The sequence below is a fragment of the Cucumis sativus genome, chromosome 3 (assembly GCF_000004075.3).
Source record: "Cucumis sativus cultivar 9930 chromosome 3, Cucumber_9930_V3, whole genome shotgun sequence".
Taxonomy (NCBI): domain Eukaryota; kingdom Viridiplantae; phylum Streptophyta; class Magnoliopsida; order Cucurbitales; family Cucurbitaceae; genus Cucumis; species Cucumis sativus.
This window is the reverse complement of record NC_026657.2, coordinates 11684703-11824543: the sequence shown is the minus strand read 5'-3', so window position 1 is coordinate 11824543 and position 139841 is coordinate 11684703. Positions and strand designations below refer to the sequence as shown.

The 139841-nt window shown below is 32.5% G+C and overlaps 19 protein-coding genes across 30 annotated transcripts in view; 8 read left to right on the top strand and 11 right to left on the bottom strand.

The window, feature by feature from the left end:
* The window catches only part of LOC101216258 (kinesin-like protein KIN-12B), a 7665-nt gene extending 2101 nt beyond the window's left edge, over window positions 1-5564 (top strand). The window contains exons 8-16 of the mRNA XM_011652809.2: window positions 252-347; window positions 578-723; window positions 1044-1193; window positions 1285-1414; window positions 1513-2796; window positions 2872-2970; window positions 3069-3221; window positions 3291-4088; window positions 4944-5564. Coding sequence (XP_011651111.1) covers window positions 252-347; window positions 578-723; window positions 1044-1193; window positions 1285-1414; window positions 1513-2796; window positions 2872-2970; window positions 3069-3221; window positions 3291-4088; window positions 4944-5243 — 3156 coding nt within the window. The 3' untranslated portion in view covers window positions 5244-5564. The remainder of the gene's footprint in view (window positions 1-251; window positions 348-577; window positions 724-1043; window positions 1194-1284; window positions 1415-1512; window positions 2797-2871; window positions 2971-3068; window positions 3222-3290; window positions 4089-4943) is intronic.
* A 5325-nt stretch (window positions 5565-10889) lies between these two features.
* On the bottom strand, window positions 10890-13962 carry LOC101211278 (transcription factor bHLH62). Its single transcript, XM_004147607.3, has 8 exons — window positions 12745-13962; window positions 12408-12632; window positions 12244-12309; window positions 12086-12154; window positions 11931-12002; window positions 11614-11838; window positions 11448-11526; window positions 10890-11332 (listed from the first exon to the last, which is right to left on the bottom strand). The coding sequence occupies exons 1-8, from the start codon at window positions 13624-13626 to the stop codon at window positions 11310-11312; spliced, it is 1641 nt and encodes a 546-aa protein (XP_004147655.1). The 5' UTR covers window positions 13627-13962; the 3' UTR covers window positions 10890-11309.
* Window positions 13963-24970: 11008 nt separating this feature from the next.
* LOC101216022 (DNA topoisomerase 3-beta) lies at window positions 24971-40372 on the top strand. Of its 2 annotated transcripts, XM_004147627.3 has the most exons (15): window positions 24971-25108; window positions 25192-25248; window positions 26769-26872; window positions 28270-28363; window positions 29247-29346; window positions 31124-31367; window positions 32516-32678; window positions 32762-32881; window positions 33135-33214; window positions 33742-34020; window positions 36944-37112; window positions 38048-38176; window positions 38267-38479; window positions 38774-38953; window positions 39416-40372. In XM_004147627.3, the coding sequence occupies exons 1-15, from the start codon at window positions 25085-25087 to the stop codon at window positions 40061-40063; spliced, it is 2604 nt and encodes an 867-aa protein (XP_004147675.1). In that variant the 5' UTR covers window positions 24971-25084; the 3' UTR covers window positions 40064-40372. The 2 variants fall into 2 exon arrangements, with proteins under 2 accessions (XP_004147675.1, XP_011651110.1); XM_011652808.2 differs by lacking the exon at window positions 24971-25108 and having other exon boundaries at window positions 25233-25248; window positions 28275-28363.
* Window positions 40373-40965: 593 nt separating this feature from the next.
* On the bottom strand, window positions 40966-44833 carry LOC101211027 (splicing factor 3B subunit 4). The gene is made up of 9 exons (XM_004147606.3): window positions 44610-44833; window positions 44433-44481; window positions 44209-44297; window positions 44059-44115; window positions 43863-43925; window positions 43709-43774; window positions 42152-42238; window positions 41866-41959; window positions 40966-41731 (listed from the first exon to the last, which is right to left on the bottom strand). Exons 1-9 carry the CDS (start codon window positions 44712-44714, stop codon window positions 41202-41204), a joined length of 1140 nt encoding a protein of 379 aa, XP_004147654.1. The 5' UTR covers window positions 44715-44833; the 3' UTR covers window positions 40966-41201.
* Window positions 44834-46276: 1443 nt separating this feature from the next.
* LOC101210783 (ESX-3 secretion system protein EccA3) lies at window positions 46277-50766 on the top strand. Of its 4 annotated transcripts, none has more exons than XM_031882868.1 (8): window positions 46277-46779; window positions 47046-47177; window positions 47849-47959; window positions 48063-48161; window positions 48272-48382; window positions 48462-48765; window positions 49611-49750; window positions 49832-50766. In XM_031882868.1, exons 3-8 carry the CDS (start codon window positions 47849-47851, stop codon window positions 50366-50368), a joined length of 1302 nt encoding a protein of 433 aa, XP_031738728.1. In that variant the 5' UTR covers window positions 46277-46779; window positions 47046-47177; the 3' UTR covers window positions 50369-50766. The 4 variants fall into 4 exon arrangements, with proteins under 4 accessions (XP_031738728.1, XP_031738729.1, XP_031738730.1 ...); XM_031882869.1 differs by having other exon boundaries at window positions 47046-47206; XM_031882870.1 differs by lacking the exon at window positions 47046-47177.
* Window positions 50767-51828: 1062 nt separating this feature from the next.
* On the top strand, window positions 51829-56954 carry LOC101210540 (U11/U12 small nuclear ribonucleoprotein 35 kDa protein). Of its 3 annotated transcripts, none has more exons than XM_004147604.3 (8): window positions 51829-52033; window positions 52135-52232; window positions 53847-53898; window positions 54114-54184; window positions 54715-54805; window positions 54884-54959; window positions 55591-55669; window positions 56034-56954. In XM_004147604.3, exons 1-8 carry the CDS (start codon window positions 51844-51846, stop codon window positions 56427-56429), a joined length of 1053 nt encoding a protein of 350 aa, XP_004147652.2. In that variant the 5' UTR covers window positions 51829-51843; the 3' UTR covers window positions 56430-56954. The 3 variants fall into 3 exon arrangements, with proteins under 3 accessions (XP_004147652.2, XP_031739123.1, XP_031739124.1); XM_031883263.1 differs by having other exon boundaries at window positions 53822-53867; XM_031883264.1 differs by lacking the exons at window positions 53847-53898; window positions 54114-54184.
* A 1537-nt stretch (window positions 56955-58491) lies between these two features.
* On the bottom strand, window positions 58492-63995 carry LOC101210291 (probable transcription factor PosF21). Of its 2 annotated transcripts, none has more exons than XM_004147603.3 (5): window positions 63840-63995; window positions 60454-61244; window positions 59720-59852; window positions 59489-59573; window positions 58492-59173 (listed from the first exon to the last, which is right to left on the bottom strand). In XM_004147603.3, the coding sequence occupies exons 2-5, from the start codon at window positions 61155-61157 to the stop codon at window positions 58845-58847; spliced, it is 1251 nt and encodes a 416-aa protein (XP_004147651.1). In that variant the 5' UTR covers window positions 61158-61244; window positions 63840-63995; the 3' UTR covers window positions 58492-58844. The 2 variants fall into 2 exon arrangements, with proteins under 2 accessions (XP_004147651.1, XP_031739059.1); XM_031883199.1 differs by having other exon boundaries at window positions 60454-61252; window positions 63840-63994.
* Window positions 63996-65875: 1880 nt separating this feature from the next.
* Window positions 65876-69673, bottom strand: LOC101210041 (70 kDa peptidyl-prolyl isomerase). The gene is made up of 13 exons (XM_011652806.2): window positions 69269-69673; window positions 69095-69181; window positions 68385-68645; window positions 68220-68294; window positions 68061-68141; window positions 67776-67970; window positions 67591-67677; window positions 67329-67504; window positions 67121-67246; window positions 66882-67028; window positions 66661-66788; window positions 66249-66369; window positions 65876-66152 (listed from the first exon to the last, which is right to left on the bottom strand). The coding sequence occupies exons 1-13, from the start codon at window positions 69456-69458 to the stop codon at window positions 66099-66101; spliced, it is 1728 nt and encodes a 575-aa protein (XP_011651108.1). The 5' UTR covers window positions 69459-69673; the 3' UTR covers window positions 65876-66098.
* A 4181-nt stretch (window positions 69674-73854) lies between these two features.
* LOC101209792 (protein transport protein SEC23) lies at window positions 73855-86748 on the top strand. The gene is made up of 12 exons (XM_011652805.2): window positions 73855-74904; window positions 75008-75181; window positions 77404-77565; window positions 78299-78441; window positions 80329-80404; window positions 80505-80677; window positions 80777-80858; window positions 81820-81897; window positions 84213-84374; window positions 84456-84719; window positions 84971-85075; window positions 85993-86748. The coding sequence occupies exons 1-12, from the start codon at window positions 74143-74145 to the stop codon at window positions 86137-86139; spliced, it is 2328 nt and encodes a 775-aa protein (XP_011651107.1). The 5' UTR covers window positions 73855-74142; the 3' UTR covers window positions 86140-86748.
* A 975-nt stretch (window positions 86749-87723) lies between these two features.
* On the bottom strand, window positions 87724-93130 carry LOC101215780. The gene is made up of 6 exons (XM_011652804.2): window positions 93002-93130; window positions 92631-92651; window positions 92223-92414; window positions 91411-91632; window positions 88864-90978; window positions 87724-88709 (listed from the first exon to the last, which is right to left on the bottom strand). The coding sequence occupies exons 2-6, from the start codon at window positions 92647-92649 to the stop codon at window positions 88042-88044; spliced, it is 3216 nt and encodes a 1071-aa protein (XP_011651106.1). The 5' UTR covers window positions 92650-92651; window positions 93002-93130; the 3' UTR covers window positions 87724-88041.
* Window positions 93131-96529: 3399 nt separating this feature from the next.
* LOC101215544 (putative disease resistance protein RGA3) lies at window positions 96530-103951 on the top strand. 2 transcript variants are annotated; one of them, XR_004215449.1, is made up of 3 exons: window positions 96530-100237; window positions 100508-100743; window positions 103063-103951. XR_004215449.1 is itself a non-coding variant. In XM_011652803.2 (2 exons), exons 1-2 carry the CDS (start codon window positions 96795-96797, stop codon window positions 100551-100553), a joined length of 3489 nt encoding a protein of 1162 aa, XP_011651105.1. In that variant the 5' UTR covers window positions 96530-96794; the 3' UTR covers window positions 100554-100816. The 2 variants fall into 2 exon arrangements, 1 of the variants encoding a protein (XP_011651105.1); XM_011652803.2 differs by lacking the exon at window positions 103063-103951 and having other exon boundaries at window positions 100508-100816.
* On the bottom strand, window positions 100771-102350 carry LOC101215307 (crocetin glucosyltransferase, chloroplastic). Its single transcript, XM_004147624.3, has 2 exons — window positions 101577-102350; window positions 100771-101423 (listed from the first exon to the last, which is right to left on the bottom strand). The coding sequence occupies exons 1-2, from the start codon at window positions 102346-102348 to the stop codon at window positions 101188-101190; spliced, it is 1008 nt and encodes a 335-aa protein (XP_004147672.1). The 5' UTR covers window positions 102349-102350; the 3' UTR covers window positions 100771-101187.
* Window positions 103952-104772: 821 nt separating the features above from the next.
* Window positions 104773-109177, top strand: LOC101215060 (probable glucan endo-1,3-beta-glucosidase A6). 2 transcript variants are annotated; one of them, XM_031883149.1, is made up of 6 exons: window positions 104773-105004; window positions 105741-106272; window positions 106483-106733; window positions 106822-107343; window positions 107519-107573; window positions 108734-109177. In XM_031883149.1, the coding sequence occupies exons 1-5, from the start codon at window positions 104944-104946 to the stop codon at window positions 107554-107556; spliced, it is 1404 nt and encodes a 467-aa protein (XP_031739009.1). In that variant the 5' UTR covers window positions 104773-104943; the 3' UTR covers window positions 107557-107573; window positions 108734-109177. The 2 variants fall into 2 exon arrangements, with proteins under 2 accessions (XP_031739009.1, XP_011651104.1); XM_011652802.2 differs by lacking the exon at window positions 108734-109177 and having other exon boundaries at window positions 104786-105004; window positions 107519-107778.
* A 372-nt stretch (window positions 109178-109549) lies between these two features.
* Window positions 109550-110632, bottom strand: LOC101214822 (MLP-like protein 43). The gene is made up of 2 exons (XM_031883150.1): window positions 110215-110632; window positions 109550-110119 (listed from the first exon to the last, which is right to left on the bottom strand). The coding sequence occupies exons 1-2, from the start codon at window positions 110402-110404 to the stop codon at window positions 109842-109844; spliced, it is 468 nt and encodes a 155-aa protein (XP_031739010.1). The 5' UTR covers window positions 110405-110632; the 3' UTR covers window positions 109550-109841.
* Window positions 110633-113159: 2527 nt separating this feature from the next.
* On the bottom strand, window positions 113160-114226 carry LOC116401685 (MLP-like protein 43). The gene is made up of 2 exons (XM_031883151.1): window positions 113797-114226; window positions 113160-113704 (listed from the first exon to the last, which is right to left on the bottom strand). Exons 1-2 carry the CDS (start codon window positions 113981-113983, stop codon window positions 113436-113438), a joined length of 456 nt encoding a protein of 151 aa, XP_031739011.1. The 5' UTR covers window positions 113984-114226; the 3' UTR covers window positions 113160-113435.
* A 2712-nt stretch (window positions 114227-116938) lies between these two features.
* On the bottom strand, window positions 116939-117920 carry LOC101209301 (MLP-like protein 43). The gene is made up of 2 exons (XM_004147600.3): window positions 117637-117920; window positions 116939-117523 (listed from the first exon to the last, which is right to left on the bottom strand). Exons 1-2 carry the CDS (start codon window positions 117821-117823, stop codon window positions 117237-117239), a joined length of 474 nt encoding a protein of 157 aa, XP_004147648.1. The 5' UTR covers window positions 117824-117920; the 3' UTR covers window positions 116939-117236.
* Window positions 117921-120422: 2502 nt separating this feature from the next.
* On the bottom strand, window positions 120423-122123 carry LOC101209055 (MLP-like protein 31). Its single transcript, XM_004147599.3, has 2 exons — window positions 121865-122123; window positions 120423-120935 (listed from the first exon to the last, which is right to left on the bottom strand). The coding sequence occupies exons 1-2, from the start codon at window positions 122052-122054 to the stop codon at window positions 120661-120663; spliced, it is 465 nt and encodes a 154-aa protein (XP_004147647.1). The 5' UTR covers window positions 122055-122123; the 3' UTR covers window positions 120423-120660.
* Window positions 122124-127873: 5750 nt separating this feature from the next.
* On the top strand, window positions 127874-128894 carry LOC101208813 (protein RALF-like 32). Its single transcript, XM_004147598.3, has one exon. It carries the CDS (start codon window positions 127918-127920, stop codon window positions 128302-128304), a length of 387 nt encoding a protein of 128 aa, XP_004147646.3. The 5' UTR covers window positions 127874-127917; the 3' UTR covers window positions 128305-128894.
* A 347-nt stretch (window positions 128895-129241) lies between these two features.
* Window positions 129242-134849, bottom strand: LOC101208574 (histidine protein methyltransferase 1 homolog). Of its 3 annotated transcripts, XR_004215402.1 has the most exons (11): window positions 134701-134849; window positions 134466-134606; window positions 134254-134316; window positions 133674-133740; window positions 133480-133580; window positions 132576-132620; window positions 132167-132472; window positions 131943-132045; window positions 131251-131333; window positions 130255-130394; window positions 129242-130119 (listed from the first exon to the last, which is right to left on the bottom strand). XR_004215402.1 is itself a non-coding variant. In XM_031882968.1 (10 exons), the coding sequence occupies exons 1-9, from the start codon at window positions 134716-134718 to the stop codon at window positions 131251-131253; spliced, it is 927 nt and encodes a 308-aa protein (XP_031738828.1). In that variant the 5' UTR covers window positions 134719-134849; the 3' UTR covers window positions 129242-130119. The 3 variants fall into 3 exon arrangements, 2 of the variants coding, with proteins under 2 accessions (XP_031738828.1, XP_004147645.1); XM_031882968.1 differs by lacking the exon at window positions 130255-130394; XM_004147597.3 differs by lacking the exons at window positions 129242-130119; window positions 130255-130394 and having other exon boundaries at window positions 131069-131333.
* Window positions 134850-139841: the final 4992 nt, after the last annotated feature.

Genomic DNA, 139841 nt, shown 5'->3' with positions numbered 1-139841 from the left:
ATTAGTTCCTATTACTAAAGCATTAAAAAAGCTAAACTTTAATAAAGATTAAAAAATGTTTGACACTTTATAGTCTTGATTTGTGTCATAGACTTCTTAAAGCATGAAGTCTTGCATTCTCATCATGATATTGTGAAAAATTGCCTTTAATAGTTCATGGTTTCCACTGTTCTTCCTTTTCATGGTTAACCTTTTAAAATGAATTGGATACAGTTTTAAACACCATCTTTATAATCCTGATAATTGTGCAGGGTTTATCAAATAGGAGGACTGGTGCAACTAGTGTTAACTCTGAGAGTTCGCGGTCACATACTGTTTTCACCTGTGTTGTTGAATCCCGATCCAAGGTAATATGGTATTGTTGGATTAAAGTAAAAATAAATAAGTAAGAGACGTATATAAGATGGGCCTGTAACAACTAACAGCTGTGGGCACACTGTCAGAAAAAGGCAATGAATTTGTAAATCGGTGTACAGATAGTTCAATTGTTCAGGATGGAAAAGCATGAGTATCACGTTTCTATATTCAAGGGACTAGTACTTGTAAAATTTAGGCTCACAATCATTTTATTGTGCAGAGAATGGCAGATGGTTTAAGTAGCTTTAAAACAAGTAGAATAAATCTTGTTGATTTAGCTGGTTCCGAGAGACAGAAGCTAACAGGTGCAGCTGGGGAGCGCTTGAAAGAAGCAGGCAATATCAACAGATCACTCTCACAACTCGGGTAACGAATGAAAACTAGCAAGAGATATTTCAAATTTCATTTAAGCAGTGATCTTTCCAATATTTTTTTTCTTTATTTATTTTGTAATGTTAATTAATTGGCTAATTATGTATCAGAATGCTTCTTGATATCGCTGCATGTTTTATTGTTAAAATAAATGTTAGAAACAACATGGCTCCTGAAAATTTTAAATAATGCATACAAGTTTTAGGCAGATAAAGAAAATTATTTTTGCATACAGAAGTTTACATGTCCACTTAGGAGGTCCCTTGAAGAGAGTCCACTTTTCCTATCTTATTGAGAAAATGATTGTGGTGCAGGAATCTTATTAATATTCTTGCCGAGATTTCTCAAACTGGAAAACAAAGGCACATCCCGTACAGAGATTCTAGACTCACTTTTTTATTGCAAGAATCTCTTGGAGGAAATGCAAAGTTAGCAATGGTTTGTGCCATTTCTCCATCACAAAGGTAAATATAATATTGTGCAGGGCTGGCTCCTCTTATCTCCACGATTCTTTTTTCTTCTTGAAAGGAAAATTTATTTGGATTGTTTTTGCAGCTGCAAGAGTGAAAGTTTTAGCACCTTGAGGTTTGCCCAACGTGCCAAAGCTATAAAGAACAAAGCTGTTGTTAATGAAGTTATGCAAGATGACGTGAATCACTTGCGTGAAGTGATACGGCAGCTCAGGGTACAGTTTTTGTTTTTATTATTTAGCAATTTTTCATGTAATGTTTGTACTTTTTGAGTTATAATTTGTGAATATGACTAAACTGAGATGTTTAACAGGATGAACTACACCGACTTAAGTCAAATGGAAATAGTTTAAATGACACAAATGGAGGTCACTCTGCAGCATGGATCCGCAGAAGTTTAAGTCTACTAAAGTCTAGCATAAGTCGTCCCATGGCATTACCTCATGTGGATGATGATGGTGATGAAGAAATGGAAATTGATGAGGAAGCTGTTGAAAAGCTCTGTGATCAACTGGACAAACAAAATGCAGGTTTGGAGGCTGGTGAAGGAAAGCAAGCTGAAACTGTTCAATCAGGTTCCTCAATTGCCTTGGAAGGAATGCAGTTAACTAAGTTTCAGCCTTGTGCTTCTGGAAGTGAATCTAGAAAGGAAAATTCTGATGATACAGATGTAAATATGGAAGACGAAACATCTGCACAAGATGAGGTTATGATTATTGGTTCAACAGAAGAGCCTGTTTACGATACCCCAGTATGTTCTGTTGCCAATGTGCCAAACCATGGTAACCTGGAAACAGAAAATCAAAGGATAACAGACTTGTGTGACCAAATTCTCATAGATGAATCCTCAGACAATATTACTATGAAATCTTCAATGGAGAGAGTGAAAAGTGGAGAACTAAAAATTTCAGGAGATGTCCCCTTGTGTACATCCTCTGAACCTCTCAGTGGATTTCAGGCTACCAAGTGTGAATTAAATACACCCAACAATTCCTCAAACGGGATTCTTAGTTGTGTTTCTCCTCCAGGCCTCAGCATAGTTCCTTGTGATGTGTCCCCACTTCTCAAATCCCCTACTCCAAGCATTTCACCTAGAATCAATGATAGCAGGAAAAGCTTGAGGACTTCAACGATGTTGTCTGCTTCACAGAAAGATCTTCAGGCTGAGACTAAGCTAGGCTTAGATCATCTGCAAAAATCATGTGAGAAGTCCTTAAAAAGGAGCTCTGCTAATGTATTATCTCTGTTGCCTACTCAGAGTAAGAATGCTGGTGTAACAACAGAACAGTTGGCTGCAAGCATCCGCAATGGGCTTGAAATTATTGATAGTTGCCGTCAGAGTTCAGCATTGAGAAGGTCCTCATTCAGATTTTCATATAAACCTGCAGAAAAGGTTAATGTGCCAATTAACAAAATTGATGTTGGTGTGCAAACATCTTGCGATGATGAGGCTGCTGGTGAAAACCTTTTTATGTGCACTAGTTGCAAAATTAGAAAGCAGCTGGAGGTTAGAGAGGAGGATAGCAGTTCAGATCTTCAATTAGTACCTGTGGATGGTACAGGCTCTGCTGAGAAATCGAGGATACAAGTTCCTAAAGTATGTCAAGTTGAAATTCTATGTTTTTCCAGCTGCTTGGTGTATATGTTGCTAATAATTCTTGTTCTTCTGCAGGCAGTTGAGAAAGTTCTTGCTGGAGCTATTAGAAGAGAAATGGCACTTGAAGAGTACTGCAACAAGCAAGCATTTGATATAAGTCAACTCAACCGTTTGGTATGTTCCTTCATAATTTGCCTGGATGTATTTAATTCTCTATACCTGCGTGCCAGGGTCTCTTGATTTAGCTTGACTTTGCTTGGCCACTTTCACAGGTACAACAGTACAAGCATGAAAGAGAATGCAATGCTGTGCTTGGACAAGCTAGGGAGGACAAAATTCTTCGCCTTGAGAGTCTCATGGATGGTGTTTTACCGACTGAGGAGTTCATGGAGGAGGAACTGTTGTCCCTCACACATGAGCATAAGGTCTGAGTTTTTCTATATTAGAGATATTTCCACTTATGATTATTTCATCTCTAACTTTGGTATGTACAGATTTTGAAGGAAAAATATGAAAATCACCCTGAAGTCCTACAGAGACGAATGGAGTTGAAAAAAGTTCAAGATGAATTGCAAAGCTACAGGAATTTCTATGACTTGGGTGAGAGAGAAGTGCTAATGGAAGAGATTCAGGATTTAAGAAGTCAGCTGCAATACTACATTGATTCACCCTCTGCATCCTTGCGAAAGCAAAATTCTATTTTACAATTGACTTATTCTGAGCCTACCGTTGCTCCATCTCTTGGTGCAATTCCTGAATCAACAGAAGAAAGTGCTGAGGAGAAAATTGAGCAGGAGAGAGCTCGTTGGACTGAGGAGGAGAGCAAATGGATCTCTCTTGCCGAAGAACTCAGAAGTGAACTTGAAGCAAGCAGGTTGTTAGCAGATAAAAGAAAACGAGAGTTTGAAGCTGAGAAGAAATGTGCTGAAGAGTTGGAGGAAGCTATGCAAATGGCTATGGCGGGGCATGCACGGTTGCTGGAACAATACGCAGACTTGGAAGAAAAGCACATGCAATTGCTTTTACGACATAGAAAGATACAGGATGGAATTGTGGATGTAAAAAGGGCAGCTTCTAGAGCAGGTGTGAAAGGAGCAGAATCCAAGTTTATAAATGCCCTTGCTGCTGAAATTTCAGCACTTAAAGTTGAAAGAGAGCGAGAAAGGCGCTATCTAAGAGATGAGAACAAGGGACTTCAAGCTCAATTAAGAGATACTGCTGAAGCTGTGCAGGCTGCAGGTGAATTGCTTGTGCGTCTGAAAGAAGCAGAGGAAGGAGTTTCTGCTGCTCAGGTCAGTTAAAAAATGATATAGATTGTTTTGCAAGATCATGATATTGTTATCACTTATCAGTTTGCATTCTTTTGTTCCATAGCATGCAAGCACAAGTTTGACAGCCCTCATTCTGAAGTTAAAAATGAAATATTTAATGGAAAAGTTAGTACTGTTTGCTTTAGAGTATAAGGTCGTCCAACTTTGAGTTGAACATAAAATTACTTGATGTATATATACTCGTTCTAAAGTTGGTGCAGAAAATGGAATTCAACTAGTTAAGGAAAGGTACCCAGACCAGAAAAATCTCTATCCCCCACATGTTGAATTCAAAAAAGTTGGTTAATTCTATTTGTTTTGGAGAGGAGTTAATTCAAAATTATTTATTGATTTAAATGTTTATAACAGAAGAAATGGGGATGGGTAGCACAAAGATCACAATCCACACATATCACTTGAATCAAAATCTTTTGACAGTTTTGATTCAAAAAACTTGTTTGTTTGCAAGATTTACGTATCCTATTTAGTTGTTCTAGACAAGGTAAATTGATATATCTTTATTTTGGTACCTTTCTGTTAGTACTTGCCAATTAACATCTGACTGCACAATATATAGATCCTGGCATGTTACTCGTTCTCATGCAACTGACACTTTGTATATAAATCTTGAACTTCTCTTTTATAGTGGGCAATTTTCAGACAAGGATATGATTTTTGTATATGCTTGAACTTTTGAAAATATCCATATTTTTGTGTATCAAGCAACCTACGTTGAATGAAAATGTAGATATTTTTTTGCCTGATTATATAGTTCCTATCACAGCTAACATATTGATAACTAAATTTTGGTCCAACTGCTTTTGATGATATCTGCAGATGCGAGCAATTGAAGCTGAGCAAGAAGCTGAGAAGGCCTACAAACAGATTGATAAATTGAAGCAAAAACATGAGAAGGAAATCAGCACACTCAATGCTCTCATGGCAGATTCTCGTTTACCAAAGGAAGCAATACAACCTGCTTATGATGATGAAAGCAAAGCCAAATACGACATGGATGAATCCCACGATCAGCGTTGGAGAGAGGAATTTGAGCCATTCTACAATAGCGAAGATGGCGAGCTACCTAAACTCTCAGAACCGTCCTGGTTCTCTGGATATGATAGATGCAACATATAATAGGATGAAAACATTATGGTAGTGCAACCATATACATGTCACCCGTAAATTCCCCATTATATATAGTTGTTGAATGTAACACTCTTTCTTGGTGTTAGCACTAGCTATTACTACTGATTATGAGGAGAACTGCATGCTAGTTCCCTTGATTGTTTGTATTCAAATTCACATTGTGGAAGCTCATAAGAGTGAGAAATGAATTGTAGAATTTTTTTCATCCTTTCTCTACCTACCAAATTCTTGTTTCTTAGTTTTGGGAAATGTATGTGTGACATATTATGAATAATGTCAAACCTTCCACCAAACTTTAGAAGCAGAAAACTCCTTGTGTTAATTCTTTGCATTTACTTTTACATATTGTTGCATTATGTTCTTTTTCATATTAGCTTATTAAATATTGCGTAATATTTTATTTGTCAAGCAGAGAAATCTTGAGAAAAGATTCTTATTTTGTATTTGAACTTGCAAAATTCATTGTCATTCTGACACATATTGTCAGCTTGTTGACAAAAAAAAACACAAGGGGGGAGGGGAGGTTACTTAGATTATTCACCATGCAATTTTCTGCTCTCCATTAAAGGTTAAAGATATTCTTCCCAAGGTGTGGCTGTCAATAGGTCGCTATAAATGGATCCCAAAATTTGTGGTGTTGAAACAAAATGGATAATGATGGACCCCAAAAGGCAAAGGAGCAGAGATAACATAGTTTTGTGAAAAATAAAAGGATTTCAGATAATGTTTAGAGTTTGGGCATAAAAATAGGAGAGCCAGTCATCATGAGTTCATTTACTTTGGGGTGGGAATGAGAATAGGAATTATGGGAAAATCTGCACATTCATTGTTGTATTCTCAATCCCTCTTGGAAGAAGAAAGGGAAAGAGAAAAAAAAAAGTGTTAGAAAATGGAGCTGTTTGTCATTTATTTGTTTGGTTTTGTTGTCAAATAGATAGGAGGCAATGTTCAGAAGGATCAGATAAATATGTCTGTGAAACCTAACAGCCAGTTAGTTCATTGGCAATTCTCTTCCCCATATAAGAGCAGACCATTTAATTTAATGCCATGGAGACCATAAAACAAGATGCTTGTGCCTTTGTCCCTTTTTTCTCTCTCTATGAAGGACCATTTCCATTTCTTTTTCTCTTTATCTCTGACCAATTCTACTTCACCATTAAAACTCAAGAAATAGACTTTTTAGAGGCGTTTCGGGACTTCGAGTCGGTAATCATAGTGAGTGATTATTATAATTTATGGATTATAATAGTATATATTTTGGGTGTAAACTATTTTCTTCAAGTTACTTGTTCGTGTTTGAAGTGCAAATTATTTTATTTTGGATAGAAAATAATGAACATTGTAACAAAAAGAGAAAAAAAGAATGAGTAGGAAACACTGTAACAAGAAAAAAAAAATTTAAATAAAAATGTTGTAATTAGAGTCCTCAAATTGGGGTGGGTTACACCAACTTGAAGTTGGGGGCCAAACAACCCTTCAGAGACATAAAAGAAACAAGTAGGCCTCTCATCCCTAGCCATCCATCCATCCTTTCATCTCCAATTTGGAACTCAAAATTTTCATTTAATTTAATGCCCTTTTTCTCTCTCTCTCTATGAGAGTAGGAACAACTGACCCATCATAATTTAAAGATGGAAATGGATTTGAAAGTGACAATTGGGAGACAATACCAGCCATGTGATAGTGAGAGAGAGATGAAACTTTCAAGAGAGGGGGTGGGAAGGGGAGGGGAGGGGGCTGCTATTTGTTTGGTCCTAGTTAGTGATGGTAGTTTCGTCATCCAGTGAAAATAAATTATTTAACGTGGCTGCCACACGACACAATCCGTTTTCATCGGATGCATGGTGGAACTATAACTTTTTATCTTTCTTAGGCGTTCAACCATAAAAAATCTCCAATTAAAGTTGCTCCAACCCATCAAATGACTTTTCCATGGTGATAGAATGGAAAAAATACACAAAACTTTACGAAAAATATCATCCAATGTTGCACCTACCACAATGTGTTTTTCTAGTCTTAACCAATAACGACCAAACCAAAACTCTTGGGATATTTGGGACAAAGAATTGAATAGTATAAGAATATTGAGTTGTGAACTCATGAAGCCTACGTTATAAGAAGTTGATAATGTATAAGATTAATTTCTTTTAGTAATGAGACCCGCCAACTCTTTTGGACTAAACAAATAGTGGAGTTCATAATTCTCTTCTTGGACCAAACAAAGAGTAGAGTTTATACTCTTCGTTCACACGAATCTAACAGTATAAAAACATGTAGCTAATACTCAACCTACTAAGTATCTCACCACAATTTGTTTATCGAGCCATACGAACCATTGAACATAGGACCTAAGCAAAAAGCAAAATTTTTAGTTAGTTTCGCTCATATTTCTAATGGTATAACAAAGGGTAAAGTTCTGTATCTCATACGGGGCTGCTTGGCCATCACAGTTCTTGATTGTCCCACAAAGAAAGAAATAGGGGAAATGTTTACGCGTTATGCCTTCCTGTGTCCCATTGTCTGTTGTTTTGAATTGTGGATTACATCTCAAGGACAGTGCTTGCAGCTGAAGCAATAATAACCCCAAGAAACAAAAGATTGGGTAAAAAATTTGATTCCAAATCAAAGTAAAATGAGTTCTTTCAATGAAAGCAATTGACATATAAATATATAAAGGTGAAAAAAAGGTCTTTGTTCCAATCATGGTTAGGTGAAGCATTCATTCTACACAAATAATAACAATAATAATCCCATCAACCTTACTTGCTTTCTCTAGGCCCCTCTTTGCAATTATCAAACCTTTTATCCCATCTTCTTTTAGTTCTCTATAAAATTACCTCCACAAGATACATAGTTTCTTTTCAAAAATACTTGTTCGTGTGCGACATTTTATTTGTCCAAATGCTCGAACATTCTACTTTACACTATGAACTTTTATATGAATAAATTATTTTCAGTCTCAGTCATTGATTTCTAGACAAATTGCTAAAACCGTCCCTGAAACATGGTGATAGTTGCAATTACACTCTTAGAATCTGAACTCTCAAATTAAACCTTCAAATGATAAAAATTGAACCGTCAAACTTATACAATTTATTACCGTTTCTTCATTTGATGTTCCACTTTTTAGACAGTATACTTTCAAGTACTCAATTTTTAGCATTGAAACTATTAAGCACTTTTTAGGATGCTTTTTGCAACTTACCCTTAACTTTTTTTTATATGAATTATTTAACTAAACTTTGCTATTATATTTTGTTCAATAGTTTGCTAGACAAAATATCTTGATGGACAAATATTTGAAGCCATAGACAAGTCATATTCTTGTCAAATACATGAAGTATTAGGGACTAAACTGAAATTATTACCAACCTTAAGGGGTTCTTTTTTTTAGCTTAATTAAAACATATAATAATACTAAACTAATATGAATCTTTTTATACAAAAATTTGAAGTCCAATCTTATGGAGAATAAGAAGAGACAGATTACATCCAATCACTCACCTTCATTATGTTTTGCCTACAAATAATGTGTAAGTTTAGTAGAATAATCCATTACTCTCCTTCTTTTGTTTTTAATTTAATTTCATATGTCATTGTCTATATGATACTCAAAATCTATCATTAACCTAACAATATCTTGGCTGAAGTAATTAGAAGGGATCAAAATGATTTTTTTATTGACTTTAATCACTTTTTATATATAAAAAAAAAATTAATTCAATTCAATTTAATTTGGTTTAATTTGGTTTATATTGCTAAATCTTTTCTTGTTGACTTCTAATCCCAATTATGATTCTAATTGTAATCATCTTTGAGATTGTTTATGTTTTGTTTGTTGCCTTTAGCTGGAATAATTTTCCATTTTTTAACCCTTATAATAATTGCCTATTTTGGTTTTTAATTAAAAGAAGAAGAAAAAAAGTAAAACTGAATGGTTGGTGCTTCTTTCATCAAATTATTTATTTATTCATCCGGTTAAAATACGAGTTCGTATCTATTTGACTTTTAAACCTTAGAAAATGGTACTTAAATCGTCTTCGAAGTTTCAAATTTCTGTACTTGATTTTTTAAGATGAATTATTACAACTTGATTGTTACTCCAACACAATTTATTATAATTGTTAAGTTGATAATTGAATTTTTAATTTTGTGTATAATAAGTTATTAACTCATATTTTTTTTTTAATTTATTGGTATAAAGTTGGAAGTTAGGATTGTATTATAACTTATTAGAAACTTAATTTTGTAGTATTGAATGAGTAATTCTTTTCTCTTTTAACAAAAATTAGTTAGTCCGATATTTATTAAACCAAATAGATAAAACTTGAAAATTTAGAAATTAAACTTAAAACTTCAAATTCACTATCCACAATTTTGACAAGGGTAAGAATTTTGTTAACTTTACCATTTTCAACGATTATCCTCTCTAAAATTACAAAAGTATGTATACATATTCATATATATATTCAGAGTTCAAAAAGATATGAAATTGAGAGATTCAAATCTCTATCATCTCAATCCATTTGCTCAAATACTAATGACATATAGCCTTATGAATGTCCAAAAATGAAAAGAGGTAAAGAGAGACAAAGATGGCACCTTTAAACCATTAGAAAAAGGAGACAAATCCTTTGGTGAAAAAAAAGGGTAAAATATCTACCAAAGAAAAAGAAACAGTATATGAAATGAATCCATCAACATCATAACCCCCCACTATATATATATGTGTGTGTGTGCATTATTATATTGATTTCTTCTTCAACTTATCCATTTAATTAATAAATAATCTTCTTTTCTTTTTTTGGTTTTAGTTTGTGAAGTAGTTAAGAGGCTTTTAACTGCTGCCAACCTGTGCAATGAAAGCTCCATTGAAAGAGAGAAAGAGAGAAAGAGAGAAAAGGTGTATTTAGCTGTAATTTGGTAGATAACAATATTATTCAAAGTGGCTTTGGATTCCAGTTAAGAGAACAACCTTTTTTTTCTTTGTCAATATAAAATTTAAGTATAATTATTTGTTTATTTTTTATATAAAAAATAAACAGTGTTATGATTTTGATTATTTTGGAGTTTAAGAGTTTGAAAAACGTCCCCACAGAACAGCTGGTTTCAAGTAAGAATCTATTTTTCCCCACAAGTTACGCGATTTAACTTAACATAATATCAATCCCCTAAATGGGTCCCCTCCAACTTCAATCAAACCCCTCCCCTTTTCCAGCTAATACTTGATAGCAACTCTCTCTAACAACTCACATATCTCATGCATTCATCTTTCTTCTTATCTCCCATCTCCATTACTCGAGTTCACTTTAACGTTGTTCGCTCGCTCATATAACCCCGTTCCATGTTGATTTGCTACTTTCCTTTCTAAGCTTTTCTCATAACTGCCCTAATTCCATGAAAATGAGGTTTGTCTGACTTTCTCATAATAATCGTTGGATGCTGATTCGAAAACAAGTATGTTTTTCTTAATAACCATTCCTTTCGGCTATAACAAGACTAGAAGGATAAACAGAGATTTGTTTGGTTGTCTTGTAATAACCACTTGGATGAATCAATTTGCATCAAACAAAGAGAAGTTATCATCTATATTATGACGATTAAAACGAGACTCGAGTGAGAGAGAGAGATATGTATGAAAGGAACAATTATAACGTTTATGATTTATTAGTGGTAGTAATACACAAGGGTTGGATTGAATGTCAGAACTTTTCAATCTTTTCCAACACTACTTTTACAATGGCTATTCAAAGCATAAATGTGGTCTAATAAAAATTGAGGCCACCACCAGTTTTTTTTTTTTCTTTTCACTTTTTGCTGCCAATTAGTTCTAGCATTATACATAATGGAATTCTTGAAAGAATTCTCCAAAAGAATGAGTGGCTGGTACATAATTTTCATAAAGAAACAAAAAGAAGAAAAAAAAAAGAGAATATTTCTTCTATTTTCTCCAAAAAAAAAATAAAAGGAACTGAATCCCTCTCTATGTACAAAAGCCTCTCTCGCCTTGGGGGGGCCGCCATGGAATTCATCAGTTTTTTGTTCTTCATTCTTTTACAATTCACTTTTCATTTCATCTGTGCACCATAAAAGTTTTGGATTCAGTATAAACATTCAAACAAAACAGTTTCAAATTTCAGTTTCATGATCTAATATGTCCCAAATAGCTACAAATTCTGTTGTTTATATTACCATTAGCATTCTGCAGTTGGTTTTGTCCATAACCCATTTGAACTACTGTGTGGAGTTCATCTTCCCAGAACTTTGAAATCTGTATATCAATTTAGAGATGATCTTTAGACTATGATGTAAAGAGAGATTAGTTTGATCACTTTCAGGAAACAGATTAGCAATTTACTTGGATTCCATTCACGACTTCGTTGTACCCGTTTGTCATTTGCCCGCTTAGATTTCTTTGCATCACATCATTTGCTGAGGCAACTGAGAATTGCTTCTCTGTCCCATTAGGAATGCCACTGTGAAGAGGAGTCACGTGCATAGATTGATAATCATATGCAAATTGGGGTACAGATGAATCCATAGGGTAAACCGTATGCGAAGAGGAACCGGGACCTTTGAAGATCTGAAATGTGTAGCAAATCACACCAGATTAGTTATAATCTCAAGAGTTTCACTAGATTATGAAGTAAAAAAGATGTTTTACTTTTCACTTACATCCTTTGGCACAAGAGTTTCCATGTTAAAATCCATCCTTGGATTAACAGTTGCCAATTTCATTGAAAGAAACTGCATCAAATCCAACACAACTCAGAAAACTATATACATGTACATACAGAATGTGACAGATCTTATGAATATTCGGTGATTACCTCAACTTGACGCTGCAAAGACTGAACATAGTTTATAATTTCATCAAGCATGACTGCCTTTCCAGTTACCTGTTGTAAAAAATCCAACTCTAACTTTAGAACTACTTTTACACTTAAAATTTTCAAATTCAGACTGCAGAATTGTAAATTCCAAGCACCTTATTGCAACCGGGAACAAGATCCTGAAGGAACTTCATTCGTTTGCTGATTTTCTCGCGTCGGACCTGCACAAACAACAACAAAAAGCAGCAATTGTAAGCATTTAAATCAGATTGGAGAGCAAAAGGCGGAATATATAGAGTATTTGTGCATTAATTCGTACTCTTTCAGCCAAACTGTGGCTATCTGTAGCTTGACCTCTTCTAGCTCTAACATGGATATAATCCTTTGGAGGCTCAGGAGGCTTTGAACTATCATTGTTTTGTTTCTGATTTGCATCTCCTGAAGATTTTGCCTCTGCCTTTCCTTTTGCACCATCAATCTCTTTCTTAGTAACTTCATCTGGTTTGATTTTCTTTCCATTTGGTTCATGGTTCTCTACTGCAGCCTGAAACAATAATATGCATTGCCATTTTAGTTTCCATTCAATTACATCAACAGATACAGAATTTTGAAAAGGAGATATAACCAATAGACTTAAAATTTGTAAATATATTTACCTTCACATCTTTTGCTTGACCAGTTTGAACTGATTTCCTTTTCCTAGTGTTGGTTTCAGCTTTACCTTTTAAACCCGATTCCCCAATTGGATTCTGCTCGGAAACCGAAGATCCTTCCCGTGAATCACCAGCATTTTCGGGAGTCGAAGACCTCGAAAACCTGTTCGATACTTTCTTGTTAGGGATTGGCATTGAATTCCCTTTTTGAACTGGGCTTTGATCGCCTTCTTGAACCACCATTTGAGGGGATCCGACTCCACCAATGTTGAAGGATTTGTTACTTGAAACTCTGGATAACTTTCCAGATTCCACTCCAGCTCCAGCCATTGATCTGTTACTCAATTCTTGAGTTTCATTAGACCCCAATTGCCCATTCAATCCCCCAAGATTCCTGTTCCCAAAACAAGAAAATCTCGCAGCCCTCTCAGCGAAACCAGGATCAGTCGAAAATGGGGCAAGATTTTGGTGATGGGGAATCAAATTCCCTCTGATCTGAGACTCCATGATCGAGGATAAATTAAGCTTGGGAGGAGAATTCAAAGGCGTATTGTAACAAGAAGTGTTCGTACTATTGTTATTCGTTCCACCAATGTAAGAATGAGGCGAAATCTCACCAGAATTGCAAATACTCCCCAGCCTTCCAATCAATTCTCGCATCATCAAGTTATCTCCACCGCCACCGCCACCGCCACCACCGATAATGTGAGAATTCGCCGGAGAAGACACAATCGAACTTAAAGTAGACTCAAAGAGATCGCTATGATCCATCGAATTTTCCCAATTGGGATTCAACAACCCCCCACTTGAATTCAGCTCATTAGGTTGGATTTCCATCCCATAAAAACTGCATCCACCATCATTCATGAAGAATTCCTTCTCCATATCAACGAATTACTCAAAATTCAGATAAAATACCGAAACCCCAGATGAAGAATTGTGATAAAATCAAAGAATCAACCAAAAACACACCCTACCCAGAAACTTTCACTGCAAGAAAAAGAGAAAAGGAGAAAGAAGAATGGCAGGAGAGGAACTTTTGGCAAGTGAAATTGAAGAAGCAACAATAATGGAAATGATTTATTTGTTAGTTAGTGGGCTCAAAGTGAAGAAGAAGAAGAAGAAGAAGAAGAAGAAGAAGATTAAAAAGCAAAAAAGAGAAAAAGCAAAGCAAAGCAAAGCAAAAACAGAGGAAAGAGAGAGAGTTGGAGTGTGAAATGTGGGGGAGTGGAGGGGAAGCAACATAGATAAAGGGGAAGGAAATGTCTGTTTGACTTTTTTTAAATAAAAAAAAAAAAAAGGATGAAGAAAATAAAATCCTTTTTTTCCTTCTCTCTTTGAAAGTACTTCAAACAAAAATAAAGAGAGATATTAAAATAATGTTAATCAATTCATAATTTAATGTTACTTAGTTGTGTTCCTATATGAAATTTTATTTGAAATTGACATTAGAATATGCATGCAAATAGCCAAACATAACAACCCATATATTAAATAATATAATTATAAATCATTTTTAGTCCAATTCACAATTTCCTATTTATAACAAGTTACTCTTTTCTTCTAATCTACATATTAGAAATAAAATTTAATAAGTCTTATCTTCTTTAAATTCTAAATTCTCACTAAATTCAAAATATAATGACTATATTGTTATTTTTACAAAAAAAAATTATGAATAAAAAATTGTTTCCTTAATTAACTTGAAACATCAATAAATAGATAAATATAAAGATTAAGATTCAAATACTTTTCATAATTTTCATTTGTTGGTAGTGGAGTAGATCAATGATCAATTATTATTGAACAAATTAATAATTTGATATTTTACTTTTGCAATTATTGAATTACAAAAATACCTACTCTAATCCTTGTTTTAACTAGAAAATGGTGACATATTAAATTGGATCATTGTTGTATTATTGGATTCATGACATGTTTATAATTTGAAGTAATTTCCATTCAATTCATCAAGATTTTAGCCGATAATATTGTTGAGATATTGTGTTAGTAAATATCAACCTCCACTTTGTATCATACACATTAGCATAAATTTAAGTCTACTAATTTCTATAAAAAAAATTTAGAAGATACCTTTCACTTTTAGAAAATACTTTAGTTCATCACTTAAATTTTGAAACAAGCAAAACCATTTTTTTTGTATTTATATATATATCTAAAAATAAAATAAAAAAGAGTTTTCTCAGATATAGAAAAAATTAGCCAACTATCACCCTTCTCTAAATTAAAATCACTAAACACAACATTTATTACATCTGATTTTTCTAGTATGATTATAACTTTTTTACAACTTTCCAAGAAAAGTGTGTACATTTCTTCCAACATACACAATATAGTGTATGTATATATTTCTTCCAATATTGGGCTTTGTCCAAACAAGATTTAAGCCCAAATGACCAATTGGTCAGTTGTATAATTTTTGGAATTTTGAATTTTGATTAAATATTTAAATTTGAACAGAAATATATATACACATATGCATACACCTTACAAAATTTACACGTCAAAATAATATACACGTTTTAGAATCGATCAATTATTATAATTTTTTTCTTAACTATACTTTCATATCATTATGGTTCATTTTATTCGAATTTTTTTGTCATAAATTATTTGTATATCTTCCCTACTTCTACTTGAATGGTAGGATTTAATTTTCAAAATGTATGTTTTAACATTAATAATGGTGCAACTATTTGAAATAATTTTTGTCATTATTAATCTCCAATAAATTATTGTGGAGATAAAAAAAAAATTTGGTCATGTTTTTATTTTGAGAAACGTTGAAAACATTGTTGATGAATACAAATAAATAAAACTTGTAAAATTCAGACCAAAATATATACTCCAACTTGGTTTTTATATTTAATTTGTATATAAAAATTTTGGGTTTTATATTATCCACTCGCTTCATAAGGGTTATTAAATTAAATATTTTGATGTGGTCTGTTGTATTTGTATGGTTTAGTTCAAATGTTCATAAGAGGATTTTAGGGTAACTAACATTTGTTTTTAATCAATTTTTTACTACTTTTAATGTTTGATTAATCCTTAGTTTTTCAAATACTTCGTTTAAAATGCTTATATCCTACTAACTTTCTATAAAGTTTTTGGAAAAAAAAATATTACGATATATACTTGTTAAATTTCAACGGCTATTTTTATGTGCATAAACAAATAATTGAATGATAAGTTATATGTATAATAGGTTAGGTTTTTGTCACACCCCAAACCGTATTGCGACTAAAATGTTGAAGTAGTGGGAATATGATGCGAGTTAGTTACAACCTTAAAATTTTATTATCGGAAATTTTATTCTTAACTCCTTTTAAACTATTAACATCATTCAAAATGCAACGGTGGTCAATGTAACGCCAAACAAAATAAATACAAACTAAAACATATATTTTATTAATAATAGAAGTTTTATACATTATTACAATATTTTGACCAAATAACCAATGTTTAACCATTTTCAAAACGTCTTGAATCACCTCGTTCTTGTTGCTCAGACCGTTAAGCTTTATACGCTCATTTCAACACATAAGCTAGCTTCTTATCACTATATAGCATGTACACCCCATTGTGGCTTTGACCCTTTATGTACACATAAAAGTTAGCATCATCTCAAAGAAACAACTAACGGTTTGAAAATCATTTTATAGTATTGAAATCATAATCATCAAATCATAACTTTAACATTATAAATATGTTTGAAATAATAACTTTTCATAAAGTTCTATTTGAAACATTCTCATTTGAATTATTCTTTCAAATCAGTGAACATGAATCATAATAAAAAATTTAACATAAATTAACTTGAGAGAAAAGCATCTACAAAATTTTACTAAACCAACAACATTTCAACATTTCAACAAAACTCTCATCATCCCCTTCTTAGTTACCCAAATCCTCTTATAAAAGAGTCCTTAAACTAACTTAGTTATGCATAAACTCTTCTCAGTTTGTCAGATTCTGCTTAAACTTTACATGTGTAAATTTAATATTCAGCCTAGCAATGTTTAAATCCTTAATCTTACATGTTAACCCCTGTCAAATCAGATTTGACATTTTATTCGCCAGACCTTGCTTTCCGCCTAACCCAAACAACGAAAAACTTCAACCATTTCTCGCAAATAACCTTATCGTGTTGTTATATTTTTACTATAAGAAACCTTACACGCGAACTAACCAACTACTACTCGCTAGAACTTAAACTCCAAGGCTTTCCTCGCAGACTTCTTCTCCACGAAACACTTGGTTCTTCTCGCGAAGACGACCCAAAACGCCTAGTCTAAAACACAAAACTTTCACTTCTTAACCTACGCGAAGACTTTTCTTTTCTTATCGCACAACTTCTTCCGCGAACTACCAACTTAATTTCAAAAATGTATACTTAACCATAAAAGATTTTATCACTTAATCATTTTCGCAGATTTATTCAAACACGAACTTCTTAATACGTAGCCAAATTTTACATTCTTACTCAAATTAGAAATGGGTCTCACAGTTTTTTTTTTCTAAATCATCTTATGACGAAAGCATTTTTAAAAAAGTTGGTATCTCTTTTTTACATATTGCGAATATAACAAATATGACAAGCAATTAGTGATATCACAGAGTTATCAAAAGATTGTTTACTTTTAAATTTATTACTCTTGCAATTTATAAAATGTAGTGAAATAAGTCTTATTATCACAAATTCTTTTGCTATTTTTTGTAGGAGCCATTTTCTTTGGAAAAGAGTTCAATTATTTTAATTAAATGATTAATGGAAGATTATACCTAACAAATGAGATATTTTAATGCAAAGCATAGGGACTAGCTATTATTTAATGTTTTTACTTTTTAAAAAACATTGGATTTGATTTCAAAATGTTTTTATTTAAAACAATACCAAACAATAATTCAAATCTATTTTTGATTTCAAATCTACTAGAATCCTTGTGGAAGCAATTTGGAAGGGAAGAAAAATGGGGCCTATGCTAAGTGGGTAGATGGTGGTTTGGTGTTTTATAATTTAGTTTATATATATATATAGTTTTAAAACCAACATTTTCTAATTGTTGAAGATTGTTTTATTGAATATTTTAAACATTTAGTTTTTTCTTTTAAAATGTGGGAAATTTTGCTTTTAATCTTAAAATTATTTGGGTTAGCATAGGATAAATTAAGTGATAGATAAAATAGAACATATGAAAACATTAAAGTATTATTGTTATTCTTACTGTTTTTATTTTAAATATTATTAAAAATAATTGTGTTAAAGAAAAATAGGTTTTATTAGTTTTTCATAGCCAACTAATAACTAACAATATTGTATCATATTAAATATATATATACACACACACACTAAATTTAACTTTAAATATATAAACTTAAGAAAATTGTTGAAAATAAAATGGACAAGAAAAAACATGAATTTTAGTTTTTTCCTTTTTTCAACAGATCATAAATAGTTTGTTTGTTTTTAATTTTTGAAAAACTCCCTAAATTTAACTTTGATAATTTGTAGAAATCTGCATTATAGATTTTATATTGTCTATTATATATAATTATCATAATTTTGCTCTAATAAGTTTATTATTTATAAAATTAAAAGTTTAAAAATTTTAATAGACATTTTAAAAGCTTAATTAGTAAATTTAAATCTTACGAACATATAATAAACACAAATTTAAATTGAACTTATAAATTTAGTGTTTCGTATGTTCTTACATCATTGAACATTACGTCAACTGTTATGAGTTGAGTTAGAAAATTTCAGTATATAAAAGATGAAAAATAAAGATCAAAATACTATTTTGACTCTCATATCTGGAAGTTGGTTAAATTCTAATAACTATATTTTCAATATCCAATTTTAACTATTATATTTTTAGTAAATCTTAAATTTAGGCAGTCAAGTATTTTGTAATATAAAATAAAATATACGTATATTATCAAATTTTTATAATAAAAATGTTATACTGATCAGCCATTTTTTCAACAAAACTCAACCATAAATCAACATTAAGAGAATTTAAGATTAAATAAACTTTAGAGTATAGGAATAAATTGTTATTTAAACAAACAATTTAAAAATAAAAGAAAATATGACTATATCTTATCAAACTAAAATTTCATTCCAAACTTGATTTTAATAATTCAAAACTAATATAATATCACAAGTAATTGCAATCACCTCAAGAATACGTCATGAAATTCGTCATATCAAACGATTAAGAATGTTCAATTTTCTCTACATACAAAAATATATATATATTAAGGACATAAATGTAGAAGTAAAGAATGAAGGGAGAAAAATGAATAAATTTGCATGTCATGTGCATGGCACGCGCCTTCAAGGGTATTGCATTTGGTGTCAAAATGAAACCAACTCCACCTCCACCTCCACCTCCACCCTCTTTATTTTAATTTTGTTTCTAAAGTTTTATTTTTCATTATTAAACTAATCTCCAGATCCAAAACAGTGTATGTCGGCAACCCATAATTATATTCATCCTTTTCTTTCATCAATTAATTCAAAACACAATAAAGATAAGTTTTTTACTCTTTTTTAAGAACCGTTTTGTTTTTGTATTTTTTTAGATTTTTAAATCACTCTACTAATAGTCTATCTCTCTTTTTTAAATCGGTATAAAATTTTAAATTAACACATTAATGTGTTTTTAAATTTTAAAAAATATTGTTTTTTTTATTTCCTACAGAAAACACCCACGTGTTAAAATTATTAATTTATGTAAATATAACTAAACTCTTAAATATATACAATTCGTGTAATAAAATAAAATAAAAATACATGAAGTTCGATTATTTTCTTACAAATTACATATATGTTATTGTTGGTTTTGAATATCGTGTGAAGGGTAGAGTATATGCTCTTGTTGGTTTTGATTTAGAGTATAAGATATGGTCGTATGGAATATTAGTAAAAGGTGTTGATAAAGAACTATATATTGTTGCATTTATAAATGATTGTATATCAAAATCTAAACGATCGTGTATGTTGTATTATATGCTCGTTAAATTTGAAGTTTTCACGATCATTTATATTGGACTACACGATCGCTTACCATAATCAACACGATCGTTTAAAGTATATTATTTCACTACATGATCGTTTATTTTGACATGAATGATCGTATATACATATTCAATGATCATTTAGATTGTATTATACAATCATTTATGTATGAGATTTTTTTGTCATCGTTTACAATTTATTATTAGATTGTTTAAAATTGAAGTTTTATTTTTCCATTATTTAAAAAACTACACGATTGTGCATCATGATATAAACCATTGTTTAGAATAAGATTACAAGCGCGCACATGTGGCCAATTAATCATATGTCGACTAGGGCATTTTTGGTATTTCACATTATAGACATGTAAGATTTTCTCATTTTTTAAATTGTTCTGTACCGTGTAAACATTTTATAGATTTGTTATATGTTTCTAAAAAATTCCTTTAAATATTTGACAATACTATTTATTTTTTTTATATATTTAAATGTATATAAAGTAAAAATAAAAATATAATGTAAAGACAAATGTACCTTCTTTTCCAAAAGTAAACAAGTTTTAAAAACTCCATTTCTAAAGGTTGGAGTTATAAACCTTGCATTCACAATAACCATATTAAAAACGAGTTTTTATTATAAATATTTGATAAATATATAGATGCTCGTTATCTAATCAGGTCATGTGTCTTATTATTGTTGACACTTAAGTCGTTTGGCCCTCAAATTATGAATGACTTGAGTGAATTTTTTTAGCTCACTTCATGTTTACCCCAAGAGTTATCATAATTATAAGATTATAACTATTCTACCTTTTTCCTTTTTTTTTTTTTTATTCCTCACTCCCTCATTTCACTACTCACTATTCTTCGCTCATTCTTTCACTGTTCCTCACCCCCCATCTCTTCTATATGCCACTATTCCTCACTTCTCTATTTTCCTATTCCTTAATTCTTCAAACATAGATTAAAATAACTCAAATTATAATAATCTGCACTCCAAACGTTTACTATAATAACACACATACCATAATAACTCACTACAGGCTCCAAACGTTTCTTTAATGTCCAAATAAGACTACTCTCTTAATCTATGTGTCAAGTAAACATAGACTCTTAGTGACAATGTAAACCACTTCATATTTGTCAAATTGTCTATAAACACTGACATTTGTAAAATGCAATCACAAATGTATTTTCAAGAAACCAAAGAAAGTAGGAGAAATTATGATTTAAAGACTTTTCTAATTTTCTAATTTTTTAATGTATTTAAATATTATATTTTTTTAGATCTTTTAACTCATTTATAATTTTTGTTTTCTTTTCTAAATTATATAATGGCACATTTAACTAGGTTAATAGGTTAAAATTTATTAGTTTAACAATTATGTTTTCAAATGTAACGATAATTAACTAAGGTGGCATTATCTACTTACCTATAAGCATATGCTTGTGCACTAATTAATGTATATTTTATGAAATTGTGTTTAGAATGTTTTAAACTTATAATTATCTTGTTTTTAAAATAGAAAATAAATATTTAATTTATAGGTTTTCATTCATTTACAAATTTAGTTTTCTTGGTTAGGAACAAATTATAATTTAATCTTTATGAATTTATAAAGCATAGAAATAGTCCAGTGTTTTAATAGATTAACTAAATTGTATAACTTTTTTAAAAACCAAATATAATGACTTAAATCTGTAATTTAACCACATTAAAGTTATAAATCTTTCTAAATTTAACAGAAAATCAAAGAAAAAAAAATGCTAAAATACACTTTTTGTCCCTAATTACATGAAATTAACCGCTTAAACCTACTTTGACTTTTCACGTTTAAGTGCTATATACATATATAGTTTGTAAGTTGTTCACCGATTTATTCCTACAATAATATGATTAAATATTAACTCTAATTTATATGATAAAGACTAGATGAAAGTTTATGAACTAAATTGTTAATTATATGTTTTTTAAGGCAAAACAAACCAACAAACCACAAGAGGTTACTTATCATTTTAATTTTTTATCATGAACGAGAGAGAAAAACACGAAAAATATCTTTCCAAAATAAAGAACAAATCTACGAGGATTGAAGTTATAAATCTTTTGAAAAAGAAAAACTATACTTCTCGTCTAAATCAAAATTCTGTATGAATATATCTCGTTCTTTTTGTCACATGTCGAGAGAGAAAGAGAACAAAATTACCTATTTGATTATTAATTTAATTAAATTTGTAAGAATAAATGTAATTTTTAACCTAGAAAAAACAATAATAATTATAGAAATTAGAAAGAAAGAAAGACTTTCCCCATCTTAACGTGAGCTTCAATCATTGATAAACGCCCACTGATTACCGTTTTGACCCGGGCAAAGCCGACGAGCTTCTTTGGTTACGTGGCGAATTTTTATTGGGTGATAGGCACGATTAACGAGGCGGATTAAAAATAAGTTAAGAATTATTGGTTTATTTGTCAGAGATTTTATTTATTAATTATTATAGTCTGACAAATATTTGTTTATTTGTTGGAAATTATTTGGAGAGTTATATTTATAATTATAAGTAATAATAAATAATTAGGTTGAAAAGTTGGAAAAAGGAGAATCGTTGATTAGCAGAGTGGCAGACTGATTATAATCATTAGTTCATTCATTTGTCTTTTTTATTTTCATTTTTATATATAGAGAGGAAAGTTAAAGTTAAAGTTAAAGTTTAAATTAAAATAAATAATATTATGTTTGTCAAAATCACCGTCTTATTACTTTATTTTTCTTTTTCTCAACAACTCTCCATGTTATTGGGTTGATTATTTTAAATAATTGACTCTTTCTTTATATTCAAATTTGATCGTTTGAAGTTCGTATGAAGAATTTAAAAAAGAAAATACAAATATGTGTGTTACGTATGAGTGTGTATGTAATTAAGCGAAAATGTTTGAATGAGATACTGATAATGTACAATGAAGAAATGTTGATTAGGTTAAATAATATATTGATTATGAATTTTTGTAGTTTTACTCTTGTGTGTATTTTATTATTGAAGTTTAAAATGTGTATAATTGATTTTTATATTTTCAACTTTTTTATGTCTAATGCATTGTTGGATTTTCATTGTCGTGTCTAATTGATTTACTTGGATTAATTGAGATTTTTTAAGATTTGTAAAATTGTTGGAGTCTCGTTAGAAAGCTCAAATTTATATCGAAATGTTAAGTATTTATTCGTTTCATCTTTTGTCGGAAAAAGATAACTTGTTGGCTATTGTTTGAGCTTTCTTCTAAACTTTGGGAGTTGGCCTTTTTTTATTGGTGTACAATTGGGTGCCATTTTAAGAATTTAGTCTTTCTCTATTTAGTTTTCAATTTGAAATCTCTCGTCTGATCATCTTTTTGGGTCGAGGTCTTTTCCTATTTCCCTTATTTAGTTATTTATATCTCTATCAAACTTATTTTGATTTTTTTTTTTTAGTTTTATAGGTCAAATAGACACAACCTACAATGAAATTATCAATATAAATCGATATGAAATAATAATTTTAATCTAAAAACATCAACGATATAATAATTATATTGTGTAGTGAAAATTATATTTATATATTTCTTAATAAAGAGATTCAATATGAACATTTTTAAAAATAATAAAATAAATTAAAATATTTATGAGTTATAACAAAATTTTGGATTTTATCGATAAAACCGGATAAACTTCTATTACTAGCTATCAATGCCAGTTATAGAAGTAGCTATCAATTTGTATTATTGATATAATTTAAATTTTTTTGCTATATATTGTAATTTTTTCACAATTCTCTTTCAATTTATATAGTTTGACATTTATTTTTTTAAAAAAAACGTTAGATCTTTTTAGATTAAGACCCACCCATTTGTTTGATTTTACCAAAAATTGACTCATCCTAATGGAAGATAAAGGATGAAATTTTATATGTAATCAAACATATCTTGTGTATATATAGTCTAGCTTTATAGAATATTGGCCACAACATATTAATTATGATACCCTAAGGTACAAACCACGAAAACATATGGTTAGGTAATTTTGACCTTACCCCAATTTTAGGTGGAAGATATAGACATCTGACCTTTAGAGACGAAAGCTATGTGTCAGCACCATCGAACCAAGCTTGTTTTGATGTACACTAGGTAATCTTTAATCAAACTTTCACTATGTGCATTAGAATATTTGAACATGCTTAAAAGGTATTAGTTCACCCCTTATAAGATATGGGTAACACTCAAAGTCTAGGATTTTGAATATGATTTAGATCCCCGACATTTTCCTGCATGCTCTACGACCATACATATTATCCTTATTTATCTTAAAGATTTATTAGAGGGAAAGTTCTCTCCATAAACCAACATAAGTCATTTTAGGATGTTTTGTTATCACTCACATGCATCATAGGAAAATTCTCACTCAACTCTAGAAGTTCTTATGATCGAGTCACCGAAAAGAAATGTGCACATTGTTAGTATATTTAATAACTTTTAATTGTTTTTAAAAGTATTTCTTAACCTTACTCTTGTTGTGCTCAAAATTCATCTCATTAATATGACAACAATTCATTTATGTTTTATTCTAAACTTGGAGAGTTATAACATGAGACAAAAGCTTGCCTTTTAACCTTATAAATTACTATACATATGAATTCAAATAAAACACTAATTACAAATCTTAATTGATTTGATCTCCAATCGAGCCAAGTTAAATTTTAAAAACATATATTAATTTTAGGGATAGTTGCAAATTTATCAATTAAATTCAAAATAATTAAGTATATAACAACATTTTAAAAAAAATTGCAAATATAACAAAATTTGTCATATTCTATCATTGATAGATCATGTTGTAAAAATTGGTCTATCACCGATAGATTATATGAGTCTATAAGTGATACAAGTCTATCAGTGATAATTTTGCTATATTTGCAATATTTCTTAAATGATGCTATATCATTAATTATTATTTCTCAAATGGGATAGATTATAATTACCCTTCATTTTAACCTAATAAGAAAATAAGACTAAAAATGAATGGGGAAACTTTAACCACAATACACACGAAGTCCAAACTCCGTAAGGGCCCAAACTGCTCTTCCAAAGCCCATTTTGTTCAGTTACCTATAAAAGGGCCCAAGCCATATTTTTCTGTAGCCTCTCCTCCTCCATTGTGGCTCTGTTCATTTCCAGTTGAAGTCGAAGCTTCTGCTCAACGATTGTGAAGTTTCACTCAGAAAGTCGCTGAACTCAGCCGTTCAGGTTCCGACGACAACCCTAATCATGGTTGCTCCAACGGTTCTTATGGTGTGTATGAGCCTGTTACTTCTTTTTTTTTTTTTTTTTTATCCGTCTCGGTTGTTTTTAATTGATTCTCATCACTGTTTCAGGTTGCAGAGAAGCCTAGCATTGCGCTTTCAATTGCTTCTGCACTCTCCCATGGCCAAGTAAGTTGTAGAAACACTTTATGGAACTCGTAGGACTTTAAGATTATAGGTACCGATCACTATGGGATTTTAAAGCCCACTTCCAAGTTTTTTTTGCCCTTCACTTGCCCGAATGACTTAGATAGTAGATTATACAGGGTTTAGATGATTAACAGTGGTTCTCAGTTGGAAGAGTAAATTAACATTCATGGGATAGCTTGAAAAACCTACCGTTCAAATGTATATTAGCATGCTCGTATCATTTTGCTTATTCTAAGATATGTAATTTGAACATTTAGCTTGTAAGTAGAAGCTTGCATGATGGTCTCCTGTCTGCAAGTGTATACACTTTTTCTCAAGTTTATTTAACACATTCTTTTGGGCTATACCGTGTTTGTTATTTCCATTTTTAATTTATCCTTAGAATTTTTTACTGGTTTAAGAGAGTTTTTTTTTTTTTCGTCAAGGAAATATTTTGTCTGAGTGTTTGTAAAGAAGGCCTAAGCACGAAGGGTTTTATAAAAGGCCTCAAGTTGAGAGACATCAAGCATGTCACAAATTAAGTTACAAGGGGAAATTCAAATGAGATTGCTTTCAAGAGATTTTAGAACGTGTCTTGTGAACCCCCACCACTAGCCCTTTAAATGTGAACCATTCTTAAATAACCTTACACTAGAGAGAAACAACTTCCAAGAAAAGACCACAATTATTTATCCTGCAAGTCCTTTTTAGACATCTCAAAATATCAACACTCAAGCCTCCAGGTCCATTGGTCTAGAAATGACTTCAAACTAGCAAAGTTAGAACCTCCAAAACTTCATCAACCACATGGCACTTGTGGTTTGATATAATTTTAAAAAGTTTGGGTCTTTTTGTTGAGGTCAGCTTTCTCTTCTTTGTCTTCTTCTTTTTGGTTATTTTGGTCTATAGAGAAAATGTGTACTTTTTGGTTCTTTGGGCTGTTTTTCACGCATCCAAATAGGAGTGTTAATTCTTCTTCGTTATATTGATGAAAAGTATTGTAGGAGTGTTCGCTTGCAAGATTTTTTTTGGATCCTTTTCCTGCAAGAGTTTGAGGTTTCGTTGGCTTGGCAGAGGGAGGTTCATCTGGTGATCGGGGAATTTCTTATTCATCTGCCTTTAAGAAAGAAAGGGTGTTTCCTTCGGTGTGTTGGGGTGTGTGCAGTGATTCGGAATCTGTGGGGTGAGAGAAACAATATAGTGTTTAGGTGTGTGGGAAGGGAACCTTGTGAGGTTTGGTCCTCGGTGAGGTTTCATGTTTTTCTTTGGGCTTTGCTTTAGAAGGTTTTTTGTAATTACTTTATAGGCTGTATTTTACCTAGTTGAAAACTGTTTCTTTAGTGGGGTTCTTTTTTTTAGACTTGGTTTTTTCGGATGCCCTTGTATCCTTTCATTTTTTTCTCAATCAAAGTTATTGTTTTTGTGAAGAAAAAAAATGTATAGCGTGCTTTTCAAGGGAGAAAAGAAGAACAATTTAGGAAGTAATACTGACACATAAGTTCAATATATTAATGTTACAGATGTCTACAAGAAAGGGCAGCACAGAGGTACATGAATTTGACGGGAGATTTCTTGGGCATCATGCTTATTATAAAGTGACATCTGTTATCGGACATGTTTTCAGGTGCCTTTTCGTTTATTTTGATCTAGAGTGTATGTGATTGTGATTTTGTTGCTTTAGAAATTATATGTATGCAAAGAACATGAATGCTGAAGAAACTTTTAGTAATTTTGCAACAGGAAAAAAGTCCATCTTTTAAAGGGTTCACATGCAATTGATGGAGATAAACGACTAAGATCTAATAGTTGCAGTTGCAAGTTCTGCTGTCCTTTGTGGCGAACACATATTTCTTTGCATTCTATCTTTACTGACCTTTTCAACTAAGATATGTTTTTTTCTATTTTTGATAAGAACTAAGATATGTATATTTGTGTATAACATAATTGTTTTTCTTTGAATTTAAAATTTTTGCTTTTTAGACTGTCTTTTACAATTGTGGTTTCTTTTCCTCTTATCACTTCGACACATGCTTTAATATAATCCTTGTTCTTGGAATCTTGTATTTATTTATTCATTTATTATTTTTCTTTTGAAAAGAGAAGAGAAACAAATTTCATTGATAAATGTAACAAAGGTCGTGTACTGAGAATCCAATTGTAAGGTAGCTAAGAGTAAGTTAAGGGTGAGTTAGTTAAAATTGGTAGTTGGTTAGTTTGTTATCCTACAAGCTTGTAATCATTTCACCTATAAAGAATAACATCTCCCCTCACTTTGAGGACGAGATTCATTTTCATTTTAATTATATTTTTGGTATTACACAAAAAGGAGTGAAACTCCAAGAGCCTAGAAGGTGCATTGTAAAAGTACCTTCCAATTTAGAGGTTATGTAATTGTTTATTAAGATATGGTTGGAATCTGTACGCTGTAAATGATTGTCTATTCTTGAGCCCAAGCTGGGCATGGTGTTTTTCGTTAATAACAATGAAATTTTACGAAAACAGTTGATAGCACAAGAATTATTTGTCTACATAATTAACAATAACAAGCAAGAAATAAAGGCCAAAAGAAAGCAGTTGTAATATACATAGCACCCTTGAGCCTGAGGCTGGGCATGATTTATCAGGCATTTGTTACCTTGAATTTTTTTCTCCCTGTTCATGTCTCTCTATGTATCTGTGATTCTGTCTATATAATTTTATATAACACGTCTCCTATTTCTCTTTATTTACTTAATTAATGATAAAGGCTTTAGTATTATTTTTCCTCAAATTATCCAATTGCAGAAGGAAAAGTATCTAACTGTTGTTGTATTTATATGTCTGTAGTATAAATTGGCAAACAGTGGTTTTATGGCTATTAATTCTCAAGAATGCTCTTTGCTGAAATGATCAGTTTTTCTGATACTGTCTGATAATGCTTGCTTGCGTGGTTATTTTTGGTTGCTTTGTGATGATGGACTAGTCCTTTACCCTCTGGACATTTTTATAGTGCATTTCTCCGTTGTCTTTTCGTGGGTTTAGTATAGATTTCCAAGCTGGATTTCAAGATTGGAAGAGCACCGATCCTTTGGATCTTTTTCAAGCTTCAGTAATTAAGACAGAATCAAACCCAAAGGTATGAGTGGTTCTCACATTATTTTTTGAAGTATTTTGTGCATTTGCCCCCTTTGGTTTGGTTCAGTCAAATCTACTACGAAAAATGTAAGTAGTTGCACTTTGGAAGATGAAAGATCTGATTTTAAGGATGATACCAATATTAGTATTAACAGTTTAGGCGAGGAATTTGGTTTCATGAATCAAGTTTTGGTAGCAGAAGTTTTTCTTTTCTTTTTTTCCCTGTAGAATCTTATGAAGGAGATGTTAAGCTCTTTTTGCAGTTGGTAATAATTCTCCTTTACTAGAAGAATCTTGTGATGGATTTTCGCACCAGAGTATCTAAAAAATGACGATCTAATGAGTTGTTTTGAGGAGGAACAGTTCCAAATTAATCCTTAGCCTTAAGTTGGTATTCCTAATTTGCATTTGTTGTCAAAAGATTGGAGTGTTTGTGTTTGAGCCATCATTTTGGGATGTTTTTTGGAACAAGTTTCCAACTTTTGTTATTAACTGGTGTTTTGTGGATGTTGAAGTTTTAGTCTGGTTTTGGCTCTTTAAACTAATCTCTGTAAGTTTCTTCATCAAACAGCCAATTAACTTTACCAGACTTTCTGATTGATATATTTTGTAAAAGGTCAATTTTCACTTCATTATCTTTTTTTTATGTAGTTTATTGGACAAGGGAGCATTAACACTCTCTCGGTACTAATGGAAGTTGTATTCTCCATATATTCTTGGTGGTCTGTCTTGTATAAACAGCCTCTCAAGGATCAAAACTATGCTTGGAGACTATGTCATGCCCTGTTTTGTTTATTTTTAGATGATTGATATCCAGGATACACTTTGCTTGTTTTCCAACTTTTATTGTTAAGAAAATATCAACTATTTTTTCTTGGTTTTAGGCTCACATATGTCAACATTTAAGTCGAGAAGCGCGTGGTTGTGATTGTTTGGTTTTATGGTTGGATTGTGATCGCGAAGGAGAAAATATTTGTTTTGAAGGTACTCCCCCACTGAAATCATGAGTCCACTTTTTTGGTCTTATTGGTAAAGATGATCTTATGTATAAATTCCTGAAGTTTTTTTTCCCCTTTGAAGATGATTTTATCTATAAATTCCATTTATCTTTGTTTTGGTTTTGCCTTCATCTCCTCTGGTTATAAATTTTAGCCTTTGTGAAATTGTTCATAAACAAAAGGCTGAGGCATACGGATTGGGCAAGCTAGAGTAAAGAAGATTTTTTGGCTTCTCGTTGGGTTGGGAAAAAAAATATATTCCACGTTTGGACAGTATTGATGACACCGGCCAGGTAAAATGGGTTGGACTGAGAAAACGACGCATGGTTGTCTTCTTCTTCCTCATCTGTAACACTGCTTAGGGTTCCGAGGAATTTCAAATTTACTATGCCTACATTTTGTTCTAGTGTATTTTCTTCTTAGCACGAATTGACTTTCACAGTGCTTCTTGGATGGTTTTTATGTCTTCTGCACTTTGTTAGGTACCTCCTAACAAGATCAAGAAATACAAAGAACACTAAAGATAGATTTATATACTGTAATATCAATGAGAAAGCTACAATATACCATAGCCTTTCAAGAGGGTTAGTCTCTTCCAAATTCCCCGAAGGAAACTCCACAAACTTATTAATACTTTCCTCCTATTTTTAACTAAAGCCCTAACAAACTTACTAGCTATTTACTGCTTCTAATAACCATACCAATATTCTACTAATAATTCTACTATACCTCTAACCAGGGCTCTCACACATTCTTGGATGGAACTTTCTCAATTTTTAGCTTTGATTTTTTTTCTTACCCGTCGCTTTCCACCCAATTGATTGCAATGAAGTTTTTCCATGTTGAATCCCTCAAAAGATTCACATCCTCAAGTATCTCAATGATTCCTTGATCTTCTTTTAATTCAATAACCTCTTTATTTTGAGTGAATTTTCGATTTTCTTGAATTCTAGTCCCACGGTACTCCTTTTGACTAACTAATTTTTTTAATGCACAATTGAGGCCTTTTAACTCATTGTTTCCCTCCATTGAACTGTCAATCAACTGCAAGCATTGGTCCATTGTTCTAAGCACAACTCAATTGACACAAACTTGTACTATCAATTTTGAGGTCAGAGGTTTGATCCCCAAAACCCATATATTGTAGAAAAATAATAATTTGTATTAAGATTTTAGTCTTCCTTCCTAGGTTTTTCTTAGTTTGTTTCCAATTTTCTATAAATAAGGAATTCCCCTCATGTGTTCAATAATTTTTTTAATTGATAACAAAAAATTTGAATTGATTCTTGGAGAATTCTCTCATTTAATCCCTTAAGCTACACCATTCTCTTTCTTGAGAAAAGATTGAAGACCATCATGTAAATTAAATTGAAACTTATTTAGTAAATATATGGTATAAACCACATCATACTCATCTTGTAAAATCACTTTGAGTCTTGAGACTTTGTTTTGGAAGATTTTCCATCCCTTCCAACGAACCATGTTTCCAAACTCATCCACCTAGCTCGTTGACTATGGTTGGGTTTTCTTGTCTGTGGTTTTGTCTAGCTGTTTCTTGGATTTTATTTGGTTTTCTTGGGCTTTCGGTAATTTCTTTTGTGACCACTGTTTTGTGTTGCTTATTAGATTTCTATTTTTGGTTTTCTTTTGTTTGTTTCTTTCTCTCCCATGGAGTTTGTATCCTTGAAAAGTATTGTTTCATGATAAAAGAAATACATTATATGTTTCTTATCAGGAAAGTGTTGACATTGGTTCTGTTGCAGTTATTGAGTGCACTGGATTTGGTGGCAATGGAACAAGGAAAAAAGTGTATCGTGCAAGGTTTTCTTCTGTTACTGAGAAAGATATTCTGAAGGCTTTGGATAACCTTGTTGAACCTAATAGAAACGAGGCACTTGCTGTTGATGCTCGACAAGAGATAGATTTGAAAGTTGGAGTAGCCTTTACACGATTTCAGACTACCTTTTTTCAGGGAAAATATGGAAACCTCGATTCCAGACTCATTTCGTTAGTTCTCTTCTAGTTCTTGCTCACCTTCTTAAGGCATTTCATGACACATATATACATCAATACATGCAATGTGTATGCACTTTTTTGGTGCACTGAGGGAAACATATTTCTGCTATTAAATTCTCACCTCTTCCGTATATTGCTATAATGTTTTTTGGAATTTAGCAAAGGAAAAATAAGAGAATCGCCACTTCTAGCTTCTAATGTTTGAATATATTAATTGTAAATTTTCTTATTTGTCTTATCAACGAAGATGCTGAAATTTTGAATAAAATGAATTTTTCATAACCATTTAGGGTGGTAGATTGTCATGTTATCTTTATGACTATCTCAAATGAAAATTGCTCTTTACAACTCTTATGATCTTTGTTCCTTTTTATCAGTTGAGAAGAGTTCTTTTTGTGACTTCTTTGGTTTGGGGTTTGGCTTTCCCACCCTCCTTTTTTTATTTCATATCTTTTAAAAAGGTTTTCTTTCCCATCCAAACAAGAAGAAGAATGCACGGTTTTCATATGCAATGTTTTTTTTGGGTAAATGATACACGCTCATATGCAAAAGAAAATAAAGGTGATGAATATTGGAGACTGTGTTATTGAGGTATGTACGTTTTCTCATTTTAAATGTTTCCCTATTAGAACATGGTTTGTATTTCCTATAAAAGAACATTTTAATTCATTTAAAGAACCTTTCTCGGTTTGTATTTCCTATAAAAGAACATTTTAATTCATTTAAAGAACCTTTCTCTTGTGACGTGCCGTGCATTTTTTTTTCTTTTTGAATACATTTTCTTATTATTTTGACTAATATTACAGTTTTGGATGTCTAGTTATAATAGTTGGCTTCACTTTCTTGTTTAAATTATCTACTGTCTCAGTCGTTTCCTCCCATTCTACCTTCATTTACTTCACTTTAGTTTGCCAAGTATGAAATATCTCTAGTCATTATTTTGATTCACAAATGTTGTCAACTTCCCTAATGATCTGGATCTCTACCTTTTATCTCTGCAATTATGTTTCGAAGGATAAAAGTAATGTGATTGTACTTGTGATACTTGACGTTTGAGGCTTAGTTGGAGTAAAATATATTGGTATCAAGTTGTTGTACGTTCTGTACTGGCTAATCAATACGTTATTCACTTGTTTCAGCTATGGACCATGCCAAACTCCCACGCTTGGGTTTTGTGTACAGCGTCATTTGCAAATAACCACCTTTAAACCAGAAAAATTTTGGTCTGTATGCCCTTATATTCTGCAAACCGGCTATGAACTTAATTTGGACTGGGAACGTGGCAAGTTATTCGACTGTGATGTGAGTTGTTGTTTTGGCTTTGACAAACACTCTTAATCTATTCTTTGCTATGCTTACTGTTGATACTTTTTCCCATGTTTCAGGTTACTGCAATGTTTCAAAAACGAGTAATAGAAGATGGAATTGCAGAAGTAACAGAAATATCAGAGAAGCAAGAAAACAAAGTTCGACCTTCTGGACTAAATACAGTTAACCTTCTGAAGGTAGATAAATGACTACGAGAATTGTCTCCCCTTGTAAGAGTTTGTGGTCTTCGTTTTTTAAGGAGTTTTTCAAAACTGATTTTTAACATTGATGCCCTTTTTAAGAACCCTAGTTCTATTAGAGTTTGTTAAGTTTACTTGCAACCATAATTTCACAAGAATACCATTTCTGTTTTCTAAATTTATTTATTTTTTAATGAAAAATGAAGGTCTAATATTGATTCAACTTTTAATTCATCATCATGAAATTCAGGTTGCTTCAAGTGCACTAGGATTTGGACCTCAAATGGCAATGCAACTAGCTGAACGATTGTATACGCAAGGATTCATCAGGTTTTCTTTTCATTTCTTTCTTATCCCGAAAATTTGTCCAGTTAGTAAATCTTTATTATTTAGGGAACTATTGTAAATGGCAAAACGGTTGAAAATATTTACAAAATATAGCAAAATACCAGATTCTATCAATGATATTATTATCACCGATAGACACTCATATATCTCTTCTCACTAACTTTGTATTTTGGATCATTACTCTCTTTTTACTATATTATTAAAAAAATTGACTCCGTGTAAGAAAAACACTCTTATACATATTAAGGTTTGGGAAGTGAATCTCAATGTAATCAGAAGAAAAATTAACAAAATTTTAGACACAGACATTATGCTTCTGCTTGTTGAATCTTTGCCAATTCTCCTCTTTATCTTGTTTGAATTATCTGAAGCATTTCTTATCTTTTCCTTCAACTAGTTGAACAATACTTCCTTTATATCTGATGTTTTCTATACCTAATATGAATCTCTCTTTCTATGTTTATTTTTATTATTATTTTTTCTTTTGTCATTTTGCCTTCTTATTGTAGCTATCCACGTACAGAAAGTACGGCTTATCCTTCTTCGTTTGACTTCAAAGGCACTCTACATACCCTAGTGAAAAATCCAGAATGGGGTGATTATGTACGGATGCTTCTGTCTGATGGATACAGTAAACCACGATCAGGAACTGACGTGGGTGATCATCCTCCCATTACTCCAATGTGTTTAGCAACAGAAGATATGTTAGGGAGAGATGCTTGGAGATTGTACCAATATGTGTGTCAACATTTCATTGGATCTCTGTCTTCTGACTGCAAGTATATTAGGTAGGGAATTTTGTTTTGTTTGTTTTTCGTTTAGATTTATTGTATCTTAAATATGCATCGTGGAAGACTTTGCTGGTACTAATTTATGGTTTGCGTTATCTATCCAGGAAAAATTGAAATTGTATCGATTATTCCTTTTTTCTTACATTACAAAAATACATAGGTCTCCTAAATAGAAGAAGACCTAGAACATGAAAGGACAAAGTTCTGCCATAGTAATCAATTTCTAGTTCTGGCGTTGAAACAATGTGACAATAGAAGGAATAGAAGGAATAGAAGGAAAGATTATAGAATTTTATGACAACGGTTTTGGAGCTGTTAGAACAGTTTTTACTAGGTTTTAAAGTGAAGGAAATTTGTGTGGCTGCTTGATAATATTTTTTTGATCAAATTGATAACATTTGCATTTTCTGCTTCTAATTTTTAAAATCGTACATTCTTACACATGGAAATCCTTTTGATATCCTAATCAAATGGGAAACCTTATAATAATTTATGTTTTTTTTTTTTTGAAAAGGAGACAAGCTTCTTTATTATTAATAAACTTAATGTACAAGATATCTATACAATGAGAATAATAGGGAAACCAAGAAATTGGGGGGAGAGAGAGATAGGATCAGTAGGTGCACCCGGACATCTCAACTAGGTTGATACCCCCATAGCACCCTCATCATATCCAAAATACAAAGAAAAGACCAAAGTACAAGAAGAATACTAAGGTCATGAAAAGACCAAAGTAACAACCACAATAACAACAGAAGCTACCTACGGTCCAATTGAGGCAGATGTCTTGAATGGAGTAAAAACATAACGTTAGAAATACATATGAAACCCATCCAAACTACATTGAATCTCATCATATGAAGGCGGTCCAATTGAGGCAGATGTCTTGAATGGAGTAATCTTGGAATTCTGCATTTGAAGAACACCAAGCTGCTGCGTTTCTTTTAGAAATCTCTACGATGTCAACCCAATCCTTTTTTTTTAATCATGGAAGATGCGTTGGTTAAGTTCAAACCAAATCTCAGCTAGAAGTGCTTTTATCAAATTAATCCAAACTAGGAAAGGTTTTTTTATAAACAAGGCCCCTCAATAATTGCCGCACATTGGCGCTAAACAAACCATCAAAGACCCAAACTGATTTGAGCATGGAAAATATGCTAAACCAACAATTAGATGAGAAGGGGCCGAAAATGAATAAGTGAATTAAGAGCTCACTGTTTTCCAAGCAAAGAGGGCTCATTGAAGGCGGCAAACACATATTGGGAAGCTTCCTTTGCATAGTCTCGGAACAGTTTAGAGAACCCACTGCCATAATTCAAACAAAGACATTTATTCTCCTTGGACTGCTGGTTTTCCAAGGTGCTTTAGAGTGATCTTTTTCCGAAGGTGAAGAGGGAGAAGGTGCTTTGAAAGGGACTTAACTGAAAAATGGCTTGAGGATTCTAATGACCAAACTCTCCTATCATCCAAGCCCGTTAGACCATTATGAGATATGAGTGTTAAAGAAACTGGAAATCTTGAATTTCTTCATCTTTAGCAATCTTCGAAATACTAATGACCAAGATTTAGTGACAAAATCCCAGTGGACAGCAATTGAATCATTGGGCTGCTGAGCTAATCTGAAAAGATTTGAAACTGAGATTTAAGAGGGAGATCACCTATCCACGAATCTGTCCAGAAAGCTACTCTCCTTCCGTTTCCTGTTTTGAAAGTTGCCAACTCAACCACCTTTTCCCATTCTAGAGATACTGATCCATGGACTTCTAAGACTGTTTCCTGATTTGTTTAGAGTCTGCCAATCAAATATTTTGCAGCCATGTATACTTTTAATTACTTGACGCCACAACGCGGAGTCTTCTTTCAAAAACCTCCTGCCCCATTTAGCAAGGAGGGCTTGTTTTTATTATTTAAACCGTCCAAACCTAGCCCCCCCCTAATTGAGAAGGCTTGACCTTTTTCCATGAAGCCAAATGATTAATCTTGCTGCCCGAATTCCCCTCCAAAAAAAAATTTTGAATTAACTTTTCAAAATCAGAAATTACCTTTTCTGGAATGGCAAAGATGGAGAGGTAGTAATTAGGGAGGCTGGCCAAAACTGAGCTGCAAAGAATTTGTCTTCCAATTCTTGAAATATTGAATCTTTTCCATCTATCCAGTTTTTTGTAAATTCTGTCTACGACTGGCTGCCAAAACAATTTCTGCCTAGGATATCCTCCCAAAGGAAGACCCAGATACAAAAATGGAAGTTTTTCCATTTTACAGCCCAATTTTCCAGCCATGCGAGAAAGGACATCATTCCCCAAATTTATTCCACTTAATACTGTTTTTTCCCAACTCACTTTCTGGCCTGAACACCATTCAAACAGATTAATGGTCTCCTTGAGCTTAATTAGCTGTTTTCATCATCTTTACAGAACAAAATGGTATTTTCAAGATATGTTAGCTTTTGTAGTTATAATGATGGATTTATGAGAGTATCAGAAATTGAAGTCAAGGCTCAGAAGAGAGTTAAGGTTGGAATGTAATAGAGGGGTGTTTGGTTTAAGTTTTAACTTTTCAAAAGTTTATTTTTTAAATTAAGTCATTTTGGAAAAAGTTGAAGTTCTTGGCAACCACTCAAAACAGTTTTTGATACAAAATGTATCTTGAACCGTTTTTATCAAAAGAGTTTAAATAAAGATCTTCAAACCCTTAAAATTCTTGTCACGATTGGTAAAAGGAGAAATCCTAATTAAGGACTTCTAACATAACTATGATCCCTATAGTCTATAAACTAAATCTCCTTGAAATTTGCAAAAGAAGCTAAATTAGATTGCTGAAAATTCTGCAACTTTTCTTTCTTTCTTTTCTTTTCTTTTCTTTTCTTTTTGTGTGTCTATGTATTTTAATCAATTATTCACATTTGAAACTGCCTTTGAAGGACGAAGATACAGTTTTCAATCGCTGGAGAAATATTCAACTGTACTGGGTCACGTGTTACAGTAAAAGGATTCACCTCCATTATGCCATGGTTGGCAGTAAATGAAAAAAAACTACCTCAGTTTCTGAAGGGAGAGAAAATTGAAGTTGCAAGAGTGGATCTTTATCAGGTAGCGCTCTAGTAGCCTCTGAAAACATTGCCGAATTGCTAACAATATCATATTATTTCTGTAGAAGATCTTGAAATTTTACTTCTGTGCTGTTTGAATCTAATTTAAGGGTTTGATAAACAATTTCTACAAGAATAGGACATGAGATATGCTCTTGATCTATAACAATTGGAATACTGCATTTAGAAATATTGAATGTTTAAGCCAAAAAATTGAATGTTTAAGCTGTAAAAAGATTCGTACTTTTCATTCCTATTTGTTAAGAAGAAACAGAATTTCCATTGATAATTGAAAGGAACATTATTGGGAGTGAAATTAACAAAATATAGCGAATAAACAATCTCTCAACACATACTAATATCATTGGAAAGTAATTTGCAAGAAAAGAGGAAGAAAATGCCGATGAAAGGTTTTATCTTGACTATATGAAACTGTTTTTGCGAAGCTAGATGCTTATCTTAAAAATCATCTGATTTTGTTCAAGACAAATTTAAAAATGATAGCCTTTGACAGCATTAACCCAAACCAGATGAGCTTTAGATTCAATAAAGGACCAGATAGCAGCTGAGTGATGTTATATCTAGAGTTACCGTTAGAAACCAACTGAAAATCAAAGATTCTGAATAGGAGATGCAAACAATCCAATGAATAAGAGCAATGGAAGAACATGTGATTTTGGTCCTCATCAGCCATCAATAAGTACGTTTTATTCCCGTCAACTATTAGTATTAGGCATCAGTTTTCAGTAATATGAATGATTTGTACTTCTCTGTTAAACATTAATTTTCAGTTACCATTCTTTCCTATAGAAGTATGTAGAAATTAAGTATGCCCGAGGATATTGAGATGAGTGATATTTAGATGCTCCACATGCATTATTGTCAATGGCATAAACCAAGGCTACATTTTTTATTGTTTACTCTTAAAATTCTCAGGGGAATACCACACCTCCGGATTATTTAAGTGAAAGTGAGTTGATTTCTCTCATGGAGAAGCATGGAATAGGCACAGATGCATCAATACCCGTACACATTAACAACATAGGCGAGCGCAACTATGTTCAGGTTAGTTATGTCCTGCAGGCTGATATGATAGTTTTTGGCATGGAAAAATTGTACGCTGTTTAGTTATTTAGTTACATTGTTCTGTTGCAGGTTCAAGCTGGGAGGAGGTTGGTTCCAACTAACTTGGGCATCACCTTAATTAGAGGATATCAATGCATTGATCCAGATCTCTGTTTACCAGATATTCGAAGTTTCATCGAGCATCAGATCACTCTTGTTGCCAAAGGTCAAGCAGATCATTCTAGTGTTGTGCAGAGTGTATTGCAACAGTTCAGGCAAAAGTATAGCTACTTTGTTAAGAAGGTTATTTTCCACTGTGGCTTACTTACTAGTGGACATATTGTTATCAATAAAGCATTAGAGACTTTTCGTTCTTTTCTTTTTCATTTTTTGTTTTAATAAATTTATTATTAGTTAAATTCAAACCTTTTCTTATTTACTTTTTAGTCATGTTCTTTATTTACTTATTAGTTATTTTGGTGCAAAATGATTCCAGACATGTAATAAGGCTTTCCTCTTTTGTTATTTTAATGCATAGCATCTGGAACCAGGCTTTTTAACTTCTCAATTGGTAAAATTGCTTCTTATCTTGTTCAGATTGATCATATGGATGCTCTGTTTGAAGCACAATTTTCTCCCCTTGCCGATTCAGGACGTGCTTTGAGCAAATGTGGAAAGTGCCTACGGTATATGAAGTTTATTTCTTCCCAACCACAGCGTCTGTACTGTGGTATATGTGAGGAGGTTTATTATCTTCCTCAAAAGGGAACAATAAAGGTAAATATCCCACAAAATAATGCCAATTCCTTCCATTGATTCCATCGACTCTTCAGCTTTTTTTGTTTCACGTTCTGTATATCTTCGGTGGGGTATTTTCTTAATGTACGCTCATTTTTTGAAAGAATGTGGTAACTGCAGCACTATCTGAATTAGCTTGTCGACTATTTAGTAATTCATATGTATTGCTGCTTTTACGTGCAATATTTGGAATATAAGTAATTGCAGAAATTGTTGCATGCCTTCAACTTCATTTTGTTACATTTCTTGTTTCTGGTTGCACAATTTATGAAGGATTCACTTTCTTTTTAAGTAGTAGCCATGATTACTAAATGCTGCTTTTATCGTTGATGGCTGTTACACTGAGGTTGATGACTTATGTTCTGAATGTTTCTAAGATCGCTTGGTTGAATATAAGAGCTCTCTGATTCTACAACGAAATAACTCATCGTTCTTTTTCAGCTGTATAAGGAACTTACATGCCCTCTGGACAACTTTGAGCTCTTGATTTATTCCTTACCTGGCCCAGAAGGCAAGTCATTTCCTCTTTGCCCATATTGCTACAATAGTCCTCCATTTGAGGGTATCAACACATTATATGGTGCTTCTAAAGCCAACCCAAGTTCCGGAACATCAAGCAAGGGAATGGGCATGCCATGCTTCATGTGTCCACACCCAACATGTCGACATTCTTTAATAACCCAAGGAGTTTGCGCTTGTCCAGAATGTAGCGGGACACTTGTCCTAGATCCTGTGAGTGCACCCAACTGGAAACTCAACTGCAACAAATGCAATTGTCTTGTCTTCCTTCCTAAAGGTGCTCATAGGATTTCCACCACACGTGACAAGTGTGCTGATTGTGACTCTACAATTATAGAAGTTGACTTCAACAAGAAAACGACACCATTGGAGGATGGAGCTACACTGTTTGTTGGATGCATTCTTTGCGATGAGTTTCTCCATTCACTTCTGGAGATGAAGCATGGAAAATCATTTATCAGAAACAGAGGTTCAAGAGGAAGAGGAAGGGGAAGAGGACGGGGAAGGGGAGGAAGAGGACGTAGTTCAGGGAAACCAATGGACCCAAAAATGAGTTTCCGGGACTTCTGAAGAAAAGCAAACTATCATTTAGAAATTTTAGAGGAAGTACATGAAATTTTTTGGAAGGAAACGCAAAGAGATGAGCCACCTACACCTTTCCTTATACATAATTTGCCTTAACTTGGATGGTGTTAGCTCTTGTGTTCCTTAGGTTGGTAAGCTGCTGATGAACGTCTTTATTTTCTTGTTTTTCCTTATGTAGTCAAAATTTTGAAGACTAGCGTGTTTTTACTACCCTTTATTCTTTAATATAATGAAGAAATGTGGAATGACGCCTGCCATTCGATCGTTTATGAAATATCCTGAATTTGTAGATTATTCGAAGGAATTTGAGCGGATCCACAATCAGTTTTTTGATAGCAATTCTTGAAAAATCACATTGGTATGTAAATCAATGAGCAAAACAAAAAGAATGGCTATGATGAGTTGTCTACCAGCATTGATTAAAAGTAAAGATATGATTCTTATCATTATTAGTAATAAATTACTACTAGTGCGTATAAATTTTTTTTATATTATAGTTGAGAGCATATTTCAACCACCATGAGTATTGTTTACTGATCGTCTTTCTCGTTTCTCATTTTAGTTTATCAATACACTCCCATATTGATCTACTGGTTTCTCATTTTTGAGAAGATTTTATAGCTCGACATTTGATGCTTGATCAATTGATAGTTGTTTAATTATTCCTATCGTGACAATGAGACCACAACAATGTGACACTCGAACCAAATAAATTTTATTTAGCATGGCAAATGGGTTCCAGGGGTACATTGAAAAAGATTTTATAAGAACTTATAATTATGGCCTAAAATATGTAATATTGAAATTTTAAAAAGACCTAACTTATCAGATCACGACAATTTGTTGAAATTATTTTCTGGCTAATTCATTAAATTAAACTACTATTGTTATATAATGTCCTTTCTCATAATCAAGTAATATTTTCAACATTCTAATTTTTAGCAAGCAATCCATATAAAGATTGAGAATGTTCTAGGCGTAGCAAAAATGCCGAATTTCCTCCTGCTAATTTCTCGGATTGAAGTGTTAACAATCTGTATGACAATATGACAACCTACTGAATATTATCACAAAAAAGAAATAAACATGATCTCATTTTCATGGCTAGCAACATTTTGATGTATCAGCCAGAAGAAGGTAGAGGTGGTGGAATATGATTTGGAGGTGGCGGCGGGGGCATCGATGACATTTGCATAGGTGGCCTTCCAGGTTGCTGCTGCTGCATTGGTGGTGGCGGTGGTCGCCAAAGCTGTGGCTGTGCTCCTCCCATTCCCATTGGTGGAGGGATAGGCATGGAATGTGCTTGAGCCTGAGGTGGTGGCAGAGGCATGTTTGGGGGAGGTGGCCGGAACTGCTGAACTGGTGGTGGAATCATGGAACCCGGCATCATTTGACCTGGTTGCTGCGGCTGACCTTGCCAGGCTGGTGGTTGTCCAGCCATTGGCATAGGGGGGAAAGCCACCCCTTGTGGTGGCGAAGGACGTATTGCAGGAATAGGGTTGGGAGTGATTGCACCGTTAGCAAAGGGCCGCGGTGGCACTGGAGCTCCAATTGCACCATTAGGCTGTGCAACCTTTGGAAGTGTCGGAGGGCCACTTGCGAACAAAGTGTGAGGTCTACTCTTCTGGGGATTGCTAGCAGCCAATACTCTCTCTACACAGAAAATGTACACCAGAGGTAAATTAATCAATGATGATAAACTTCTCGTCTCAGTCGCCAAAAGTTCGAATCCTGTTCCTAACCTAAAAAAAATTCACAAATTTCAAAGATCAGTGAATAATTCTTACCTGCAGGTGTGCCGTGCCGCTCTCCCTTGGTATCTTTCTTATAGGCATATGAAACCGTTATTTGACGATTACAAAGATACTGACCATTCATCGCCTATTGCAAAAGTAGCAAAAAATTGTGTCAAGATAAGGTTACTTCATTCTTTTCGAGGTTTGAGTTACCAGGTGGACAAATTATTTTAAATCTTGTTGGCATTTGGAACTTCATATATAATATATAAAAACAGCAAGCTGTATGAATGTTGCGGGATTGAAATGATTGCCGATAAACAAAGCAATAACACACCTCAATTGCTGCATCAGATGCCTCAAAGGAGTCATAGCTAATAAAACCAAACCCACGCGAATTTCCTGTATCAGGATCCCTCATAATCTGGTTAAGAAAAAAAGAAAGACATTTCGGGTCAGAAGATAAATATATTAAGACTCAGATCTATGCAAAACAGTTCTAATACATCCCAAAAAAGAGCACAGTAGCAAGTACACACCAGATGAGAAAGAACCAAAAAGGATAAATAGGGCATACAACAAAAAGGGACCTTTTATTTTTTTTTAAACTGAGACAAACCTCTTTATTAATAATAAATGAAACTAATGCTTAAAGTATAAGAGTATTATACTACGAGCAAAATAAGAAAAGGATAATATCATCCAAACAAACTAGACAAAGATGAACTCGAGCAATACAAATGTGAAAACGACTTACAAATGATCACAAAGGAGAAACAACGAAAGAACCAAGCAAAAGAGTATTGAAACATTGGTAAAGGGCTTAATACAAAGAAAATATGAACACTTTTCAAGCGCCCACTTCAGACTGAATTTTGTATTCCACATGCTAAATAGAGGGATATGTTATTTAAAAGGATGGTAAAGGGAATAATGTTGTGCCTTATGCACTTAAGAGTTCAAAACTTAGGTTCATATTGCTCTTGAAACATGGTAGGAAACTGATTTGATAGCAGAGTTCAGTAGCCAAGAAGTCTAAGCATTCCAACGGCCATGATGTTATTAACCCCTTAAATTCCTAAAAAATTCCCGATCCAGCATACCCAACTACACAATTCAGGAGAGTAACAGGAAATAGAAAGTAAGGTCATATAACAAGTCCCATTCTCATAAAAAACATGATAGTAGTGGGAAAGTGGCGATAGAGAGGTGGAGTAACCCTCGTGGAAGAAAACCCAGCAAAAAAATCCTTGGCGTAAAAAGAAATTCTAAAAGTAATGGTAAGCCAAGAAAACAATTAAGGAAGAGATAGAAATTATATATTATTAAAAAAGACACTGAATACAGACAAAAGAAACCATAAACTGGTTGTTCAACCACCATTATGCTTGAAACTTGAAATAGAAGAGACATGTCGAAGAACTACAAGTAAAGGAGAAAGGGATAAAACAAAAAGAATAAGAAAAGGAATGTTATACTATTTCATAATCTAGATCAACTTTCTGGTCAAAGAGGCAATATCGTAGAAGAATGAATTTTCTCATTGCAAACTAAAGAGAAATTCATTAATAAAAGCCACAAATAACACAAACTTCCTACAAGTTTACTTACAACTCCCATAAAAAAAATACAGAATAGAGACCGATGATGTTCAGCATACTCCAGAAAAAATAAACAACCGTAAACATACTAAAAGGCAATTGTGATGGTTTAATATTTCCATGAAAGGCCTTCACTACGTTAAATTGTCATTAAATCACTTCTTTAGAGAGTAAGTAGTTCACTTGAAAATGAACTATAATTTACTAGTAAGTAGTTTGCTCAAAAATGAACTCTAATCTCCTGTGATAAACAAAACATACTAGAGTGATGGATTTATGGGAAAAGTTATAACCTTAGGATTTGTTACAATGACCCCAAATGCACTGAAAGTATCGTAGAGAAGCTTCTCATCTACATCCTGAAAGAAAAACCATGGTTTAGTTTCAATCTTTAAAACATTAGTCTTGCAAATTTTCCAGACATATCAGAATAAAATAAAGACTTACCGGGTCTAGGTTTCCTATGAAGAGATTTGCCCCCACATCCAAACTCTTTTTGTCTTGAGATGCCTGGAATATGCAATGCACACATAATAAAAGTTAAACATCCATTTTTATAAGAAGATGAAATACCATCCTCCTTTGCTGAATAGTACATCAGACCACATTATAGTGCAGTTGAACGAACAGGTTTCCTACATACCTTGTTTACACGAATTGGCTTCCCATAGAGCTTGATCATATTTAGCACCTTAATTGCCTGCAAAATCATAGAGAATGGAAAATCAAGATAACTTCCGAAAGCGTATAACTATGAGGATAAAAAGGCAAAAGAGTCCACAATATAACATACATAATCTGCATCTTCCTCACTGCGAAACTCAATGAATCCATATCCTTGATGCAAATTAGTGACTCTATCCTTTGGCACATACACATTAACTACAAAACAAGAAGTATGTACAATTTGTTCAAGGAAATAATCCAACCAAGAATAAGAAGGGAACAAAAGTAACTTCAACAGAGTTTTCAGAAATCCCCAAGAGTTCATTAGGAAAAAGAAATGAACGAACTCACCAACTGGACCGGCTTGAACAAACAGCTCCCAAAGCAACTCCTCAGACACCTGGCAGGGCATTCAAAAAAGAGTAAAAGCGTATGATAAAAATGAAATTAGAAGAACGGGGAAACCCTAGATGAAGGGATTTGAAGGTGAATTAGCTGATTCAGAAAGGAAAAAGAAGGGAAAAAAACCTGGGGATCTAGATTTCCGACATAGGCAGTGGCGTCTTGATTCCTCTCGGGGGCGTGCTGGCCGAGAAGATTAGCTCCGACTCCCGGCGCTATCTTGGTCGTCATCTTCTCCGGCTAGTCGGTGAAGCAGTTGCCTCCGTTTGAAGTTCACAAATTACAACAGACCAAAACCCCTTTGCACACTCGCGAGAAGCTAACAATTTTCTATGGGGTTTTGTTTTTGGTTTTAAAAAAAACACACCTTTTTCTTAATATTTAGTTCATTTTTTGAAACAATTTATAAAATTTGTAATCATCATATAGGCTCTTTTAAAAAAACAAAAAAACTCCACTACACATTTTAAAAATGCCCCATTAATCGGATTGAATCATCCTAAATATATATATTTTTTACCCGTTAAAAATATTGATTCATTTTTTAAAGAAGAATCATAACTACGTTTTTAAACTTATTTTAGATTTAGCTATCTCGAACCAAATAATAACTTAAATTTATTTTATATAAAATTACACGAAAAAAGATAATAGAATGAATCGAACAAAAAAAAGAGAAAAATGAAAGACATACCAGAAACATTTAAAAATTAAAAACAACTAGCTTAATGTTTTTTTTCATTTTGTATAGTAAATATTTTGATCATTTTTTATATTTATAAAAGCTAACATTTATTAATAAATTAGTAAATAAACTTTTTTTTTTTAATGCTAGGTGGATTTTACTAAGGTAATTTTTTATAAAATTTCTTAGCAAGTGTCTAAGTGTCTCCAAACACGTAAAACACTAGTTTGTGGTTATAATATTTACTATTGATTAAATTATCAACTTAATTTCTAAACTTTCGATTTGATTTTAAAAAGTATTAATTAAATTATTAAAATTAAAATTTTGTATTTCAAACCTTAAAATAAATGTTGGCAAACTTTTTACTTTTTATTCCCAAATTTGTGAAATTTTAATTATGAATCCATAAGTCATTATTAAAATTTAGTATTTATAATTTTACTATACATTAAAACGGAAAGCTTAATAACTCATGGATGATATTTTTTAAAAATATTCAAATATATTTTTAAACCCAAACTTAAAATTTATAAATAAAGGTTGTTAATTAAAATTGACATATAGTAAAATAATCAAAAACAAAAAAAATAATTTCACTTTTGTGTTTCAAGGAGCTCCATGGTAAAGAGAGAGAAAATAAGGGAAATTCTTTTGAAAATGAATTGAAATGACCCCTAAATTTTTGGTTTGTATAAACTAAAATCAACAATTAATTCATACTTGATTTAGATAGGAAATGACAAAGTTAATTGATAAAATGCGAAAATCAAAATAAAAAAGAATTTGATATGAAGTGATTGAATAAATGTTTAGCAAGAGACTACTACAAGTTTTGCTATGAATAATTTAACACCATTTGCATAAGTTCTAAAGTTTTACTCTACTTATAGGTACTTTTGAGAAATTTGAACTTGTTACCATTTATCTTAGATGTATTTGAAATATAATTTTGAAAAAATATTTTAAAAGATAACTTCTTAAAATAAATACTTATAATTATAACATATAATGTGATAAAATAAGATAATTAAAATAGACTATTATTTATATCTACCATGATTCGAATGAATAAAATATTTGGGTAGGAATGAATGGGAGCCATAGGATTGAGAGTCGTCTTTGTCTTCTATTTGTTGAATAGCACATAGAATGAATGGAAAATAGAAAGAGTATAAAGGGAAAAATCCGGCGCCAAGGAACATGGGTATGCAACTGGCCACCATTTTCGTCACTTGGGTTCTTCGAACCGACAAATCCCTTTTCTTCTCTCTTTCCTCCCAGCGTTCATCATTTCCCCGCCATCCACGCCCCTTTTGCGCCATATTTCTTCTCCGTTTCTCTCTCGTCTTGCCTCTTTCCAGATCTACTCTCTTCCCTCTTTTCACAACTATTCATATTCCACCGGATCTCTCTTCCATCAGGCTCCATTGCTTTCCCCTTCGAATTAAGAATCCTCACTAATTAGTTAATCCCCATTGCCCTGACTATTTTGTTTCTTCTGAATTCTTGCATGTCTCTTGTAAGCAGGGTGAGGGTTTCAAAAGCTTGACTAATAACAGGGGGATGACCTTGGGTGGAGCAAGAACTTGACTTGCTGATGCAAAGAGGGTATGGTGGGGTGGGGGCTTTCCTATTTAGAATAGCCCATTGATGCGAGATTTCCCTTTACGTATTTTTTTTGGGACAAGAACATAAATATTCTGATCTCATTCGTTGGAAAGAAAGTTCTGTTGCCATTTCTTTTTTTTTTTTGGTGGAAAAAAGATACTATATGCTCTTTCCTCTTCTTTGAGATCTACTTTTCTTCCTCTTTCCTCTATCTTATTCTTTGAAGGCGTGTTTAGCCTAACCATAACCAATTTGAAGAGATGCAGAAGCCTCAAGATCAACGGTTAAGGTCTACCAAACCCACTACTATTCATGGGTATGCTCAATCTGGGGATATTCTTAGCCTTCAGAAACTGCTTCGAGAAAACCCGGGTCTTCTTAATGAAAGAAATCCTTTTGTACGGTCTCCTCATTGTTGAACTTTTTGGTATTCTGCCAAGATTTTGCTGTTATTTTCATTTTTAAGTTTGTATGTTTGTTCGTTGGAAGGCACTTCTTATCATGTTATGTGAATATCAATTGCTTTGGTTATGTGTATGAGATAAGAACTTCTTTGTGGTTTCTGACTCCCTATGCTTTTCGTTAGCTCTGTATGAAAAATATTGGTGCTGGGCTTAACTTTAATTCAAGGCTTGAATTTCTGGGGTATATTATTTTAGCATTTGATATAACTTTTATGTGGTCACTGTTTTCAATATTTTTTATCCGGGATCTCTTCAGTTGTGTTTGGAGCTTATGATACTTTATTTTTATGTTTCACATTTGTAGATGTTACTTTTCAGATGATCCCACGTTACCCATCCAGTCATATCCCTTCTTCTTTGATATGAATTCTAATAATGCTTGCTGGTGTAAGATTAGAATATCGATTTTCAGTTTGAGTACCTTGTTTCTGTTTCATACTTCTCTCATTAGTACAATGAAGAAAATGGTGCAATATCTTTTTCTAACTAATTCCAGTGCAGTTTCATGCTCATAATTTTGTTCGATTCAGGATATAGAACCAATTTTTCCTGTTATTTTTATTACCTTTTGGAGTGAAACTCATGGATTTCAATACCTACTTCAGATGGGACAGACACCACTTCATGTTTCTGCTGGCTATAATAGGGCTGAGATTGTTACATTTCTTCTTGCCTGGAAAGGCCCAGAAAACGTTGAGTTGGAAGCCAAAAACATGGTAGTTATATATCATTCTTTGTTGGCAGTTGCATTTTACATGAAACTGGACCATAGTGCTCAACTATTGGTTAGAGCGAGCTAATATTCTCAACTCTCTGCAGTATGGAGAGACCCCATTGCATATGGCGGCAAAGAATGGGTGCAATGATGCAGCGCGGGTGCTACTAGCTCATGGTGCTTTTGTTGAAGCCAAAGCAAATGTGTGCCTTTTAGTTATCTGTATTTCATTTTTATTGGTTTTGTAATGAATTCCACGGGTCTTGGTGGTTTGTTTGTTGATGTCTTTGCTTTTGTGTATTCCACTGTGCAGAATGGTATGACGCCATTGCACCTTGCTGTCTGGTATTCCCTTCAATCTGAAGACTGTGAGACTGTCAAAACTTTACTTGATTATAATGCTGATTGTAGTGCGACCGATGAGGTAATATCCTTTCAACATTTTCTTGCAGTATTTTGTGTTCTCCAATGTACTACTTTGTTGATACGCTTCTTAAATGCAGGAGGGTATGACTCCACTAAACCATCTATCACAAAGCTCATGTAGTAAAAAGTTGAGGGAATTGTTGAACCGGCATTTAGAAGAGCAGAGAAAACAAAAAGCAATTGAAGCATGCAGTGAAACTAAAGCAAAGATGAAAGAACTTGAAAATGAGCTATCACATATTGTGGGTTTGCATGAGCTCAAGATACAGCTTCAGAAGTGGGCAAAGGGAATGCTTTTAGACGAGAGACGCAGGGCCCTTGGCCTCAAAGTTGGCACCAGGAGGTCCCCTCATATGGCATTTCTTGGCAATCCTGGAACAGGTAATTACTTATGGGAGGCAAGAGTTTGGCATAGCTATTCTTTTCTTATCCTCTAAAAGAGATCTTGCACGTTGCATCCCCATAGGACTTCATATTAAAACGTTCAAATAAAGTACATCAATATTTACTTATTATTAGTTTCAATATCCATTTAAGTTCAAATACCAAAAATTTTTGTACGTATGATGTCTTTGCTTACATATGGAGTTTCGCTAGTAATTATACATGATACTCTTATGCGTAATTAATGTTATTTTTTCAGTTAAGGTAATTTATACTGGCAAAAAGTATCGTCCCCATCTCATTCTTGAATTTAAATGGAATATAGAAATTTTCTTTATGATATTATTCTTATTCATAATGGCTTTAAATTTTTTATGAATTCCACCACTTTTTTCGCATTCTCTTCTTTTTTCTTATAAGCATTCAGTGTGTTACATGTGAAAATTTTAAGGCATATTGCTTATTTGAATCATAGGTTATATATGAACCACCTTTTCTGTCATTGGCCTCTCCTAACAATTCTCTTTTCGACACCCGGGTGGTGTACAATTTAAAAAACCTCTTTAATATGTAGCCCCAAATAGGGCCTTGCGAATTATTTATGTGATGGGTCCCTGAACACTGGCCAAACAATTCTCTTTTTGACACCCGGGTGGTGAACTATTTAATAAACCTCCTTAATATGTAGACCAAAATAGGGTTAGGGAAGCTACATATATAACATGGTCTCCAAACACGAGAACTGTGTGGTGTGACCAATACCATGACAGAAAAAGGTGATTAGCTAACAAAACTTCTGTTGACCATTATGTTTCACTTATTGCTGTTATTATTTTTGAAAGGTAAGACTATGGTAGCTCGAATACTCGGAAAATTGCTTCACATGGTCGGTATACTGCCCACGGATAAGGTAACAGAAGTACAGAGAACAGATTTGGTTGGCGAATTTGTTGGTCATACTGGCCCAAAAACCAGGAGGAAGGTATGTCACAGATGCCTTGTAGTTCTCTTTTAATTGATTTGAATTTCCTTTATGTATGGATACTATCTCTTTGACTTGCAGATCAAAGAAGCAGAGGGTGGAATTCTTTTTGTCGATGAAGCCTATCGACTAATACCAATGCAGAAAGCTGACGATAAGGATTACGGTTTGGAAGCACTGGAAGAGATCATGTCTGTCATGGATAGTGGGAAAATTGTAGTAATATTTGCTGGGTACTGTGAACCAATGAAGCGCGTGATAGATTCAAATGAAGGATTTCATCGACGGGTAACCAAATTTTTTTACTTCAACGACTTCAGTTCAAAAGAATTAGCAAACATTCTCCATATCAAGATGGATAATCAAACAGAGGATAGCTTGCTATATGGCTTTAAGTTGCATCCTACTTGCACCATAGAAGCCATTTCAGACCTGATTGAGAGAGAAACAGAAGAAAAGCGGCGGAAGGAGATGAATGGTGGTCTAGTTGATCCAATGCTAGTAAATGCAAGAGAGAATTTGGATGGTAGGCTGAGTTTTGAATGTATAGACACAGAAGAACTACGTACTATTACAATGGAAGATTTAGAAGCAGGCCTTCGTTTGCTAACACAGTAGAATGAAAAAATTCGAATTCAACTGCTTCTAATGCATTTCTTTGTGTGGTGATGAGGCTGATATGGAGCTGTAGGCAGCATCTCTGTTATTGTTACTGTAGCAAATTGAGATGACATGATTGGAGATTTTAGGTGATTCTTTTTTTTGTATGCTCTTTTTAATTCGATGGTTTTGAGATGTTTTGTATTTACTGTTTCATTCTGTGTCCCATTCTTCCGATTTTTTAATGTTGAAATGTAGCTGTTGAAGAATAAAATTTTAAATACGAGAGATTATTGTTGCCATTGTTGTTGATGGTGTTTCTGTGTAGTGTAAACACCCTCAGTGCCATATTTTGCTCTGAGGAGTCTAAAGGTGGTGTTTTGAATAAATATAAATGGAAAGCTTTTGTATGAGAAGTATGAGTACTTTCTTTTAGAAAAGTGGAGTGAAAATTTGGACTCTCGACAAATGGATTATTGGGTTATTGTTAAACTATGTTCACCTTTGCATAGTTGAAAACGTACTCTTGTGATTAGTGTTTACATGGCATGACCTTTTCTTGATAAATACCATAACCTTTTGAGTATGATAGGTGCTGTGCTTGATGTTTTCCTCTAAAACATTTTCTCAAGAAAGAGATTGGAGGTTGTGAGAGTTGCTCATTCTTGACGGGAACAAGTGCTGCACCGTCCCGTCAAAACGCCTACAAAAGTGCTTTTCTGATTCCATGCACGTTGTAAATCAAAAGTGCTTTTCTGATTCCATGCACGTTGTAAATTTTATTTAAGTGAAAATTATCGATTTAGTCCATGCACGTTGTAAATTTTATTTAAGTGAAAATTATCGATTTAGTCTCATTATTTTGTAAAAGTATGTGTTTGGTTCTTGAAATTTTAAGTTTATCAAAATAGAAGTAGTTGATTCATGCTTTTTCAAAATATAACTATTAAGTTACAAAAGTTGTACCCACTTATTGAGTTTAAATATCTATTTAAAACTTTCGATTTAAAGTGGTTGAATTTTTTATTATTATAATCTAATTACAATATTACTATTTTAATTTTTATGACATAGTGTTTACTATTTTATATTCATTCTTTTTTATTACATTATTTACTATTTTTTACTTTGTGAAAATAAGCTGCACTTTAAACACAAACTATTATAATTCACCAACAAAAGAGATTTTTTTAGTATCACTTCTATTTCCTATGCATCATGTCAACATACTCTTAAAAATATGGTGAAATAAAAATTCTGATTTTTTTAACTAATGAGACTTTTAAATGGGTTTTTTAAAATATCGAACAAAATTTATCAATTTGATACATTAAAAAAAAACTCAAACCAACTTATAAACAAAATAAACTAATTTTTTTATAAAATTTAAGCAGAATCTAGAATTTGTAAATGTTTTCAACAATTCGTGTTACACGTCTTCACCATAATTTCCTCTTTACCTATAAATTTGCTCTTTCTTTTATATTTGGGTGATGAGCAACTTTCATTTATGGAGGGAGACGAGAAGTAGGCTTTGTGCGGCAATGAGTGGGAGCAACGTAAACAAGGTCTTTTACGCCGATAACTACCATCCCATTCAGGCCGGCAGCATCGACGGCACCGACATTCTTTCCCACGACAACGCCGTCTACCGAGCTTTACTCTGTTCTTCTGCTGGCCTCTGTAATTCTCTCCCCTCTAATTTTTCAACTCCCACTTTGTATTTGCTGATGTTTTTCGCCGTCTTTTTTATTCTAATCTACTGGTGTGATCTTTTCTGGCAGATGACCCCCATGGCGATCCCAAGGTCTTCGGTGACCCTTATTGCACCCTCTTCGTTGGTCGCCTTTCACATCTCACTACTGAAGACACTCTTCGCAGGGTATTTTCTATTCATTAATCAGTTTTTCTTGTGGTTTATTGATTTCTGATGAGAATTGAGATGAATTAATACTACTTCGGAACTTGGGTGTTGGTTTATTTGGCTGGATGTGAGAATTTTGTGGTTGGTGTTAATGGCTATTATGTGTTGATTGCTTTTACTGCTATACTGTTTTACTTTGTCTCAGATGATCTGTATATTAGGCCCTAGGAAGATGGACACTAAGAGAGAGTGGATTATCAGTTATATAGTTCAACTGGCACCTCGATTTGTTGGAGGTGCAGCTAAAACTATAATTAAAACTAGAAGAGAGAGCTTTAGTTTTTTGTTTTTTGGATGCAACCGTTGAAGGAACTTTACGACTGGATTTTCGTAGGGTCATGATTGCTGCAATGTAGAACGATTGCTAATAATATTTTGCCCGAAGAAAAGGGTTATCGACTTATGCCTGTGATCATTGAAACCTTCGGTGGGCCAGGAACAGAATGGCTTGGAGAAGTGGGTCTTCTGGTTAGATCCAAGGGGACATCTCTCCACGTTTCTAATCAGCTCTTGCATGCATGCTTGTGTGCTAGACTTATGCCCGTGACCCGTGTCTTGAATGTCACAAAGGATAGGGCTCAACCACAGGTGGTCTTGGAATGTCTTTGATCACCTAACTCAGTCATAAAGTCGGGGTGGAGATAGGTCTGAAAGAGGAAATGACATTTCCAAAATCTGCTTTGAATAGGTTATCGATTGCCGCATTTCGTAGGCATATTGATGGTGAGGGTCAACAAGAGGATCCTGAAAGCAAAGGTCAGGAGGAGGAGGATGGAGACGAGGAACCTAGTTTGGCATCCCTTGTTGCTTAGATGGGGGAAATGCAGGAAGATATTTCCCAAATCCAATCGGCCTCGATCAAACACGAAGGAACTGAGATAGACTAAGTGTTCGTTGCAGTATCATTTTCACTGCTTTAAGTCTCCTCATTCATGTGGAAATTTCCGACCGGTCCCATCTTGAGGAGTTCGTTTGGGTCAGATGAAGACTAGCCCCTGACTTAGATAGGTGTGGTGCTCTCAGCTTAGGATTTTTAGTTTTTTTTTTCGTTTTCTAGTTTTTCTTTTCTAGTTTATTTTTTAGGTTAGTTATTTTATTAGCTTCCTTAAGGTTAGCTTAGGTTTTCGTTGGGATCTAGTACAAATTGTTGGTGTAAACCAAGTGGGGCATTTATTAAATGATTAAAAAATCTTCCACATCCTAAATCTAAATCTAACTACTTAAATTAAGAGCACAACTGAAAACCAGAATTGACTTATCAAATAAACAGAAAATTGTTTGTAGCTTCATAAACTAAGCTCTAACAGCTATTTCCTAAAACTGTAAATAATAGATTACATCAAGAGGACTGAGGAGAAAACCAGCCCTTGTCTTGACCTTTTAAAACTTTTCCTAGAAAGAAATTGAGCTGAGCATACAAGAAGCTTTCTCAAGCTCTGGATTCTCAATACCTTGCTTTCCTTTTTTAATTACTTGCAATGTTGCATTTGATATTTCATTTAAAATTTACAGCTTTTGTTTCTATTTCCATTTCTACACCGCATCAGCTGAAAAAGGAATTTCATCTCTCAGGCAATGAGCAAGTATGGACAGGTTAAAAATCTACGCTTAGTCAGACACATTGGTGATTTCCTTATCTAGTTCTCATTTTATCTCTTATTTGGCTCAAGGTGTTTTCTGTTTAGTGATTAGGTGCCCAAAATTCTATTCATATATCCAATATTTATGATATTCATACCATAAACATGTTTTACATTTATCAAATTACTCTGTTCATAGAAGTTCAACGAATGGAAGAGACCACAATGTTTCTGACCAAAACTGCATGATATTTTGCAGTAACTGGTTCTTCACGTGGTTATGCTTTTGTTGAATATGAAACTGAAAAAGAGATGCAACGTGCATATAAGGTGGTATAACTTTTTTAATCTTTTAGGTTTCATCTGAGCTGACACTTTTGTCTTGTTTTTGGTTTACATATTTATTTATTTACTTTGCTGTAAGGTGCTTAATATTAAACAAATTTGTGTGGGAGGGGATGTTATATTGCATTCTCTTCCAAGGTTACTAGGTTTTCTTATTAACTATTGGATCTTTGGAAGCTCTTAGTTGAGTGATTCTTGTTGCTTGTCCTACCTTTACTATCTCTTTCATTCATGAAATTTTTTCGTTCTTATAATTCTTTTGTAATTACAGCTTTCTTGTGATTCTTAACAATTAGAGGGCTCTTCTTGTTTAGTTTTGTGGGAGGGGGTTACCCCTTCCCTTAGTGTTCTTTTGGCTTTCTTGATGAATATGTTCCTTTGTTTCTCATAAAAAAATATATAGTTAATTAGTTAAAAAGAGCATCCAATCGTTTCACTTTTCAGTGTAAATACATTAATAAGTTTGTTTTGATGGTGAATGATATTGATTGATATTAAGTTCCTTTATTCATCAGGATGCTCATCATTCAATGATAGATGATTGTGAAATTATAGTTGATTACAATCGACAACGGCTTATGTCTGGATGGATTCCTCGGAGATTAGGTAAGTGGAAGTCATAGTTTGGCATAATAGTACTCCTTACTAAAGTCTATTTGATTTTTTCTGTGCTATTTGTAATAGGAGGGGGTCTTGGAGGTAAGAAGGAATCTGGACAACTTCGATTTGGAGGAAGAGAAAGACCATTCCGCGCTCCACTGTATGCTCTACTTTCCTCATTATGTAATGCTGGTTGGATATTAAACTCACACTTTATTTTCAGATGGATTTTGTTAGAAATAGTGGGCTTGGGTAGTTGAGATTTACTTTGCCCTAATTTTTAATTATTTTAATTAGTCTCATGTCGCCTATAAATATTTCCCTTTTGTGCCCTTATAATCAGAAAATAATAAGAAACATCTATACCGTGGTTTTCCTCATAGTGGGGTTTCCACGTAGACCTTGTGTTCTTTTTTCATCTCTATTTTTTTTATAGATTTTAATTCTGCTTCCTGGGTTCTCGTGTTATGCCAAAGAGTGTTTTGTTAGCATATAACTCTGGCTTGGAGCTAGTTGATTACCGCTACCCACGGTTGCATCTAAAGTAGCTAGGTCAGAAAGTAAATGTAATCCCTGTTCACTTGACGTTGAACTACCATTCCTCGCTATAATTTCCCTGCCCAATTAATAATCTGCTAATTCCAGTTATTCTCCAAGCTTATAGCAAGTACTTCAATGATGAGGTGGCTTCTTTCATTTTTGATGCATTTGTTTGCTAATTCAGTTTTTCGTTTGCATGCACTTATGTCATTCATTGAGTCAACACCTCTAATCCATACCCTTTTGGGCAGACGTCCGATCCCTTACGACGATTTGAAAAGGCTTGGGATTACTCCTCCTCCTGAAGGAAGATACAAGTCTCGGTTTCAGGTATTCTTTCACAAATATTATTGATCTCTCTTAAAACAAGGAATATATAAGCTTCATAATCGGTCTCTCAATTTAATCGCAGGAACGTCTTTGATGTTCATGCATACTGTAGAACCTTAACGTTGTTTCCACAGTACCATTCTTCTGCTTTTCCACTTGACATTTTGTAATGCAATTTGTTGTGGGAACGTCTATGATGTTCATACATCTTGTAGAACCTTAACGTGTTCTCCCAGTGTCACTCCTCTTCTCTTCCACTTGATATTTTGTAATGCAATGGATGATCACTTGAGTTGAACTGAGGTTTGTACATTATCGCACTAGAAGTAATATATTTTTTTTGTTGGTTTCTTGTTCGTTTTAGATACCTTCTCCTCCCAGAAGAGAAACGGATTCTGAACGTAGAGAAGAAGGCTCCAATAAGAATGAACCTACGGAGAAGGATGGACACAGTCATAGAAATAGTTCGATAGATGAAGATGATTGGTCACATACGAGGGGCTCAAATGACTACAGAGTGGGGCACTCACACAAGGGAAACCATGAGAAGATGAAACATGAATCTAGGAGGACCTCAAACGACAGGGATGATTATTCCCCCCACAAGAGATTTTCCGAGAAGGAAGACTATTATCAAAGCAGATCTGCTGAGAAGGAAGATCTTTATCGGAGGAGCTCTTCAGATAAGGACCGATCTCGCAGAAGAGATTCTAAAGATCGGGATGACCACTCAAGGAAGCATCACAAATCTCATAGATAGTGACTCCATTACCCATCTTAATAGGAATGAAGCCGATCTTGTTCACGTGTTGATCTTCATTTATGACGAACAAAAAAGTTAATCCATGTTAAATTAAATGAAGTTAAGTGACATTAAAGTTGAAGTTATGGAAGCCCTTTAGTTGCATTAAATGAATTCAAGTATATCTCAAGCTTCATGCTGTACAAGTCGAGCATCCATTCAGGAAACTACCGTTCAAATTGAGATTCATTTATACATGGGAGGTTCAGAGACTTTCAAGTCTGACAAAAAGGCTTCAATCTCAAATTTATGGTTCATCATTTTACTGTAACTATATAGTAAACCTTTATGTTTTTCAGATTACTTTGGAGTGAGTATCATGACACTCGTGTACTTCGAAGTTACAACCCATGAGAGTTTTGTTTTTATGGGTTAGGAAGTTACAACCCTTAAGTTGATATTTGGTTACTTAGCTAATTTTTATGTAAAATCACTTGAAGGATATAATAGAGTAAAAAGAGCTTTGAGCTTCTTTCTAGTTTAGAGGTTTTTTCTTTTAAAAATTAATTTTAATGTCAGTTCAAGTTGCATGATTAGAATTATTCAAGTTTTACATGATCAATCTTGCCGTGGAGTGTTTCAGATCTCAAACAATGAGTGATCCTCCTTGTAAGATATCAATTTTTTTTCTCAGTTGCAACCTTTGAAAACATATGAACTTTTTACGAAAATCATTGTCTTCGAACATGCAAAACCTTTCGAATTAGCTACCTCCAAACATCAAATCAAGAGCCTTTGAGTTGCATGGCTATTTCAAATTTGAAATCTAATATTTTGGTGGCTTGACCTAAAAGTTACGGAATTGACTCAGTTTCTTAATTTAAGCTAATCTTGTGGTGCATTGGGTTAACAAACATTTGTCACTTTTACTTTTCACTATTGTGATCTCATTTCTTATTTGTTCTTTCAATGTTTCCTCTTGCTTTCACTTCCTATTTTCTTCCCTCTCATTCTCGTTCATTTATCAACAGCTTTTGAACAATGCATTGTGTAGTGAGTTTTGCAAATCTTAACAAGAGTGAGATTAGTCACTAGAAGTGGAAACTGAATAGACAAATAAGTAATTCTCAATCAAGGAAAGAGAAAAAAATCTAATGGCACTATAGTTGATACTCTGTCCACAAAATTATGCTTAAATAAAAACATTTGACATCTGGTATTATGTTTGGGAATAATATCATAAATCAAACTATGTTATTGTTCTAAAAAATATTTTATTGATTTGATATAACGATTGAAATGAAACGCACATCAACGATTAAGACAATGAAAAAAAATTTCATATTTTACACTCCCAAATTATAATATGCTACATTTTCTTTTTTTTTTAGAAAAAAGTTATGGGCTAACAAGTTGAGTTATCATATAACAAACATTCTACCTCTTCTGAGGAGTTAGTATGTTCAAAATCTCCACATATACATTTGTTGTAACATTTAAAAAGTGAAAAAAAATATCAAATGGAGTTATGAACAAAGTAATAGTATCAATACAAATATCTATACGAAAAGGAGTTGAATAAAATAGAAATTATTGTAAATGATAAAATTGTTAAAAATATTTACAAAATATAACAAGATTTCAAATTTGATCCATAACACATTGATAAACACCTGTCTATAGATTTCTATAGATGTAGTCTATTAGTGTTGGTCTAAAGTCTTACTATATTTGAAAACATCCCGCCATGAATGGAGAAATATTTGGCCAAGGAGATCACCATGAACTAAAGAAAAGTTATGACAAATTGTTCTTGCGACCAAGTTGAGATCGAAAACATTATAACCATTATTGCAGCATAAATTGCATGATTTGGTTTATTATATAGACGATGAAGCTTCTGATCACATCAATGGGGTATTCAACAATCAATTATATAGACAAGAAAATAAAAATAAAAATAGAGCATTAAAGGCCTATTTGGATTGACTGCATTTTGCGTAAAAACCGAACAAGGTGTGAGTTGACGAATGAGTACCTCCATACACATTTTAAGAACAATGGCCAAGGTTCAAGGGCATAATAAAACCATGAAAAAAGGTATGAATCGTATAAGAAACTGTGATATCCACAAAAATCTAATAAATCAACTACAAACAGTTTCTGTCTACAACAATTGAACATTATACATAATTTAACAGACGCAGGAAAGCAAACAATATGCTTGTGGAGAGGGGAAGGACCTTGAATAATGAAACAAATAGAAGATTTTGTAGGGGAGAGGAAAATGTGGTATTTGGATAACAAATGCAGCAACTAATTTTCTGGCAGCTAAACACAAAAAGTTTTAGACAGTGGGTCATCTCTCTTCTTTTATATATATTAAATAAACTATCGATGACAACAAACAGTAGGTTCACTAGGCTATCTCTTTCAACAAGTGGTAGAGGACGTATCTGATGTGTTGTTGTCTTTTGGATTTGGAGAAGATGCCGATCCTTTGGATTTGTTGTCTCCAGTTGACTGTTGATGAAGCTGATGAAGCTGATGGTATTGGAAATGTTGTTGTTGCTGCTGTGAGTGGATTTGAAGTTGTTGAAACTGCTGTGCAGTTAACAAAGTGTGCATTGCTTGATTGCTTGGGTAAAAGGGTTGGGCAGCTCCAAAGGAAGCAAAGTTTGTAACTGATCCACCATTTGGGATTGCTTGGCCAGTCAGTACTTTCAAATGCTGAATTTCCTCTTTGAGTGCTTCATTTAGAGCTGTCAAAATAGAGATACTAATAAAGATGGGCCCCAAAAGAATATTACTGAATCTCATCTGGTATAACTTAACAAAGTTATCAGAAAAGTTGCAAAAAAACCTAAAAATGGGCCCCAAAAGACTAGAAAGCAACTTTTAATGTGACGATGACTATGAATGCCAAAAATGCAAATAAAACCGTCTTCCAACGAGTAACTATATTTACTTGTAGAAATAAAAACAGAGTGATTAGATGCAAACTAAGAGAAGGCAGCTATAGAAAAACAACCGTTTGTGAAATCAATTGAAAATGAAACTAAAGAGGAGGTCCTTACCATCTTGCAGGTGAACCTGCTGCTCCATTGTCTGTAACCGCAGCTTTAGTTCATTGTTCTCAGCAGAAAGACCGTTTGTATCTCTCTGGTAACAGGGAGGCAATAAGTAAAATATAATATCTTTATATACTGAAATGCAGAGAAAATAGGATGCTGAATTTCAAATGGTATGAAAATATAGAATGGGCATCTAAAAATATGATAAGTATATACGATAAATCGATAATCCACCTGTAAGAGGGTTAACTGAGCAGATAAAGAAGTTGCCTCTGTTTGCAGAGTCTGAACTTTCCGTTCAAGCTCAGCGATGTACCGCATCTTTCTTTCCTTTGACCTAGCAGCTGACTGTCGATTTGCCCATATCCTATACAATGCACAAAAAAGGCCCTTACAAACAAATTTTCTGTTCTTTTATTATTATTACTATTATTTTCACAGGAAACAGAAAGCATAATAATTGAAATTTGAAGGACACCAATGCAAATAATCTTGAACATGAAGAAGTTTTAGAAAAACATGCTTATGATGGAGAGGGGGAAGGAAAATACAGGGTAAAAGAAGGCCTCCAGGCTCTTCAAGATTAGAGAGAAAGGCAATCCATGAAATTAATAACAATAAAGCTTAACTTAAACTGCTTGATAACTCAACAATCTTTTCATTTCATGTTCCAAAAAATTTATAAGAGAAGCTTAACCTAAACTACTTGACAGCTATTGGCAAAAACACTTCATTACTATCTCATTTCTTGAAATTTAGGCAAAGCATCCAACAAAATTCAAATGTTGAGTTATCATAAATTGTACAGCAACGGTAGTTCTGAGTTGCACATGGATATGAATAGTAGAAATAAATGAGCAAAATAAAGCAAAGCACAAAATCTGTTTAGGATATGGAGAAATCATGAAATAACATATTATCAGTTTCTTTCTCCTGTTTAAAGGAGAGAGAGAGGACTTATGAATTACCTCTTAGCACGTTTGGGGTCAATTAACGCAAGCTCAGCGAGTTTTGTAGCTGACATGGCTTTCTTGCAATCAGCTGCAGAGGCTTCATCAGACCCAGAGACGAGCATCTCAGGCTTTATGGTTGTCAAGCCATCCATAGACTGGCTATGCTGGTGTCTAACTCTCGGCCTCTCCTTCAAACCAACGGCAGCGTCATCTTTAGAGGTAGCTGCTCCAATTGTTGAAGTAGGAGTTGATCTTGCTTCTCCAACAGCTGAAGATGACTCGCCAACTTGTATCGTGGAGGTGGCAGTCGAGGAATTGAATTTGTCCATGTCAAGGTACATGGACAACAGATCTTCCTCAGTATCATCAGAAAAAGAAGGGCCATCAGCACTACCAATCACACCGAGGTCATTGTCAAAACAAATATCATCAGGAAGGGTCAGTATTTCTGAATGGGCACGTCTGTGACCAATATTTCTTGGTGGGTTATCAGGCATTCTACTAATATCATGGCTGAACCGATTAGAATCAGTGGGCATTCCATGACCAAATTGACCTGAATCTGAAAGACCACCGGAAGGCATTGGAGGAAGCAACATTGAAGATGAAGTTGCCTCAGATTTTCCATTGAAAATGCTTCCAGTTGGTGAAAGACCTGAGTAACGACTTGATGGTGGCGGAAATCCACCAGAAAAGCTTTGGGGTTTGTCCTTCTCCATCAACTACAAACGCACTTGTAAAGCAACTAAACAACACCGAAACCCCAAGTCACAAATTCTTCATCAAACAAACAAAACTCCAAGTACCTGCAAAGCTTGGAAATGGGTGCAAGAAATCAGATCAAAATCCCTCAAACCAAACACACATTAAGAATCAAATGGTAGAAATCAAAGGACCAACAACAACAACCAAGGCATAGAAAGAAACCAAACTACAACCAAAAATCCAAATTGTTAATGCATTCAAAATGGGTAAAAAAAAAAAACAACACTTGGAGAGGATAGTGAATTATGTGGAAGAAGATTGAGAGGCAGGTGGAAGAAATGGGGAAAGGGAGGGAAAAAATGGGAGATGAATTTTGCAGGCTACAATGAATGAGGACAACTTTGGAGTGAGAAGTCTGAATTTGTCCAACTGACCAAAAATAAATTAGAGACTTCTGTTTGCTAACAAAAGAGGGATTCACATAAGAAAATTGATAATGTCCTCCTGCTTTTCCATTTTTATTTTATTAAATTGTTTTACAAAAAACAGAAATGTGTATTAATTGCAAAAGAGAAGACAGCTTACTTGTTGGGGAAGAGAAAATCCCCTCCCAAGTATCTAAAAAAGAAGAGCAATCCTTGATAGTAATGAGGCTATAATTACATAAGTTTTTTTTTTTTTCTGTGATTTGAGCATGAAAGTGATGTATACTGTACATCACCACAAAATAGTCAAAAGAGAGGACTCTAAAAGGTGTCAAAGGAGAGCCCTCACCACAGGGGGGGCTGGAACCTAACAAGGGGCCAAGATTTCTTCTCAGACCTCTCGACTCTATTGTTCCTCACCCTAAAGGCCCCATAACAAAGCACAAACGCAAACAAGCCAGCAAAAAAATGACCCTTATTACAAAAGGGTAAATGAGCACAAATTCCTCAAGCTAGCAAATGAATCCACAATCTCTAATTGGGTCATTGGAGTAAAAGAAACAATTCTAAATGCCTAGGTGTCAAAAGATGATCAAGGTGCTCAGCTGCTCCTCTACACAGGATAGACATCGTGGCTTAGCAAGCAAGGCATCCTTCTAGTAATCTGATTTAGGATGTAATTTTCTCATGAAGAACCTGTCAAACAAAAAAATTTGCCTTCTTGGGAATTTTAACATTCCACAAAATAACAGACGAGAATACTAGAGGACGAGCCACAAGGGATTAACCAAACAATAAAAAGAGGAAATTCACGAGAACCCCACAGATGAACTAGAGTTCCAGATACGAATATCCCTCCTCCCTTGATTAACAAAGAAATCACCAAGTAAAGAAGAAGTGCCACAATATCCATTGCTCCTCTATCAAACAATAAATGACAGAGACCACAGTTATGAGAATGAGAAAAAAAACCCCAAAGTGAGAAGGAAGCCACTAGTTAGAGTAGAGTGGTATAATTTATAAATGAGGAAACAAAGAGCAAATTCATATATCTGGCCCCCAACCACTAATCTGCTTAAAAGTGTATGTGTCCACCCCATTACCCACCACTCTCTAAAGTTAAAACAAAGTGCAAAAAGAAAAGGAACCCCTCCAATATAGCTTTCCTCAAATTTAAGACAAAGATGACCACTTTCTAAAAGTACATAGGCTAAAACGAACTTTTAAAATTATAGGAGCTAAAATAAATACAAGTTAAATTTACATGCACCGAAATTATAGGGCCTAAAATAAAGACAGGTGGAAAGTCCCGGGAACATAACAAACAACGTTTGTAAGTATAGAGACCAAAATGAGAAGAAGATGAAAAATCAAGGCCCAAAATAGTATTCAAAATTTTATTTTCAGATCAACGTCAATGATTTTTATAGACAATTATATCAAAGAAATTTGCTTCCTCTAAGAGAAAAAAATATATACAGACTATCCTTCATTGCTTTCATAATATCTCCGTCCTATTTTATGTGATTTCTAACTCTTAATAAAATTGATTGAATTAGTTCAAAAGCCAAAAAAATTTATTTTTAATTAAATACTTTAACTTTAGAAAATTCAAACCGAAGTGTTTTCTGGAATGGAATTCAAGGATTTTAATTAACAACTTGTCAAAATGGTAAACAGCTATCACTCACTCGGTCATTGAATTTTAAACTGGAACCAAATTGATTATTTACTATAAAGAATCATTTGTACTATCTTCAGCTTTGGCTCTTTCCATTACTACAATTAATTTTTTTTCTTGTCTTCTTTCACAAAAAAAAAAAAAAAAAAAAAAAAAAAAAAAAGAGGAAACAGTTATGTTCATTGCCTGTAAGTCATTTCCCAGTTCAATTTCGTTTACAATCGTTCTACAAAATTGAGATTCGATATTGAGAAATGAGGAAGCTGGCAAAAGAAAAATGGCAGTTTATGTGCCCCAACGTGGATACAGAGTATCAACTCACTTCATTTCCCTGGATCTACTTTCATTGACTTTCGGTTCTTCTCCCTTAATATGGTTCAAACAAGTGATTCAAAGAATCAACCCTCAAACGGGAGGGGAAAAAAAACTTTTGCATGAACACTGAAAAAGAAAATGAGTTTTCGATTTCTACATAAACCGATGGCGAATTGCATGATTGTAAAAGATCGAGGTTCAACCGAAACAACAGAGTTTGGGGTTGCAGCCATTCGTGTATGAGCATAAAACGAAAATGGGTATGGGGAAAATACCTTGAAATGAACGGAGAAAAGAAGATCTGTGAAGAAGACGAAGAGAGTGGACGACCACCGGAGCAGCTTGCAGAGGAAGGAGAGGGATTAAGGCGCTAGCTAGGGCTGTATCAATTTCTTTCTTTCTTCCCCTTCTTCCCTTTTTTTAATTAACTTTACATAAATTTTGGCAAATAACCTTTTTCTTTTCCCATAAAACGTATGAATGGAATTTTTCTTTCACTGTCTTCTAAATAATATTGTAATTAGTAAAATTGGAAATATTTACCTATCATTTCCAAAAAGAATAGGCAAGTGTCCAACATGAAAAATATAAAAAATGTCTCATAAATACTTAATGAGTTAATTAGTCACACACATGCATTATTCTTCTTTTGATACGGGATTAATTGATCATGCCACTTATTATTCTTCTTCTAATACGTGATTGTGTAGGTTTATGATCACGATGGTCGATGTATTACCAATATCCAACGATTTTTTTCAAGATCGTGTATTTATATTTAGTACGATCTTGTAGATTTGGTACATAATTATAGATTAATTAATTTCTTTTTATAAATAATATGTTTTTTAAAATAAATTAGATAAGTAAGAGTTGTTTCATGGCATTCGCAAATTACATTTAGATAATCAACTTTTTTTGTAATAAATGTTTTAAGTGATTTGTCATTTGCAAATTGTAACAACCAATTTTTGTACTTATTGTTGTAATTAACATACACTGATAGTCTAATAAATCTGTAAATCTTTTTTGTTTGACCGATTATTATTTTAGTATGTTTTAAGAGTAATTTTTTGTTGTAAAACTTTGTAAGATTGTATGTAGTTTTATATTTTAACCTATGTTTAAAATATTGATATAGAGGGATATATTAAAAAAAATATTTGGTTTGAGAAAAATAAAACAAACTTAGCAAAATAAGTATTTTATTATTTTTAAATAAGTAAACGTCTTATTATTTATATTTAACTTATTTGTTTTTGTTTGATGTGATCATGGATATTTATAGGATGTATTGAGAATATTCCCTCCATGAAAATATTGACATATCTATCAAAATTTGAAAGGTTAGTTTTTATTTCTTTTTTCTTTTTTATGTAAGTGCTAAAATTTGGTGTGATGAAAATAATTTTGAAATTTTTTAAAAAGTTCAAAGGATATTTATGATAACAACTTTAGTCTAAAACTAACATAGTAGTAAGTATTTTTTATTCTCTTCAAAAATTTAGAAGGCATCTTTTTACTCTTATATGTTAAGACATTTTCTACACAAACTACTAAGAATACAAACAACCCAAATTATCCGTCTCAAATTTATAATATTATTACAAACTATGTTAAATTTTAATATTTAAAGTTCAATAAAATTTTAATTATCGCTATATGTTGTTAGTATTTATATTAATAAAAAATAAACGGCAAGTACATGGACTCCAAATAGATATTAGTTATATTTAGCAAACTATGACACAATTAACGGTATAAACCTGTTGATTGAGAGAATTAACGAACACAGCAATCAATTATAACAACTTCCATCCAATCTTTTATAACTTCGATAAAAGAATTAACAAAAAATAGCACCACCCAAAAAATCATGCAAATTTAGAATATCTCCTCCTACAATAAATTTGGACTTTTTGTTTTTCCTACTAAATTCTTCGAATCGTGCAACATATTGCGTACATATATGCCAAAATTAGGAGGACTCAATTGAGATCTAGAAATTGATCACAAGTTTTCGAACAATATAATAGAGTTATTTTTTCAAAGAAAAAGATATAAAGTAAAATGTTACATAAACTTCACAACATAATTAACATAATTAATAAGATAACAACATAACTAATAACAACGCAATATTACAAAATACTGTCTACACATATATACACAAGTAAAATCAAATTTGAATGTAAATTTAACCTTAAGTTATTCTATTCAAGAGTAGTTCACTATATTTTAGACCAACAAATGTGTTAGTACCTTAGCACTAGAAACTCAACAATTTAAAGAAAAATTCCAAAACCATGGATAAAAGGAAGCATGCTAAAACATAAGGAAAACAAGAGTATATTTTTATTATCTTCCCTTGTCCAAAAGGAGAATGCAAACAAAGCAATGCAAATCCTTCGAGACATCTGACTTATTTATACAAAGTGTAAACAAGACACCATTACAATACAATGCTATGTATGCGCAACATTACATTTCATTAATGCATAGTGTGTGATGCTATGAAGGCTAAAGTATCAAACTTAAGCTTTGCTATCAATAGTCATTGGTACTGCCTCTTGCTTTCCACCTGAATTCTGCAAATACCATGATTACAAAATGTCTTATTCCAAAAGAGTTCATTTCAAAATAGAACAAGACTGAGAAATTAGCTATTTGGTTTTGTAACTTACAGCCGACTTAGCATGCTCCAACTTGTTCATTTTTGCAAAAATGTTGCCGTAAAACTGTGCATCTCTCTTATTGTATTCCCTCACCTTGTCTTCCAATTGCCTGTATTCAATCTTCACATCCCTGCATTGACAGTGTAATGATACACACGCATGAGCACTGGCACAGATAAAACATGTTTTTGCTATGGTTAAACTGCTAAACTTGACTTGAGACATTGTATACATGTTACCTATGTTATAGGATTTTGTCAACCTATGAAACACTAATACTCCATAACCGAGTAGTCTTTAGGTCGAGTTTGTATTTATTTATTCATTACTAATTTCAAACACCCAAAGACATTTGAAACACTCTTTTATGTTGGACCCAAATCTAAAGGCAAAATCAATTAATCAATTATAAATGAGCTACCTGTTATCTGGGTCAATCTCGAGGGCTTTCTTGATATCCCGCTCAGCAAGATCAAGATCAACAAGTTGAATATATGCTTGAGCCCTTCTATATAGAGCTTTCACGTTCCTACTGTCAAGTTCCAACACCTGTTGGTTGAGAGAAATTGGACGTAAATGTTAGGCCACTAAGCAAATCCTATAGTATCAACATAATTAAGGTGAAAGTATCACAAAGCAGACCTTTGTACAAAGCTTCTCTGCTTGTTTGTAGTCTTTGACTTTCAGTTTGCAAGCAGCATTGTTGAGATTGCATGAAATCTTTAGTGCCTTGCTCTGTTGCTTCTCCTCGTCACTGAAAGAAGTATCATATTCAATGTAGCGGACAGCCTATCAAACAGTTGATGATAAACAATAATGTTAGCCAATCTGTTAATGAGGGTTCGTGACAACTTTGAACTTCTGTTGAACTTCAAAAATACCTTTTCATATCTTCTTGATGCTCTCTCATATTTTCCAGCTTTGAATAGAACGTTTCCTTCTTCCTTCTTTTTACCTGCTGCTTCTATTTTCTCTTCTGCTTTGTTCAGGTCCCAAGATTCTTTTTCCTGCAATAACAAAAGTTGGTATTAGTTCGATGAGACGTTCTCTTGTGAGAAACTTGGTAACAAATGAATATTTCAGACATACTTTGACGAATGAAACCAGCTCAACTTCGTAATATACAGTTGAGTTTGCAGGAACCACAGCTAGATCTTGTGATGAATCAGAAGATCCAAAAGCATATTGTGGATGGATCGTCACCAAGGCAATTTCTCCCTTCTTCATCTTTCTCACAGCCAAATCGAGTCCTTCAATGACTTGTTCTGTTCCATATCCGCATTATAGCTTAGTAAAACCATAATGATACAAATCCTTCCATGGTCAAAGAACATCACCAAGATCAACATACCTTCGTCAATTTTGAACTCAAACGTTCTTTCATCATCACCCTTCTTAGTAAAAATCGTCCCATCACCCAGTTTGCCGGTAAGTTTCACTGACAAGAACAGAAGCTCCATGTAGTTAGCTACTAAGTCAAATTACAAAATTTAGATCATTAGCAGTTATCGAACAACTGAAGTATGATTATATCACCTTGCACCACTGCTCCCTCATTTGGTTGTTCATATCCTTCTCCCTCCTTCTGGGTCTTCTTCAAGACCTTCTTATCCTTTGTGATCTCTGTAACAGTTTTCAATGAATCCAATTGAAGGGTAATTTGAAGTGTACCATTTGGAGGCACAGCACCTTCTTCTCCAGATACAGGCCTACCAGACTCCCCAAATCCATCTATTAAATGATAAAACAATAAGAATCAGCACGTCCATGGATTCGAGGCACAAAAGAACCCGAGAGAAGAGAATGTGTAGCTTCACTCACATTGTGGTCTAACAGTCAACAAAGCTTTCTCCCCTTTTTTCATCGTCTTCACAGCAGTTGCCAAGGCAGGACAGAAGTACCCTACACGAGCCGAGCAAGAAATTCAGACACCCCTCAAAGTTTAAGATAACAAGATTTCAAGTGCAACAAGTAACCTACCCTTTTCAACAGTGAATTCGACCCCATCAGACTTTGAGATCAGTGTACCGTTTTCAAGACGAGCCTCATAACGAACTGTAAAGATCACACATTTAGTTTGAAAATACTTGAAAAGTTCTATCCATATGAGAAGGCAAAAAAAGTAGATTGAAATGAATAACCCACCCAGAACTTCGTCTAGATCCTTCGGTTTTTCCCAACCATCTCCTTTAACAAGGATCTTTTTCAAGATTCCTCCATCTTGACAGATGTCTTTGACACTGTGCCACGAAAGTAGCTCAACGTCAAATTGAAGAGTAGCGTTCGGTGGTATTGTTGGAGGAGAGCCGGACTCTCCATAGGCCAATTCCGGGGGTATCGTGAAAACTGCATTTTCACCCTTTTTCATTGTTCTGATACCTTCATCCCACCCTTTAATCACTTGGCCTGATGAAGATAGATAACATGATATGAGCTATATGACCACTGAATAAAAAATGCAAGATCAACTAGAAATGACCACGGATTAAGAATGATCGACAAAATTCCAATAAATATGTGGCTGGATCAATCTTTGTATTCGAGATACCTATTCATACTCGCAAATTGATAGTCAATTTCGTAGCAAATTTGATGCACTTCAAACTTATTAACTAAAAGACCACTACATGAAAAAAAAAAACAAAATGGATGAACAACTAGAAACGACCATGTACTACAAAAGATTAAAGAAAAAGAAAAGAAAAGAAAAGAAAAGAAATCCAATAAATATAACACTGGGATCAGTATTTGTATCCGAGTTCAACTAACCAGAATGTGCTAGAGAATTGTGTCGTACAAAGAAAATTACGTACATTTACAATCATCATATGACATCAAATTACAAACGAAATTACCTTCCCCGAGCTTGAACTTGAAAGGCGTTCCTCGGTCACGGCTCGAATCAAACTGAGTGCCATCAAGAAGGGTTCCCGTATAATGCACTGCACAGATACAAACAAACACCCTAACGTTCAGCACAAAATTCCCCACAAATTCAAAGACCAACAAGAAATAAATCTAGAGTATACCTTCGACCTCATCACCAGTGTCGGGAGTTTCCCATCCTTCACCTTCTTTAACAAGTTTCTTCTTCAGCCCATTCTTCCCAATCTCCTTCTCTTGGCCAACATTCAGAACTGGGCTCTCGGCTTCGTCCTCGGGCAACCCCATTTCCTCATCCACGTTGCTTGCAGATGGGAACTCGAAATCGTCCTCCATGGCGGGAAAGAATCAGAAAGAAATGAAGTATGAGAGAGTATGCGAATGAAACAAGAAAAGCAAATAGCGAGCTACGTCAAATGTCGAATGGCGATCGATTCTCGAAGTTCGGAGTAATGGGGAATGGATTTTATAGGGAGAGAGGAAGATGAGAGTCTAGAGAGTTCTGTTGATCTGGCGAGTTCACGATTTTTCCAGAACCGAAAATGTCTCGTTTTTTTCTGATATGAGGATGACCAAATCTAATATTTAAATTAATTCTATCGGTAATAATGCTTAACTATTGATTAACATTTAACAAAATTCAAATATCTTCTCTTCTAACTTCTAAATGGATTCGCTTAACATGGTGTGATTAAATAAACATTGAAAGAAGATGATGGAGAATAAAGTGACAATTATATCATAAATAATATACTTTTCCTCCATGTGATTTGAGATTATTTTATCTGTTTGGTTTCTAAGGGTAATCTATAAAAGAAAAATGTTTAAAATTTAAACAGTTATAGTTAGATTTTTCTATAAGTATTCATATTAATAATTTTGTTTGGTTTGTTCCATACAAAAAAAATGTTTATAATTAGTCAAATTACTGTAAAGAATTGTGAAACTTTAGGACCTAATTTGAAATACGTATATTTTGATTTTTTTAGAAAGAAATATATTTTGAAAAAAAAATATGTAGGTATGTATTAAAAAAGATAGGGAGAGAACATGGAAGGATCGAGGTATTTTTTCCAATCCAAAACCAAATGTATAGTTTTGATATTTTTGTGGGAGAAAATAATTTAGTGTAATATATAGTAATTTGAATAGTGTAATAAAGCATGGAGTCCACTAAAAATTGTGAATTCACCGTTAGTTTGATAATTTATTTTATAAAAAAGTTGGTTGGTATTGATTTCTCTAAAATGAATTATTTTGTAAACTAAATTTTAGAAAATACATTTTATGATCTTGTCAAATGCCACAATTTTTTAAAAAATAACTTTTTTGTAAAATTTAACGGTTCAAAATGTGAACCAAATACCACCTAAAATTTTAAAAGAAACACTTATATTTTTTAGATCTAGATTAAACAAAAATCACAAGCAAGCAATGGATCACATCATTTTTATTTAGAATGACTTAATTAATATTGGTTGGGTTCTCATTTTTAATGTTGAACGTCGAGGATCGAGAAGTCGAATCGGAGACTAAGAATGAGACATTGAACATGGGAGATTGCGAATGAGATAGTGAATGTGGAAGACTAAGAAGGAGATGGTGAATGTCGACGGTGTGAAGAGAGATGAGGTGTGGTGTGAAGAGTTTGAGAGGTGAGAAGGAGACAGTGAGTCAAAGAGATGAGGCACAACGTGAAGAGTTTGAAACTTTAAAGACTAAAGCGAATGAAGTGTTGAGAGGCGTGAGTCTGTGACCTAGTTTTTTTCTTTTCTATTTACTAAATTAATAATTATATTATAATTAAATTGGTGAATTGTCAAAAATAAAACACCTTACAAAATCGAAGTGTAGTGTATTTTGTGTTTTAGTAGTTTTGTTCAATAGAATGTAAATAGTTTGTCAAATTTTTTCTATTTAAAAAAAACATTGAAATATATATATATATATATATATATATATATATATATATATATATATATATATATATATATATATATTCCATCATTGAAATGAATTTTTTTAATCCCAACCCGAGACCAAACTAAGCAGAAAAAAAAAAAGAAACCAACCCAACCCAAATTTAAACTAACCCAACCCAACCCTTATAACCTGGGTTGGATAGTCCACATTATTGGGGATGTCAGATTACTCTTGCATCCCTAGTTATACGGGTGTTTTTTCTATTATTATTAAGTCATTTATTACCACTCTTCGTTAACAAACTCTCGTGCTTGAATTTTTAGCTACCTAATGGTTATTACCAAATGTTATGTGATGTAAGAAATGTCAAAATGGTATACTTTTTAAAATAAATTTAGATTTGCAATTATTAATTACAAATGTTTTAACAATCTTTATTTAGAATTTAGTAAAAAGATTAAGCTAATTTAATTATTTAATAGAATTAAAATAATATTAAAACCGTAGCTAACAAAAGCTATTATTTTGAATTTAAGTGTCACAAGTAATTTAATAAATAAATAAATACATATATTCAAGTGAGATCGGGAATATCTTCATTGTCTTGATTTGAGGATCCTATTTGTGTCCCCCAACCCAATCAAACCGTGGATTTCTCACCCATTCCGTAGAGACCTAACTCCATAAGAATATTTGCTATCCCTAACAACCATTGTTGACGATAGCTTTCAACAATCGACACTAACCAGTTAATTTATATTTGACATTGATAAAAGTAATTTTATTATATAGCTGATTAAACAAACTTGAATATAAAAGACTCTCGAAAAAATAGTTTGTCAAAGTTTGTATTCAAAGTATTGTCAATTTTTAGAAAACATATATTTGTAGGCATTCCAAGTGGATCTTGAATTTGGGTCATTTCTACCCAAATCTTCATAAAATGTTATATACTATTTTCTTCCCACCATCAAACAGTTAATTTATTTTAAGATTTTTTCCTTTAAATTCTTTAAACTTTTGTATATTTATTCAATTAATAAGAAATATAATTGAAGTAAGAAAACAATCCCATATTATTTTTGTATTTGAAAAATATACTTTACACTAGGAAATTTATTTGGTTTAGAGGATGAATTTAACCTAATTTGTTTACTTTTTTTTTTTAACTAAAAAAATATGATTTGATTTGTCAATGTCCATATAATATATAAACTCAAGAATTCAATTTGATGATTTTCTTTTTGTAACTTTTGTATAAACATCTTTTTTAATCTTAAAGTATAAATAGAACATATGATTTTAAAAAACGAATAATTTTTCGTTAGGAAAACAAACTCATTTCTCCAATACAAATATTTATATTTAAATCATTATAGTTTTTTATTTACAAATTAATTCAGCTAGTTAAAATAAAAAGTATATTTGATTTCAACATTTTTTTTATAAAAGAATATTTAACTTTAAAAGCATATATATTATCAAACTATTTTCAAAATATAGCAAAATGAATCAAAATACTTATAAAACATAATAAAATTTCACAGTTTATGTCTATCATTTTCATATTTTAAATGTTTACTAGCTTTGTCATTCGAAATTAAATTTTATAATTTAATAATCTAATAGGCGGCAATCACATGGGAATAACATCATTTAATTGAATCACTCAAACTTATATTAGTGTTAAACAAAAAAAATCATGTATAAAAAGAAACGTTGAAGTTGGATATTAAGATGTATAAGACGATGAATTCCTCGTAGAGATTAACTTAAACCTATATTTGTCCATACCATATTTTCATTTCTTATGTAATATTTTTCTTTGAAAGAAAACTTGATATTGGGTGTGATGAAGATATTTTAGCCATTAGAACCCTCCCGTATTCTTACATTTGTCTTAATAGTAAACTCGTTTCCTCTTTGTGGAGATTTCACATGAAATATACAAACACCGATTGTTTATAAACACACATCTTGAATCTCTTTTACATACAATGTAATTTCTTAAAACAACACAGGGAACGAGAAAGGAAGCCTAGCAAAACAATATCTTACCTTAGTCATAAGCAAACATAGCTTTATTACTTACACATTAATAAACTCTCCATTGTCAACCTATATCAATAGTCACGACACCTTAAGGTTTTGAACTTAATGTAGAATGCAAATCTATATCCCTATTGAGTATTAGGTTAAAATCTCATTTATTTTTCTATTCACAACAAAAAAAAGTCAACAATTTTATATACACAAATTAGTAAGGACTTCTTATGACATACATATACATATGTTGATTATTTCAATAAGTTTTAATATTCTTTTCATAATCTATAAATAAATTTTACTAAAACTTTCAAGTTGTTGAACATGTTGGGAGGCTAGAATGTAACTAGTACTATACTAAATTTAAAGGGTGTCGGTATAGAACCAAAAGTGGAACGAAAAGGAGATCATGAGACATCAAAACAGTGGAAAACAAGGTCGAGTTAAAAACTATAGAAAAGTGAAATTATTATTACAAATTCAATTCATACATGTGATTGAAATTAAAACCTACTACAAATCCAATTCATTCCATCTTTTTAAACATGTATTAACGTACTTAAAGGTAATATTAAGTACTTATAAAAAGTTAAAAATAACATAATGGAAGATGATTAGTTATATAATGATAATTGATGTTTTATGGAACGGGGAAAGAAGAGGGCTATGTTTGCAAAAGTGGTAGGTTAGGGAAAATTGTAGTCACAAATGTGCAGAAAGAAATAAAAAGGAAGTTTCTAATAAATGCTTGCGTTTAAGCTTATTTGGCGCATTTCACAAAGTTAGACCAAAGGTGACTTTGCCCACCAAATCTCTCTCAATCTCAACCCCTCTTCTCCAATTTCCAATTTCCATTTTTCTCTTCTTCTTCTTCAACCTGCGGTGACCCCTTCTCTGCAATTTCTCAGGGGGTCGCCTCAATTACCTTCTTTCTCTCGTTTTTCTCTCTTTCCAATCCCACTTTCCAATACCCAATTTCTCCACTAGCGGGAAAACCCCACTTCCTATTCCAAAAAATCATCAATTTTCCTATTCTGTTCCTCAATTCACAATGTCAGAAATGGCGAACGCAGATCCCGAAGGAATCGACGGAGTTCGTATGTCATGGAATGTTTGGCCACGTACAAAGGTTGAAGCCAGCAAGTGCGTTGTTCCACTCGCTGCGTCGATCGCTCCGATCCGTCATCACCCTGAGATCCCTACTCTTCCATATGCGCCTCTCCGTTGCAAGTCTTGCTCCGCCGTTCTTAACCCGTTTTCTCGTGTCGACTTCACCGCTAAGATTTGGATCTGCCCTTTCTGTTATCAGCGATGTCATTTTCCTCCTCATTATGCCATGATCTCTGAGACCCATCTGCCTGGCGAGCTTTATCCTCAGTATACCACTGTTCAATATGCTCCTCCTCAATCCACTCATCCTAATCCTGCTCTGGATTCAGCCCAACAGGCGAATCCCTCCCCGGTTTTCCTTTTTCTGCTTGATACTTGCATGATCGAGGAAGAATTGGGATTTGTGAAATCGGAGCTTAAGAGGGCGGTCGGATTGTTGCCTGATAATGCGCTTGTTGGATTTGTTTCGTTTGGGACTCAGGTTCAGGTTCATGAATTGGGATTCTCTGATATGTCTAAGGTGTATGTGTTTCGGGGTACGAAGGAGGTTTCTAAGGATCAGGTTTTGGAGCAATTGGGTCTTGCGGTTGGAGCGCGGAGAGTTGCTGGAGCTTATCAAAAAGGGGTCCAGAATGGATTCCCCAATTCGGGTGTTACACGTTTTTTGTTGCCTGCTTCTGAATGCGAATATACTCTCAATTCGGTAGGTTTCATTTGGTGTTTCGTTTCTGTTCATTTTTTGGTTGTTAAATATCACATTGGGTAGAGCAATTCTTGAACTCGGTTATATTTGTTATGAATTCCAGTTGTTGGATGAACTTCAAACGGATCAATGGCCTGTTTCTCCTGGTAATCGGGCATCTCGGTGCACTGGAGTGGCATTAAGTGTTGCAGCAAGTTTGCTTGGAGCTTGTTTGCCTGGAACTGGTGCTCGAATTATTGCTTTGGTTGGTGGACCATGCACAGAAGGGCCTGGCACGGTAACTAAAAAAAATAGAAGAAAATTTATTTTCCTCGCTTTTGTTCTGAATTATAAATTATGATTTGTGCTAGATCAGATTTATGCTAAGAATAATTTTTGTAAGTTACTCGATCTTTTTGGTTGTTAGAAGATTGTACAGAGGTTTAGAATTACGTTGTGGCTGATCATTTTGGTTTGTTTACTAACTTTTCATTGCACTTGATTTTGAACTTGCCATTTCCTTTGATAGCATTCTGTGTCATTTTGGTCATTTTACGTTGTTGACGTGTGTTTTCTTCCACAAACTTCTTATCTGCATTGGTTATTCCAATGTATTACTACAGATTACAGAATAACGTATAGGCCGTTTTTGGCCAATATTTTTAGTACCAAATCAAGTGGGTGGGGGAGAATACCCTTTGTTCAGTATTTCCCGCACCTGTATCATTTATACTCTTCCAAAAGTTGTATGATCTCGGATATTCTGGTTGGGCCTGACAACTTGGTGTCTTTTTCTTGTGGGTTCTGTAGTAATTTGAGCAATAGGGAAAGGATGGAGGTGGCCTCTCTTCTTTGGTTGCTTGAGGGGTGTTGTTTTAGGGAGGGGAGAAGGATGTTCGTGTTTGGAACCCTAATCCTAGTTGGGGTTTTACTTGTAAAGCTTTGTTTAATCTGTTGTTGGATCCTGCCCCCCTATGGGGTCGGTTTTTGATGTGGTCTATTGGATTAAGGTTCCTAAGAAAATTAGGTTATTTATTTAGCAAGTCTTGCTTGGTCAGGTTAACATCATTGATAGGCTTGTTAGGAGGAGAACTTCACTTTTTGGGCCTTTTTGTTGCTTGCTTTGTCGGAAGATCTTGATCATCTCTTTTGGGATTGCCAGTATGCTCGTGTTGTGGGGAGCTCTTTCATTTAAGAGTTCGGTATTAGCTTTGTTGGGATGCGGTGTGTCAGAGCGACGATTGAGGAGTTCCTCCTCCATTGGCCCTTTAGAGATAAGGCCTAAGGGTTTTTTTTATGGCTTGCCGGGGTGTGCCTGGTTTTGTGGACATTTGTGGTGAGAGGAACGACAGTGTATTCTGGGGGTAGGGAGAGGGAATGAAACATTTTACTTAGGTTCCCTTTCTTTTAATGAGGTTGCTTTGTTGGGCTGTTTTTTCTTTGTATGCGCTTGTATTCTTTCATTTTTTTCTCAATGAAAGGTGTTGTTTTCATAAAAATTCAAGTGAAGATCCTTATCTTGTCACGTTTTTCTCTCACTGGTTTTCTAGCATCATGTGGGACTGTTTGTGGAATCAATTGTTTGATAATTGTATCCTAGTCCATGGGATGTTGGTTATTTTCTCTCTCTATTGGAACCATTCCTTCATTTTGCTTTGGTCAGCATGTATTGTACTTTTTTTTTTTTTGAGATAAGAAACAGGTGTATCAATACATTTATGTAGTGTAACAAAATATATGCAAGGCCATTTATGTAGTGTAACAAAATATATGAGGAAGTTTGGAAGTTGGATCAGATGTTGCATACACTTCATTTTGGCATTGTAAAAATTGTGGTCACGTGCATTGACTACAACAATGCAATTGAAAGCCTCTTTTGCATAACTCAACAAAGTTGCTTACAGAAGGTGTGGATTTAGGTGTGAGCTTTTAGAAACTGCACCAGAAGTGCCAGATATCATCACTGCATTTATTTTATCTTTTGTTTTTATTTCCTCTTTTTAGATATTTTCTCATTCATTCTTAAGTAGGTTAGCATCAGCTAATTTGACTATGATACAGTTTTTCTTTTTCTTCTTTAACGTCCAACTTGGTTTCTTCTTCTTCTTTCTCTTTCCCCTCCCTTTTCTTTCTTGGTGTTGGTAATACGTGGTCACTTTCTCTAGGATTTGGCCATATAGTTAGATCACTGCAGTAAAATTTTGTAACAATATTTGACGTATTTTACACTGGTAAACGTAATTACTTGTGTTGTCATAATTTATTATATCACTTTACCCTGATTGCTTCTATAATCAATTGTGGTGTACCTGCAACCCAAGTATTCAAAAGATATGATTGCATCTTATTACGTGAGTGGGAAGGGAACTACTCTCTTTCCCACGGACTTTGTTCTAGATGCAATATTCACTGGCACAATTGTGTAGTTAGGATTGAAAACTGAAATATGGTCAATATTGTTCTTATTCCTTTCATACTTATAATTGCTGATGTTTGGTTTATTGGATTGAGTATTTACAGATCGTGTCTAAAGATCTATCAGATCCAGTGCGTTCTCATAAAGACCTTGATAAGGATGCAGCTCCTTACTTTAAAAAAGCAGTAAAATTCTATGAAAATCTTGCAAAACAACTGGTTGGCCAAGGCCATGTCTTGGATCTTTTTGCATCAGCACTTGATCAGGTTGGTTTATAATATACCTCAAATGGAATCTGTCTTCTCTTAATACAAATTCAGCAATTTGCAACAAAAGTAACATTAGGTTGGTTTCTTATAATTCTATTGAGAAAATTTTTGTATTAAAAAACATGAGAATTATACTCCTAACTTGTTTCTTACCTAGAGCTGTAGATTTAGGTTGAGTTGGCTCTAGTATTTTTTTCTCAATGAAAGTTGGCTTTTCATTAAATTATAAAAAAAAGGTTTTCGTAGTTGTCATGATTTGCATGTTAAATTAGCATCTTTAAGTTACAATGATCCAGGCAAGGAGGCTTAAGTTAAGGAAGTTTGATATTCTGTTTATTTGCTCAAAACTTCCAACACATTGATATCCTGTACGTTCGAATATTGAACTCTGATTGCTGATGAGTTCATTAGTTTCTTATTTTGTTTACCCAAGTTCATCTTACGAAGTATTTGTGTCTACTGTTCCATAAGGCAAAAGTACTTGAAGCTAAATAGAATCAATCCATATAAGATTTGAACATCAGGATTCAGTTCTTTTTTAATGGTATAAAGTAAAGCTGGTGTAGCATAACAATTATTCGATTTGAATAGAGATTTACATAAACAAGATTTCAATATGCTGGGCTAAGTTTATATGATACTCACTTTGTTGTAATGTTATTACATTTATGTTAACTTTTGGTAGCTGCCAATGATCATGCTTCATTCATTGGAATTTTTAAACATATAGGTTGGTGTTGCGGAAATGAAAGTGGCAGTAGAAAAAACTGGTGGCCTTGTTGTTCTAGCAGAAAGTTTCGGACATTCTGTATTTAAGGACTCTTTCAAGCGTGTGTTTGAGGAAGGAGAGCACTCTCTTGGTCTTTGCTTTAAGTGAGTGCATAATTATAAATATATTGTGGGGTTTCTTCCATTCCACATTGACATAGCCCATGTTTTAGTTTTTGCATGTTATTTTAGGTCGTAAATGTTAGATTTATGCCTTGTTCCATTCCACATAGCCCATGTTTTTATCATTGCCAACGACCTTGATTCAACCTGTTGGTAATGCTGAAAGAGGCAAGGCACAAACCTAACATTTTTGTTCTTAGGAACAATCCATCCACCACTCATGCACACTTACTTTTAATAACAAGAGCAATGGTTAATTATAAAAAAAGAAAAGAAAAAAAATTAAGAGCTGAAAGGAAGTATTGAAAAAAAAGTTCAATTATGGGTTTTTATGGTTGACTTATATTGCGTGTTATTGTCATTCTAATTTCATATTTCAACATCCCAAAATGTGCCATTGCACTTTCTTTCTTTTAAATTGGATGAAGATTTGCAATCCTCATGTTTATTTTTTAGTAGTCTAGCTCTTGTAGCTGTAGCTCTTGCTTTCTTTGACTTGTAAGTTGGATCTTTGGATATAATTTTAGAATCTTGGGATAAATATGGATGAGCAAGAAGAAAAGAAAGGAACATTGAGTTAATACTAACCCAGTCAGATAAATGTATAAAACCCATAAATTATATTGTCTATTCAAAGTGGGCTATTGCACAAATTATTTGGTATGATCTAAATTTGTATGACAATGAAAATAATATGTACTCGTGTAAGGTGAGTGGACCAATGGGATCAAAGGCACTTCAAAAAACCCAGGGGAAGTCATCTCGACTGAGTTTCCTTTGGTTTCCCAGTTTATTCATAATGGGGTGGGGGATGATATAAATACTGATTTATGGGAGGATAAGTGCTTGGGAGATAGATCTCCCTACTCTATGTTCACTTGTATATTCCCGTTATCCTTTCTTAGAAATCATTTGGTTGTGTCTATCCTCTCCCAGGTGAAGTCTCTACCTGTTGACTTATAAGGAAACAGTAGATGTCTTGGCTCTTTCATCTTTGCTTGGTGAGTTTTGGTTTAGACGGGGGGGTAAAAAAGCTAGTGAGTCTATTTATTCCTCTACGTGGAAGGTGAAATTTCAAAGAAGCTCAAGTTCTTTTTGCGGTAGGTTTTGTATGAAAAATTTAACACCATCAAAACTTAGCTCGAGAGTCCTTTCTGTTTAGGCCGCATTGTTGTATTTCTTGTAAGGAGGTGACTGATATCCTCTGGGGTTTGTGACTTTGCTTGGGATTTTTGGTGTGGTTTCTTTGAGGTGTTTGGCCTTAGCTTCCTATAGGTTGAATGGAATTGATTGAGGAACTTTTCCTTACCAGCTAGTGAGAAAGACATGTGGCAAGCTAGGGTTTGTGCATTGGGGTCTGTGGGGCGAGGGAAATGATAAAATTTTTATGGGGAGTGAGAGTTCCTCCTGCCATGTTTGGTCCCTTGTTAGATTTTATATTTCTCCTTGGGCCTTGGTTTTCATGCCTTTTTGTAATTATTTGTTAGGCCTCATTTTACTTGACTAGATGTCTTGTAGTTGACTCCCTTTTTTGTGGGCTTCTCTTTTTTTGTATACCCATGTATCCTTTAATTTTGTCTTTATGAAAGTCCGATTTTTCATAACAAAAGACTGAAGAGTACATTCTTGCAAGAGCAGTGGAGGAATGATGGATATTGATGAGATGGGAGAATATAAAAAAGAAATTTAGTTGTATGAATTGTTTGTCTGGCTGTTGCTTCTGGTGTGTCTACATCTGCTGGATCTACTTTGGACAAGTATAATTAACGTTTGGAAACATGTATCTAATTCTTGTACTATATTTTTTCCGCCTCCATTAGCCTGGAGGATATCATTTCATGTCACGTGATACCTACCTTTACATTTCAGTGGCACCCTTGAGATCAATTGTTCAAAGGACATCAAGATTCAGGGCATAATTGGACCTTGCACATCTTTGGAGAAGGTTGTATTCTTTATGCGTTTTTGGCTTTTGCTTCTTGATATTAAATTTTCCATCTGCTTGATCGCTGCCTGGAATGATTGCTTGTTGTGCATAAATTCAGAAAGGTCCTGCTGTTGCTGACACTGTTATTGGGGAGGGCAATACTACTATGTGGAAAATGTGTGGCCTTGACAAAAGCACTTGTTTGACAGTGTTTTTTGATCTTTCATCAAGTGATAGGTCAAGCGCTCCAGGAACTGCAAATCCACAGTTGTATTTGCAGTTTCTTACTAGGTAAGCTATCAATTGTGATGATTTACTATTATCTGGTATTGCTACTTATGTCATTGCATTGTGTAAAATAGTTGCACCTATTTATTATTATGATTGCAGTTATCAAGATCCTGAAGGTCAGTCAATGCTTCGGGTTACCACTGTCACTAGAAGATGGATTGACACAGCTGTTAGCTCGGAGGTTTCTTATTTTACACTGTTCGAAAATTTTCTGCTCATAAATGTTACTCTATTTCAGTATTTCTACAATTCTGAGAGCTAGTATCTACAATGGGATAATCAACTAAAATTTCATCGGAGAAAAGTTAACCAAAGAATAGTTAATGTTTATTACTGTATTTAATTTTGACAGTTTTCTTGCAAGAAACAGAGGTGAGAGAGTGCTTTTCATTCTCATATTTGAAGTTTGGATCTCACTTCTTACCTTTCTGCTTGTCATGATAAACTTCATGAGGGAGTTCCATTGTGTACATGTCTGAAGAAACCTCAACCCAAGTTACTAGGAAAAATTAGTTTGTGGGAATTACTTGTGGGAACAGGATTATCTATTTCATTTTCAATTTTGGCTTTGTAATCGAAAGATTGGGTTTAACGACATTTTGCTCTGAAGATAAGTAATGAAGTTTGTATTTTGTAATTTATGCATAGTCAGGTCTGGTTAGGTTAGGTAATAGGTGGACTTTTAGAATGCTACTCTTTTATATCTTAAACCCTAAGGCCTTATTATTATATACTGACTGCACTAATTCCATTAGTTCGTTGATAAATAGAAGTGGAAATGATTTTTTTCATCGTCCTTTTTAAGAGTAGAGGCATCATGGTTGGTGTGGTTTTACTTATAACATTCAATTAAGTGGCATTTTGCTCATGGAAAATGCTCATCAGTCAATGTGGGTCCAAAAAGAATATTCAGGAGTGGTTGTATAATGGTTAGATGTGCCCTTGTTTATAATGTGTAATTGCTAACCTATCTAGTGCTTTATGCGCGCGCACACACACACACTTAAACTCTCTGTATTTGTCTCTTTCTGTCTCTCCATGAACAATGAGAAGCCAATACAAACAGATGAATTCTCTGTTTGGTTCTCTTTCTTTATCTCGATGTTGGGTCGAAAGCTAAATATTTGAGGCATTGATTTCAGGAATTGGTGCAAGGGTTTGATCAAGAGGCTGCTGCAGTTGTTGTGGCAAGATTAACTTCATTGAAAATGGAGATGGAGGTATTTTCAAATTCTATATTTCATTTATTTAGTTGAACCTTCATGAAACAATCTTTTTTCTCCTTGCCGAGAGCCACCCCAGCCTACTTAATTTGTTAAATCTATGTCTAGCCTATTCCAAAGAAAATGATAGTGAATTTAACTGTGGAGTATAAGGGGTATTGAACTTGAGAAGTTTGCATTTGTCATTTCAGAACTTGTGATCCTTGCATGGATTCAGGTGCTAGTTATGAATGGGAGGAACTGAAAATTTGTCTCCGCCCATGAAATTGTGTTTTCTTTTTGTGGCGCTCGTGTGTGAGAGGATTATTTACTTCAGTGAAATAAATGTTCCTTCGGGGACATCCGATACTTCAGTGAAATAAATTATAAGGACAAACTCAGTCCCGTGGACTTTTACTTGCTAATTCCTTTTTAAGAAAGTTGCTACTGCCATCCTCTCCTAGAAAGACGACTAGGTATTTGTTTTGAAGGTGAAAGTTTTCCTATGGACTACTCTTCTTGGATGTTTGAGTGCAAATTTATTTATTATTTTCTTTGGTAAGGAAATGAACTTTTTTTAGAAAAAAACAAACACTAGAGGAAAGGAGGGAGCCTAAGGACAAAATATTGAAAAGGACTCCAATCCATCAAACCAAGAAGCAAAATCTTTATCTTGGAATTCTGCGCCTATTATCAGGGGTGATTAAGTGCAATATTTAGAAATGATTATTCTCAAAACACCCTTTCCCTAGTTGCTTTGCTAAAATTTATTATTTTCTTGTTCCTTTCCAAGATAGTTCTCCCACGCTTCTAGACCTTTTCAGCATTCGTTGGGCTATGCTAGACACCTTAGTTACATAGAGGGCTTGAACACTTCACTTTGTTGGCCATTTTAAAAGGACAGCTGGAGTGACCCAACTTAAGGCCACCAATTTCTTTGCTATTTTGTGGAGTATTTTGCTCTGGAGGAACTATTGAAGTTTTAGAAATGGCCTTGTGGCCATGATCCACTGATATTCAGCCCTTGGTCACTTTGATTCATTAAATAACGAGGAAAAAGCAATGAATTTTTGGAAAGGTTAAGAAGATGGGTTGGGCAAGAAGGTTTTGGGAGATGGCTAAGTTTAATGTCTCTTTGTTGGTGTTAGCTACACTATTATTTTTTAAATATGGTTTTGTTATTCTTTTGGATAGGAGTCCATTTCTGTAGCTGGGGACTGGGGTTGTACCCTTTTTTTATTTTTTATTTTTTTTCGTATGCATTGTATACTTTCACTTTTCTGAATAAAGCTTGGTTTCCTATAAAAAAAGAAAGAAAATAAAACCCAGCAACGGTATTTGAGACTTAGAGGTTTGGTCACAGGAAAATGGAAAAATAATATAAAGAAGAATTCAAGGAGCCGTAAAACCTTTGGGAAAATATTTCTTCTGTACGCTAGCCTCTCTGGAACTTGCTCAAGACATCCTTTAGTTATTAATGTTAACTCAAAACTGAATAATATCTTTTGTAAACTTACATCTGTTTTTTGTTAATGAAATTTCTTTCCTTTAGAAAGATACGGAAGATATAATATTATGTTACAAGAGAAGCAGACCAACCGTTGTCAGGAATTACTATCATTTGCAAAACGACACTGCAAGTTTTGTTACATCCGCCTAGGATATTAATTTTCTTTTTTTGTTTGTTATTTATTTATAATCTTATTATTTTTTATATAAGCAGGAACTTCATATTAATAAGCAAATTGTTTAGTTAAGAGGATGAGGTCGGGTCATAAACAAGAAATTGAAAGAAATACAGAGTCTTGCTAGATTAATATCATAGCATGATAGTCAAATTTATGGAGTTCTGGATGTGTACTTTGTTGTGGGATCTTTGGTGTGAGAGAAACAATAGTTTGTTTAAGGGTATAGAGAGAGACCCGCGAGGCTTGCTCTTTGGTGACATTACATGCTTCTCTTTGGGCTTTGACTTCGAAGATTTTTTGTAATTACTCTTAAGGCCGCATCTTACTTATTTGGTCCCCTTTTCTTTAATGGGGTTTCTGTGGGCTTGGTGTTTATGTGTGCCCATGTATTCTTTTGTTCTCTCACATAGTCGAATTCAAATAATTTCATGTATTATAGCTTAATAACTGTCAATTTTTAGTATCTTCTAAATTTCAAGTGTTCAAATGTCTCTTCTGATAGCACTCGTCTATAAGTTCTTCAAGATGTGGATGAAATTGCATCCAGCTAACTAGGTTTTGTTGCTTGCTGATTCAATGGTCATTTGTTCTACTTGTATCTTCAAATTTTGCAAGTTTACTAATGTTAAATTTTACTTTTATCAGGAGGGGTTCGATGCCATTCGGTGGTTGGACCGATCCTTGATTCGCCTCTGTTCTAAGTTTGGTGATTACCGGAAAGATGATCCATCTTCCTTCACTTTAAATCCTTGCTTTTCTTTGTATCCTCAGTTCATGTTTAATTTGAGGCGTTCACAATTTGTACAGGTATTTACATCTATAGGAACTCGTGCTTGAAGTTAGTCATGTCAATATGATTTACATCCTTGTGATCAATCCTATTTGCAGGTTTTTAACAACAGTCCAGATGAAACTGCATATTTTAGGATGTTGTTAAATAGGGAAAACATCACAAATGCTGCAGTGATGATTCAGCCATCACTAATATCGTACTCATTCAATTCACTCCCTGCACCGGCATTGTTAGATGTTGCTTCCATTGCAGCTGATCGCATTCTCCTTCTAGATTCTTATTTCAGTGTTGTCATATTTCATGGAATGACAATAGCACAGTGGCGTAATATGGGATACCAAAATCAACCAGAACACCAAGTTTGTGCTTGCTTGAATTCCTACTGTTGAAAGTTGAAATTTAACGAATTAATTTTTTTAATGAAGCTCAGTTTTATAATTAGCCATTTTAGGAACTTCCGCCATTTATGGCTTATTACTTGCTAACGTTTTTTGTAAGTCAATAAATTTAAAAATGAGGAATGTGTTTCCTCAACTTCTGCCATTTGTTAGTTTATAATGAGAAAATCAAGCACGTCTTCCATTTAATCAATCTAACTATTTTTCCACAGGCATTTGCACAGTTATTGAGTGCTCCTCATGATGATGCCCAAATTATTATTCATGAGCGTTTTCCAGTGCCTCGTTTGGTTGTCTGCGATCAGCATGGTTCCCAGGTTAGTTTTTTTCTCTCTTAATCTGCAGCTTTGGCCTATATGCACAGCAAATATTGCTACACAAGAAAACTTGAATGCTATAAAAATTATTGTGCTTGTGATGTATAGGATTCTAGTCCAGTTTGCTAGTAGTATGACTCATCTGGTTGTATGTTGTCTCTTTTTAATACCCTATGCAGTCCTATCTTAAAATGCACTTACAACATGACTATGCGTAGCTCGAATATTTTTCTACAGTTCTTACATAAATATGCTTTGAAGTTTTGTAAAGGAAAGTCCAAGGCCTTTTCAGTTTTTTTTGTTTGATTGCTGTTATTTTATTTTATTTTAATTTTTTACAATAAACTTGTTTAGTTTTACCATCTCTCTCTTTTTTATGGAGATGTTTTCATAGATAGAAAAAATGCCAAACTTTTTACAGAAATAGAAAAAAAAAAAACACTGATAGACTCCTATTGGTTTCTATTCTTCTATCAGCATCTATCAATAATAGACTTCTATCTATTTCTATCAATGATAGATACTAATAGGCTTTTATCAGCATCTATCAACAATAGACTTCTATCGGGATGCAGAAAATTATACTATAATTTGTAAACAGTTTGACCCATTTTTCTGTATTTAAAAAAACAACATTAACCAAAACTTATGAAGTGATAGTTTCTTTTATGATTTTTTTAATTATATAAACTGGCTATAGCTATAGATACTTGTGACATGTGAAACATAACGAAAGAAATTCATGGGTTTGGGTGCAATGGATTTTTCATCTGTTCTTAAAGAATTGCTGGTAGATGTTTGTTTTTTATTTGATAAATGCATATGATTGTGAATATGAATGAATGATATCCTTACCTATCATCCATGTGAAGCTAAATGTTCACATCTTTATTTTATTACCTCGATTTTCTGAGCAGGCTAGATTCTTATTGGCAAAGTTGAATCCATCAGCAACATACAACAATGCTCAAGAAATAGCAGCCGGATCAGATATCATATTTACAGACGACGTTAGTCTTCAAGTATTCTTTGAGCATCTCCAGAGGTTGGCTGTGCAATCTTGAGAATAGATGGCTATCTTGAGGCTTATAGGGAAAATCTGATCGTTCTTGCTGTGGGAAAATTCACTGAAGGTTATGTATATCTGGTCTGGTGTGTTATTGACTTCTTTTCTGGTATTTCCATCATTTTCCAAGTTGAGAAGCCAATATTTCCCACATTCTCTCATTTGAAGAATATATTGAGAACACTGATGAAAAAAATTCTTTTTTTTTTTGGGGGGGGGGACACATTCTGGGTCAACATTGCTGCTTAATAAAGAGTCACAAAGGTCGTTTGAGCTTCAAGTTAGTTAATATGATTGATGAGGGAAGGGGCAAAAAGGAGGAGTGGCTTATTGGGAATGTAATTTAGAGGAATCCTTCAACAGCTTAGACATTTGTGAAAGTCAATTCTGTTAGGAGTTTTGGTTCTTCAATTTGTTATTTTGTATTGAGGTTATTAGACCACAAGTATTTTTGATGATTCTCCAAGTAAATTATAAGGAAGGGAGCTTAGTCAAATTCGTGTTTGTGTTTTCAAAGTCAAGTCTTGAAATTTGCAATTTTTATTTAAAAGACTCAAATTTGTTGATTATTCAATTCAATTTATAGGGGCTATGAACTTTCTATTTCTCCACTCTTGTTATGAATGGTTTTAAACCTATTCTCTCCCATCCCCCTTTTACTTTCCAATTTTTTTGTGAAATATTTTTACCACCCATTCAACAGATCTAATGATCTTGTTATTTTAGGTATTTTGTGGTTTGGATGAAGGGATATTTGATTATGTTCATTCACTAGTTTGTTTGTAATCAGGGCTTCAAGCTTTTCTTTAAAATTTCATACATCAATTAATAGATTTTTATCCTATATTTGTAAATATTTTAGTCTATCTAGAAAAAAAAACCATTCTTCTTTGAACTTCTTAAATACATGATAACCATCTAAAAACAAATTTACACCAAAATGCCTTGATATTTATTTCTATAAAAAAAATAAATTTGTTTTCATGCCAAACCTTCACTTTTAGTGGAAGGTCTCAAAGAACAAATGGTTTTGAAACATATTTTTAACTGATAGCTTAGCTGTGGTTCTATTTTCTATTTATTGAAAAAGAAGAAAATACTTGAAAATAAATACAATAATTTGTTGGGGTATTTTTTTTCTTCTAAAAATTGGCTCCAAGTCGTCTAAGTATTGGTACAATCCTCCTCAATTTTCAATAGTATTTGAGAAAAACTCGAACAAGTAGAGAAAAGTTAAAAATGAAAAATCGCTTCGATCTACTTAATGAAGTCTTTTGAAATTATGTTGATACAAATATTCTTATAAAAGTATAAATTGTTTTCTTTGTTTGATTAAAAAATAATTAGTATATAGGTTTTACATTTTTAATTTAGAATTTCAAATAAGGCTTCCTCGTGTGAGGAGTCACTTTACTTTAGGAGCTCGATACATGTTATCAGCTTGGAAGAATGGAAGGGTTACCACCATTGATGATCTCCATCCTAATGGTAGATAAGTCGTATAAGAGTTAGGCAACAATTCATTTTGTAATATTTCAAGCTTTTCTTTGAATGCATTCAAATCTAACAACAAAAGAAGATGTGATGTGAAGTAGATATGTTTTATGAAGTTATTCAATGATCAAGATACATTCTGGTATTCCAGAAAGACCTTACAGTTTAAACTTCTAAAGAATTAGGCTCACTATCAAAGCCATTTATCACAACATAACTATAGGAATGTCCAAATGTAAATCAAACATAGAGAAAAAAAAATAAAGTATGAATTTGACAAAAGAAGCCAACAATTGCCACAAAAAACAAAGCATCCTGAAAATTTAGCAGTAATATATGAGTAATCTATAGAAGTAGATCATACAGCTAAATAACATTCATCTCAACATTCAACAATCTAACCCTACTAATGCACTGAAGAACAGCATACAAATTGCGCCCAATATGGCCTACCTTTTCTCCTCTCTCTCCTGATGTCTGATGGATATCTTGCAGGAGAGTTCCACTCATTTGCAAACTCCCTGTTTACCAACTGTGAGGTAGGAGAATTCGGCAGTGCAATGGAGTCGACCTTTTTCGGAATAGAGTCGACCTTTTTCATTGGTTTTTCATCTTTCTGAATCATGGAAGCCAGATTATCTTTTTGGGTTGGTGATGATTTCTGCTTGTTTTCGAGTGCAGCATCATCCAAAAGGTTCTTGAGAGCAGTGTGTGGCTTTCCCGCACTCCAGTTTGTCACCTTGGCGATGATTGCTTCATTCTTCTTTCTTCCAGGCGAGTCATTTGCAACATGAGTATAAGATGGAAACCAGCCAGCTTGTAGGGATGTAGGATTTGGCTGCTCTCGGTTTCGTGCAGTCTGGATTTCGGTAGTGGCTGAATTTGGAATTCCACCACCATTTGGTTCAACCAGTGTCATAAAAGATGGAGGCTCAAACAAATCAGATCTGTCGGAATGTTGTCTCTCCGGTGCAGCATTCGCCTTCCTCAAATCGGTTTCCTCTGCTCCGGCCCGGGCTTGCGGTGTTACTTCGCCATCAACAACAGCTAGTAAATCTGACTGAGTTGAGAGCACTGTCCCTCTCGATCAAGAAAACATATTAATAAATATTAAGAAAGTTTCTGTTATAAAAATATATCAGTTATCATAAATACAGCTAAACACCAATTGGAAAAACATCTTATCAATGAAAATCTCAAGGGCAGTTTATACAAAGTATATGAGTACCTGACACAGACCCCCAGTTGCCTTCAAGACTGTCAGTTTGACTAATTGCATCAACTGAAGCATCAAGAAGGGACGATGTAAGCTGTGGTTTCACGTCAGTTTTTGGTGCGTCAGTTTTTGCACCGTCATCTTTCCAAGTTTCAGAAGCAACTCCATCTCCAGCAAGCTGTGTCACACTTCCATCCTGAAAAGTGTCCGATTTACCAGCGACAGTTTCATTACTGACAGAAACCAGATTTCCCTCTCTGTTGGCAATGGCATGGACGACAGAAGAATCTTGAACTGAGTTGGAGTCTCCAATATGATACTGCCCATAGTCAGCATTTACTTCAGTAGGGCATACCACATGAACAAAACTACTACAATCATTTTCCTTTACACTTTCCTGAGTATCTGAAACTAAACTAGTGTCAAATTTTCTTGAACCAATGCTTTCAATCAGAGAAATTTTCCGAGGAGATTCTTCTGCTATCTCTTCAGCAACAGCAATGCATTGATTCTCCTTGTTGGTAGTGGCAGGTTCAGGAGTGGCATCAATCCCCATTGAAAACTTTTCCTCTGGAGGGTCTTTCTTGTCTTCAACTCCAGCTATATACAAATTGTCAAATTTATCCTTTTCATTAACAAAGTTATCTTTTCTCTCATGAGCATCAACCGGAAGATGAATTTGAACTGTGTCCTCAAAATCTCTTCCGCATGCTCCTTCCTTGTTCTCGTCATCCTGTAGAAGAACCTCTCCTCTCTCAACTTCACTGAACAAGACTTCTGTTACATTGTCGGAAAGATTATCAAGAGAATTCTTGGAAGGGGCCACTGATTCAACTTCTGAAGAAAGGGAGGCTGAGGGAATACTACCAATCCCAATTGCAACATCACTTAAGATTTGACTCTTACTGTGCCCTTCATTTTCACTCAGTAAATTCTTAATCTGAGCTGCATTCGTTTCTTGAATGGGAATTTCTGCTGCTTCCTGGCCACTATGACTAGAACAATCACCTTTCACATCAACTGACACATTCTTGACCACTTCTTCCTGTTTTTGCCTACTTTCCATAATTTTTGTGTCGAAAGAAGCTACTTGATCAAATGGTTCTGCCTGCAAATTAAAATAACTCCCTTTGGGAATGGGATCCTTAGATTTGTCTTTTAAACCACTGACTCCTCCATGAGGGTCCTGTACAACACAACTGGTTAATTTAACTTCCTTATGGTTCTCTAATTCTTCAACCAAAGCCTCAGGATGGTCTAAAGTGTTTAAGTCACTTGACACAGAAGGTAGATGTACATTGTCATTCTCTCCTTTTATTATATCAGTCTCTAATAAGTTGTTAGAACTACAAGACTCTAGTTCTTTTCCAGTATCATACGTCACTTGAGTCAAGTCAATGGGTTTAACATCTGAAACAACCACACTTTGAGGATTAGCTGCTGAAAGAACACTTTGGGGAATTTCAGAATGGATTGACATGTCATTGTCTACCACTAATTGAAAAGTTCCATCATGTGCCAAAGGCTCTGTAGATATCTCAATAGTTTCTTCCATTTTCGGTGATGGCCCAGATTCATCACTATCAATTTTTTCAGATGCTGCTGCAACTTCTGTCGAGTTCTTACATGAGTCAAAGTCCTCATCATCACATATTCTATCAGGAGACAGCAAGGAATATTGAGGTTGTTCCAGAGCAGTTACTATGGTATCGGGATCATTTGGGTACAAGTCGCCTGTAGTAGTAGTTGTATTTATATGATCAATGGATGGAATCATCGAATTCTCATGTCTAAAATTGGTCTCAAGATTCCCATATAATTGATTAATTTTGTTTTCCTGCTCTGTTTCTACAACAACTGAATTTTCCACATTCTGATTTTCCGTTGAAGTGCTTGATGTCTCAAGATCCACAAGTTCTCGATTAACTTTGGTTTCCTGCTCATTTCCTAACTGATCGATTTCAGTTTCTGCAGCAACTGAACTTTCATCTTTTTGATTTTCAGTTGAAGAACTTGACAATGGAGTTTTAGACTCGGTCTCAATATTCACAAATTCTTGATTAACTTTTTTTTCCTGCTCACATCCTGACTGATTGATGGTAGTTTCTGCAATAACTGAACGTTCCACTATTTGGTTGTCAGTTGAAGAGATTGAAAATAATATCAAGTATTATAAAAACATAGATTGTATTATGTTGAAGAAACAAAACCAATCTCATCAGCTCTAATAACAGTATAAGAAACTAGCACAGCACTCCATGAAGGATGAGCTTATCTACTATTAGTGTTTCCCTTCACCCATTCAAAACTTTCTTTTTTCAATTATTCCTTTCAAATTATTGTTATTGCACACTTTAAACCTTCCACATAAGCTGATATTTTCAATTCCTACAATGCTAATGCCAGTTCAAGATACACCATATTTGGCAGGAAACCCGAGTTCAACTTTTTTCATAATTGAGATAACACATATCTAAACAATTAACAAGAAATCAAAATTGTGTTTGAAACTAACCTGACTACAAACAGCTAATAACATGTCCCAAACAGTAAACTTACCAAGAACTTCTTTGTCTTTCAAAGTTTGGGAGCTACTGATTTCCTCCTCCACCACCATCTTGGCCGCGCTTGAATCCAAAGCATCTCCCATGGGTTTTTTTGGTCCTACGCTCTCTGAAAACTCTGCAACAGCATCTGAAAACACTTCATCTTCAGATTCCTTTGATTTTGTTTTCATGCCAACACTGTCGTCACCGCATCTCCCTCCCAAAACTTTTGGACCTATGCAGCATTTACTGACATAATTAAAAACAACTTAAGGCACAGAAGTTTTCATTATCACAGGCCCGTCCTTTCCAACGGAAAAAGAAAGAAGAGATAAAAGCAAGAAAGAAAGACAGAGAAAGAGAGATAAATGTAACTTTAAAGAGAACCCAACGAATAACTTTTTAGCTTTGGTCCATGACTTTCCTACTTTAATCCCTACACTTTCAAGTTTCATCCCTTTTGCTTTGTTCCCTCAGCTTTTAAATATTCTGTTTTTTACCCTAGAATTTCCAAGATATTTGAGCCGTTCTCATTAACACTCACCAATCATTTAACAAGAACATAAATTCATTTGGAAATAAAACACCTACCTAATAAGTACTAATTCTCCAAGTTGACACATAATGGTCAAGTAAATAAACAAATCATATACTGATGCCAGGGTGCCATTAAATAATTCATTAAAAAAAAAGTTAATAGCAAAGACTAGAATTGCTTTTCATCCAAAGTTCAAGACTACTGAAGAAGAAAGATAAGACAAGAAGATTTAAACCCAACTTTTGCAAAACCTATAAAGAACACAGTATAAAGAATAGACTTCTCACTGGAGATTTTGTCATCAACATCATCATCTGAAACAACAGTCAAAAGGGCATTAGCCTCAGACTCAACCAACTTGAAACCTTCAATTGTTCCACAAACTCTCTTATGTGCACGCCTATGTTTGGCACTTGGATGAGGGTTTGGGAAGGGCCATCCACATTTGTTGCAAACATGAACTCCATGGTTCTCTTGCCCTACAAAACCCAACAAAACCCTTCAACACAAACATACCCAACAAACAAACAACCAACTTCCAAAACCCACAAAAACCCAAATCCCCAAATTCACAATAAAAAGAACACCCAACAATCACCAACCCAAGATTCCACCACCACCAATTCCAACAAACAAGAACCCACACAAATAAACAAAAACAGAACAAAACCCAAAAGTCTAAAGAGGGTACTTACTCTGATCTCGATGCTCCATTTCTGAAAGAGGGAAAGAAAAGCCAAGCCAAGCCAAGAAGAAAGGAAAAAAAAAAAAAGATCAAAATGGAAATGTAACAACAGGGAGTTAGTTAACTAAAGATAAAAGAAAAAGAAGGAAGTGAGAATCATTCTTTAAGAAAAAGAGGGAATGGAGAGTTCATAAAATTCATTCATTCATTTGATTCAAAAGAGAAGAAAAAAAAAAGGTAAAATGAAGAAAAGTCCAATGGTGGGGTTATAAGAAAAAAGGGGTTGCGGTCAGTGTAAAACAGTGAAGTGGCCAGCAACGGCTTACGCTGTAGCCCTCCATGTGCTAAACCTTCTTGCTTTCATACAATTACAAAGCTTACCGTACTGACCCTTTGCTGTTGGGGGAATGATTATGTGCAGGCGAGGGTATTGAAGGCCCTTGTGAGATCGTCTTCTTGAAGGGGCCGATCTTGACAGCCGTACGTGTGCGTGTTCTTTTCTCCGTACGACGACACACACTCAACTCCAACTACCGCCACTCCCAACTACACATTCTTCCACATCTATTCACCTTTTTACTCCAAACAAAATTGGCTTAATTTCCCTTTTCTCCCTAAGTTTCAAAATCCTCATCATTTTCAAATATACCAAACATAAACTAAAATATTTACAAATTAATTCATAAAATTTTAGATTATTATTTATTAATATCGTTTATAAAAGCATACAATTTTGCTAAATTCTTTTTATCAAATTTACTATTTTTTATTTTTTTAATATTATATCATTGCCACATAATTGATAATTTAGATTTTTTTTTGTATTTTTCGTTTTCTTATTTCAAATGAAATTTTAGAATTGTAAATATTCGTGAATAGAAAATTTGTTGAGGATATTTATAAAATAATATTCCATTTCATTGATGATAAACATAAACAAATTTATATCAATGTTATTGATAGATATCGATACAATCTCATATTTTTCTATATTTTAAATAACAAAAAAAAAACTTTTTAAAAATAATTACACAATTTATTTGTAATAATATATGATAGATTAATATCTATGTCTATCGTGATACAAATAGACACAAAGTAGTCTATTTTAATTTATCGTAGTCTATCAAAGATAAAACAATTATATTTTACTATATTTTAAAAATACTTTTGGTTCAATTTGCTATATTTAAAAATTAAATAACTTTTGTTTACGTATAATCTTTTATAAACAAATTAATAACAGTTCAAATGCAAATGTTTATAGGATAACTACAACTAGTTTGTGTGATTTTACCAATACAGTAGTAAACACGTTTTAGACAACAAAGTTGGCATAAAATTAATCAATGTTATTATTTGTTAATCTTAATATCGGTGAAAAATAGTAAAGATATCATTCCTTTAAATTAATTAATTTATAGACATTAATCCTATGCAACAAAATTCAAATCTTAAAAAGTACGATTGTATCGAAAATTAACTGATACCAACTCAATAACCCTAACAATAACAATGTAATATTTATGAAACATAAAAATCATTTAAAAACTATACTTAAAACTAAACGATCAAAACAACATTTCTTCAAGAGTTTGTCAAGGCATCGGTAAAATGATACAAGTTCGATTACTCTTAAAACGAAATCTCATATTTCTCAAGTAGCCGATCACAGTGAACTACGTACTCGACACACTTGGTTATTTCTTTGAGATAAAAGTTTCGTAATATACCTATAAAAGAAAAGATTCAAATATCTAACTTTTGAATCAACAATAATAAATATTATACGTTAGTTGAATAATGCTCTTTTCTCGATAATTATATAAAAACGACGTGGTAGTTTTATTAATTTAGTTAGAGAGTATAGAGTCGTGTCGAAATCACATGCGGCCGCGAGGTGGCAAAGGTCCCCACTAGGGGACAATAACAATGCTATTTATTTTGCATTATCTAAACTTAAAAAAGGCAAAGGCTTTTTCTATTATTATTATTAAAAACTTTGACAAATCTCACCAAACACACACACACCACCTGATAGAGATGTTTTAGGATTGTGACCCTAAAGTTTTAATAACAAACTTTTTCTCTTTTGATGAACACCAAAGAAAAAGGAAAAAAGATAAATTCCAATAAATTTAATTTTTTATAGAAAAAAGCTCTTTTTTTTTTCTCTTTTTTAAAAGCAAAGCAATGTCCTTTTATAAAGTATAGACATGTCTAGGGCTATTGTTTATTATTTATGTACTTTAGTGTCAAAAAAAAAGTATCAATATTGTTTAGATATTCAATTCATATGCATTTTGGGTAATTCTTATGAGAAATTGTGAAATCAAATGGGTGTGTTATTCTTTTTATATCATTTGTTATTTCATATAATTCATAGTGGTTAGAGATGTTATAAACGACAACGTATATATACTCTTTAAACTCGTTGATTGTTGCAATTACGCCTTAATGATAATGGAAATATCGTTTTCCTTACTTAATATCTATGATCTTTTGTTGGATTTTGGTCGTATTTAAAAAAAAAAACATATGTGAAAATCATCACACAGTGAGTATACTCTTCAAGACTTGCGACCACTTTTTTGTTTGATACTCGAAAGATTATACCAACTTGGTTAAGTCAAGGGCTTTATATACTACTAGTTGTGATATTGGCCACTGTACTTTAAGAATAAAGCTTTCGTAGCTTTGTTTTTGTTGAGTCACGACTCTAAACTATTGTTCCTCACTTTTATACTCATAATCTTTCTTGAAACTAATTATTTGAGACGTACTTTGGTTGCATTTCTAGCTCAAAAAATCATCAATAGAGACAAAAGTTCTTATAGTGAATTATCATCTAAATTAACTTCTTAGTCAAAAGTATAACGGTTTCATGAATTAAATACTACATGAATTAATAAGTAATTAATTGAGCCATACATATGTATCAACCATAGAGTTTTGAATTATTTATGATCCAACTAATAACTAGAAAAAGGCAACCCTTATTTGCCATTCACAAATAGAAATAATTCCATTTTGTGGTACCATGATTAGTTATTAGGTAGAATAAGAAACCCTAATCTAATACCAAAGTGAATAGAAACGTATAATGTGTTTTCACACGACATAAATGATATCAATTATTTAAAATGAACTTTAATGACGGTTTATTAAGCAAAATTACATTAAAATTTACTTCTTTTACTCGTGTACTATTAACTATCTAGTTAAAAACAAACGAATTCTTTAATGCAAACTATCATATATTTTTCTCTTTAAGTTAATTACCAATTAACAAACCTTCCATATACAAATCATACTTTCCAAACACAATCACACAAAAGGGAAATGATCATAATCTCATAAAGTAATTAGAAAGATTTGTTCTTTGAAATGTATAATAATTAAATTTTGTACAAGACTAATTAGTTACCTATAGTACTCTAAGGTGGGCTTAAAGCTTGTTGGGCATAGGCCCATGTTTCTCTAAGGTCTAACCAAACCACCCATAGGAAGGCTTAATAATGAACTATATATTTTCAAAATTTGCCTAGCTTTAGCATTACTTTCACTAATGTCCTCAAATGATACAAAATATCACAAAAAAGCTAACCATGTAGATGTAGGCAGGTATATATATATATATATATATAGGTTTAATATGAATTTAATTCAAATATTTTATCTTTCACAAATTAATTTTAAATGAGATTTCTGTACACCAATATAAATAACCGTATACCATCATATAACAAAAAAAATCTTCGTTTAGACTTGGATTTGCTACCCAAATCAATCAAAGGCAAAGGATTGAATCTTGAAAGAATATAGCCAAATTTAAATGAGATGACGCAAATGCAAAAAAATTAATATTGTATTAACGGAACATTTTTAATATTTTTTATACCGGGTCGAGCTTTGTTATATATTTTATATAAAAGGCCTACAATTATTTAGAATTGGCCCTAATAAAAAAAGTAAATTTGCGGATGGTTGTTTGTGAGTTTCCTCAGCGTCGCTGTTTTGAACATCAAAAAGTTGACCCCAATATTGTAGTATTCAAAGTCAATACTTTCTGCCTCGTCTTCCTTCTTTCACCAATGGAGCAACCCCATTCCCAGCACACACATGGAAAACCCACCAAAATTTTCCATTTACTGACGCCTAAAGAAACCCACAAATGGCTGATTTTATATGGACATTTGCACTGCAAGAGATTCTCAAGAAGACATTGCACCTTGCAACCCAACAAATCCGTCTGGCCTCCGGTTTCAACCACGACCTCTCTAAACTCCTCCACTCATTGCTCTTCTTCGAAGCCATTCTTCGCGATGTCGATCGAACAAAATCCGACCGACAGTCGGTCAAGATTTGGGTCACTAAGCTTCAGGATTTAGTGCTCGATGCTGAAGTTGTGCTGGACGAGCTCTCCTACGAGGACCTTAGGCGAGAAGTGGACGTCAATGGAAATTCGAAGAAAAGAGTACGCGATTTCTTTTCGTTCTCGAATCCCTTGATGTTTAGGTTGAAAATGGCGCGTAAAATTAGAACCATCACCCAAGTTTTGAATGAGATTAAAGGGGAGGCTAGTGCTGTTGGGGTTATTCCTAAAGGGGGCAATGATGAAATAGTGGCTGATAATGGCCATATTCCGGAGACTGACTCATTTCTTGATGAATTCGAAGTTGTAGGAAGAAGGGCTGATATATCTAGAATAGTGAACGTTGTTGTTGATAATGCCACTCATGAAAGGATCACTGTGATTCCTATTGTGGGAATGGGTGGTCTTGGAAAGACAACTTTGGCAAAAGCAGTTTTCAACCATGAGCTTGTGATAGCACATTTTGATGAAACTATTTGGGTGTGTGTGACTGCAACTTTTGATGAAAAGAAGATTTTAAGAGCAATTTTGGAATCTCTAACGAATTTTCCAAGTGGTTTGGATAGTAAGGATGCTATACTTAGAAGGCTACAAAAGGAGCTGGAAGGGAAAAGGTATTTTCTTGTGCTGGATGACGTGTGGAATGAAAATGTTAAACTGTGGAACAATTTCAAGAGTCTTCTGCTAAAGATTACAAATAGTATTGGGAACAGAGTTCTTGTGACAACTAGAAGTGAGGAAGCTGGAAAAATCATGGAAACATTTCCCAGTCATCATGTAGAAAAGTTATCGGATGATGAATGCTGGTCAATATTCAAGGAAAGAGCATCGGCAAATGGATTACCACTGACTCCAGAATTGGAAGTTATTAAGAATGTGCTTGCAGAGCAGTTTGGAGGCATTCCATTGGTTGCAAAAGTTCTGGGAGGGGCTGTACAATTTAAGAAAAGAACAGAGACTTGGTTGATGTCAACATTGGAAACCCTTATAATGAATCCACTTCAAAATGAAAATGACGTTTCATCTATTTTGAGATTAAGCGTGGATCATCTGCCAAACTCATCATTGAAACAATGCTTTGCCTACTTTTCTAATTTTCCCAAGGGTTTTAACTTTGAAAAGGAACAACTAATCCAATTTTGGATGGCAGAAGGGTTCATTCAACCTTCTGATAAAGTAAACCCCGAAACCATGGAAGATATAGGAGATAAATACTTCAATATCTTGCTGGCTCGTTCCTTATTTCAAGATATTGTTAAAGATGAGAATGGTAAAATTACACACTGTAAGATGCATCATCTTCTACATGATCTTGCTTATTCTGTCTCAAAATGTGAAGCACTGGGTTCGAATCTTAATGGTCTGGTTGATGATGTTCCTCAAATTCGACAATTATCCCTGATTGGCTGCGAGCAAAATGTAACGTTGCCTCCTAGAAGGAGCATGGAGAAGTTGCGTTCTCTATTTTTGGATAGAGATGTGTTTGGCCACAAGATTTTAGATTTCAAGCGCTTGCGTGTTCTGAACATGTCCCTATGTGAAATCCAAAACTTACCAACTTCAATCGGAAGGTTAAAGCATCTAAGGTATCTTGATGTCTCAAATAATATGATAAAGAAACTTCCAAAATCTATTGTTAAGCTTTATAAATTGCAGACCCTGAGGCTGGGTTGTTTCCGTGGAGAAGCCCCCAAAAAATTCATAAAATTGATCAGCTTGAGACATTTCTATATGAATGTTAAAAGACCAACAACTAGGCACATGCCTTCGTATTTAGGCAGGTTGGTTGATCTTCAATCCTTGCCTTTTTTTGTTGTTGGGACAAAGAAGGGTTTCCATATAGAAGAGCTTGGATACTTGAGGAATCTCAGAGGTAAATTAAAGCTTTACAATCTTGAATTAGTAAGAAATAAGGAGGAAGCCATGAGGGCAGATTTGGTGAAAAAGGATAAGGTGTACAAATTGAAACTGGTATGGAGTGAAAAAAGAGAAAATAATTATAACCATGACATTTCTGTTTTAGAAGGACTTCAACCACACATCAATCTTCAGTACTTGACAGTTGAAGCCTTTATGGGAGAACTTTTTCCAAATCTTACTTTTGTTGAAAATTTGGTACAAATTTCTCTAAAAAATTGTAGCAGATGTCGAAGAATTCCAACATTTGGACATCTACCCAATCTTAAGGTTCTTGAGATTTCTGGATTACACAACCTAAAATGTATAGGAACAGAGTTCTATGGGAATGAATATGGAGAAGGAAGTTTGTTTCCAAAATTGAAAAGATTTCATCTTTCAGACATGAATAATCTTGGACGTTGGGAAGAAGCAGCAGTGCCAACAGAAGTTGCAGTTTTTCCTTGTCTTGAAGAGTTGAAAATTCTCGACTGTCCTAGACTAGAAATTGCACCTGATTACTTCTCAACTCTTAGGACATTAGAAATTGATGATGTCAACAACCCAATTTCACAGATCACTCTTCAGACATTCAAACTACTTGGTATTATACACTCTGGCAACCTGAGTGGTTTGCCTGAGGAGTTACGTGGTAATCTGTCATCTCTTGAGGAGTTTAAGGTTTGGTATTATCTTCACTTGAAATCCTTTCCAACTATTCAGTGGCTCACTGATATTTTGAAAGGCAAGACCGGATATGACACAAAGTGGACAAATATTCAATCTCATGGGCTAGAATCGTACACTTCTGTGAATGAATTGTCCATTGTTGGGCACTCTGATCTCACATCAACCCCAGATATAAAAGCTTTATATAATCTTTCGTCTTTAACAATTAGTGGCTTGAAGAAATTGCCAAAAGGATTTCACTGCCTCACTTGCTTGAAAAGTTTGTCAATTGGTGGATTCATGGAGGGGTTTGATTTTAGGCCTCTTTTGCATCTCAAGTCTCTTGAAAATCTTGCAATGATAGACTTTGGCCTTGCAGAAAGCACACTTCCTGATGAGCTTCAACACCTAACTGGCTTAAAGCACTTGAAAATTGTTGGATTTCAGGGCATTGAATCTCTGCCAGAGTGGTTAGGAAATCTTAACTCATTGGAAAGTTTGCACATTGAGAGTTGCAGAAAATTGAGAGAGCTTCCAGAAGCCATGGGTTGCCTCGCCAAATTGGAGGAAGTGCGGAGTTTCAATTGCCCAGAGTTGAGGGTTTACCAAGACGAATCAGAATGGGCCAAGATTTCTTACATTCCAAGATTCATATCATTCAATTATTGGGTTGATGAGTAAGTAAAAGATAACAGTTTCCAAATTACACATACACATACACATACACATACACATACACATACGCATACGCATACGCATACGCATACGCATACGCATACGCATACGCATACGCATACGCATACGCATACGCATACGCATACGCATACGCATACACATACACATACACATACACATACACATACACATACACATACACATACACATACACATACACATACACATACACATACACGTGTCTGAAATCTAACTTACTGCTATGACAATAGGGACCAACAAAGGATTCAGTTCAAAGTTTGCCACAAACCTAGCTAATGACCAATTGTAATGAATGAAGCATGGACAACAGTGCATTTTGAACTGGTTAATTGAATCAACTAAGCGCTCTCATCAGATTAATTCTATTGCTGCTGAGGTCCTTGGTCAATTCATGCGTGCATTTTGTAATGAACACTTCGGCTACGTGTACTCATCTTAAAGGAATGGATCACTTATATCTGATGAGGTATTGTTTCAAATGGAAAAACATTGATATCGTAAATATGTTTTGTGATTTATTTACTATTATTATGAGGTAAGTGCTTGTATATCCTAAAATCACAAACGAGACCTAGTACATATTATGGTTAACGAAGAAAATCAACCACATGACCATTCATAAATACTCTGCTTATGTCCAAATATCTTTGCTGCAACTAGCCTAATTTCTAAAAGTGAGACTTCACCATTCAATTATGTCAACTTCATTTGCCACTTGCTTGCGTTTGATCCTTTGTTGATCTGCCCTTTCTTCTTCTATGTGATATGATCTGATGCTTGTGTGTGACTTATGAGTACATAAATAATAGAAACTTGGAACAATGGCTTCAAACAATTAGTGGTCAGAAAATGTCTCAACTTTTGATAAACTTGGAATACTGGAAATTTGTGATCCATTAGGTTCATATGCTCATAGAAACTCGATTGTTGAGTTCCATCCGCAGTGTGTTACAAAGCAACCCACTGCACGGTGGCTCAGGACCTCTACCTGTGAGCACCATGGATAACTGCATTCTAATAATGCACCAACCATCTCTTTTGTTTGTTCTTTTGACAACTTTGAAAAGCTCCCAAATGCTATGTAGACCACTGACGAATCAGGTTTGGAGTTGAGCCACTTGATATAATCCTCTTGAGCCTGTTGGCCTGATATAGAAGAAAAAACGGTAGTGAAATTAGAGTAAATTAACTTATTTTAGCTATTGAACTTTCTAGATTATTTCAATATTATATATTTTGAAATTTTAGTACAAAAATAAAATAAAAACCTTGAGGAAAACCCAAGACTATATATCATACCATCTTGAAAATATGAAATATTTCGTTGTTTTTCACATCCAAGTGGAAGCAAAACCGAGGGTCCAATTGGGATCAAGTTAAACGTCCCGATCGCACTTAAAGCATCATGTTCCAATGCATCGAAAGAGTTAACAAGAATTGGGACATTATCCTCCTCCTTAAGAATTTGTATCTTCTCCTCGAACGACTTGATAATAAGTCCATGATGATCATCAGAAACCATAAAACTCGGAAGGTCCAAAACATTCATCAAAGGCAAGCCCGGAAGTGAAATGTTAAATGACAATGAGTTAGAGTCATCCTCTTTATACCCATTTCGAATAACACCACTATAGCCATTGAAGTAATAGTAATACACATCGAAAACAGCAACCGATTGAGTCCATAAAATTGCGGTTGACACATGAAACTCACGTGCTACCTGAGCGACCCAAGGGATGAGTAGCGTATTGACAATACAAGTGATGGGAAGAAGGCCTTGTTTTGAGGAGGATGATAGGAGGTTGACAAGGGCAGCGCGACCAAGGCGCTCAAACTCGACAAACCAGAGCTGGAGGTCGGAGTAGGTAAAACCATTGTCAAAACCATCGGAGAAAGTGGAGAGAGACAAGCCAGAGGGAAGTTGGTCTTCTGAGATGTTTTTGAGGGCATGGTTGGTGAGAAGAAGAGTGACTTTTGAACCAAGGGAAAGGAGGGTGGAGGCGAAATGGAGAGTAGGGTTGAGATGGCTTGTTGGGCTTTGTGAGACTAGAAGGAAATTCCCATGCTTCATTATTCTTGTCCAATGCTCTTCCTTGTGTTGGATGAAACGTGAGAAATATCTTATGTTAAATTATTGTCATGGGGCAACCTTACAAAAGTTTATTTTTTCATTTTTTTAATAACAAGATAATGGTATGATTAGAAACTGTGGAGCTTACAAAACTCCAAACTCATTTTCAATTATGAAAAGAAAACAAGTGGCTGGAATTTCTTTGAATTAATAGGCTTCGCCCATTTTGGTACTAATTAGATAGTTAGATGGCCATAATGAGTATATAAATACATATTTATGCATCTGAAGGAAATGGCACAGACACATTTTGTGTGTGCCGTGAGATTCTTGCCATAAGAGAAAAAAATAATTTTATTCCAATGTGTTATTTTAGTGCGAGGAATTGGGTTAAGAGTTTCTTTTATCGTTTATTTCAAGTTATCGAGATGTGGTAATTGAATTCAAATAGCTCGTGTTGGACTATTTGGGAAGAGAGATTTGTTGGTGTGTTCCAGAATGTCTTTTTAATCTCCATCATAGTAGAACCTGCAATTTCTGAAGACTGGATATAGTTCTGAGTTTGGGACGAACATGTATAATTTTTTGTGGTGTTCTCATTTTTCTTATGCTTTATTATTTGCAATTCTATGATCAGTTGTTTATTTGACTCTAACACGTGAGGTAAGAGTTCGAGATATAATTTAGTTTATTTCATATTTGTTTATATCTCAGGTAGGTTCCCAACAAATACTGTCCTTAGTTCTTATCAACTCAAATTATTTGAAGTAGTTGGAAAGATATATATGGCTTGGCCTTCTTACAGATTAAGAACTTTGGAATTATACACGAGAGAGAATACTTTATGAAGTGTTGCTATCAGCTCCTTGGGATTAGAATTGGGTGACTGACAGAAACGGTGGAGAAGCGCAAATTTGTCCTAAAAAAATTCCTAATCATTCATACGTATGAATGTTACACAGAAACTGAGGAGGAGGAAGAGGAAAAATCTTGATGAGTAATGACAAATCAAGCAACGGACAAATGAAACCCATAGAGATCGCCATTTTCATCTCAAGAACCTGACACAAAAAACCACAGATCTCCATTTTTTAAGGCTGGAGAATGGCTCAAGAATTTTCTCTCAATAAACTTGACAAAGAACATTCCCAAAATGGCCAATCAGATTTTCTTCTGAAAATTCAACAACTCTCCAATTGCCACTTCGACCAAAGATGTGAACCCACCGGAATCAAACGTTCCCATTATTCCTACAAACCACCTACCGGCGACCACCACGTTTGATATGGAAGAGGAGCAGGCAAAATACGCAAATGGGTCACCTTTTCCTCTTCCTCCTTGGTTACTCTCTACTCTGTAACATTCATTTGGATCATTTTTTTTTCTTTTGACAAAATTTGCCCTCCTTCACCCAATTTTAAGCTAAGGGGTTAACTGCAACACTCTCCTAAACTTAACTCCAACCTTTAGGGGTGATTTGCACAATTTTCATAAGCATTTATGTTGTGCTGGTCATATTGAATAGTTTTTTAAAAGCATTTTGGTGTAAAGATGATATAAATGTCAATATATAACTATTCCTATTGCTTTGGCATCTTCTTCTATTGAAGATCGTTTCTAAACATCATGAATAAACTTTGGAAACAACAAAATCAAGAAGAATGCAGGAAAATGAAAGCAACTGTCATTGTTGCTCAATGATAGAGCAATATCTGGTGATTGGCTAGTGATAGCTCTTGTCAATAAGAGGTAGAAGAAGAGTGCGTAAGAAAAAGAGAGGGAAATAAGATGAACCTACATCTTTTAGGGTCAATAATGGTTTTAAATGACAAAATTGTTGAAATTTTTTTAAATATAGCAATATGCCATTATTTATTAGTGACAGACAACGATATATAGACGTGGATAGACATCTATCACTAATAGATACTGGTAGTTTGTTAGTGTCTATGACTGTTTATCATTGATAGACGATGAAGTTTTGTTGTATTTGTAATATTTGAAAACAATACAATTTTTAATTTAAAAATATTATAAAATTTTCAATTGAAAAACCAGAAAGACCGAATGGAAAACTTAAGGACTGAAGTCTCGAGTTTGATAACTCATAACCTAAACGCAATCTAACCAAGACCTCGAAGGACATAATTTTTGCACAAAGATATACACACACACTTTGTAGACTTTAATTTCAATCATGTTAGGAAAAACAAACAAAAAGAAGAATGAAAAATAGGAAAAGAAAGATACCCTTCTTCTCACACCTTCACTTCTTTAACTTCCACTTTAAATTTAAACAGCACTCATAATCTTTGTCCTTTGCAATAACAAAACCCCCCATTCCCTTTGCCTTTTTGATCCATAATTGTGTTCTTAGTTGTAAGTTCTTCAAAAGAATATCACTTTCCTTTGTCATTAATTCATTCACCATCTTTACGTCCCTAAACTAACCTCTCCATCCATCCATCCTTCCTTCTCTTTTAAAAAGCCCACAAGAGGCCACTCATTGCCATAATATCTCTCATGTTTTTCTAAGCTTACAATCTTCAAACAAACAAGTTGTTAGGTTGGAGATATATATATATACATATATATATGGAAACTTTTGTTCTCAATTGCTATCTCTTCCTTTGCTTCTCTCTCATTCTTATTTCTGGTAAGTTCACGATCTCTTTCACTTTGCTCCTCTTATTACCCACTTTGATCTTTTTTGAGTCTTGACAGATTTTTTTAAAAAAATATATTGTTTGTTTGTTTTTTCTATCAAAATTCTTACGTTTCATAACGTTTAGTTAATTGACAAAATGACGATGTCATGTCGATTAAAAAAAGCAAGCTAGAAATACCTTCATTACATGATTGTACTTCAACAAAAATCAAAGCAAGCATCGTTTAACTATCGTTCAATTGTGTTAGTAACAAAACAAAGGTGTGTGATTCATATCTTCTTAATTACTCCCTATTGTACTGAAAAAAAGAAAAGAAAAGAAACCATTGCATTGTTTTGAAGTTTAGTGATAATAACATAATCTAACTTGTGTTTTCTTTTTTAATATTTATTTTTCTTTCAAAAAGTTTAGGAAGTCAATGATATAAATCTATTGAGCTGTCTCTATAATATAATACGAACGGTCAAATTATGTTTGTTTTCTCACCATTCTTTTAAATCATAGTTTTCATTTTTTGTAGTACACGATTGAATTCTTAGCCAAATTTTAAAAACAAAATCAAATTTGATTTACATATCTTTATATTTTGTTCACAAACATTTGTATAAACGGAATACTTGAAAAAACTACAAGTTTGATTTTAGCGACAAGTTTAGCTAAGCTCACTTTTACATTGATTATATATATAACAATAAAGTTTTTTCTTTGTATCATGATATGTAGATGCTGAAATTTCAAGCAAGATAGGAATAAACTATGGCCAACTTGGGAACAATCTTCCAGCTCCAAATCTTGCCATTGAAATGATGAACTCCATGAGAGTTGGAAGAGTGAAATTATATGATGCCAACCATGAAATCTTAAGCAATTTATCAAAAACAAAGTTTCAAGTTTCCATTATGATTCCCAACAATGAAATTTCAGGCATTGCTAACAACCAAACAAGAGCTGACCAATGGATCTTAAACAACCTTCTTCCATTTTATCCTCAAACAATGATTCGTTTCATTCTCGTCGGAAATGAAGTTTTGAGCCTTGATTCTGATATTGATCGTCAAGTTTGGAATGATCTTGTCCCAGCCATGAGAAGGATTTGGAGTTCCCTTAAAGCTAATAACTTGCAGATCATTCGAGTCGGAACTCCGGTCGCTATGGACGTTTTGGAAACCACATTTCCCCCGTCGAGAGGGACGTTTAGGTCGGATATTCAACGGACCGTCGTGGCTCCGATGTTGGACTTCTTGAACGAAACCAGGTTAGTCTTGTTATTAGACGTATACGTTGATCAAAGTTTAGAATGTCAAGGTCATAATTTTACTGATATGGTGTATGAAAAATAGTTGGATAAAAGTTACAAAAAGATATTTGTTTCCCAAAATAAAAGGTTGCTATACATATATTTAATCGATCCAAGCATAGGCTTTCTATATATATTTAATCTTATAATTCGTATATATTTGTACAGATCTTTCTTTTTCGCGAACGTGTATCCATACTTTGCATGGGCAGCAGACCCCATGAATATCAACTTGGATTTCGCTCTTTTCAATGGAAACTTTGAACAGATCGATGGGGGAAGTGGGCTTGTGTATACTAATCTTTTGGATGAAATGCTGGATTCTCTCATCTTTGCCATGGCCAAACTTGGCTATCCAGATATTCGTCTCGTTATATCAGAGACCGGGTGGCCAACCGCTGGAGATATGGAACAACCAGGTACGTACAAAAGGGTCTGTTTTGAATTGACTTTCTCAATGAACACTTATTTGTATGTTTGAGCTTTTCTCATATCTATTTACACTAGGTGCCAATCTCCTCAATGCGGCAACCTACAATCGAAATCTAGTAAAGAGGATAACGGCAAAGCCTACAGTCGGGACACCAGCGAGACCAAAGGTAGTGATACCAACGTTCATATTTTCTCTCTTCGACGAGAACCAAAAGCCAGGATCAGGGACAGAGCGACATTGGGGGCTATTGAGCTCCGATGGGAGTCCAAACTACCAAATCGACTTAACTGGAAAAGAGTCTTCGGTTGAATACGATCCGCTACCAGTGGTGGAGAACAATATGCCATTTAGGGGAAGGTTGTGGTGTGTGGCAGCGAGAGGCGTGGATTTGATGGAGCTCGGGGCAACAGTGGATGACGTGTGCGGTCGAGGAGACGGGACGTGCGAGGCGCTGTCGCCGGGGAGGGAGTGCTATGAGCCAGTATCAGTGTATTGGCATGCAAGCTATGCTTTTAGTTCATATTGGTCAAAGTTTAGAAGCCAAGGAGCAAGCTGTTATTTCAACGGACTTGCTGAGCAAACAACTACTGATCCTAGTGAGTTCAATTCTCTCTTCTTAAGTCTATTTTCTGATCTTTGCTTCTCAAACGTCAAAACTTACCTAATCTCTTAGCTAGTTTTCATTAATATTCCACTTGAAATGTATTACAAACAAATCCTTTTTGTTACACTTTTTTTTTCATTAGATTTGTTGTATAACTTTGTTGGCAGGTAATGGTTCATGCAGGTTCCCAAGTGTGACATTCTAAAGAGAACTTCTCATAGGGTATATTTTTTCCCTTTATATTTTCTTCCCAAAGGGAGAAAAAAAGTTAAATTAGTTTCAATAAAGTTCATTTTACATTTATGAAATATGTGATGGAAAGTCTTTTTTTTTTTTTTTCCTTCTCTTTAGAAGGATTTTGTAACGTTTTATTTGCCTATCAAATTAATAAAAGCTAGCATACACACAATAATCTTTTTCTTTCTCATTTTCGTATGTTTATCGAGAAACTTCAACTTACAACTTTATCGTAAACACAAACTCACTAACTTCAACATATTAATTATTCTAGACTTCATAACTCAACTTATCGTCTAAAGCATCCAAGTTTAGTAGGAGATATGATTAATGAATCAATATTGGAGACCAACAAGGTTGATCTTAAAGATATACGAAAGTATGATTAAAAAATGTTTAAAGAAATTGAGAGAGATAACTATAGTTACAAAAGTTACAAATTGCTTTTCCATCACAGAAGAACTTCACAGTGGAAGATGGTTTTGTTGTTTGAAGCACTTCCATGAATGCTTTAATTTATGGTATAGAAAAACGTTGGCACATTGAATGAGAATAAAATAATTTAGACATTGTGGAAAGTTTGATTTGAAATCTCACATCATTCTTAAGTAATGCCCACGTAACATGTGATTCTTACCCAGTGGTCTATATGAGATATCTTTTCTTCTCTCCCTCTCTCATAATTCATGATTGTGATTTTTGGTTATGGGGTACTGTGTTGGATTTGACAATTGGTGATTAATATTTTGCCATTGATTTCCTTTTGGTCCCATTGCCAAAATATATATCTTGATATATGGTCACATGTCATGTTGAAAAAGCATATAATATATACTTTTGGATGTATAAAGTTCAATTATTTTAATGAAATTTCATTGTTTTGGATCTGACAATACATGAGTTATTTGACTATCGAGCACATCTTATGCTGAATGAATTAGAAAAGCATCTTAGGTGTAAAATATTTTCAATGACATGTAACGTAAAAGACAACCGATTCTCTGTAAGAATTTTTCCTTGTCTATCAACATGATATTTTTTAGATTTTGTTGTCTCTCCCATATTTTTTCTTACATAGTTAATTTATTCTTCCCTTGAATATCTTCTCAAACCTCCATATATCTTGTGGTTTTGATCCATTTTAGGGCGTTGGCCATTTTAAAGCATATTATTGGTGCTGTGATTGTGTGGTAAAACTCACCAGCATGTTTATCCATAAATTGCAAACTTCATCTGTAGATAGAAAGACAAATGTTCTTGGTGAAAGAAAGAGTACTCCACACTCAGGGGATCCTAAGTTTCATCAAGAGGAAGTTTCACGTTTGGAGGAAACTTAAGTGATCATTCTCTCAATTGAGCTTTTTAAGTGTGTAGCTGTATTAACTTTAATTGTAATTTATTAACTTTACTTTGTTCAATTATATATATTGCACAAAATTGGATTACCAAACTTTGTATTGTGTTTTGTTTTACGTGTATTGTTTCGTGATGTTTTCAAAAACATTGTATAACATCACGCATAACAATTTAATCATGTATATTAGATAACCTAAAATTTCAATAAGTATAAAACCAATCTCATTACCACCAACCCAACGCCAAATCTATTACCTTAGTGATTGATTTAAGTTCTTTTATTAAAAATGATTGATATAGATTTTTTCATTTATTCATGTTTAATAAAAAGTTGCAAATTAAGTTTACCCGACATGGTTGAATTTCATAACATTTTTATGGTTCGATTTTTTATATTGGTTTTCTCCCAAAATCGACACCAATTAATGGATGTACATCTCTAACATAAACTCTTTAATCAACCAAATATACCTAGATTGTTTGACAATATTAATAAATTTCTTAAAATGTCTAAATAATTAACTTTTCACATAAATAGATTTTATATATTTTTGGTAACCATTCTATAAACCCCATGATAAACATAGAATTAACCCCAAATTCTATAAAACACAATTACATAGAAATTACTTATATTATATAGTTTTCACATTCCAAAGAGTACACATTGAGAAGAATATATTATTTCTGCTCTTTATTACAACACATAAAAAAAGAAGATCCCAAACATATCACACAATACAAAGAGAATATATAAATGATTAAATATAGAGAATTGACAATTTTAATTAGCATAGTAAAAAGCCAAATTATTTATATATAACGAACAACACACACCTGAGAAATGATGAGTACTGAAATCTTGTGTGTCATGTCACTGCCAACATGACTATCTACCTAGGGTTCATCAATATCAGAAAGCATACTATCGATGTCTTGAGAGACTTCAACACAAAACTGCAGCAAAGTATGTGAATCTGGAATCTGGTCATGCAACTTCTCATATTCTAAGATCCAATGAATCACACTTCCTTTCTCCTTTGGAATACATTGGATTGTAAGCCTAAAATCCTTGTAGTGTTCAGTAAGGTCTCCTTCAATTACTTTGAAAGTGATTGAGTTGTTTTCTTCATCAACATGTTCAATGATCTCCTTTGCTATTCTAGCTTTACCATCTACAAAAAAGAAAAGAAAAAAGCACATCGTTTCATTTCTTACGCAAGTTATTAATTAAACAAACGAAAAGGCCAGGAGTGGTAAAAAGAAGTACCGTGAAAATATTTCCAGCAAATGATGGAGCCAACTTGGCCCCATTCGCCTTCATGTAGGTCGACACCGTGTATTTTGTCAGTAGAGGCATTGGAGATATGATGAGGTTTCTTGTGAAATATTTCATGAAACATTGAAGCGGAAGCTTTAATTGGCACATCCGTTTCCAGCTTTCCATATAGATCACCCATTAGGATGAATTTTTGGGGGTATAATTTGGAGTATAAAGTGATATTTTAGGAAAGATTAGGGGGAGATAAGGCACTGCCAAGAACATCTCTTCTTGGACCTCATTTATAGAGAAGTTTCTACTCTCACATGACACACACACAACTCAAATTAAGGGGAAGAAAGAGATAACAAAATAAATAAATAAATAAGTGTCATGACAGCTTGTAGCAAATGATCACCAAAAGTCTTCCATATATATCTTTTCTTAGTTATGTATCTAATTTAGGAAATTCATAATCTGTTTATTATATTCCCTCAACTGAGGGTTGTTTGCAAGCAAGATAGATCACAAACCAATATAGTTTAAAAGGACAAATTCATCTCTAGTTGATGACAAGTTTTGCTTTTATTGATCATTGAAATAGAAAAATACATAAAGACTGGAAATTTGTTCACGGTGTCAAAGTCCATTAAGCTCAAATGGGTATTCAGTCATGAACTCAAAAAAGACATCATATCTTAAGAGGACAAGTTGAGAGTTCTGCATTAAAAAATTCAAGAAAACCCACACCTCTTATAAAATAGATGAATTACTCATTTCATTACCACGAGCGAGTGATTTAGACAATTAAAGTATTTAAAAAAAAAAACAGATAGAAGAAAAAGAATGAATTTAAAACTATTTAAATAGATGAAATTGTTTTTATTTTATTTTATTTGCATTGGAGTGTGGAAGTGAGAGGCAATAAATTAGGCCTCCAACTCACTAATTAGAAATCAAATCATGGAGATTTGATTCATCACCAAATCCCTTAAATAATAGATTTAAACAAATCAGGTCAACTCAATCAATCAAGAAAAATAATGAAGGATATTTGATTCATCACTTTCTATGAAATTGATATTTTGTTTATTATATTTCCTCAATTAATCAATTAAGGGTTGTTTGTCAACAAGATAGACTAAAAGGAAAAATTCCTAACTCTTTCTATTGAAATATAAATTTTACAAAGATTGTGAATTTGTTCAATCAAATCTAATTAATGGGTTCAATTAAGCTAAATACTTTTTTTCAAGCACTTGTCAACATATACTTCATTTTTTAAATTTTTTCATTTTTTTTATAAGTTTGGCTATTTTGTTTATAAGATAATGCCATTAATTAAACAAATCAATCTAATTTTGACCAATGATTTACATGTTGATATTTAAAATTTAAAACATACTCTTTTAATAAAAAAAAACTATAATATCTTCGAGAACCTATCTAGTTTATCAAATATTAATAATTTAAGCATCATTATTGAGTTTTGCGACGATATTTCGAAGCTTTAGAATTAATTTCTATGTGAATAGTTGAATACTCCTCCTTTGAACCAATACAATCAATCTTGATTAGATGTTGACTTCTAAATATATCTCATATTCCTATAGCATTCAGTTATCACAACTTCGATCAAATATATACTAACTCTTTAGTAAATTTTGTAAGTGTAACCTGCCAGTTGCTACTTTTGGATTTTAGAGATAAGAATCATTACGTGGAATCATTGAGTGTTATTTTAAGATATTAATTGATTTAGAAATGTTTGTTTCGTGGAATTAGAATTAATTAAATATTGAGATTTTTAAGTACTATAGCCTAAATATTATTTTTCCTTATCTATCAGCAAGATCTTCTGGATTTTATTGTCTCCGTCCTTGAATATCTTCTCAAAGCTATCCATATATATTGTGGTTTTGATCAATTTCAACACGTTGACCATTTTGATGCATATTAGTGTTGTGATTGTGCTAAAACACAAGCGTGTTTATCCATAGATTATCAATTACTTCATTTATAAGTAGAAAAATAAACGTTCTTAGAGAAAGGGAGTCTAACTTTCATCAAGAAGGATTAGAATCTCATACACGGAGAAAACCTAAGTTATTGTACTTTGAGTTAAGCTATTCAAGTGTGTAGCTGTATTTGTCGACATATATAGTCATTATTGTAATTGCTTAACTTTTATTTTGTGTTCTATTATGATTTACTAACACATGTGGTATTGCACCAAATTGGATTACCAAAATTTGTAATTTGTGATGTTTTTGGAAATGTTCTAACATCGGGCGTAGTTAACAAGTTTCATCATGTATATTTTAGATAACCTAAAATTTCAATAAGTATAAAACCAAGCTCCCATTATAACCACACCAACCCAAGGCCAAATCTATTGCCTTAGTGATTGATTTATTGTTATTTTGTTATGTTACCTAATTTTCAACCTAACCACGCCATGGTTGAATATTTAAGTTTTTTCATAAAAAATGATTGATAATTTTTTTTTATTTATGTTTAAAAAAAAAGTTGCAAGTTTCGTCGTTGAATTTTATAACATTTTTATGATTCGATTTTCGGGGTTGGAGGATATACACATCTCTAACATAAACACTAAATAAAATGGTGTGTCTTCTTAATAGGCCAAAACTTGTTTTGACAATATTAATTTTTTAAACGTCTAAATAATTAACTTTTTACAATCTATGAGGTTTGTAAGATACTCTTGCGTTAACTGGCGTACAGACACACACAACTAACTCTATTGTATTAAACATCAATGCTTTTGTTTAATTGCTTATGTTTTTTGTTTTGGGTATTTGAGCTTCACTGTAGCCTTTTTTGTACACCAAATGCTTTATGTAATTTTATCTAATCGTTAATGAACCGAGAATGATGATGGTGCTAAAGGTGTGTCCACCCGGTAGAGATGCCTTGATGCAAGTCAATGTACATAGAAATTGCTTATATTATTCTATATTTCACATTCATTCCAAAGAGTAGGATATTATCATTACAGCACATAAAACAGAAGATCCAAAACATAGCACACGTACACGACTTTATATATTTAAATTATTAAAACATAAACATAGAGAATTGGCAATTTTAGCATAGTAAAGAGCCAAATTATTTATATATAACGAACAACACACACCTGAGAAATGATGAGTACTGAAATCTTGTATGTCATGTCACAGCAACATGACTAGCTAGCTAGCTAGGGTTCATCAATTTGCAGAAAGTTGTTTATCGATGTCTTTAGAGACGTCAACACAAAACTGCAGCAAAGTATGTGAATCTGGAATCTTGTCATGCAACTTCTCATATTCTAGGACCCAATGAATCACACTTCCCTTCTCCTTTGGAATACATTTGATTGTAAACCTAAAATCCTTGTAGTGTTCAGTAAGGTCTCCTTCAATTACTTTGAAAGTGATTGAGTTGTTTTCTTCGTCAACGTGTTCAACGATCTCCTTTGCTATTTTATGTTTACCCTCTAAAAAAACATATAGTTTTAAGCATTTGAAAACTCATTTCATACGCAAGTTATTAATTAAACAAATGAAAAGTAGTGGTAAAATAAACTACCGTGAAAATATTTCCAGCAAATGATGGAGCCAACTTGGCCCCATTCCCCTTCTTGTAGTTCGACGCCGTGTATTTTGTCAGTAGAGCAATTGCAGATATGATGAGGCTTCTTGTGAAACATTTCATGAAACTTTGAAGCCGAAGCTCTAATTGGCACATCCTTTTCCAGCTTTCCACAAAGACTCATTATGGAGAATTTTTGGGTTTAATTTGGAGTATAAAGTGATAGTTTAGGAAAGATTATTAGGGAGATAAAAGGCAATGGCAAGAACAATTCTCTTCTTGGACCTCATTTATAAAAAAAAATTTACTCTCACATGACACACAGAACTCAAATTAAGGTGAAGAAGAGAACAAAAAAAAGTATTGTAAAAGGTAGATGACAGCTTGTTTTGTAGGTAATTTCTTGTTAGGTATAATTTGGAGATAAGAAATTTGAATCGCTAGTTTTCGGTCCTCACATGATACACCGCTAGACTAAGTTTCTGTTGACCAAAAAAAGAAAAAAAATTCCAATTATATATAATTTTATAAAAAAATATAATTAAATTGGATTTTTAAGCAACTTATTAATATATTTCTTGGAAATTTTATAATTTTTATATAACTTTTTAAAATAATTTTTACTATTTTGTTTATCACGTAATCACATTACACAAATCAATCGATAGATATAAGTTCATGTTGTATCAACATAAAATTAATTAATTACAATTAAAAATTCTAAAGATGTAATTGCAACTTTCAACATCTAAGAATTAGCAAAATACAATTAAAGTATACCTTTTATTTAAATTATAGTTCTTCTACTGTTTTATTTATCTCTTTGTTTGTTATTTTTTACCTTTTGTAAAAAGAAAAATATGCCCAACATTATTCTCTATCACATCTCATGCAAATAAATTATTAAAAAAAAAGTTTTATTTGAAGGTTATTTAAACTTGCACATATATAATTAAAGAAATAAATAAATGCAACTGGTAAGAATATTACATCAAATCAAATGTTTTTTATGGAAAGTATAAAAAAAAAAGTGTTTATGAATAAATATTTACACATGTATCAAAATTTCATAATTCTTTTTTTTTTTTGTTTGATATATACTCATACAATTTATTTATTTTTTTGGCAATTGTGCCATTTTAAAACCAAACACCATTTTAAAACCAAATTCTTTTTAAGTAATATGCTCTCCCAAAATAAGGTGTAGTTAAAGTATTTTTGGAGTTTTCATAATCTCTTTTTCACTATGTATTTAAATAATCAAACACTATAAAAAAATTTTTAAAAAGAAAGTATGCTTTGTAGTCTTAAAAGAACTTTTCTTCTTAAAAAATTATACCAAAATTGCTGTTGATGGTAAAAGTTATATTAAAAAGGAAAAAGAAAAAAAGAATCAAGACCTACAATACAAAATCAAAATAAGAAAAATACCAAAATTTCATATATTCAAAGATAAAGATGAAAATAATGTAGGAGGAAGAATAAACCATAAGCTCAAAATTTAATTTAGATAACTTACTTCATTAGAAGTTACAATAACATATTTAGAAATTACCTAAAGTTTACCTTTCTTTTATCTTAGGATTTGGATGAGATTTAAATTTTTCTTTATAAGTTATACTTAGGTTTAAGATTGGATTCATGTTTAGTTAGTTAATACCTAAACTATATTTAAATCTAAGCCTATTTTATTTTGGACTTATCATCCTCTTCCTCTTTTTTACTATTGACCTATTTTTTCAAGTCTATATTAACCTACATTATCATTAGTCCACACTCTTAAATTGAAATTCATGGTTTAGTTATTTAATTGTCAAGTTGATACTTGAAGCTCAACTTTGTGGAAGTATGGTAGCATCACGTTTTCTATAACGAAAATAACTAGCTCTATTTTGATTAATTATATTATTAATTACGTAAAGATTAAGATCACGGACTCCTTTCTCTCTATTATCATTAGAAAATTTTGTGATTTAAGAGAAAAAAACTTGTCTGAAATTTTGCGATTTGGTCGAAATATTAAAGCTCTTTATTTCTTTATTTTTTTAGTCTAAACATCAAACATGATCTTCACATTTTTTTTTATATTCTTGTTCATTCTAACCTAGGGTTTGCCTTTTCATTTCATATTGACTATAATAAACTTTTCTTGCCTAATTAGGTTTGTCTTTCTATAGTTTACGATGAGATGTTAAATATTTCTAATGTCTTTCACATGAAACTTTACATTCTTTTTCGGTTAGATTACAAATAAGTTTAATATCATCTTGAATTTCGTAGTAATTATTTTAGAATACAAAGTTTAAAAAAAATTGGAATTTCACCGTGTTTAAAACTATCACAATTAATTGCTATTTGCAACTATTGTATCGACCATCAACAAACAAGCTATGAGTAGCACATTGACACATTTGAAAAATGCCATAATTGGACATCCAATGACAATGAATTGTTTTTCAAAGTTTACTATTATAGGTTATTATTGTCATGCCAACCCACTCAAAATTGGCTTGTTGTCATAGTGCTATGGATATGTTGAATCAATGGCTAGCTAACTTGGACTTATATTTTAACCCAAATCTACTTTATCTTGGACTGCTCTTTCTTTATCATTAATTTTCATGAATTTTAGGCTATTTTATCATGTCCAAATTCACTCCTAACAAAACTTTGCTCAACATGAATTTGAATAATAATGGTTTTTGCAGTGCCTACAGTTGTGTTCTTTACTTCCTATTTTTACTTTTTTTCTAAAAGTAATCTTTTCACTAGTGGTAAATCAATGAGAAAAAGAGTTTGCATATATGAATGTGATTTGTTAATTAAATTTAAGCTATTGTATGAAAAAAAAAGTTAAATAATTTCATATCTATTACGCATATTACAAAATTTCTCAAATATACGTGGAGATAACCTTTTAATAAAGGATTAAAAATAAGAAATGATGTCTTATGTGATAACTATTTCGTTTTTTTATTTTTGATTTTTAAAAATTAAATGCGTTTTCTTTTGTTTCGATTGGTATCTATTAAGATTCTTTTTTAAGTTTTGGACTTCGTTTCGAAAAGAATAGCTAAAAGAAAAAAAATATCAAACAATTACCATTTCATTAGAATACAATAACTTTATAGAACACAAATTTAATACATATAAAATTATATTATATATTTTCACATTCCAAAGAGTATAGGATCTCTCCATACATTTTAGAATATATTTCTCCCACTTTATATATATATATATATATATATATATATGATAACAAATAAAACAAAGATCCCATACATATATATCGCACACTCACATACTTTATTAGTAAATTTAAACATACATATTATATAGATAACTATACTGGCAAATTACAGCATATAGTATAAAAGCCAATTTATTTATATATGTAACGTCTTGTAAATGACTATTCTTTTGAAGCAACATAGCTAGGGTTTGTCACTACCTCCCTCAAGGTAAGCATCAATGTCTTTAGAGACGATAACACAAAGTTCCATTAATAAACCATGTGTAGAATCTGGAATCTTATCATGTAGTTTTTCATATTCTAAGCACCAATGAACCACACTTCCCTTTTTCTTTGGAATACATTGGATTTTGAACCTGAAATTCTTGTATTGTTCTGTAAGGTATCCCTCTATTACTTTGAAAGTTATCGCATTGTTTTCTTCGTCAACTTCTTCAACGATCTCCTTTGTCACTCTAGACTTTCCATCTGCGAGTTCAGTTATAAAACGTCTATCAAAATATTATAGTTTTAAGCACTTAAAACCTCTCATTTAAAAGAAAAAAAAAACAGTTGATCTTAGAAACAAAGATAATACAAACCAAGTAAGTATCTCCAGTAGACGATGGAGCCAACTTTGCCCCATTCGCCCTCGTGTAGGTCGACGCCGTGTATTATGTTAGTAGAGACATTTGAGATATGGTGAGGTCTCTTATGAAATATTTCATGAAACTTAGAAGCTGAAGCTCTGATTGGTACTTCTTTTTCCAACTTCCCATACAGTCCCATAGACAGAAGTTTGGTTTTGATTTGAAGTATAAAGTGATATTAAGGCTGTAAGAAAAAGGCAAAGCAACAATAACTGCCAACAACATCCCTTCTTGGATCTCATTTATAGAAAGGGTTTTGCTCTCACATGTGGGATTTTACTTTTTTGTCCACTCTAGAATACTTTCCAATCCTAACTAAAGTATCCATCCACACAAATATTATTAACTAGATCGTCGCCAATACGATGAACCGCAGTAGATTGATCAGATAGACATCTATCACTTCACAGTATATCAAAAACGAAAAATAAAATTTTAGTATATTTGTAAATATTTTTTAAATGAAAATGAACTATTCTATAAAGGTTGAAGACCTGTAAAGATCTGGACTAAAAATGTATTTTTTTTTTTTTTTCTAATTGATATTAAGTAAACTAGAGAGAATATGTTAAATGAACTCGTTGTACTGTTAGAGTTTACTCACCCTTCATCTAGAGTTTTCTTTTCATTTTTAATTTCTAGATATATTCTCTTAAATTTTATCATTTTTGTCTTAATTATTTTAAATAATAGATTATATGAGATTAAATTTTATTTTCGACTTCTAGAAATATAGACAATGTCAAGCTAAATTGGTCACTTTAGAATTAATACTAATTAAGATTGATGCTAACAAAGCTTGTATGATGTAATTATTCTCTACTTGAAATATTGATATGAATTTTGATATTGAAAAATAATTAATATAACATAATGGTTTTGAAATCAAACTACATAAATTATTTTGATTGACTAATATGAATCTATATAACCTCTAATTAATGTGTATTTGGTTGTTATAATTAAAGAAAAAAAAGACTTTTTAGACAAAATTACGTTAGGATATATTCTTTTATTTTGTTTTGTTTTAAATAACTAAACTCCAAAGCTCACTCTATAATGTTAGAATAATCACATCATTATGAATTTATGATCAACACCTGCGTTATTCAATTATCACATCATTATCAACCTGCCCTTGTAATTCAATTATCATCCCTAATTCAAATTGGAATAGTTAGAAATATAGTAGGTCTAAAATATTATATTTTTAGATATAACACAACGTTCGATTTGTAAATATAGCAAAATTTATATTCAATTCTACTTTTTCTTTTCGAAATTTGTTAGGTGAGAAGATTGAACCTCCAATCTTCAAATTATCGTACATACTTGCATGTGAATTGAACTAAGTTGTGCTTGGGTCTTTCATTAGCATCAATGAGTTAATCCTTTGAATCAAATCAAGTTTTAATCAACTATACATTTCTTAATTTATCTCATTTAATAATTACTAGTTAGATCCTACGTGTTTGTGTACGTGTTAGGTAAAGTTTAAAAAGATATCTTAGTTATAAAGGTTTATAACAACTTTTAAGTTACGCTTGCAAAAATAGTAAATTATTTTTTATGATAATAGGATTCATGCCACTACATCTTTTAAATTGCAAAAATAGCAAATTTAAAAATCGATAACTTCTTATAGGTTATAGCCTTCCGATAACCATTTGATAGCCGTCTAATATCACTAATTACTTGTCATATTTGTCGTATTGACAATATGCAAAAAAGAGGTATCATTAGCTGTTTTTTTAATTGTTTTTGTTATCTTATGCAATTTTCCAACTTTTTTTAAGTGTTTCGTAAAATAAATCATTTCAAATATATATCGGACAAAACGATGGTTATTTATTTATTAAAATAAAACATAGGGTAAAATTATTATTATTTATTTAATTTACATAGTTAAAATTAATAAAGGGACCCTTGTAAAAATACCCAAAAAAAAATGATAATAAAGTTCATGTCACTGCATTTTCTAAATTTCAAAAGTAGAAAATTTAAACGTCGATAACTCTATAATTACTGACTGATACCTTCGATAGCTCTATGATTACCGTTTGATATGACTAAGTTTGTCATATTTGCAATATGCAAAAGATATGTTGGCAAGTCTTTGATTTAAACTAAAATTATTGGATAAAATTAAATGAAACTTTTTAAAAAGTTGCATAAATTAAAGTTATATCAAAATTGAGATTTTTTAAAAAGAAAAATGTTATCAAATTTGAAATTTTAAAAATAAGATTTGTTTTATTTTGAATTTTTTTTTATAAACTGATTTGTATTTTTTTTTATAGATAAAAAATCAAATTTAATGTGAAATTATAACATCATATAACTAGACTGAATTGACCATCAACTAAAACGAACAAGAAGAAATTAGAACATTTTCACCTTTTTTTACGTGTAAAAGCTCACTCGGACTTAAGTCGACGTTTTCAATACAATTGCTTATCGAAACTTATTTCTATATATATATAGCTCTTTGTCACTATTTCTCTTAACGTTTTGATTCTTAAACTTACAAATTTGTTCTATTTTAGTGTCGCCTTAAATTATCTTTACTATGTTATTATCACGTTTTGTATATTAGAACTTAACAACTTGTCGACACATATCATATTCAAAGCTATGTTATTATACTCGTTAAAATAAAAATAAGGATTAAAATAGTAATTTTTTTAAAAGTTGGAAAAACGACTAAAATGGAAATTTAAAATTTTTTTAGTACAAAATACTAATCAACCTTCAAACTTTATTTCCAATAATTTTATTTATAAGCATACACGTACACATACAGATTTAGATTATAATATTTCACAAACACACAACATGTGATATGCTATATATATATATATATATATATATAACATGCATTATTTAAGTAAAGATAACCATTATTTAAGTATAATTAACCATTGTCATGGGGCCTTAGGAGCTTCTTCAACCTCTACAAATCAACCTTTGTTATCATTAGTTCTTTTCCTTCATTAAATGAGCATCAATGGCTTTGGAGATACTAACACAAAGGTCAAGCAAAGTATGTGAATCTTCAATATCTTCATGAAGCTTTTCATAGTTCAAAGTATAATGAATCACACTTCCTTTATCCTTTGGAATACTTTGGATTGTAACTCTGAAATTCTTGTAATGATCTAAAAGGTCTCCTTCAATCACTTTCCATGTGAATGAGTTGTTCTCTTCATCAACTGCTTCTATTACGTCCTTCGCCACGCAAGCCTTCCCGTCTATACGAGTGTGTTTTTATTCGTCAAAACACGGCCGTTATATTAATTAAATAAATATAACATCAATATGCAAAATAATGTTGATTTAAATACAAATAAATCGTTAAATTATACGTTTAGTCGTCTTTGAATGTTTAGGTTTGTGTTTTTTAACAATTTTAATTTTGTATATGCTATACAATAGACCTTTGTGAACTTATTTTTTAGTTGCGTCGGGTAGTTTTTACTTGAATTTTTTGTTTTATCTAAGTCTAATAAGTTATTGACCTATTTGATAAAAAAAATTACAAAATTCATTCATCGTATAATCCAGTAGAAACAAAATTGAAAGTTTGAGCGAGTCTCGTTTGATAACGTTAAGTTTTTTAATTAAAAATTTTTAAGCACCACTTCAACGTATTGGTTTCCTTGTTTAGTCTTTTTTTGTTGTCTATTATTTTTTTATGAGTATTTTCAAAAACCCAAACCCTAATTAAGTTCTAAAGTTTTTAATTTAAAAAAGATATATCGTTGAAAATTAATTAATAAAGAATTCAAGTAGGTTAGTTCCGATAATATAAGTCATGCCATGGTTAAAAAGTTTAAGAGAACCAACACCAATTCAAATTTCAAGAACAAAAAATAAAATGATTACCAAACGGATAATTTGAAAGATATACGTTATATACAATTTTCTTATTTTTTTTTTCTGATTTTTGAGCTTACCAAATATTGAAATCTAAAAACCTAATATATTTCAAATGTCATAAATAAAAATTTTAAAACCTTACTAACACTTTTAAAAGTCTATAGAGATGAACCAAAATACATCAATTTCAAAGTTGAACGAAGAGTGAACTCATAATTCTATCTAATAAAATATAAAAAGTGCACGAAATCGAGAAAATATAATAATGGATCGAATAATTAAACAACATAGATAAACAAACCATGAACGTAGTTCCAAAAGATAATCGAACCAACTTTGCCCCATTCGCCTTCGTGTAATTCACAACTTTGTACTTTATCAGCAGCAATATTGGAAAGATGGTGAGGGTTTCTATGAAGCATTTCATGAAACTTCCAAGCTGGAGCTTCAATTACAACATCAGTTTCCAACTTTCTATAGAGATCACCCATCAAGTTTTAGTAATTATTTGCAAAAATTTCCCAAGTTGATCAAAAGTATTTCAATTACAAAACATATATTTAATTATCTTAATTTGCTCTTTAATTTAAAGAAAGGGTTTCTAATTTGCTTTGACATTATTGGGTGTTGGATTTTACACTTTTGTCCTTTATTGTTTTCTTTTTACCCTTGAGAAAATACAATAATAATTTTCCATAATTGTAATTAGAGGAAGGTAGATAATTATTAGGGTTTTAAATACATATGTGTTTTATGCAGTTAAGTTATTCTGATTTTGATAATAACTAGTAGCTAATTAGTTGAATTAGGTTAAATATATTGTTATGAACATTTAAGAGAAAGATTCCATATTATGATTCTAAATTAATTTCAAAAATCATTTTAGTGCTTGAACTTTAGAGTTGTTTAAAAATAGATGTTACTAATTACCGTTCCCTCTAACTCAAAGTATATGATTGACCTAATACATACAACTTTTTACGTATCAAATTACATTTATGTTTATTTAATATGAATGATGTTATACATTATTAGTTAAAAAAATTTACACTTTAGTTGTTAAGCAATTTTGTTCATCGGTGTGCTAGAAAAAGCTCGAGCGTGTTTATTTTGTACAAATTCGAAGTTTAAGAATTAAATGAAGTTGATTGAATCATATTAAACACTTAAAAGTTATTTTTCTAAAAGATTTTTGTAATGTTTAAATGTTTGACTATTTCTTTTTTATACGTGAATTTGAACTCTTCTACCTTGAAATAAGTATTGTTGATTTATTTTTCACATTTTTATGAATAATTTAACTTACTTTTGAACAAAATCAAATATGCATATTATTATTTGTTTATTTTGTTCTAGATTAGCTCCTACCAATCACTAATTAAATTATGTGGGAATAATTACCCCATATTATCACCTTAATCAATTTTGTTAGTTTAATTTATAACAAAAACACCGTTGAATTATGGAAATTAAATTCTTATATTCATATATATATAATCTAGTTTTGAAAAATATAATGGTCTACTAACCACATATCATAATTTTCAAAATTATTTCCATTTTTGGATCAATTATGCACTGACCATCCTAATTTTCAAAATGACTATTTGGGCTACTTTTAAATATATCAAAATGAATCAAAATATAAAACAAAAGATAACAGTCAATTTATTATGGATCGCGATAGACGCATGAAGTTGAACTTGTGTTGATGTTGATTATGATGTGATGTAGTTTATTGTTCTCCTAGTACGTATTTGATCATCTTATTCTCTCTCGATTAGATGTTTACGCTTCATAGGATCGGAGAAAGAGAAGCAAGTGATGTTAGTTCTTGAAGTTGGAGTCTTGGAAGAAAGTTTTATCTTCAAAGGAACTTCAATGTTCGAGGGTGGTGGGCTTTAGAAGTTAGAGTCTTCTCGTTCTTGTGAAAATTCTCTTTTGACCTTGTAGAGTAAAAACTTACGTGCACTTTCAAACGAAGAGAACTCATCTACTTATACAGTCCTTTGGTGGGCTTTATAGGCTTAGGTTTTGTTGTTGGTTCATGGATTCAACTACTTGTATTTTGGTCATATTTATCATTTGGGCTAAATTAAGCTTATTTTAATCCTAATTGAATTTTAGTCCAAATAAATAATATTTAATTAGACCAAAATAATTAACTTGGTATAACGGTCATGATGAAAACACGTGGTATCATTAGACTAATTTATGTTTTCATTTTTAATTTAGGACACATGTCAATTTTTAATTAGTCTCAAATTCAATTACTTATGTTTTTCGGCATTAAATTAGTAAATGATGTGAAAATTTCTGATTCAATAATAATATTTTACTATAAATATAAATATTTTTAAAAATTTTGTTATTTAAAATAATTTTTCTTTTTTTCTTCCACTCCAAACATGACTTGTTTTCCTTACACAATTATGCATATCTTTTTTTAGACTATTGTGCATCTCTATTTATATTTTCTTTTAAATAGAGATTAAAATATCATTTCAATTCTTATATTCGAACGTTTGGTTAATTTCAAAATGTTAACTATTATCATTTTAATACATTTTTAAGTTTGGTTTCTTTAAATTAATTTTCATCAATTTAACTATACATAGTAATAAATATAATATGTGAATGTGTTCTAGAGTGAAAAATGCTAATAAATAACCACAAAAAAAACTAATAAACATACAATAAGAACTAAACTTAAGATATTTTAAAGCATATGGAGTAATTTTTTTTAGTATTACAATAATCGAAAAACGAAGGATTGAACTTTTGAACCCAACTCATTTCAATAAGAATTAAATTGGACACGTGAAAGTATAAGAACAAAAATTAAACAAATTTTAAACTACAATATCAAAATATTATTTTTAAACTTAAATAAATCTACTTAAATAATAAATGTGACAATAAATTTTTTTCTTCCTTTTTTCCCCTTCAAATCATACTTTAGGATAAGATTTATTATATTTAGGTGATCTTTTGTTGATTTTATATGAAATCAAGTAAAATTATCTTGCAATCACTTACAAATAGTCTAAACTTTGATTCACTTTAAAAAACAACAATTATTAGTTTTGAGATCTATAGCTTTAAATAAATCTGTTGTCTTCTTTATATTAGTGCGAGCTAACGTAATAGAAAAAGTATACAACACAATAAATTAAGCAAACTAACTATCTTTCCGTAACATGTGATTCTATGATCGTAAAAATTTGTCACGAATTTCATTTACGGCAGAAAATAACTGTCGTCGTAGACCATTTTTTCTGACGTGAATACACTTTTAGTTAACTGTAATTATAGTCCTCGAGCATTCAATATCATGTCAAATAAGTCCTTAAACTTGAAAGAGTATCAATAATATATAAGTATATCTGCACTTTGAATTTCATGTCTATAATTCTATAAACTTTAGCTTTTTTTTTTTTTTTTTTAATCTATTAAGTCTTTAAAATTTTAATAATACATTATCTACTATTCAAAATTGAACTTTTAATGTCTTTTAAATACTAAAAAAATCAATTATATGTTTACTAATTAAATTCCTCTAAAAGAAATCAACAAGTTCAAATTATATGTATACACACGTAGAAACTCGATAACTAGTTAAACTTGTAAATTAAACTTAACCTATACTTGCAACGAATCAAATTTCGAGAGTTCAAACATGACTTAATCGGATAGTACAAGTCAACTGATTTAGATATATATTTTAAATAATCTCTCCCTACCATTTATTCAAAACAAATATACATAAATAAGAAAAATAAAGAAACTTGTAAAGCACTAAACTTTCAACCATAAGAATGATTATTTTCACTCACACTCACATAAAGATGTTAGAGAAATGGAATGAATATAATTGGTCTCTTTTGAATGCTTTGTTCTCACCCAATAATGATTCATCCAAAGTGGAGTTATGACCCACACCCATATCTTCACATGTCTAAAACATTATTTTGGCCTTCAATGTTTCTATTAATTAATTCGTCACTAACAATGTTCAAATAATATTAAACTTCTCATTTCTATATCTTCTTAAATTAATTTTTAAATTACACATACTTGATAGAGTCATACGCATTCTTAACGGTGAAGTTTGAATCCTCTAATCATAATATAGTTGTACTAAAAAATTAACACCATGAATTGATAAGATAGAGAAGGTTACACAAAGGGACTCATGCGCGTGAGACTAATTGAAAATCGGGTGTTTTTCTTTTATGAATAGAATGAGACATGACATGTTCTATTATGGAATGAATTTAATCAAATAGTTATTAAGTGAAGATGAATACATAGTAACGTTAAAGAAGAATAGCGTTTTAAGTATTTGATATAAGATTTTCTCAACAAATAATGTATAAAGGAGGAATTTCATTTGAAGTCTTTTATTGAGTGAATAAAATTGGATATAACACAATACAATATGAAATTGTAAAAGAATATATAAAAAAAGTTTAATAATATATATTGGTAATGCTTTGACTCTTCTACCCATGTAATTATTTTTTGCATCATCACAAATATATACACAATGAATATTTTGTTCCTTTAATTCTCATTAATGGTTCTTCCACTAATGAATATTTCTCAATCTTTTTCTTTCCATCATAAAATTTGAAAAGAAAAAAACAAAATTTTAAGGAATAATCATCTATAAAGTTTCTTACCATTAGTAAAGAAATAAGGCAAAAAGAAAGATTATCAAAAGTCAGAACAACAACAACATGAGAAGAAGAATCTCAAGCAAGCCAATGTCTTTACAAACTTGCTTTCTTCTTCTTCTCTTTCTCAGCTTCCTTCTTCAAGATCTTTGTCTTGTTCGAGGTTCCTCGATGCATTCTTGCAATGGCTCCATAGCCGAGTGTGCTAACGAGGAGGAGATGTTGATGGAGTCGGAGATAACTCGAAGGTTTCTCGCACAACAAAAGAAGAACTACATCTCTTATCCAACTTTGAAGAAGGATCGCCCAGCTTGCGATGGCGCTAGTGGCCAACCTTACACTAAGAGCGGAAGTTGCGTTCCGTCACAGGCTAATCCTTACAATCCAGGTTGCTCTAACATATATTATTGTAGGCATTGATTAAGGGTTTGATCAAACCATTGTATTCGTCGTAGAATCTCTTCCCTTCCCCCCCCCCCCCCCCTTTTTTTTGTGTGCGTGTTATTATCAACCAACCAAAATTGACAAAACTAAAAGTGATCAGATGTGAGAGATAAGGAGAATTCGATTGGTGTGTCGGTCTGGAAAAATCCAAACCGACATTTTTTTTAATCTTCAAATGCTTAAACCGACTATCAACCAACCAACGATCAATTTATATTTCTTCATGGTCAAATATTGGTTTGAACATTTACTAAACGACCATAATCGATTCGACAATGATTTGGCTAGAAAACCGACTTCAACGCCAGCCCTAGTCTTTGTTGATCAATGAAGAGGATTAATTATGAAATCAATGGAAATTTTCTTTTCTTCGCGATCTCTTTTTTTTAGGAGGTGGTGTCATATTCGTTTTTTGGAAAATAAAAAAGTGATCACAAGTTACTTAAGTAAAGAATGGCCAACATGAATATGACTCAATTAGTATAAGACATACACTCTCGATTGAGAAGTTTGAACCCTCTATCTCTAACATAGTTGCACTAAAAAATTAACACCACGAATTGATAAGACAGACAAAGTTGCACAAACGGACTCACGCGTGAGACAAGTTGCAAATCCAAAATGGTTGTTTTTCTTTTATTAAATGGAATCAGACGTGACATGTTCTTTTAATAATATATAGTCAGATAAAAGGAATCTAATCATATAATTAAGGTAAAGGATTTATATACAGTAATATTATTAAAGAATACCCTTTTTAAGTATTTGATACTACAAGTTTTTCTCAACAATGTATTAAGTAGAAATTTCATTTCAAGTCTCTTATTGAGGGAATAAAATTGGATATAGCACAAAATACAATATGAAATTGAAAAACAATATATATATATATATATATATATATATATATATATATATATATAATACATTGACTCACCTACCCCTTAATTATTTTTTTGCATCACAAATGTACCAAAAAAAATTCAACTTTCACCATGGAAAAGCAAATACTCAAAAGCAATTGGGTAGGTTTTTTATTTTTTATTTTTATTGAAATTTTGTCCCTTTAATTCCCATTGATGGTTCTTCCACTAATGAATATTTCTCAATTTTTTTTCATCCATATAAAATTTGAAAAAGAAATGAAAAGAAAAAAAACAAAATTTGAAGGAATAATATCTATAAAGTTTCTTCCCATTAGTAAAGAAATAAGGCAAAAGAGAAAAGAAGTATGGAAAGTCAGAATAACAACACGAGAAAAAGAATCTCAAGCAAGCCAATGTCTTTACAGACTTGCTTTCTTCTTCTTCTCTTTCTCTTCCTCTTCCTCTTTCAAGATCTTTGTCTCGTTCGAGCTTCCTCCACACATTCTTGCAATGGCTCCATAGCCGAGTGTGCTAACGAGGAGGAGATGTTGATGGAGTCAGAGATAACTCGAAGGTTTCTCGAACAACAAAAGAAATACATCTCTATTGGAGCTTTAAAGAAGGATCACCCCGCTTGCGATGGCGCTAGTGGTGGCCAACCTTACACCAGAAGTGGAAGTTGTGCTCCGCCACCGGCTAATCCTTACAATCGAGGTTGCTCTAAGATATATCGTTGTAGGTCTGATGATTGAAGGTTTGATCAAACCATTGTATGGTTCATAGAATTTCTTCCTTTTTTCCTTTTCTCTTTTTTTTTTTCTGTATGTGTTTTATTGTTAAGGGTGAGCGTGATAGACCGAAAGATTGATCAATCAACCAACCAAAATCGAGGGAATCAAAGGTGGTCGGACGTCAAAGATTCATTTGGTGTCAGTTTGAATTTTTTAAAATCTTCAAATGCTTAAACTTATCGTCAACCAACCAACGGTCGACTTGTACTTCTTCATAGTTCGAATCGATTTGAACATTTCCCAAACAACTATAATCAGTTCAACAATGATTTGGTCGGAAAACCAACTCCACCAATTGCCTGCCCAAGTCCTTGTGAATTGATGAAGAGGATTGATTATGAAATCAATGAAAAATTTCTTTTCTTTGTGATCTCTTTTTTTTAAGAGGTGATGTAGTATTTTTTTTTTGGAAAATAAAAAGAGATGAGAAATGTTAGAAATGTTTGGTTGGGTATCATGTTGTCCAGGATGTAAAGTGTGAGAATCACATCATACCTAATTTTATCTTATGTTGGGATCTATTCATTTTTAATGTACTTTTTCCTTCTTTCTTTTTTATTTTACAAAAAATAAAAGTTTGGTAATAAATATGGTAGATTTTAAACCATAAACGTTTTACTAAAAAATATAATTCATCCATATTTATCTAGGTTACTTTATTTGTACAACTAATATGGTATTAAGTAGTGATCTGTTAAATACCAATATAGTATTCATAATTAAAGTATTCTATCATTAAAAGAAAAAAATAGAAATTCAAGTTCAAATCTTCCAAATTGTTTAACCATTTATATATATATAAAAAAAAATCTACCTTCCCCTTCCCTGAAAGAAAATTAAAGTAAAAACAAAAGAGGTATCAAACACTTGTTATATCAATGGGTTTGAACTTAGAAGGTGACAAAGTTTGATTCAATTGGATTATTAGGTTGGATGGGAGAAATTAGTTTAACATGAACAGAACTACAAAATCTATTTATTGTCTCTAATCTCCTTCATTTTCATACATTCAATAGCAACCACAAGATCTTTTCGTCTTTCTCTCTTGCTCACTTCACCTTGGCTGTATCCCTTCGTTGCCACCCCCTCCTCTTAGTCGTCAACCCCATCAACGCTAGGTGCTAATCACCATACAATTCTCTTACAAGCCCTTTGCTTTAGCCCTCTCTCAATCGTCATTGAGTTTGCTCCACCAGTGAGAGGTGCCCCCACCATCTACCTCTTCCTCATTCATCATGCCCCACCTAACCCTTATTTTTGTTTTATGTACGTATCTACTGGAGACAGTCAAGAAATATATACACAAACACATACTACATAGATTGGGCTCATTACTGATCTTAGCAGGACCAAGTTACCAAATATAAACTTATACCCCAACTCTAAAATCCATTTTGAAGACGGGAAAGAAATCATGAAGGGCTCGCCCCCACTCACCTCTACTACAAGCATATTCATTTTTTAATATTGAACTTACGTACCTTGTTTCTTTTACACAGATTCAAAAAGTAAAAGCAAAACTGCCACCATTCTAGTCATTTAGAAATTTGAATGTCTGTCATGTGGCAGTGGAAATTCAAACCTCTAGTCGTGTAGTCTAAGGCATAATCTCTAATAGGTTGAACTACAGCTCAAGTTAGCACTCCCTGATTCAATTCTATGTGCTAAACTTTTGTTGATGATGGGCTATATAATAAGCTGACTTTGGAACCAACTCGCCGTAATATTTCATCTTAAAAAGCATACCTGTTGATTGATCTTCTTTGACCATATCAACTGCAAAATCCATGCATAAAACATTATCCTCAGTTCTACAATATAAAAGGATTGTACTCAAGAAACATTTTGTGTATATTAAGGATTCATTTAACTTCTTTTACAGGATTTAGAGTTACATGTATATCCACTCACCTCAGTTAGAGTATGAATCAAGAAACGATGACATCCATGAATGCCAGCAAGGCCGACCCAACACACAAGGCATATTCATCATCTGTTCAACTTCTTTCTTTGACTTTAGAAGAGAATTTGTTGTGGTTGGTTTCGAATCTCTAACCAAAACGGATTTCATCCATAATTTTAAGATACAAACTCGATGGGAAAGTGAAATGGAAAACGTTTACATTCCAATTATCACTTGCACAAATCATCCTTAGTGCTTCATTTGGTTTACATGGATTTTTTTTTAATTTTTGCCTAAATAAAGAAGGTAATTGGAATGATATTAGGGTGTTATTAGGATATTCGGGCTTTTTTTTTTTTTTTAATAGAATAAACAGCTTTCATTGAAGAAAAAAAACGAAAGAAAATGCACAAAAAACAGGGAACCCCCTCTACAAGGAGGACCAGCTATACAAAATCAAGTCTAGAAGATAACTTCAAAATATTTTCGAAATCAAAGCCGAAGAACATCAAGGATAATTACTAAGTCAGGGTACATTAGTAATTAGCTAAGGAGTTCGTTATACTTGTTTGTTAAATAAATGGATGAAAGGGAAGGAGAATGAAGAAGATAGGCAATATTTTAGTGAGTGAATTAGGGTTTTAGATTTGAAAGTGATCTCAACATTGAAGGGTCCAACTACTTTGCATTAACTGGTTTATTCTTGTTGTTTAGTTAACTTTTATCTTTCAATATATTTTGGGTTCTATCCCAAGAAACATGAAGATATTTGATAATTTGAGAAGTTTTTGAAGAAGAAAGGTTCTTTTGGAAAAGAGTTGATTGCCAGAGAGAGGAAAAAGATATGAATAAGAACTAATGTCATGTATGTATCAGTATCTGTAAATGAAAATAAGTTATTACATTAGCATTTATCTAAATGGAATTTCTCATATCCCTTCCTTGTACAAAAACATAAACATCAACTAAAAAAAACTTATTCGTGAAAGACTAAGATTTCTAACCTATTTCAGTGAGAGCTTCCACACTTCTCTAACATTAGACGAACCATCAGCAACTTCCACAATCAGTTTGGAAACCATTTCACCTGTAAGGGGGCAGAAGATAAACAGTCAATTAAAGAAATAATAAAAAAAAAAACAATAATAACGAGACTGAAGTGGTAACTATGAAAATAAATGAATATCAGCATGGCGACTAGTTCGAGGAAAATCTAAAATATCACAAATATTATATCTCCATGGCATGATCTAAACAAATGGGAGCTGCAGGAGTAGTACTGTTGCTGATTACTTGAAACATCCAAAGCTACATGCTCGGATCAAAACTTCTAAATTCATATTTTCACAAATTAGGAACAAGACACCCAAGCTTTTCTCAGATCAAACACTTTCTTAGCTCTAAATTGTTGTAAATTTAGATCCCCTATTTGTAACCAGAGCTTCACTAATCTAAATGTTTTCTTGCAATATCAATGAAATGAATTCACTGTTTCCTATTAAGAAGATAAAAGAGCGTCGTCTTAAACTAGTCAATGACCTTCACCACGTTCATCACTCATGATATTTTAGTTAGCAATGTGTATAATTACTATCAAACTCCTTTTAAAGTAGTTCTTCATCCAATCAGGATTCAGGGAGAAGTTTGACGTTTAAGCATAATTTTATCAAGAATTGTGAAAGAGAGACCAACTTACCTTCTTTTTCTAACACAGATAGAAAGCGCCGGGTTCCTCCTCCTACTCCAAAGTAATGTTTCTTTCCAGCCAAGTATACAACTCCATGAGGACGGCTCAAGCACTATAAGAGTGTTCAAAACTCCATTACATAATGATACAATGAAATAATAGAAATGTTACATTTCATCAGAAATTATATTTATAATCATACAAAATTAGATGGACCTGTGTATAAGTTCTACCTGTGTGATAAGCTTATATAGAGTTTTAAGTGTAGAAAGAGCATAAACTGTCTCTGCCATTAAAACAATATCATAGCCATCACAATTTCCACTCAGGTTTTCCTCGTTGTTGGATGCAAAAGGGAGAATTTTATACATTTCACTCCAATCACCAGCAAAGTAACGAACTGCTGATCCAGCATCAGATTCTGTTGGATTAGATGGCAAACTTTCATATTTTTTTGAAAGGTTTGCAGCAACATTCGGAATGGTAAGACATCTCAGTACTTCAGCATTGAAATCCTGGAAATGTACAGCAGCTGCATCCTAACGAAAGGGGAAGGGTAGTGTTAAGGAATGTAAAAAACCATAGATATATTCAAGCATTGATCTGCAAATTTAATGAAACAGAGCAGAAGAATAAATTTACCTTAAGGCATGCATAAATACCAGGAAGACCATGACCACATCCAAGCTGAAGAATTAAGGCAAAGTCAATGAGAAAGAGAAATAGATATAACTTATGGCAAGAAGAAACTTCATTTAACAGTATACAGGATACTGGACAGACTGCAATACAACATGGGTATGAAAACAAGCATCAGGAAAAGGAAACAATTTCATACTCAAAAACTAGGAAAATTAAACACATAACAAAATAGTCCAGTTCCATGCATACAAGAAGATCATAATAAGACCTAGAACAATGTTCTACATAGAACTCATTTCCTCAGCAATTCTTATCCAGATTTTACGGATTGCATAAAAACTGGGAGTCAAACGCGAACTTAAACTTTATAATAGAAAATGATAAGGCTGATAGTTCGCTTGAATATGAAATTTTTCATAATCATCAGCCAAAGTTCAATTAGTAGCAAGTCTGCAACACAGTAAATAAATGTCATTATATACTGGTGCTAAGTTTCTTTTACATACAATTTCATGTAATAATAATATGTGCATGAAGATGTTAAAAGCCGTTGCCCTCAAAATAAACCTGCATTTGTTAATTATCCCACTCATAAAAATAATTAGAAATGACTTGCTTCAAAACAGACGCAAATCTCTGATAAGAAATGTTAAATAAATCTTACGATCTAATTCAATCAGTCACAAGTAAACAGGAGCAAAAGTACAATAAGTAATTGCCATCTATGATGAATAGTTCTGAGGCTTAAATAATAGATATGGAAGAATTCTGTAGCCAGCCTATGCCCTATACACATGTGAACGAACAAACTGCTCTAGCCTCTAAGAAGAACATAAGTTAGCATGCAGATAATTTCGCCTACAATCTCCACAATGTAGAATCACCTGAATATCAAGATGCCCACCTCTAAAACTCGCTTCCCAGCAAATGACAAATGCCCATTTTCAAGCTCCTCACAAAGAGCTTTGACAAGATCCAATGCACCTTCCCACAACTTAAGCCCCCCTGCGACCCACAAAATGCATGCACTCATAATCTAGATACGTGAGAACCAAATATCCAAAAGAGTGTGGAATTGCTAATTAAATACTCCATCACCTTCATATGTACCAGGAACTAAATCAGAGTTGGACAGGGAGAAAACCTCCTGAGTCCTGACCCGTCCCTACAGAAGTTCAAAGAATTAACAGCACTGAGAACATTGCTATACTTTGAAGTTTGAACAGAAATTTATAGATAGCAAAGCTAAGAAATCAGAGAAAACAACTCTGTCAACTTTCTTTCCAAGTGAAAGGCCAGATTTTTACATGTAATATCTCCCTTTCAGAACCAAACTCAAATCATAAGCCCCATTGGATAATGATTCCATATAAATTTTTTATTCTTAAAAGCTACACTCGCTCCCTCTCAATTTCTTTAGTGTGTTTTTCAGGTCACTATTGAATTCTGAACCAAATTTCAAAAACAAAAACAAATTTTAAAAACTACTTTCATTGCATTCAAAATTTGACTTAGAATTAAACATTGTTATAAAAAGTGAGCTACAAAACAAATAATACTTCTCATAAACAGAAAGACAGTACTTAAGCAGGTTTCTAGTCACTTTCACAAACTCCTTCCCCCAGTCTTACTCTACCAAAAGAAAAAAAAAAAACAAAAAATAAAGAAGAATCTTTACTTTAAACAAGGTAAGTCCACCCACGCTTACTGGCTCCACATTGTATTTGACAGAAGATGAAACCTACAACAGTAAATCAACACCCGCGCACAAACCGTAATCATGTTAAAATCCAAATTCTCCATGGAGATAAAAAGTAACCGAAGGAAACGGTTGAACACGCAAATTGAAAAGGAAAACAAAAGGAAGAAGAAAATCACGGAAAATGATACCTCAGAAGAAAGAACTTCGAGGGAAGGAGGTGGAGGTGGAAGAGACGGTTGTTGAGAGTCGAGAAAGCCAAGGGAGAAACCTAGATTAGGCTTCTCATCTTCCGCTGATCCAAACAACCGAAAGTTTCCGAAAGCTGGAGTCTAGAGTTCATTAATTACAAGAGAAAACGATTGAAATCATCAAAAGCAAATAAGCAAGATGATGTGAGAGTAATAAATGTTCTTTTTAGCATACCGAAGAGTTTTCCGCCATCGCCGATTGCTCACCTGAAATCTCCTCCGCTCCACGGCGGAACAGAGCTTGCGTTTGAGAGTTCGAGTTCGAGTAATATTGAGGGTTTTCTTCCCAAGTTTTTAGGATTTTTTTTTTAAAAGTTTAACAATAAATTTTATGAAAATTAATTAATTAATGGAATTTTTTCATAAATAGAAAACATTTACAAACTATATAACAAAATCACATCATTGTTGATTTTTAATGAAATGTAAATATGCTTTAAAATTATTTTTTTAATTTCAAATGTAACACGATACAAAAATAAATATATAAGTTTCTTTTGTAGACCATAGCTCGTAAGTCAGATATGTAAACTCTCCTAGGTAGATTTGGATCTCCATTTGTAGCACATACATTATCTCGATTGAGATTATATTCACTTTGATAATATTTAATTTAGTTTAATTTGTTGGTTGCTGTATTTTTATGCAAATTAATTATTTGAACTTTCAATTATTTTATTGTCTAAGTTTAGTTTTAAGGTTGAACTATACAAAATTTATTGTAATTGACAAAACTGTTTAAAATAAATACAAATATATAAACATTAATAATTTCATCAATAAATACTAATAGAATTTTGTCAATGTATATTAAGGTTTAAATTTTAAAATATAATATTATTTTAGTAAATAATTACAAAAGAAAATAGTAGAAAATAAGAAGATTTGATTAAAATAGGTACGAAATCGTAGACCTGATCCACTTAGTCTATTCACGTGATAGAAATCATAAATGTAGTGCACGATAATTGGCTAAATTATGTTATTATTATTATCATCATTTGAAGTGAAAGTATTTAGTTTTGAAAATTAGACATTGATTTAGTCATTAAAAAAATATATGATAGACGGTGATATTTCATATGTTAAAAGAGTATGGACATTTAACCAAATCTAATATTTTGGTTAGTTTGTAATTATGGACTAAGGTTAAGTGAGAGTATAGAATTTCCAATTTTGAACTTATTTACAATGTAAATTTACTTTACTCACCTTTGGATTTTTGCTAATTTAGATATGATAAATATAATATATAATGATACAATATAAACTGTTTGGAGTCATTTTTATGATCACTTTCTCCACTTTTCTAACATTTGTGATTCGATAACATATTCTCTTTTACCCTAATAATAATAATAATAAAAGCAAACAAACAAATAGATCAAAGCAATGACATCAAGTAAATACCCATACACTTTTCCTACCCTTAATCAACTTTCTTAAAAATTCATTCGTTCGTTACAATTATACTCTTAAACTTTAAAAAATTGTTTGAAATCTTAATTCTAAAATTTGTTATATATAACTCCAAATATTTATTTTTAAGTTGTCGAATTATAAAACATATGAACAGTAGTTAATAATTAATTTACACATGTTGATCAAATATCATTAAAAAGCATTCAGTGAGTTCATGAAATATTTTATTTTATTTTTATTAAAATTAATGAAAAAATCTTTGAAAATTAAACAAAAAAGCTAAAATTGCTAACTTGCACATAAGTTTATAGTTTAATTCGGTAATATCAAAAGTTTAAGATCGAAATTGATACAAATGAGTTAGAATTTTCTTTATAACACAGATTTGGATAGAGAAGAAGTAGAAAGAAAGATATAAAAGTTGATATTATCTAAAATTATCTTTTAATTTTCTAATTATTTTTTTTTATCAAAATTGAATTAATTTAATAGGATTTGAAAGATTTAAACCTCTCCAACTATAATGAAATAAATGGAAGTAGTTTTATAATCGGGATATATAAGGAATAGTTTTAGAAGCACTCCAAAGAAGTTAGTTTTTCAAAAGGCCTATAAGAAAATGTTGATATAAATAAATATACCTAAACTAAACTAAACAATGACTTGTGAAACTTCTAACTTAGAGCAAAAGCAATTTTAATTTTGACAAAGTTATTACTCCTAACTACAATCTTTATCTTGTTTTAGATTCTAGGTTTTAATTTGTTATTTAAGTTACCATATATATTAGTTGTTTAAGATTTAAAATAGACTTATTCTTAAATACGTTAATTATTTAGGTTACCGGATATATGATGTGTCTTCTGTATCTCAATGATTAGACTCTAGTTTTCTCATATTAATTAAATTAATAAATAACCAAGAAATTTTAATCAAATAAACTAATTCGGTTACTTTTTATTTTAAAAAAATTAAATTTCTCACCTCTTTATCTATTTATTGTTTATTTTTTCAAATAGAAATCTTAAAGCAAATAAGAAGAAGATATTGAGTAGAATAAAAAAATAAAATAGAAATTTGACATATTGACGTTATTACGTTAACATCTATAGCAAGATAAAATAGACTAAAAAAAATCAAATAAATACAAAATGTGTATAAAATAAACTCAGAAAATTTACATATAAATGTTTTAAAAAAAGAAAGGAAGAGAAAAAAAAAAAAACACTTCAATGAATCACAAAGTATGTAAAACTAATGGAATGACAATACACCAAAATGGTAACGAATCAAAATCTTGAAAACAACTTCTTGAATTCTTCGATAAAATATTAATTTATTGTCAATAGCATTTAATTACAAATCATAACCCTAAATCCTAACGGCATATTTGGTGTTTATAAATATTTGAAATGAATATGGTATCAAATAAATTAGAAAATGTAATGGAGCATTGGGAAATATTTGATGATTGATATAAAGTGAGTGTTTGAAAATGTGTGGCCAACACAAATACATGAATACAACCACACACCCACTCACTAACTATTCAACCAATCAACTCTATTACTTCTGATTTTTTTTTAGATTTTCCACTCTAATTTGATCTTGACTTTTATGGTTATCAAATTTAAAAACAATTCCCAATTATCTTCTCCCTCACTTTCTTTTCTTTAACGATTAATTTAATTTATTTTCATCGAAAAAGATAAACATTTACCACATACTCTTTAAGATAGTATTTATCGAACGAGAAACTCAGTTCTATACTACTGCGTACTCGTTGTACTTATCTACTAGGGCATTTTTTGAATTTATGTGTTTTGATGCACGATCCTAATCCAAAACTTATAAAATATGGAGCCCTAGAAAACGTTGTCAAATTAATGATAGAATGGAAGAAGAAATTCATTGTAAAATCCTTTTAAAGTAACAAGCAAGAACGTTGCCATAACAGAAAAAAGAAAAGAGAGGCCAACTATTAGAATATTAGTAAAGGCGCCTTAGTCTATCTCTCGATATAGGAAGGGGCCCTTGTAGAATAGTTTCTGCCTCTATTGTCCCACGGTCGAAGGAGTTTATTTAGGGCAAAACCCAAAAATTGATTAATCATTGATAAGAAATAAGTCAAATTGCATTACCTAAAATAAACTTAAAGTATCGATGTAGATGTTGACGAAAACGTAGAGGGGTTTTTTTTTTTTTTTTTTTTTTATAAAACATTAATGAATATAATTTTCCAAATATTGGAAAAATATATTTAAATTTGTGAATAAACAATTGTACTTTCTAAACAAGTTAAAATGTTTATTAGTTACGTTAAAAATTCATTTCTTATTTGAATAAATTTATACTTCTCAATGAATGAAAACAATTTAAACATTTACTAAATTGATCATAGTTCGTTTCGTTGAAATATGATATCATAACACGTCGATAAAAAGTTAATAATAATTAGTGTTAAAATGAGTTTAGCTTAATAATAATTAGTCGACCATATCTTTATAATTAAATTTAAGAAAGGGATTGAGTTTTTGGTAGTTGGTTATCTCTAATTATTAGTTAACCAAATTTAATTAGAGAAAAAAGATATGGTGGTAGGCAGTCACTTTTTATGGTATTTTGTTTGGTTGGTGATTTGTATATTTCTTATTTTGTTTGCTTTTATTACAAAAAAAAAAAAGAAAATATATCGACAAATATAAAATGGATAAAATATTTACCCCTCGCATTTTTGTGTTTAAATAATTTTTCTTCATATAAATAATTTGTTTTTATATGATTATTAAAAAAGTTATCAAAAACAAAAATCAAAATCAACAAAATATTTGAAGTGGAACTAGGAAGTATAAATATTTTTTTAAAAAAATAGAAACCCTCTTTCTGATATGAATTTATTTTTAAATTGTCTTTTAACTTTTATAAAAGGAAACATTTAATTTTGTATATTTATGATATTTTTAATTCCAATAGTAGAAAATTAGTTATAATAATATTCAAAATCCAAATGAATTTGAAATGGTAAAAATAACAAATGTGTAATAGGTTTTTGTGTAAATACTTTGTTTTTTAATTATTTTTAGTTGGAAGAAATTATATTTTAAATTTGAAGATTTTTATATTTAGTATCAAATTTATCTATTTTCCAACCATGAAGAAGGATGTTGATATTTCGAACTTTGTTAAAATTGATTAGAGAAAAAAAAATTATTTAAATATTTTTAGTAAAAAGAACTATTTAAAATATTGATCGATTATAAAAAATGCAAAAATTATCCAAAATAACTCAATTTTAAAATCAAACACTCTAAATCTAAAATGTATTTCAAAACTACTTTTTAAATTTTAAAAATGATTATCTTTAATAAAAGTTTAATGATTATCTTGACTTTTTCTTTTGTCTTTTATTTTTTCTTTTTCTAAATATAAATATACACATTCTTACTTGTATTTTATTTTTTAAAATAAAAACTCTCTCGTTGAGATTTTTCTTTAACAAGAGAATATCTTTGTCTTAGTCATCTAATATTTTATATATAAAAAAAAATCTAAATGTATCCTTTTTATTATTTTACAATATTTGTAAATAAATGAATCATTCACTATATATAAAAAAATCCTAACTTTTATATATATTTATATATTAAACTCCTCCCCTATATTCATGTTTTTACCAACAAAATTATCACAAAATATAATAGCAAAATAAAAAGCTATTTTTTCAATATTAGAGGTTTCACCTTTCTGTGCAATTTTTCCTTTTTTTTTTTTTATAGAAAAAGAGAAATATTTTAATTTACGATAGAATTCAAAATTTTGGTATAATTTAGTAAATATTTTAATTTATTTTGCTATTTTTAAAAATATCACTTTGTTTTTTTTGGTATTTTTCAT

Bases quoted from the DNA above. Each gene is read 5' to 3' on its own strand.
- LOC101210540 (XM_004147604.3), top strand. From the start codon at position 51,844: ATGAGCAACTTTCATTTATGGAGGGAGACGAGAAGTAGGCTTTGTGCG. The intron at 53,899-54,113 runs GTGATTTCCTTA...GATATTTTGCAG, and splicing joins ACGCTTAGTCAGACACATTG to TAACTGGTTCTTCACGTGGT. The intron at 54,960-55,590 runs GTATGCTCTACT...CCTTTTGGGCAG, and splicing joins AGACCATTCCGCGCTCCACT to ACGTCCGATCCCTTACGACG.
- LOC101215307 (XM_004147624.3), bottom strand. From the start codon at position 102,348: ATGAAGCATGGGAATTTCCTTCTAGTCTCACAAAGCCCAACAAGCCAT. The intron at 101,424-101,576 runs GTATGATATATA...CTTCTATATCAG, and splicing joins TATTTCATATTTTCAAGATG to GCCAACAGGCTCAAGAGGAT.
- LOC101211278 (XM_004147607.3), bottom strand. From the start codon at position 13,626: ATGGAGAAGGAATTCTTCATGAATGATGGTGGATGCAGTTTTTATGGG. The intron at 12,633-12,744 runs GTAAATATATTT...TTATTGTTTCAG, and splicing joins GTCAAGCAAAAGATGTGAAG to GCTGCAGTAGAGAACCATGA. The intron at 11,333-11,447 runs GTAATATAAACA...TATGGTGCACAG, and splicing joins CCAACTGCAGAATGCTAATG to ATGAAATGAAAAGTGAATTG.
- LOC101210783 (XM_011652807.2), top strand. From the start codon at position 47,040: ATGCAGAAGCCTCAAGATCAACGGTTAAGGTCTACCAAACCCACTACT. The intron at 47,178-47,848 runs GTACGGTCTCCT...TACCTACTTCAG, and splicing joins TTAATGAAAGAAATCCTTTT to ATGGGACAGACACCACTTCA. The intron at 47,960-48,062 runs GTAGTTATATAT...AACTCTCTGCAG, and splicing joins AGTTGGAAGCCAAAAACATG to TATGGAGAGACCCCATTGCA.
- LOC101215544 (XM_011652803.2), top strand. From the start codon at position 96,795: ATGGCTGATTTTATATGGACATTTGCACTGCAAGAGATTCTCAAGAAG. The intron at 100,238-100,507 runs GTAAGTAAAAGA...CTATGACAATAG, and splicing joins TTCAATTATTGGGTTGATGA to GGACCAACAAAGGATTCAGT.
- LOC101216022 (XM_004147627.3), top strand. From the start codon at position 25,085: ATGGTTGCTCCAACGGTTCTTATG. The intron at 25,249-26,768 runs GTAAGTTGTAGA...TTAATGTTACAG, and splicing joins CTGCACTCTCCCATGGCCAA to ATGTCTACAAGAAAGGGCAG. The intron at 38,480-38,773 runs GTTATTTTCCAC...TATCTTGTTCAG, and splicing joins ATAGCTACTTTGTTAAGAAG to ATTGATCATATGGATGCTCT.
- LOC101210041 (XM_011652806.2), bottom strand. From the start codon at position 69,458: ATGGAGGACGATTTCGAGTTCCCATCTGCAAGCAACGTGGATGAGGAA. The intron at 68,142-68,219 runs GTAGGTTACTTG...CGGCTCGTGTAG, and splicing joins CGAATTCACTGTTGAAAAGG to GGTACTTCTGTCCTGCCTTG. The intron at 67,029-67,120 runs GTATTTTTGAAG...ACTGTTTGATAG, and splicing joins CATCAAGAAGATATGAAAAG to GCTGTCCGCTACATTGAATA.
- LOC101208813 (XM_004147598.3), top strand. From the start codon at position 127,918: ATGGAAAGTCAGAATAACAACACGAGAAAAAGAATCTCAAGCAAGCCA.
- LOC101209792 (XM_011652805.2), top strand. From the start codon at position 74,143: ATGTCAGAAATGGCGAACGCAGATCCCGAAGGAATCGACGGAGTTCGT. The intron at 74,905-75,007 runs GTAGGTTTCATT...TATGAATTCCAG, and splicing joins GCGAATATACTCTCAATTCG to TTGTTGGATGAACTTCAAAC. The intron at 84,375-84,455 runs GTATTTACATCT...TCCTATTTGCAG, and splicing joins GGCGTTCACAATTTGTACAG to GTTTTTAACAACAGTCCAGA.
- LOC101215060 (XM_031883149.1), top strand. From the start codon at position 104,944: ATGGAAACTTTTGTTCTCAATTGCTATCTCTTCCTTTGCTTCTCTCTC. The intron at 105,005-105,740 runs GTAAGTTCACGA...CATGATATGTAG, and splicing joins CTCTCTCATTCTTATTTCTG to ATGCTGAAATTTCAAGCAAG. The intron at 106,273-106,482 runs GTTAGTCTTGTT...ATATTTGTACAG, and splicing joins GACTTCTTGAACGAAACCAG to ATCTTTCTTTTTCGCGAACG.
- LOC101210291 (XM_004147603.3), bottom strand. From the start codon at position 61,157: ATGGAGAAGGACAAACCCCAAAGCTTTTCTGGTGGATTTCCGCCACCA. The intron at 59,853-60,453 runs GTAATTCATAAG...TGCATTGTATAG, and splicing joins GACCCCAAACGTGCTAAGAG to GATATGGGCAAATCGACAGT. The intron at 59,574-59,719 runs GTGGATTATCGA...CCCTGTTACCAG, and splicing joins CTCAGTTAACCCTCTTACAG to AGAGATACAAACGGTCTTTC.
- LOC101209055 (XM_004147599.3), bottom strand. From the start codon at position 122,054: ATGGGTGATCTCTATAGAAAGTTGGAAACTGATGTTGTAATTGAAGCT. The intron at 120,936-121,864 runs GTTTGTTTATCT...ACACTCGTATAG, and splicing joins CTTTTGGAACTACGTTCATG to ACGGGAAGGCTTGCGTGGCG.
- LOC101211027 (XM_004147606.3), bottom strand. From the start codon at position 44,714: ATGACGACCAAGATAGCGCCGGGAGTCGGAGCTAATCTTCTCGGCCAG. The intron at 44,298-44,432 runs GTGAGTTCGTTC...CTTGTTTTGTAG, and splicing joins TGTTCAAGCCGGTCCAGTTG to TTAATGTGTATGTGCCAAAG. The intron at 42,239-43,708 runs GTTATAACTTTT...TTTCTTAACCAG, and splicing joins TCATTGTAACAAATCCTAAG to ATTATGAGGGATCCTGATAC.
- LOC101215780 (XM_011652804.2), bottom strand. The intron at 91,633-92,222 runs GTGAGAAGTCTA...AATGCTGCATAG, and splicing joins TGTTGATGACAAAATCTCCA to GTCCAAAAGTTTTGGGAGGG. The intron at 90,979-91,410 runs GTAAGTTTACTG...ACAACCAAATAG, and splicing joins GAAAGACAAAGAAGTTCTTG to TGGAACGTTCAGTTATTGCA.
- LOC101214822 (XM_031883150.1), bottom strand. From the start codon at position 110,404: ATGGGTGATCTATATGGAAAGCTGGAAACGGATGTGCCAATTAAAGCT. The intron at 110,120-110,214 runs GTACTTCTTTTT...TCTTTTTTGTAG, and splicing joins TTGCTGGAAATATTTTCACG to ATGGTAAAGCTAGAATAGCA.
- LOC101209301 (XM_004147600.3), bottom strand. From the start codon at position 117,823: ATGGGACTGTATGGGAAGTTGGAAAAAGAAGTACCAATCAGAGCTTCA. The intron at 117,524-117,636 runs GTTTGTATTATC...CTGAACTCGCAG, and splicing joins CTACTGGAGATACTTACTTG to ATGGAAAGTCTAGAGTGACA.
- LOC101208574 (XM_031882968.1), bottom strand. The intron at 133,741-134,253 runs GTAAAGATTCTT...GAACTTCTGTAG, and splicing joins GTGGACTTACCTTGTTTAAA to GGACGGGTCAGGACTCAGGA. The intron at 132,621-133,479 runs GTGGGCATCTTG...TTAATTCTTCAG, and splicing joins CTGGGAAGCGAGTTTTAGAG to CTTGGATGTGGTCATGGTCT.
- LOC116401685 (XM_031883151.1), bottom strand. From the start codon at position 113,983: ATGAGTCTTTGTGGAAAGCTGGAAAAGGATGTGCCAATTAGAGCTTCG. The intron at 113,705-113,796 runs GTAGTTTATTTT...ATGTTTTTTTAG, and splicing joins TTGCTGGAAATATTTTCACG to AGGGTAAACATAAAATAGCA.